At 46.1% G+C, this 114,467-nt stretch overlaps 2 protein-coding genes across 5 annotated transcripts; one reads left to right on the top strand and one right to left on the bottom strand.

Moving 5' to 3' along the window:
- Positions 1-5,616: 5,616 nt before the first annotated feature.
- Positions 5,617-18,320, bottom strand: Fcf1 (FCF1 rRNA-processing protein). Its single transcript, XM_028876651.2, has 8 exons — positions 18,243-18,320; positions 17,904-17,971; positions 16,100-16,171; positions 14,612-14,760; positions 10,319-10,391; positions 8,840-8,927; positions 6,584-6,678; positions 5,617-5,758 (listed from the first exon to the last, which is right to left on the bottom strand). The coding sequence occupies exons 1-8, from the start codon at positions 18,243-18,245 to the stop codon at positions 5,710-5,712; spliced, it is 597 nt and encodes a 198-aa protein (XP_028732484.1). The 5' UTR covers positions 18,246-18,320; the 3' UTR covers positions 5,617-5,709.
- A 28-nt stretch (positions 18,321-18,348) lies between these two features.
- Arel1 (apoptosis resistant E3 ubiquitin protein ligase 1) lies at positions 18,349-70,960 on the top strand. 4 transcript variants are annotated; one of them, XM_028876670.2, is made up of 23 exons: positions 18,350-18,509; positions 26,734-26,802; positions 28,015-28,109; positions 29,986-30,100; positions 38,935-39,248; positions 46,568-46,628; positions 47,454-47,680; positions 49,171-49,408; positions 53,933-54,102; positions 54,285-54,465; positions 54,659-54,906; positions 56,617-56,694; positions 58,442-58,583; positions 58,684-58,805; positions 60,030-60,105; positions 60,487-60,596; positions 61,746-61,925; positions 62,341-62,466; positions 64,365-64,494; positions 64,581-64,639; positions 67,639-67,728; positions 68,144-68,319; positions 68,426-68,528. In XM_028876670.2, exons 6-23 carry the CDS (start codon positions 46,613-46,615, stop codon positions 68,526-68,528), a joined length of 2,472 nt encoding a protein of 823 aa, XP_028732503.1. In that variant the 5' UTR covers positions 18,350-18,509; positions 26,734-26,802; positions 28,015-28,109; positions 29,986-30,100; positions 38,935-39,248; positions 46,568-46,612. The 4 variants fall into 4 exon arrangements, with proteins under 4 accessions (XP_028732513.1, XP_028732503.1, XP_028732495.1 ...); XM_028876680.2 differs by lacking the exons at positions 26,734-26,802; positions 28,015-28,109; positions 29,986-30,100 and having other exon boundaries at positions 18,349-18,509; positions 47,454-47,650; positions 68,426-70,960; XM_028876662.2 differs by lacking the exons at positions 26,734-26,802; positions 28,015-28,109; positions 29,986-30,100 and having other exon boundaries at positions 68,426-70,960.
- Positions 70,961-114,467: the final 43,507 nt, after the last annotated feature.

Genomic DNA, 114,467 nt, shown 5'->3' with positions numbered 1-114,467 from the left:
CTATCGCCCTTCGGGTTCAGCTTTGAATGGGGAGGTGGGGGGAGGTAACACTCCATTCACATTAGCAGCAAGAACATAAAACAAGAAGGAATAAAACTTCTAGTTAGGAAAAAAAAAAAATCTAGAAATTATATGAGGAAAACGGCGGAATCATACCTGAGAATAAAATGAAACTTGAAATAACGGAGAGAGGCTTACAGTAATCCTGAGTTAAAAAAAAAAAAAAAAAAAAAAAAAAAAAAAGAGGGGGGGCTGGAGAGGTGGCTCAGAGGTTAAGAGCACTGGCTGCTCTTCCAGAGGTCCTGAGTTCAATTCCCAGCAACCACATGGTGGCTCACAACCATCTGTAATGAGATCTGGTGCCCTCTTCTGGCTTGCAGTCATACATGCTGTATACATAATAAATAAATAAATTTTTAAAAAAAAAAAAAAAAGGAAATTTTGGAAAAGTGGCACTTCTTCCAAGTTAAAGAAAGTGATTTAACTCAGCCCCACTGTCCGACTAGAAACAATAGTATGAAGAATGGAAATGGATTCTGAAGGAAGAATGTGAAAACGGTCCTGGTTCTTTCCTTCAGGTAACATATATAGGTACAGTAAAATAAAAGAAATGAAACTGTTTGGATTGATTTTTTTTTTTTAATTTTTAGTTTTTCAAGACAAGGAACTCACTTGGTAGACCAGGTTGGCTTCCAACTCACAGAGATCTGCCAGCCTCTGCCTCCCCGGAGTGCGGGGATAAAAGGCCTGTGACACCACACACGGCTTTTTTTTTTTTTTTTTTTTCCAAGACGGTTTCTCTGTGTAGCCCTGGCTGTCCTGGAACTCACTCTGTAGGCCAGGCTGGCCTTCAACTCAGAAATATGCCTGCCTCTGCCTCCCGAGTGCTGAGATTTAAAACGTGCCCCACCACACCCCGACCTAGATTGAATCTTTTAACAGGCAAAAATGTCTGGCTAAACCGGACGGTGATGGCACCCGCCTTTAATCCCAGCACTGGGGGTGGGGGGCAGAGCCAGGCAGATCTCTGTGAGTTCGAGGTCAGCCTGGTCTCCAAAGTGAGTTCCAGGAAAGGCGCAAAGCTACACAGAGAAACCCTGTCTCGAAAAACCAAAAAATTAAAAAAAAAAAAAAAAATGTCTTGCTGGAGGATCCTCAAACCTAAGGCAAAGCCAAGGAAAGGTAACTTAAAAGCTAATCTTCTAAACCTTAGCAACAAGATATTAAAGTTTGTTTGATTTGGTGATTGCTAAAAATTAGAGGTGTGCCGGCGGTGGTGTCGCATGCCTTTAATCCCAGCACTCGGGAGGCAGAGCCAGGCGGATCTCTGAGTTTGAGGGCAGCCTGGTCTACAGAGCAAGATCCAGGACAGGCTCCAAAACTACACAGAGAAACCCCGTCTCAAAGAAAAAAAAAAAAAAATTAGAGGTGGTACAGTGAATTCTGACTAAGGAAAAAGTGCACTAAATTTTAAGTGTATCAGTGCATGTGTGATCTTGCTTGCTTTCTAGCAACCAGATTTTTAGCTGTCTCAGATGGATGTGGGAGGTAGGTGGGGGGCTAGGAATTTAGTTTAACATTTTATTGAAGTAGCATAGAAATACAAAGTTGCATGCTCTAAGTATAAACCATAATTAATTTTCACAACTCAATCACATTTGTCCCAGCTCAAGAAATAGCCGTGTGCTGTTTGACTTTTCCTGGGGAGATACAATTTAAGTCTACTCAGCCCAGCGAGGAAGCCTACAACAGACCTAAGTGTGTATAACAATGAGTTTAATTGTGGTTACTTAAATATGGGAGAAGAGGCTGTCCAGTGGTGGCCCATGCCTTTAATCCCAGCACTTGGGAGGCAGAGGCAGGTGGATCTCTGTGAGTTCGAGGCCAGCCTGGGCTACAGATCGAGATTCAGGACAGGCACCAAAACTACACAGAGAAACCCTGTCTTGGAAAAAAAGAAGAAAAGAAATATGGGAGAGGAGTTTCGGGAGCACAAATAATTCAAAGACCACTGCATCAATAAAGCTCACTCCAGCATGGGGAACAACAGCTCACAAAAGCTAGAAAATCTGGAGCATAGTGCAGAGCCTGCAAGCTGCTCAACATGTCGGAGTGTCAGCCTCCCACACTTGGGTCTATCTATACCTCTTCCTGACATCTTAGCTGGTGTGGGCTTCTGTCAGGCTGCTTATCTTGTCTTTTTTGTGGCTGGGCTTGTCTGAGAGTGGCTCTCTGGGAAGGAGGAGCCTAGTTAAACTGGTCAGTTTCAGGGACTTCCTGAAGCTCTTTCATGTTGTTTGCATTCTGTCTGAAAGAGCTTCCTGAGTGATGGAGTGTTTCAACCTGGGAGGAAACTGCTGGACAACAGCTTATCATACGGCTCAGTTGGTAGAGTGCTTGTCTACCACGCATTAAATCCTGGGTTCTATTCCTCAGCATTACATAAAACTGGCACACAACTGTAATCATTCCCAGCAGTCTGGAAATGGAAGCTGGAGGATCAGAAATCCAAGGTCATCCTCTGATACATAGTGACTTCCATGAGTTTACATGAGACCCTGCTTCAAAAAGAATAAGAAAAATGGAATGGTTGGACTTAGCAGCATATTTCTATAATCACAGCATTCGAGCTGAGGCAGATGAGTTCCAATCTGCATATGGCCTACAGAGTATTCTTCACCTCAGCCTGTGTTATATAACAAGATCCTGCCAAGAAAGCAAAAACTGGAGAAAAACAAAAACAAAACAACACAGAACATTGATTATAACCAGGTGGCCAGATCTTGCCATGAGAATTCATGTTCTAGCTTTCTGGGTGCTTAGGTGCCTGAGGTACTCTTGGTTTAAATGCAGGCAGCCAGAGGGTGTTTAACAAGATGAACAAAGGAAATGCAGAAACTGGAGGGAAAAAAAAAAAACTGCCCCAAAGAGTTAAAGAACTAAATTAATTGAATGTGACAGGTTCAACTGAAGAGATAACTAAAGAAAAAAAGTGTAGAACACGTTACTGCTGATGACTTGGTGGAAGAAATCGCTCCATAAGGCAGACAGACTCCTGATAGCTGGCAATGTAAAAGAGTAACTTCTATAAAGAATGAAAACATTCCTTGCTCAGTATGCTAGGGTTTTTTTTTGTTTGTTTGTTTTTAGATTTATTTATTTATTATGTATACAGTGTTCTGTCTACATGTATACCTGAATGCAAAGAGGGCACCAGATCTCATTACAGATGGGTGTGAGCCACCATGTGGTTGCTGGGAATTGAACCCAGGTCCTCTGGAAGAGCAGCCAGTGCCCTTAACCTCTGAGTCATCTCTCCAGCCCCAGCATGCCAGTTTTTACAGTGAATTAGAATATGCTGTCCTATGGACTTACTTATCAAAATAAAATGCAATAAATTTTTTAAAAATTGATTTTACAGCCAGGTGGTGGAATAAAGCCAGCACTTGGGAGGCAGAAGCAGGTAGATCGCTGAGTTCCAGGACAGCCAGGGATACACAGAGAAACCCTATCTCAGAAAAAACAAAAACAAACAAACAAAAAACCCCAACCAACCAACCAAACAAACAAAAAATTGTGGTGGGTTAGAATGAGTGACCCCCACAGACTCATGTGTTTGAATACTTGGTCCATAGGGAGGGGTTCTATTAGGAGGTGTGGCCTTGTTGGAGGAAGTGTGTCTGTATGGAGGCAGGCTTTGAGATCTCATACGTTCAAGCTACGCCCAGTATGGCACATAGTCTCCTTCTAATGCCTGTGGATCAAGATGTAGAACTCTCAGCCCCTTCTCCAGCACCATGTCTGTCTCCATGCTGCCATGCTTCTCACCATGACAATAATGGACTAAACTTCTGAAACGTTAAGCCAGCCCCAATTAAATGTTTTCCATATAAGAGTTGCCATGGGCCAGGTGGTGGTGGTGCATACCTTTAATCCCAGCACTCGGGAAGCAGAGCCACATGGATCTCTGTGAGTTCGAGGCCAGCCTGGTCTGCAGAGTGAAACCCAAAACAGGCACCAAAACTACACGGAGAAACCCTGTGTGTGGGGGGGGGGGGGCGGGGGCGGGGAACTAAACCAAAACAACAACAAAAAAGAGTTGCCATGGGTATAGTGTTGCTTCACAGCAACAAAACTCTAAGACAAAAAAATGATTTTCTTTAACCAAATTATATTTATTTTTGTTATAAACTATAAATTGCCTGATGTGTGTCTGTACACCATAATGCACGCAGAGTCCAGATGAGAGTTAACTGCTGAGCCAACTTTTCGGTCTCTTGTTTTGTTTTTTAAATAGGTTCTCACTGTGTAGCCCTGGTTAGCCTGGAACTTGCTATGTAGGCCAAGCTGGCCTCAAACTGAGGAGATCCATCTGCCTTTTCCTACCAAGTACTGAGATTAAAAATGTGTGTCACAAGGACTGGAGAGATGGCTCAGTGGTTAAGAGTACTGAATGCTCTTTCAGAGGACCTGGGTTCAATTCCCAGCTCACAACTGTCTGTAACTCCAGTTCCAGGGTACCCAACACCCTCACACAGACATACATACACTAATGCACATAAAATAAAAATAAATTCTTTTAAAAAAATGTGTGTCACCATGGCTGGCTTTTGTACAATGGTAAAAAATAAAATAAGAACCAGACTAATCATACCCAAAAATCCCAGTTAATTGTATTTTTAACATTTTCTTTTGAAAAATATAAAAAGTGCAATTTACTATAGTTCATAAAAGAGAAAAATCATGTAATTGCCATCTTAGATGAAGAAGACTTCAATAAATTTAAGATTAAATTTTCATGATATTTTTAATAGCTCAGGTTATGATTTTGATGTTAAAGACTTAGCCATCATCTTGTGGGACATTGGGAAGTGGTGGAACTTTGATGGTGACTCTTGGCTGTCAACTTGCCAGGATTTAGAATTGCCTAGAAGTCAACTCTAAGCATGTCTGTCAAATGTTTCCAGAAAGGCTAACAAGTGAGAAGGTAAAGCTTGAGTGGTATCCTTCCACAGGTTATGTGCTGACTAAAGAAAACAATTGCAAGTCGGGCAGTGGTGGCATACACCTTTAATCCCACAGCACTGGGGGGGTGGGTGGGCAGAGGCAGGCAGACAGACTTCTGTGAGTTTGAGGTCAGTCTGGTCTACAGAGTGAGATCCAGGACAGCCAGAGCTATGCAGAGAAACCCTGTCTCAAAAACACAAAAATTAAATTAAAAAAAAAATAAATAAAAATTAAAAAAAAAACAACAAAACTATTGGACTCTAAGCACTCACCTCTCTGCTTCTTCTCTGCTCCCTATGTTCCTGCCACAGTGCAGTCTGTACAGACTATACCCAGAAAGCATGGAGTAAAGTAAGCTTTCCTTCCCTAAGTCACTTTTGTCACAACAGTGAGAACAGTCACTACAGTTAGGTGACTTATAAAAAGACACAGTTTGGCTCAGCGGTTAAGAGCTCTTCCAGAGGACAATTCAGTTCTCAGGCATGTTACAACTACCTGTAACTTCAGCTCCAGGGGATCTGAGGCCTCTGGCCCCCACATAAATACATATACACATAAAAAAAATACAATTTTTTAAAAGATGTTGCTATTTTTTAAATTGAGACAAAATGTCATTTAAAAAAACATCAAAAAGTGTGTTTAATTAATTGACAACAGAGTAAGCTGGTCAAAGAAAGGCAAGCAAATTTTGTCGAGTAAGAATTAGAACCGAGGAGCTCCATAATCATCTGGCATCCGTTCAATGTTGTACCTGATCAGGAAGGAAAGTAGACACTGTTAAGAAAGGAGGTATGGTACAGAGCCCTTCTGAACTCATCGGAGTCCCCCCCATCCTTTACACTTAAACCTTATTAGTGGTAACTGCTTTAGAGGGACCCCACAATGAATGACTTATACAAAAATGCTGACTATTACCTTTGTTCTTCAAAGCTACAGCATTGACAAGGGGAAACTAGGGTCCAGGTGAGCTTAAGTCAGCCCATATTTTTATCAATATACTGTGCTCTCCCCAAATGGAAAAGCTGGGCATAGACATCTTTATAGGGCAGGCACGGGAACATCCAAGAAGGATAAAGAACTGTTTTGTTTATTAAAGCAAACATTCAGTTTCCCGGATGAGGTGTTAACCAAATATTCTCTCTCTCTGAGATGGCCTCAAATGCACTGAGTAGCAAGAACGATCTTGAATTTCTGGTCACTATTTCCCCAGTGTTGGGAATACAGGTATCCTACCATGCCCAGTTTTATCCATGCTGAAGATTAAGCTCCCTGCAAAAATCTCACAAAAAGGATATTCTACCTAAAACGGATGAGCTTGACTTAAAGTAATGCTTTGTATAAAGCGATAATGACCTTCTAATAATCTGATTGTACAAATTTGATGTTTGTTTCATTCCTAAATTCTATCTTTATCTTCTGCCCTTATTCATGCTATTTTCTCTCATTTCTTCAACTTGAAATGTAAACAGGCTAGTGTAATTTCTTTGAAATCCTCTATAACTTTATAACCTGCTCTCACTTTAATTGATGACCAACTATGTGCCTCTCTAATCACTTTCCAATAGCAACTTCTCACCTATGGTTAGAAATGTACATGATAGGAACTCCAGGGATCTTTCGGATTCTTCGTTTGAGGTCCCGGTCAACTGTGGCCACAATATAACACTTGTGCTGAAAGAGAAGCCCACTAATGTTTACACAGGACTCACAGAGTATATGCACACACAACCACTGAATAGCCCTTCACAGTAACCAGCAGAAGAAAGGATACTAAGACCTACAAGGTATTTATATAATAAAATGTATAAGCTACCTGACCTCAATGTGGTATTATGAATCTTCAGAGGAAGAAAAAAGTGTTTCATCTGCAAACTGCTTTCTGTCCCACACATGGGAGGGACTGCCACAGTTAAGGTGGACAGTTGCTTAGTTTTGGGAAAACCCCCTGACTGACTCTATGTAAAGACATATATGGAGGGCACAGATCTTCCTTCCTCTGCTCTTGTAGCTTAGGGGTACTCTCAAGTTCTTTAGTGGTAGAAGTAGGCAGGTCCTGGGCCAAGAGAAGGACCTCTAAGATTCAAAACCCCAGTTTAGTTTAACATTTAACTATCAGCTGGAAGCTATTTTGTTATAGTTTACCTCGTATACAAAAATCTCCATTGAGTTCTATAACACTCTTACCACTGTGCTGGCAGTTGTGATGTGGTTCCATCTATGGATCGATTTGCTAAAGGGCAGAGGGGTCATTAAATGAAGATGGCCATCCTTAGCAAGGGCCAATCTCTTTCTTTCTTCATTCCTTCCTTTGCAAGGGCCTGGCTCTTTTCTTTTCTTTTTTTCTCAGCACTGTGGTTGGAGATCAAATCTAGGGCCTGGTGCATACGAGGGAGCACTCTATCACCAAGCTACAACTCCAACCTGAGAAAGGTTCTTATGTGAACAATCAATAGCAGATGTTCTGTGTTGTTTGATGAGCAGTTCAGAATGGAGGAATTCAAAAAGGAATTAATCCAGGGTATGTGAGAGATGGCACCCTGGGAGATTCTCAGACTTAACTAAGAAAACATTTCTGAGTTAGGTATGGTGGGGAGGAACATCATTCCTGCATGGGGTGGAAATGGAACCTTATTTAAGATTTACATGGTGGTAGAATGTGATATATTATTATAGCTACATGAATTCACTTAAAACACATTATAGGGGATTTGTGGAATAAAGACCCCCCTCATTGTCCCAAATCACATACTAAGCTAATTGCAGATGCTGGAATTGATTTTGTTTTAAGACAGGATCTCACTGTATAGTCCTGGGTGGCCTAGAACTCACTATGTAGATCAGGCTGGCCTTGAACCTTGAATGGAGATCAGTTTGCCTCTTCCTCCAATGGGCAAGGTACTGAGATTTGAAACCAGACTTCCTTCCCAAGCACATACTTCTCCCTTTATGGTTAGAGCAGTTTTTTTTAATCTACTTTTTCAAGTAAATGGTATCTAAGCTGCTTATGAACAACTGCTAAATATATATATGTATATTTTATTATTATATATATATTTATGCTTTATATATATATGAAGATATAATATATAAAACATAATATGTAATATTATATCCTTATATAAATATATAATATCTTATATTTATATAATATATATGTATATTAAGAAAAACCTACCCTAAATACCTTACTGAGCTTGAATGTTCAGAAGGTAATAATTTGTGCTCCCCTTTTTTTGGGGGGGAGTTCTAACTGTATAGCTGGCTATGTAGACCAGGTTGGACTTAAAAAGCTTACAGAGGTCCACCTGTCTTTGCCTCTAAGTGCTGGGATTAAAGACAAGTGCTACCTCACCCAGCTAGTGTTTTTTTTTTTTTTCTCACCAAAAAAAAAAAAAACAACAAAAAAAAAACCCTGATTTATTTGTGTGTGTATAGTGTATGTACATGCACCACATGTGTGCAGGTGTCTACAGAGGCCAGGAGAGGGCATCAGAACTGAAATTACAGAAGGCTATGAGCCACCTGATGTAAGTGTTGGTATCTGAACCTGGGTCCTCAGCAAGAGCAGCAAGTGCTCTTGACCACTAAAACACCACCTCTTCAGCTCCAGCTTGCCACTTTTTTCTTCTTTTTCATTGTGTTTTTTCAAGAAGTTTCTCTGTGTAACTTTGGCTATCCTGAAACTCACTCTGTAGATCAGGCTGGCCTCAAAGTCACAGAGATCCACCTGCTCTGCCTCCCAGGTGCTGGGATTAAAGGTGTGTACCATTACTGCCCAGTTTTGTTTTTTTTTTTAAAGCACAAAATAAACAATTAAAAAGTGATGCTGTACCTGAGTGACTCTCTGGACCAAGCAGTCATCAGCATAGGTTCCTTTGTGTGTGCATGGAAGTCGGTCAAATCGTGGATCCTTGGCGATCCTGCAGGATTATGAAGGTGGATTAAAGAAAATGTTCCAACCAGTAAAGCAAAGATAACATGATCTATGTGGAAATTATGAGGTGCCCTCTAGCCTCTGAAGGCTCTTTTTTCATTTTATGAGGAAGGGAATTTTGTTGTATGATATTTTGTTTCTGTTCTGACAAATAAAGCTTGCCTGGAAATCAGAGAAGCAGAGTAGCCAGCCACTAGAGACTTCTTACCTCTACAAAGTCTCAGACCAAATGGGGAGCCTGTCTTTACAAATCTTTAGACTGAATGGGGGCCAAATCCTGTGTCTATCTATCTCATATTCCTGTCTCCACCTCTCGAGTGCTGGGATTAAAGGTGTGAACCACTCAAGTGCAGGGATCAAAGGCATGAGATCCCAGGTGCTGGGATTAAAGGTGTGTACCACTAACACCCTGCTCTGTTTCTTTATTAGACTGGTTCAATCTTGTGTAGCCCAGGGTGGCCTTGAACTCCTGATCTTCCTGCTTTCTCCTCCCAAGAGCTGGAATTAAAGGTGTGTGTCACCTGTCTGGCCTCTATGGTTAATTAGTGGCTAGCTCCAGGCAAGCTTTATTTGTCAGAGCACTAGCAAAATCTCATACAACATCATTACAACCAGGAGCTGATCGCGTTTGGGCTCATTTACTCAGCACCAAACTCTTGGGTGTTTGTATTTCCATTTTACGAAAGGGGAAAGAGTTCCAGATACTAATTTGCTCAAACCTACAGTTAAGGAAAGTCAGGACTGAAAATCAAATCCATCTTAGGAAGTTGTCTTACACAAATATACTGTAAGACAGGCACAAAGGCACAAGGCACTATGGCACAGCCCATCAACAACATAAAAGCTAAATACATTTTTCTATGCCTGTCTGATTACAAAAAAAAAAAGAGAACTGAATGTATGACTATGGGAGGACCTTTGCTAACCTGCTGAACTACGCAGGTTAGTGAACTGTATGTGTGGGTGTACAGGTGTAAGATCCAGGAAAAAAGACAGAGATGAGTTTTCCTGGAACTTTCTAGGTTTGCACTCTTGTATGAGACAAGCATTGTGATGTGGAGAAGGAGTTATAGGCAGTTGTGAGTGCCCAACATGGGTAGCAGGAACTGAGCTGAGGTCCTCTGGGAAAGCAGCAAGTGTTCTTAACTTGTTCTTAACTACTCAGCCATCTCTCCAGCCTTTCCTTTCTTTCTTCCTTCCTTCCTTCCTTCCTTCCTTTTTCTTCCTTCCTTCTTCCTTCCTTCCTTCCTCCTCCCTCCCTCCCTCTCTCAAATTTAAACTAACTGGCCAGGGAATCTTTGATTAACAAAGAGATGAGGTGTTCTAAAATATCTTCAGTATGCCAAGGTATGGCAAATCTAGACTACATCCTTCTACCTTAGTGCCACTCGATACTTCTGTCCCAGTTTCTCAATTTCAGCCATCACACAATCAGTTATGCAAGGGATACCTGCAAGGAACAAACAAAACACAGCATAAGAAGATTCGTAACAGAACTTGTCAAGCTATCCTCTGGATTACTTTAATTCACTCTGTAAAAACCTGCAGACTTTTACAACGACAGCAGACTACGTCCACTGCAATGACCAGTGAGAACTAAAAGAGGGTTGGGTATGGTGGCAAAGGCTTGTAACCCTGGCTACTGCAGATGCTGATGCAGGAGGATTAAAAGTCCAAGGCCTGCATGAACTAGAAGGAGCTCAAGGCCATCTGGGGCAATTAGGTGAGGCCCTGTCTCAAAACAAAATGTCCAAGTGGGCTCAGCGATATAGTGCTTGCATAACATTCAGGAGGTCCTGGGTTCAAGCTTCAACACACGGGTTGGAGTGGAAGGTGGGAGTAATGTATAGCTGTAATCTGAGCATTTGGGAGGTAGGGGCAGAAGGATTAGTAGTTCAACGCCATCCTTAGCTACTCAATGAATTCTAGGCCAGCATGGACTATGTGAGATCTTGTCTCCCCAAACAAACTCCTCCCTAAAAGACAAACAAAAATATATGTTTAAACAAAAGAATACCATGTAGCTTAAAAGGATGTTGCCCATCTACATATATAAACAAGGCAAAGTGCTCAAGGTATATTATTGAATATACCAGAATAGGCAACTAAAATGTGATTTCTACACACAGTACACATGATCAGTGATATGTGCTCTGAGTGGCCCTTGAAAACATCATGCTGAATCAAAGAAAACCAAATAAGAGGTTCTATTTTTTTTTCTTTTCTCCGCGCCCCCCCCCAGGTGAGGACTGAACCACTGAGCTAAATCTCCAACCCCAATTTTTATGAACTGTCCAGAACAGGCAAATCTAAAGAGACAGAACTAGAGTAATGTCACTTAGGAGTAGGGAAATGAGGAGCACTCCCATTGTGGGGTGTAATAACTGAAGATACTCAGTTTCTTCTTGGAGCACACTTCCCTACTCCACTGCAGGCCCTTATGCTTTCACTGTTACATGGCGGTGAAACTAAGTCTTCTTCAAGCACATACGGCCTTCTGGTTCCATAACCATCTAATTTCATTGATCTATTATCGCAATTCTCCTCTCATTTAAATTTAGTTTTTTCCCCCTTGTCTTTCAAAAGCATTACTATATATATTTAAATTTTAAATTATATTCATTTATTTATTGGGGGGAGGGTTGGGATCATGTGCTGCAGTGCATATGTAAATGTCACAAGACAACTTGTAGGAATCTATTCTCTTTCCAAAACGGGGACTCCTGGGCTCAAACTTGGAGGCTTGGTGGGAAGTGCCTTTACCTGATGAGTCATCTTGCTGACCCCAATAGACTTGTTTTTTAAATATCTTTTAAAAAATATTTATTTAATGTATATGAATATTTTGCCTGTATATATGTGCAATCATGTCATGTGTGGAGCCTTTGGAGGTCAGATGAGGGCATCGGATCCTCCGGAATTGGAGTTACAGATGGTTGTAAGCTATCATGTGGGTGTTGAGAATTGAACCTGGGTCCTCTGCAAGACTAAAAAGTGCTTTTCGGGCTGGAGAGATGGCTCAGAGGTTAAGAGCACCGACTGCTCTTCCAGAGGTCCTGAGTTCAATTCCCAGCAATCACATGGTGGCTCACAACCATCTGTAATGAAATCTGGTGCCCTCTTCTGGCCTGCAGGGACACATGCAGGCAGAATACTGTACACATAATAAATGAATAAATCTTTAAAAAAAAAAATGCTCTTAACTGCTGAGCCAACTCTCCAGCACAACCTGCCACCCCCAGCAAAACCATTTTTGCTGAACAGCTCATCTCATATTAGACTTAAAATGTCTACCAAGCATATTGAAAACAGGTGTGCCATCACACCTATTTGCTTATTTATTTATTTCTAAAGCACATGCAGAGAGGATTTAGTATAGTTCTCAGGAGGCCTAGGATTTTTTTGGTCTGTGGTGAGGCAGAGCTGGAGAGCAAATCCAGAGCTCACACACACCATGCAGATGTTCCATTAGGTCCCACTCTGGCCACCCCTTCTGGCCTGAGGTTTCTTTGCTTTTGTTTTTTTGGTGTGTGTGGTACTGGGTATTGGACTTAGGGCATCACACGTGCTGAGCCAGCACCTGACTACTGAGCTATATTCCTGGTCTGGATTTTATAAAATGTCAATAAGGACTAGCTTTAGTTAAAGTCACCAGTCACATTAACCACTAGGAGGAGTCAGGACGCCCTCTGAAGCCAGTCATTGACTCTCTGCTCTAGGTGTGAGCGTCTCAGTATCTTCTTCCAGTACAGGGATGTTCTGTGGACACTGAGAACCCTGCTGTGTACTTTCCTTACTCATCAGTTGTCTTAGCGTGAGCTCCTGGATAACTCACTACAGTTGGCACTGGCTGTTTCACCTGCTCCACATTAGAGAGAGTGTCTTTCCTTCCTTAAGCCGATAATGAAACTCTACAAGCTGCAGTGTTCTTGTTTTGTTTTGTCAAGACAGGTTTACTTGGTGCAGCCCTCACTGTCCTGGGACTCACTCTGTAGACCAGGCTGGCCTCGAACTCACAGAGATCTTCCTGCCTCTGCCTCCCGAGTGCTGGGACTAAAGGTGTGAGCCACCACCCCACCTGGATCAATTTTTTTTTCCCCCTGTAGTTTTCTCACCTCTCTTCACATTCACAGAACTGGAGTTAGGACCTTGCTCTCTATTAGACTCTGGTTTAAGGGAATATTTAGCAGCTTTGATTTTATTTTCTGTCCAGATCACTAAAGCTTATCCCTTGCAGCAATAATGATATCTTGCTGTATTAATCATTCATATGTTCACTGGTTTCAATTCTCTTCCAGATTTTTAAAAATTTTTTCATTGGCCTTGTACCTGCTTTCCCTGTTTCCTGAATATTGGGAGTATAGGTGTATGACATCACTCCTGGCTTTCTTCTCAGCTTATCACACCTCCCTAAGCATGATCATTTATAGTTCTTTAGCTCACTTTATGTCTCCTGACTTCCAGAGAAAAGTGTCTGATACTCCGGCCCACTTGAACATCTCTGTGAGTTCGAGGCCAGGTTGGTCTACAGAGAGAGATCCAGGACAGGCACCAAAACTACCCAAAGAAACCCTGTCTTGAAAAACCTGAAAAAAAAAAAAAAAAAAAAAAAAAAAAGAATGTAGTACACCTGTGATGCTTAATAAGACAAATCACAGTAATGTATGCCTACAGCCTATAGTATCTTTTTAAAAGGAGGTGCAAATTTTCCCTTTGATTCCAGCAATGTATTCTATATGGCAAAGTACCAGTATGCCCCTTTAACAGAGCAAAGAAACCCTATAACTAGAAACCTATCAATCCCAAAATACAACAGATCTTGGTATTTTGTTGTTGTTTGTTTTTTGTTTTTCAAGACATGGTTTCTCTGTGTAGCCTTGGCTGTCCTGGAACTCACTCTGTAGACCAGGCTGGCCTCAAACTCACAGAGATCCACCTGCCTCTGCCTCCCAAGTGCTGGTATTAAAGGTGTGCGCCACCACCAGGCTTTTTTTTTAAATGTTGTTTTGCAGTGCTGGGGACTCGGGGCTTCCCAAAGGCTAGGAAGTGCTCCACTGAACCAGTGAGCTACCTCCCTGACCCAAAAAAGTAACAGGTCTAACTATTAGGGAGCTGTACTCTTGGATATGGTTTAAGTTTTCTTTTTCCTGCTCAGAGTTACAAGTAGGAAGGGCTACCCAAATAAACAAGGGGACTCTGTAAGAGGTAAACTGTACACTGAGGTATAAAGTACCTCAGACCTTTCAAAGTACAAATGAATTCTGACTGATAAATGTGAGAACTGCCCATTAATTATCTGACTTCTGGCTCTGTGACCACAAATGGAAAAATGTTTTATTTAGCTTTCTAGTATAGTGGAATGGAGAATGTATCCTGCTTAATAAGTATAAATAGATTTTCATTTGTTCAGAATTTTAAAATCTAGATTCAAAATTGATGTCTCTAATAACAGTCAAAGCACTGTTTTCTGAATTGTGATAATTTGATTATTCCTAGTCAAGTATGCATTAGATCTCAATTTACTGAAAACTGCCATTGCTGGGTTTACTGAAAATAAAATGGCCAGTAGTTCATTTAATGTGATCCTCACTTCCTTTTTTCCATGTATTTGGATAGAGCCGATTATTCTGTATGGCATATGGCACAGGAACATAAAAGTATGATACTCACACTTGGCGTACAGACAGTCCATCATTGACTGCACTAAGTCCAGTTTGGCTTTAATGGAAAAGTTGATGAAGTTGGTATCTACGAGGATGTGGTAAGGTGGACCCAGCTGTGTATTATACTGGAAGAATAAGCAGGAAGGATGCTGGGGGCTGGAAGGAGAAAGAAAATAAGATCACAAACTAAAGTCTGCGTCAGTAAGTTTGACGTTAATGAAACCAGAAATGAAGCATCTGCTGGGGAGCTCATCACAGGCATCTGCTGGGGAGCTCATCACAGGCAACTGTCCTTTCCCCTCGCTCGCTGCAAGCAAAAGTCAGGAAAGGGGCCGAAGTGGCTCAGCAATTAAAGAGGTTCTACTGCTCTTGCAGATGACCTGGATTCAGTTCCTAGCATTGACACTGGGTGTTCATAACTGCCTGTGATTCCAGCTTCAGGAGATCCTCTGCCTCTAGCTTTCACAGACTCCCAAACTCATGTGCAGATGCCTACACACATGCACATACTTAAAAAAAAAAGTTAACAGCATGTTAATCTCCATTCCACTACAAAGCTGTGACACAACTTTAAAAACACAATTACCCCAAACCTAGTTCTTCCTTGATCAGGACAGTCACAGGGCACAAAGAGGCAGAAAGTAGTTATCAGGATTAGAATCAATGCCACAACAAGTTTGTCATTCTCAAAATCCTAAAATGGGTGTATGAAATATAAACGATTATCTATCATTAGGATTACATATCATAGCAGAGCCCGTTACTCATCTAAAAATCCATGATGTTCAAACATTAATAAGTGAACCAGTATCTACCTGTGACAGTATAGCCTCTGTGAACCCTGAGCAAAATATGAAAAATGTGGTGAAGTTAAATATACTTATTTTAAAAGTATGACCTTCACCCACAATATACTAAACTTACCAATATTGGGTACTATAGTCTCTCTTTTATGAAATTTTGGTGTGGCAATTATTTATTTTAAAAGATTTTTTTGAAGCCGGGTGGTGGTGGTGATGGTGGTGGTAGTGGTGGTAGTGGTAGTAGTAGTAGTAGTAGTAGTAGTAGTAGTAGCAGCAGCAGCAGCGCACGCCTTTAATCCCAGCACTTGGGAGGCAGAGCCAGGAGGATCTCTGTGAGTTCGAGGCCAGCCTGGGCTACAGAGTGAGTTCCAGGACAGGCTCCAAAGCTACACAGAGAAACCCTGTCTCAGAAAAACAAATAAACAAAAAGAAATTTGAAAGGAAAAAAATTTTATTCCTAGTGACCGAGGGGAAAATTTACTGCTCCATAGGATTCAAAAACCTTCTTCACAGTATCAACATCAGTATATGCTCACTAATATCACTTTCATTTGTGCATGTGCCGAACTTACTAGTAAATAACTAACTTAATAGCAAATAAGTCAGCTCGTGGAAAGCCTGGATTCTTAACAGGGCCAATGGTTTAGGATCTCTTAGTTTTAATGGAAAACTTGAAGTTTTTTAATACTCACACTTCTCTTTCCTTCAGCGCACTGGGATCTTTCTTTTCTTTCTTTTTAGGCTTTAATCTATCCTTTTCTTTACTGCAAAAAAGTAAATTCAGAGAAGAGGAAAAATAATATAGTTAAAATTTCATTTGGAAGCTGAAAATTTCGACTTGTTGAAGATGTCACTCAGTTGTAGAGCACTAGACCAGTGTGTATGAAGCTCTAGGTTCAATCTCTATCACCTCAAGTTCCATTCTAACATCTTTTCTTCCTTTTATTTTTTTAAGGCACCAAAGCAATCCAGTTTTGTGACTTGTGAAGTTAATGTTAACATACACTTTGACAGCAAGTAACTACAGTAGGAAGTAGCCTGAAAATATCAAAATTAATCAGACCAATAAACTCAAAAAATTGTTAATGATTAAATTCTAATTATACTGTTAACTTTTTTCTTAGTCAATATTTCTCTTATCAATGATTAAAATCTAATTCTAAGAGAGTAATGGGGGTTTACTATGATCAAAAGACATTCTTTTTTTTTTCTTTTTTCTTTCTTTTTTTTTTTTTTTGGTTTTTCGAGACAGGGTTTCTCTGTGTAGCTTTGCACCTTTCCTGGAACTGACTTGGTAGCCCAGGCTGGCCTCGAACTCACAGAGATCCACCTGGCCCTGCCTCCCGAATGCTGGGATTAAAGGTGTGCACCACCACTGCCCGGCAATCAAAAGACACTCTATTCCTGTTTGAAAACATCATTATGAGGGCTGGAGAGATGGCTCAGAGGTTAAGAGCACTGGCTGCTCTTCCAGGGGTCCTGAGTTCAAGTCCCAGCAACCACATGGTGGCTCACAAACATCTGTAATGTGATCTGGTGCCCTCTTCTGGCCTACAGTCATACATGCAGACAGAACACTGTATATGTAATAAATGAATGTTTAAAAAAAAAAAAAGAAAGAAAAGAAAACATCATTATGAAACTTATTATGTGTAATTAACATATGCTAATAAAAATCCACTTTTAAGAGCCTGTGAAGAAGTTGATATTAATCTTCTTTGTACTTCTGAATATCCCAAGCTGGACATGGTAGCCTTCCCAGCACCATGAAGGCAGAGGCAGACAGGCTTCTATGAGTTTGAGGTCTGGTCTATGTAGCCAGTTCCAGGCCAGCCAAGGCTACATAGTGACACCCTGTCTCAATAAGCAACAAAAATCCAAACCAAAACAAAAAAGACTCAGATCACCAATATAGGGGAAAAGTTGCCCTACATTCTTGATAAAGGCCTAGGACATTACACACATATAAAATTGAACCCTTAACCACAAACAAATTATCAGTGGGACATCATTCCTTAAAGATATACAATAAAAATCCACACCAGAAGCTGAGAATAAGTCTGAAGGCTTTAATGACCATTCTCTTGTTCTGAGACTCTTCAACAGAACAAAGGCCAGTTTTTAAGCGTTCACCAGTCTTGACTGATGCAAGGAAACTGGTTGGTACTTCTTTATAATGGGAAATATCATTCTAGTTTCTTCTTCTAACGTTTTGAACCCTTATAATTTATAAAATGGAAGTATCTTGGAGTTTTCCTGTCCTTTCTTTTAAACTTAAGTGTCAGGAATTGGAAACTGAAGACAGGCATGGCGTCGCCTTACCGGCTTTTCAACAAGATCCTCTCCACCCCCCCCAGAATGAGTGACTATAATTCCATGCAATATAGATCTAAGACATAATAAGCAAAACAAAAATAACAAATTTTACTACTTAGCCCATCGTAATTCCTGTATCTCTGATCAGTTTTAAGAAACCAGTTGATTCTGTCCACTCACAGTCTCTCATCTCTGAGACTAAGCATTCGCTTCATAGTCGCATATTTCCTTGTTTTCTTCTGCTTCCCCTTGAAACGGAAATTTTCGAGTTAAAAAGAGCTGGAAACACAGTGCATCCTTTAAAGTTCCCTTCTATTTTTCTTGCCGATTCTCTTTTCCGCAAACACCACCCAGCCCCTCTCCCAAATCCTAAAACTTAGGTTCCTTCGAGCTAAGACCAGAATGGGAAAAAAACAAAAACAAAAACAAGGGAAGCTCCAAGGCTGTATTTGGCCAAGCGCTGAGCTCCCATACGCCCGCAAAGAGCTCTGACAAAGTTCCTTCTCCCACTCTCCTCACCATGTTCACGCCGCACGCCTGTTTCTTCCGGAATCACTCACAGCGCGACACTTTTACGTCAGCAATACACTGCTTCCGGCAAAGGCCAACCCGGAGGCGGAAGCCACTTTGGGAAACGGGAAACCTGCGAACCGGCTCTTAGCGCCGGTTGAGATCGAGACTGGGGATTCGTGGGGGGCGGGTGCAGGGCAGGTTTTGTGCTGGATGCGGCCCCTGCCTCCCCGGACTGCAAAGCTAAGACTTGGCCACGCTGCAGCCCCAGTTCGGGTAACGTTTCCCTTCACGCCCCAGCCAGAGGCAGAGCCTAGCCGACCCGCAGGCACCAGAGTTCCAGAAGCAGAGCGAGAGAGGGGGCGAGGGCAGCGGGGTCGGAATCCTGGGCTGCCCCGAAGTTTGCAGATACTTTGCCCTCCGGCTCACCAGGGCTCTGTAGTTCAGCCTGGAGCCTCTGGTTATTGCTGGGTTTTCCTTCGCCGGCATAGTACTTCATGAGACTGGGTGGACGAGTCTTCGGAAAGAGAGGGATGGAACAGCGCTTGAGGACCCCCACTCCCCATCGTGTGTGTGTGTGTGTGTGTGTGTGTGTGTGTGTGTGTGTGTGTGTAAGCACGAGCGTGCAGGTGCATTCAGAGCAGAAGTCAGAAGAAGCTAGTTGTCTTGCTTTCCACTTTTTTTTAAAGACTGTCTCACCGAACCTGAAACGCCCCCTCTCTCCCCCTTGCTTTGTTGCTAGATTGCCTGGCCAGAAAGCCCCATCGATACTTCCGTTTCTGCCTTCCAGCCCCGGGATGACAGACACTTGCCACTGAGCCTGGCTTGCTTTCTACCCAGGTCCTGGGCATCCAAACTCAGGTCTTGCTTGGTCTGCAAAGCACTTACTTATTCACTGAGCCAACTACCCCGGTCGCGGCGGCCTTCTGTAGATGATTGCAGGAAAATGGGTGCACAAGCTTGTATGTGCATCTCCTTACTACGCCTCGAATATGGTGGGGGAACCATTGATACTTGTTAGGAAGCCTGGCGTGCCGTCGTCCTTAACGGGACAGGGAGGAATTGTGAGAACGAGAAAGATAACTTCTGGGATGTTTGGTTTTGTTTTCTGGTTTTTGCTTTTAGAACCTGTTATGTATTCTAGTTATTCTTAACCATTTAGAGAGGTTTCTTTTTACCGCTTGAACATCTGTGGAAAGCAGGGTCAGTTTTCCTGAAAATGGATGTGGGTATACATGCCCACACACTTTGACTTGCAGCTTGCGAGACTTCTAGACTATGTAAACTTCATTTACTTGGCACTTGGACGTTCACAGTACTTGAAATACCTTTGTTTTGTTGATGCTGAAGCTATGGTCTTGAAGCTGTTTGGTTCTAAAGCTTGTGTTTTTCTTAGTGCATGATGCTGACCTAGTGTTACCGGCTTAAAAAGATGTTCCCGCTAACACTGCAAGCAGTGCATTGGTTATTCATCTTCAGAGTTCGACTGGCTGCAGTTTAAGCCCTCTTTCATGTTGCTTACTTGCAGTGTATTGCTTTGGGCCATCAGTTGGTGCCTCTGTTTCTTCATCTGTAAAGCTGAGATGATCATCATAGTGTCTGTATTACAGGGATGACATCAGGACTTGTGTTTTCATACTCATAATCAGTAAGTCCCTAGGAAGCTTACCATTAAGCTAACTCTTTTAGCTGGGTGGTGGCGCTGGCCTTTAATCCCAGCACTCGGGAGGCAGAGGCAGGAGGATCTCTGTGAGTTCGAGGCCAGCCTGGTCTACAGAGTGAGTTCCAGGACAGCCAGGGCTACACAGAGAAACCCTGTCTCAAAAGACAAAAAACAAAACAAGAGCAACAAAAAAAAAAAAAAAAAAAAAAAAAAAAAAAAAAAAAAAAAAAAAAAAGAAAGAGAGAAAGAAAGAAAGAAAAAGCAACTTAAGTGTTTTCAGTCATTTCATGTTGTGTTTTTCCAACTTGAAATGATACGCCATTTGCATGTTAATATATTTTTACTATTTTGAAGTGAGCATATTGGTGAACCTCAGAAAACTTACTAAATTTTCAAGTCTCTGTAATGGGGCATTTTGAGTTGATTTGGATATAGAACTGGTGTCCTTCCTTCTGTTTTTTTGGGCACATACCAAGTTCAGATCTTTTTGTAGTTCACATATCTGTGGGTTGCAAATTTTTGGTGTTGAAATAGTTTTATTATTGACACATCTTTAGAGATTGTCTGTACCTCCTGCTTTACCCCCATGAAATTCCTAATCTTCAGAACAGTTTGTCTCTGCCTAGCTGTCATTCATGGGTAGAGTTAGAAATAGCCACATTTTTTTCTTAATTGAAACATGTTAGTGATTAGGCATTTAGCCTTTTAAGTAAACATGGTCAGTTTTTTAAAGACCTTTGGAGATTGATTAGAAGTGTGTGCGAGCGCCTGTGTGTGCTTGATTGAGAGCACTTGAAGAGAAAATTGCAGCTAGTTAAATTGTAATTTGCATTTAAATGCAGGCACTGACAGAAAAATCCTTTCCTCTAAGTTTGAAATCCATGAACTGTTTTTTTTTTTCTTTCCCTTATTTCATTTTAAAGCGGTTTGCAGGTTCTGTTCTGAGAACTTTCTGATCCCTTGATTGTTACTACTTGATAGGGAGCTAAATTAGTGTAGGAACACTGTGGGGGTTGGACATAGTTAGAAAGTGTTTCTGCTGCATTGTAATTTTGTCATGATGAGATAGATTCCTAAGCCTGCGATTAAAGTCCTCAGCTATTATGTAGCACTTTGATAGGGATGGAAAGTATCGTGCTTTTCACTGTGTTGGGTAGGCGTAGAAAGGAAAGTAATCACTTTTGACTCCACACGTGTGAGGAACAGGATTATTTTAGTCCTTCTCAGTGGTTCAGAGGGCCGTTTTGTATTTTCTGCATTACTGAAGAGAAAGAGTCTCTGAAGCCATCAATTGAGTCCATAGTTTGAATACTTAATTGGACTTGGACTACTCATTCATTGGTCTAAATACATTTTAAATACAATTATGACTAGTGGAAGAGCCCCTAGAGAATGCCTTGTATTTCAAATTAATTTAGAGATATTATTTGTAGTTTCAAACTACAGTTTTATACTTATCTTTATGGTTCATATGTTGTTCCCCCAACAAGCATTTGTTGCTCCCAATTACTTTTTTAATTTAACTTGATTACCTTTAAATGAGGTAGCCGGGCTGGAGAGATGACTTGGGTTTGATTGATGACCCGAATTTGATTCCCAATATCCACATCTGACAGCTCATAACTGCCTGTAACTTTAGCTCAGGGGGTTTGACAGCTTCTTTTGGCCTTCGTGAGCTCTCAGGAGCATTCACAAACACACACACACACACACACACACACACACACACACAGAACACACACACATAAAATAAAATTAAAAATAAATAATGTGGTACTACAGGATACAACATTACAGGTCTTGCTATTGGGTTGGTCTATATGACACTTCAGAGGTACGTTACTTCTACATATTTATTTACAAGGCATTTCCTGAGAGTTCATCCTGTCCTGGACAGTATGCTAGTTACTCTTTTTTTTTTTTTTTTTTTTTTTTTTTTTTTTTTTTTTTTTTTTTTTTTTTGTATTTACTCTAAAACTCAGGCTCTCTTGAAGAGTGACTTTTAAATAGCTAAATATTGTGGAGTATGGTCAATGAGGTATAAAAGTTGAAATATTTTGGAGAAATTACTGCACCTGTTCATCCTTCTAGAAGGGTCCTGGTTAGAGTATTATGTAATACTTATTTACTATAATCAACATATCCTATAACAGTTTAGATTTTATGACCTTAGTGAGTTCTAGTACTTTTTTTCTTTTCTTTCATTTTTTTTTTTTTTTTTTTTTGAGACAAGGTCTGGTGTATCACGAGCTGCCTTGAACGTGTGTTCAGCTGAGGATAACTAGAACTTTGTTTTGAGACAGGGTCTCCCTACATCGCCCTGGCTGGCCTGGAACTCAAGAGATCTGCTTGCCCCTGCCTCCAGTGTGCTGTGTTTAAAGGTGTGCTCCACCATGCCTCGCACTGGATTTCTTGATCTCCTACTTCAACTCCTCAGTGCTGGATTAGGTGGGCACCATACCAGTTCACGCATTGCTGAAGATCAAACTCATGCTAGGCAAGCAACCCTACCAGCTGAGCTACAACCGGGACCTCATTTTACCTTTTAAATGTCTCTAGCCATTGATTACCTTAGGTTTAAATTTAAGTAGTTGTTCGTTGGTGCCATTTTCTTTGAAAAGTTATTGAGTATTTACCCTTCATTTTTTATAATAATGTTTTCCAAACTTTTGAGGTGGTTTTTACATACTATTCTGCATCATGTACATGTAATGTGTCTGTGTTTATATTTGTTGTGCGGTTTGCCTGTTATTAATACTGTTAGTGGTATTCATGATTTTATATTTTGGAGAATTACTGCACTGTTTTTCTAAATTTTGTTATTTATGTATATTATTTATATAATCATATTATCAGTTTATTTTATGACTTTGATTCTAGTATTTTTTTTTTTTTTTTTTTTTTTTTTTTTTTTGGGACAAGGTCTGGTGTATCACGAGCTGGCCTTGAACGTGGTGTTCAGCTGAGGATAACCTAGAACTTTGTTTTGAGACAGGGTCTCCCTACATCGCCCTGGCTGGCCTGGAACTCAAGAGATCTGCTTGCTCCTGCTTCCAGTGTGCTGTGTTTAAAGGTGTGCTCCACCATGCCTCGCCACCTGGAATTTCTTGAGCCTCCTACTTCAACCTCCTCAGTGCTGGGATTACAGGTGGGCACCACCATACCCAGTTCACGCATTGCTGAAGATCAAACCTCATGCTAGGCAAGCAACCCTACCAGCTGAGCTACAACCGGGACCCTCATTTTACCCTTTTAAATGTCTCTAGCCATTGATTACCTTAGGTTTAAATTTAAGTAGTTGTTCGTTGGTGCCATTTTCTTTGAAAAGTTATTGAGTATTTACCCTTCATTTTTTATAATAATGTTTCCAAACTTTTGAGGTGGTTTACATACTATTCTGCATCATGTACATGTATGTGTCTGTGTTTATATGTGTGTGTGCGGTTTGCCTGTTACTATTGAAATGCTGATATTAATCGCATTTTGTGTTCATTGTACTTTCTGGCCAGAGATCAGATAATTGTAATTTAATAATAAGCAACATCATTTTATGTAATGTGGTAATAGTCTTAGCTAGTTCTTAATAGTTGATACAGATCCCTCAGTTTTCTCAGAGTTCTAGCCCATGGTATTTTAACCCTCGTCCACTTTGGGAAGTTCAAATGCAAGCATGGCCTCTGGTGTAAATGGTAGAGCTATTTGGAAGAGAAAGCAGCTGAGACCTCCCAAGTGTGAAGCACTTTCTCACATTTTGGTAAAGAAGGCAATGCAAATGGGCAAATAGTGTGTTGAAAGGAGTAGAAAAATATTAATTAAGTGTTTTAACCTTACACTGCTTAAGGTAGGGCAGTGATTAGGAAAGCAGTATCTGACTTGTAAGGGATAGTGAGGATATAAAATTAGCCAACTATATTTAAATTAAAAAATGGAGTAATCATTTTAAATTCATAGAAAAGTTTAAGAGAAATGCAGAGAGTTCATATCTGCTTCTCATCCAGCTTTTTCTAATGTGAACTTCTTACATAACCATGGCACATCTGTTGCAGCTAAGAATTTAACACTGGTAGAATATTATCTACTAAACTACAGACTTGTGAATATCACAGCAATTTCAACTCACCTTCTTTTTCTATGCAGAATCCAACCCAGAATTCCAGAGTGCAGTTAAACTGTGTAATTCAAAACAAAACAGGGTCTCCTTATGTAGCTCTTGTTGGCCTGGAACTTGCTGTCTGTAGCTTGAAAAACGGTCAGGAGTTTGGGGTGAATGTGTAATTATTGAGCTTCTCTTTCATATCAAGTGGAGAGCGATGGCAAATGGCTGTCATCCCTGGATTTGGAAGATGGAGACAGAGGGAGTAGGAGATTTAAGGTCATCCTTAGCTACATAATGTGCATAAGGCTAACCTGGGCTACATGAAACCCTGCCCCCTCAAATAAAATAAAACCAACTAACCCCCCCAAAAAAAATCAGTAAAAAGACTGTTCTTCTTTTCAGTTGTATTAATAATTTTTTTCCTTAAAACTAAGACTGGAGGGGTCTGGAGAGAGGGCTCAGTGGACAAGAGCACTTGTTCTTACAGAGGGTCCAGGTTCTGTTCCCAGTGCCCACATGGCAGCTCATAACTGCAGTTCCAGAAAATTCGGTATCTGCTCTGGTCTCCAAGGGCACCAGGTATACAGGTGGGGCACATACACACATGCAGGCAAAACACTCACACACATAAAATAAAAATAGACACATACTTTTTTGTTGTTTGTTTTGAGACAGTGATTTACTCTGTAATCCTGGGTGTCCTGGGACTCAATGTAGACCTGTCTGGTGTTTACCTCACAGAGGTCTGCCAGCCTCCTCCTCTCTATAGTGAGTGCCACCACACCAGGCTAAAGAAACATACAAACCAACAAAAAAAGGTGGTGGGCTAGCTCTGCCGCTCAGCAGGTTGAAAGTGCTTGCCATGCAAGCCTGAAAACTTGAATTTGACCCCTGGAACCCATAGTGGAAAGAGAGAACTGACTCCTGAAAATTGTCCTCTGACCTCTACACACGTGTGGCACACACTGTGCACACACACGGATAATGGTAATATGCAAATGTTAAAGAGTGGACTTGAAAGTAATGAATGGATCGTCATAGAGGCAGAAATCTTAGCTTTTAACGTGTGTGTAACAATTGCAGTTCTGCCCTGCAGGGCTGCGTATCTGGCCTTTTGCCTGCCCTTTCATGCACAATTAATGAAATAACAACTTCCTAGGCTTATTGAGGGAGACGGCTTGTCAGATTCAGAGAATTACTTTTGAGATATTCCTGCTATAGCCAAGCCTCAGTAGTCAGGGTTACCTGAGCATAAAAGCTGCTATGGGATAGGAACGTGGCAGTCTGTCCTCATTCCGTGGATCAACATGGAAGAGTTCATTTTATAGACAGAAGACCATGACGGTTAAAGGAAGTAGTAAATTGAACTAATTTCTCTCTTTTTTTTTCTTTTATAAAAATACCCAAAACAAGTTTGTTGTTTATTTAGACATATTGTCAGCTCCAAAATTTTTGGCAATTCTTAATCTTTCTGAGCTGGACATGACTCCAGAAAATGGTCCTAACAAGCATAGTGGATGGGATGTTGAAAGAGGAAGCCAAGAGAAATTCTGACACTAAGTGTGGCGGTTTATGTCTATAATCTCAGGAAAGGCTGAAATGAGGGTAGAGAGTTAGAAGCAGCTTGTGTTACAGAGTAAGACCACATCTCAAAAAGCTCAAACCCCAACAAATAAAACCCCTAACAGATGGAAGGAGCAAGTGGGTTAAAACTCACCCAGCCTCCAGTTATAGGCAGTTGCTCTCTGTGCTACATTTTGAAATGGTTCATTTCCGGTCACCCGGAACTCAGCCACTTATCAGTACAATAACCATCAGTTGGAGAAGTTAAAATGAACGAGAGAAACCAGTTTAGGAAATGTTTGAAGCTTTAAACAAAGGGATTTATTATTATTTTAATTATATATACAGTGTATATAAATGTATATATATGGGGCTGGAAAGATGGCTCAGCGGTTAAGAGTACTGACTGCTCTTCCAGAGGTCCTAAGTTCAATTCCCAGCAATCACATGGTGGCTCACAACCATCTGTAATAGAAACTGATGCCCTCTTCTGACCTGCAAGCATATATGTAGGCAGAACACTGTATACATAATAAATAATCTTTAATATATATATATACATATATATGGGTGTCAGTATGTCTCTCTTTCCAGTGAACGCCATTGCCCACAGAAGCCAGAAGAGGGCGTCCGATCCCCTGGAACTGAAGTTAGAGGAGACAGTGAGCCACCTGGCCCAGGTGCTGGGAACCAAACTTGGGTCCTCTGCAGGAGCAGTCGTTGGCTTGACTGCTGAGCCCTCTCTTCAGCCCCACGTGTAAAGTTTTAGCACCTTGTCAGCTATCTCTAAAGTTCAAATAGGAGTTTGGGGTTTTATTGTCTTTCAGCATATGTTCTTGGGCAAATGTTTCCTGAACTCCATTCACTTCCCCATCACTGTTAGCATTTTTCACATACACACACACACACACACACACACACACACACACACACACACACACACACGAGTTTCTGAAATATGGGTTCTTCCATGTCCTGACTTCTGACACAAACACTAACTCCCTTGCCATATGGCAAAGGAGCATTTAAAGGGGAGAGGCTCTTTTACAGGAGTTCCATCTAAATCAGCACCTTGTAGTGTTGTTCTGTACTTGGGAAAACCCTGCTTGGGCAGTTCTTTCTAGCTATCAATGATTGCACTCCACTTCTCTCTTTGAAATGTCGCCCTGTTCCAACAGGTGTCATTGTCTGAGGAAGTTGCCTTAAGAGTGACGTGGCGATGAAGGTTGTCAGGCTAAGATTAAAAGGTAGTATTTTCAGCCAAGCATGATGGCATGATGTCTGTAATCCAGATAGTGTTCTCAGCCTGTGGGTCATGACACCTGATGTGGAGGGTCAAATGATCCTTTCACAGGGTTCACATATCAGAAATAACTTTATGGTTGGGGTCATCACAGGATGAAGAACTGTGTTAAAGAGTCGAAGCCTTAGGAAGGTTGAGAACCACTACTTTAATCCCATCCCTTGAGTAGAAGACAAAGGAGAATCAGGAGCTAAAGGCCAGTCTTAGCTACATGAGACCTTGTCTCAAAAAATCAAACAGACTGTCTGGGTAGAACGCTCAGTTGGTAAAGTTTTTAGGACCCGAGTCCAGACCCTCAGCACTCATGTAGAAAGTTGGATATGGCAGCAGAGGTCTATGAGTCCAGCTCCAAGGAGGCAGAGACTGGAAGGTAGGGAGGCTTGATGGCCAGCCTTCCGGCAGAATCACTGAGTTCAGGTTCAGTGAGAGAACCTGCCTGTGGGGTGGGGGAGGTAAACAGCCATGAAGGAAGATGCCTGGCATTTGACCTCCGACCTCCGTGGGCACACATACATAAACATACACACATGCATCACACAAAACAAGCAAAATTTTATTTTCAAGCCTCTCCTTAGGGGTCATGTTTGTAATCTCCAGACTTGGGAGGAGGGGCTAGAGGACTGGAATTTGGAATCCAGCCTGGGCCATACCGTGAGTTGCAGAACAGCCTGGGCTACCTTTCAAAACAAACTCAAAATAATTATTTATTTGAATAAAGTGATGAATACCAAAAAAAAAAATTCACACAGAGCCCCCATGGGCCAATAATTTTGGAAGCTACTGTTTTCTGGGCTTAGCGGGGACCGAATATGACAGGGACATGGGGCAGTTTTCTCTCTTGTTTTTCTTTAGATGTCCCACAGTACAAAGAGAGCAACTAGACAGTCAGTGCTTGTTCTCTGTGTTTTCCTACTCTATCTGAGCGGGGCTCAGAGTGGTTAGCAAACCAGTCCAGACGGAAGCGGAATATATGCGACCTGTCTTTTTGTATCCTGCTACTTGCTTCATTTTGACTCTGAAAAACTATCTTGTTTTAAAGAGAATGGTGCAAAGAGACTCTAGAGTAAAGGGACGTAGAATTGCTTTGGTCCTGATCATCTTAACCTTTCTAAGACAAAATTTTAAATTAACTCGAGAGGACTATGGCTTTCTCCAGCTTCCTACAGGCGAGAGTGACTTAGAATGATCTTCTGGAATCTTCTCTTCACACCAGGATGGCATGTGGTTGATTGTTCCAGGCCTGGTCCCAAGGTGTGTGTTCTGGGTTCTAGAACTCGTCCTCAGAAGCAGATTCAGAGCTGCAGAGATTTGGGGTTGCTCTGAAGACAGTGCAGGGACTAAACCTTGGCTCCATTTAGCTATGCCACTTCTTAGATGGAAGGGGAAGTCTGTTCAAAGACAAGTCTTTCCCCGGTTCAGAAATAGACTCTAATTTGAGTAGTACTTAGTAGTGTGGGAAGACTGAACGAAACAAAGAGATGATGAACCCCAATAATTATGAGATAAGTGGAGCGCAGGGTTTAATAAAATCTTGTTAAAATTTTTGACAAGGGATTTTTTTTCATATGAAACTTTTAGATAAACTTTAGAAGAAAACAGGAAGAAGTCTTTGTGATCTTGAGTTCGGCAAAGGCTTTAAAAATGTAAAACACAGAAAACAGCCGAAGAAATGGCTTAATGGTTAAGAGTACTTACTGTTTTTTTTCTTTTTAAAAGATTTATTCATTTTTTATATGTATGAGTATTTTATCTATGTGTACATCTGTGTATTGTGCGCATACCTAGAGCCTGTGGAGATCACAAGAGGGCATCAGGTCCCCTGGAACTGAAGTTAGAGATGGTTGTGAACCTCCATGTGGGTGCTGGGAACGGAACCTGGGTTCTCTGCAAGAACAGTAAGGAATACTTACTGTTTTTTCAGAGTTCAAGTCCCACCAGCTAGTCGGACAGTTCATGTCTGTAACTCCAGCTCCAGGGGATCCAACAGGCTCTTCTGGTTGTAGGCTGGAGCAAGAATATGAGAGCATGTGCACATGCGTGCAGGCACACACACGCATGCACACACACAATTTAAAAATAAGAAACAAACTATAAAAGAAAAAGTTGATAAATTGGATTTCATCAAAGTTGGAAATGTTTACTCTTTTAAAAAGTTCAGTTTCTGATAGGTGTGGTGGCGCACGCCTTTAATCCCAGCACTGGAGGCAGAGGCAGGCAGATCTCTTGAGTTCAAGGCCAGCCTGCTCTACAGAGGGAGTTCCAGGACATCTAGGGCTGTTACATAGAGAAATCCTGTCTCAGGGAAAAAGAAAGAAAAAAAGTTCAATTTCCAGTAAGAAAACGAAAAGGAGGGCTAGAGAGATGGCTCCATAGTTCAGAGCATTTGCTAACTTTTCCAGAGGACCTGAGTTCAGTTCCCAGCACCCATGTTGAGCAGCTCACAACAGCTCAAGTTCAGGTCCGTGGAATTGACACCCTCTGGCTTTCACAGGCACCACATACACAGCAAACACACAAATATATACACAAACTTAAAACAAAACAAAAATTAAACAAAGAGCAAACCACAGAAAATACTTGGCAAGTGTATATCTAATATCCAATAAAGGACTTACATGGAGCGTCTATGCAGAACCAAAGCTCAGTGGTAAGAAGACACAATGTTTGAACAGGCACTTACCAAAGAAACTATACAGTAGCTAATCTGTACCTGAAAAGATGCTCAGAATTCTTAGCCCTTGGAAAATGCAAATTAATGCTGGTGTAGTAGCACAGCTTTTAATCCCAGCATTTAGGAGGCAGAGGCAAGCAGATCTCCATGAGTTAAAATGGCCAGCCAGGGCTACAGAGTTAAATCCAGAGGTTGGGGGGGGGGGGAGAGAAGGCTATGAGAATGATTAAAGTTAAAGCCATGGACAGTACCAAGTGTTGGAGGTGGGGCAACTAGATCTCTCAATGTTGCTCTGGATGTAAAGTAGTCCTTGGAAAGCAGTTTGGCAGTGTAAGGTGAAAATATGCTTCCCTGTGAACTAATAGTTCCACTCCTAGGTATTTACTGCAGAGAAATAAAGACGTGTCCATACAAAAACTTATGCTTGAAGATTCATTGCAGTTTTATCCATAATAGACTAAACTGGAAATAATCCAAATGTCCATCTGGTGACTGGATAAACAACTGGACTCTGTCAGTAGAAGGGACTACTTACTACCCAGCAATCAAGAAGAATGAACTACTTACTGATGTAAGTAACAGCATGAATGAATCTAAAAAGTGGTAGACAGCTCAGCGGTTAAGAGGTTAAGGCTGCTCTTCCAGAGGAATGGAGTTCAATTCTCAGCACCCACATGGCAGCTCACAACTGTCTATAGCTCCAGTTCCAGGGGACCTGGTGCTCTCTTTTGGCCTCTGTAGGCACCAGGCACACATACAGTACACAGACCTATATACAGACAAAACACTCATAAAATAAGATTTAAAAATCTTAAAATTTGAATGAGATTCTGTGATTTCTATTCAGATTAGAATCGAGATTAGGTCTGAATTTATTCTAGATACATGATTTTGAAATAATCATCACTAGATTGAATTGCAGAGAGCTTACTGGTTATTAAATTAGGTCAAATTTAGACTAATATTCCTTTTTTAGAAGATTTATTTTCATTTGAGTGTATGTGCACATGAGTGCACAGGTCTCTGTGAAAGCCAAAAGAGGGCATCAGATCATCTGACAGGGTCTGAGCCATCTCTCCAGCCCCATAATATAGTTTGGGTTTTTTTAGTGCTAAGATTTAAAGTTATGTGTATGACTATTTTGCCTGCATGTAAGTATATGTATCAGATATGTACCTGGTACACATGAAGATCAGAAGACTGTATCAGATGCACTGGATCTGGAGTCACAGATGATTATAGCTGCCATGTGGGTTCTTGGAAGTGAACCTGGGTTTTCTGGAAGAGCAGCCAGTGCCCTTAATGCTGAGCCATCTCACCAGTCCCCACCTTAATAGTCACATTTTTAACAAGAGATAGGTTGGGTGTGGTGGTGCACACCTTTAAACCCAGCACTCTGAGGCAGAGGCAGGGGGTCATTGTGAGTTTAAGGCTTTCCTGTTTTACATAGTGAGTTCCCAAGACAGCCAGGATTAGGTAGAGAGACCCTGTCTTAAAACAAACAGAAAACAAGGAGTATAGGGTATAAGTTGTATTTGAAGTAGTTAGGTTAGAACACGAAAGCTCAAGAAAACTTATGAAACTGGTGTTCTAGATGGTTGTGAGCCACCGTGGGGTCGCTGGGAACTGAACGCAGGTCCTCTGCAAGAGCAGCCAGTGCTCACCTCAGAGCTGTCTCTCCAGCAGTATCCCCCACCTTTTTGAGGTGGCATCTCTGTAGTCAAGACTGGCCTCAGATTCTAGTCTAAGTGACCTTCCAGCTCAGCCTCCACAGTAGCTGGAACTGGAAGTGTATATCACTGTTACCTACTTTCAAGCCCCACCCGCTTGGTTAGACTGATTTTCTTGAAGTTCACTTAGTCTGTGTTTGTCTGCTTTTCATGGTGGTCTTTCTCATTTCCCAAGTCTCGGGGTGCTGCGTGTGTCTATACTCTCACATATCTGTTTCCATTTGTTTTGTGGATGTCTAGCTGTGTACCCTGTTGGGGCACAGGTTTAGCTCTTCTGTACTGGTTAACTCTCCTTCCCTTCTCTCTTCCTCCTTCATCCCCACTGTTCTCTAGACTCCCAAGGTTGGAAAACCAACATTTGTTTTAGCTTTTCACCCTTGTTTCTTTCTAAAACCTCCCAGGTCATTCACCTGTTGCTTCTAAGAACATAAAGAATGCTCTAGCCTCTCCTTCCTCTATTTCATGATAGAGACTGACTAGTTTCTAATCATCTCTCCTTTTCATCATTTCTCCTTTAATTTTTTTTTTTTTTTTTTTTTGCATGGGAATGAACCTCATGCATGTGAGATGGGTGTTCAACCACTCAACTATATCTCCAGCCACCCCACTTTTTTAAACTTTTTGAGACAGAACTTTACAAATTCAGGCTGGCCTTGAAGCCTTGAACTTTTGATCATTTTGTCTCTGCCTCCTGCTACCAGACTCAGTTTACTTCTTGGGGGCTTAGGGAAATGGAGGATCTTACTATGTAGCTCAGGGTGGCCTCAGACTTAGAACCTCCTTCCTCAGCTTCCTGATGCTGGGATTACAGGAAGCACCACCTTGGGTACTCTGATCTTGTCTCTCGGTCAGAAGTCTGTCTCTTTCATTCTTGTTTACCTCCAGAGTTATTTCTCTTAAAATCTGTTACCCTCTTTCTCCTTTAGTTAAAAAACAAAAAACACTTAAAAATGTTTTCTTGTTGCCTAAAGTATAAAACAAAATAATATTTCTTTGAAAATTCAAATTAGGGGTTGGGGATTTAGCTCAGTGGTAGAGCGCTTGCCTAGCAAGCACAGGGCCCTGGGTTCGGTCCTCAGCTCTGGAAGGGAAAAAAAAAATTCAAATTAAATACTTAATTTGTGCTCTCATTCTATCCATCTCCCAAATACTCCTCTCCCTGGCCAGAGAGTGGGGGTCCTTTTATATAATCAGAATTCCTGGTTAATATCATAGACTTTGGAATCAAATTGTCTGACTCCTTGAACTACCAAGTAGGTGGCTTTATCAGCATTATTTTAGCTCTCTGTGCCTCTGTTCCCTAATGTAATAGAGTATATAATATATATGCTTAACACGTGGTTGCTGTGAGGATTGAATGATGGAATGCAGAGGAAAGGCTCCATACAATAGTACCTGGCCCACAGTAAGTTCTCAGCAAAGGCAGACTCTTGCTTGCTGTTACCATCATCTTTGAGCGAGTCCCGAGCATTGAGTGTTTTGGATGGTTGCTATGACTGTTCCCACATGGGATCTCTCTAGAAAGCCAGTTAATCCCTTGGGTAGAGTGTAGCCATCTTCCTCACTTCCTGGAGCTGCTGTGGCCTGACATAAACTACCGTCATACTTGGCAGCCCAGCAGCCTTTAGAACAAGGCACCTGCTCTGGGATGTCCCTCTCAGTCTCTCCTTCCCTGTCATCCAAGGCTTGCTCTTCTAGAGCAGCCGGAGTTGTTCTTTTCTCCCTGTGTCTCCACAACTGAGAAAGGGTAAGTGACTAGTCCAAGACCAGTGAGTGGTCAGAGTCATGTTCTTCGCCATCATTTGAGGCTGTCCCTGTGGCCTTTCTAAATTCTTTGCTTTTATAATGCTGAAATTTGTCTTCACTCTTCATTCCAGCTTGGTGTTTTTATCTGTCTCTAGGATGTCATGCACATTACCCCTTATTTACTCATCCTTTAAAAAACGTTTTATTTTTTAATTATGTGTATATTTTTTTTGGGGTGGGGGGCGGGTGTCCTTGCAAATGCAGAGAGGCCAGAAGAGGTAGTCAGAGTTTCTGGAGGTGGAGTTCTAGCAGGCTGTGAGCTGCTTGACCGGGTCCTCTGCAAGAACAGTCTGCACTCCTGCTCACCGGGCCGCACACACTCCTTCTTAGTTCTTCGACGCCATTGCCTCTGTTAGGAAGACAGCTGCTGTCTCTGAAGGCAGGGTTACGCTCTCCTCCCGTGTCCTCCACTCCTTGTTATTCCTCTGTCACTGCACTTGGCACACTGTATTGTCACCTTCCTTCCATGTTGAATCAAGTGCGTCAAGGTTACCGGAAGCCACCTTTGTTGGTAGTTCATGGTTGCTGGCCACGGGGGAGTCATTTCCTTCACTGGTACAGCCACCGGGAACTTGTCCACACTACCTACAGTCGATAACCGCCCCCCCCCACACACACACACTCATTCTCATGCAAGCAACCTTAATTCAATTCAGTGGGTCACAGAAGTCAACAGCAACAAAAAGACATGAAATAGGAGAAGGGCTTGCTGGGAAGAAGCAAGGATTCAGCAGGAATGGGAGGGGAACGAGAGGATAGTAGCGGGTGAAAATGACCAAAATGCATTCTATACATTTATGCACTTAGCAGAGAATTTAATGAAGATAGCACGTATTAGGCCAGTGTGAGTATATAGTTAAGACACTTGCAAAAAAACCAAGAGCAGGGAGTTAGTTTTCTGTTAGAACCTTGCATAGCATGCAGGGAATTTGTTCTGTGGTATGACCTTGTGTAGCTTCCAGGGAGGTAGTTCTGTGGTAGGACCTTGTATAGTATGTCTGAGGCCTTGAGCTTGACTCCGAAAACACAAAGAGGAAAGAGGAATGAAAGGGAGAAGAAGTGGGGGAATTCTGTCTTACTTCTCTTCTGCCCTGGGACTTCAGCTTTTAGCAGGTAGTCTGGTGGATGCTCAAGAAATGTGTGTTGAAGTGTAAGTCGTGCAGAGGAACCAAGGTTGTTGGTTGAAGTGTTTCTGTAGTTTTAGAAAATAATTCTAATCAAAGGGAAAATATAGCTCTCTAGGGATGGGAAAATGGCAGCAAATCGGTGTTTAAAATGTGAGTGTGTGATGGGCGGTGGTGGGTGGTGACGTGAGTGCAGGAGATTGTGTGTGTGTGTGTGTGTGTGTGTGTGTGTGTGTATGTGTGTGTGTGTGTATGTGTGTGTGTGTGAGTGTGTGTGCTTTTCAGACATGCACAAGAGCTGTAAGGACCACGGCGGGGCAGCAGCTGGCAGCACAGCATCAGGGAGCCTCTTGGTCTCAAGTATAAAATATGTACAACTGTTTTGAACATACCAATGATTTAGCTTTAGAAAGTCATGAAACTTTTGTGTTCTCTGTTCTTATCTGTATATATAACTTGGAAATAATTTTTCCTCTCTGCTCACTTTCTCCTCCAGTAAGAGAAATATCGCAAGACATATCATTTATCCTCTCGGTTTTGGTGTGTTCTGCGTGCCCCAATGCCCAGATCTGAGAGATAAAGATCGAGGTTTAGTCTAGTCTGGCAGCACACCAGCTTTCTGTGATTTGGGGGCTTGCCCACTCCGAAGTATTACGTCATGGGACAGAGGAGGGTGAGCTCATCGTGTTCTGATTGACTGGGCTGTTCCTGGAAGGCTGCAGTCAGTTGGAGGCACCTCATTACTAGAGTGCTGGGGACCAGTTGGAGGGAGTTCACAGGAGACCCACAGGAATGCATAAAAGACTGAAGAGGCTGACTGATGAGGAAAGACTAGAAATGAAAACCGTATAACTTGGCTGAGCCAAGACAGCAGAAGTATACAACTGTATAAATATCTCAAGAATATAAACTTGTTTGGGTGGGGAGAAAAAATCCAAGAGTAAAATTGAGGCGGCATAATTACAAGCCACCAGTTCAAAGCATAGGGTAGGATACTTTATTTCTGGGAATCTTCTTAGACCACTCTGCCCTTTGGAACTTGTGCCAGCTGATTTTTTTTTTTAATGTTGGAGAATATGTCTGAGAAATACATTTTTTTTTTCACATTCTGCCTTGTTTTGTGGAAACCAGTTAGTGATAATAGAACTCTTGCGTGCTGCCACTATCTCTAAATTACCTGAAGTGGACCTTCACATGTGTGTTTTCTTGGCTTCTTAGAATAGTGTTTTGAGGGCTGGAAGGATAGCTCCATGGTTAGGAGCACTTGCTGCTTTTGAAGAGGACCTGGGTTTGGTTCCCAGCACCTAGCTGATGGTGCACAACCATTCATAATTCCAGTTCCAAGGGATCTAGTATCCTCTTCTGACCTTCACCAAGCACACATGGGGTGCATATACATACATGCAGATACACTCTAACACATAAATAAATCTTTAAAAAAATGTTCCAGTGGCATTTTGAAAACAGACTGAGTCATTAGTATGTATCAAAATAATTTTAGGAACAGTAATGTGTTTGACCCTTCAGGTGCATGTATAACAAATCCTCTTGCTAGGCCCTTTGGAAATGATTGACTAAAATTCTCAGTTGTCCTATGAATATAGACATGGGACTTTTAAATAAGAGTTAAAATAAGAGCCAGGAATAGTTGGGAAGTGGAGACAGGAGGATGATGAGTTTCAGTACTACATACTGAGAGCCTGATTACCAACCCTCAAGGGGGAGAAAGAATAGAAATGGGAATGCTTTGCACAATTCTGTAAGTTTTCTAGCTCTTTTCCTAGAAGGGGGCGGTAGTAGGATGGGAAGAAAAAAAATTTATGCTTTCTTTGATTTGTTATAGGGATATATTCGTGTTTACAAAAGGCAGCTACATAACTTTAAGATAAGACCTTTGGGATGGTTGTAGTAGCACAAGGTTGTAAGCACAGCTTTTGGGAGCTGGGACCAGAGGATTGTGAGTTCAAGGCCAGCTATGTAGAGAGATCCTGTCTGAAAGCCACGTATCTGACTTAGCCCCCAAAGGTCAGATAATATATACATACATCTCTTCTGCAGCTTCTTGGCTCGGCCTTGCTGTGCAAAAACTGAGTATGTGTAGGCTGGGTATGTGAATGAATGACTTGGCCATCTTTGTTCTGTTTGTACTTAAAATGACAAAGGTCTACAAATTAAAATTTTACTGCCTCCTGCTTTAGTCTCTTGCACTTGAAAGCACAGTCTCTAAGGTTGAGTCTTGAAGCTCAGTAGAGGTGCTGAAGCATTGGGATAGGCATGCTCATAGTAGGAACAGGTTAGATAAGAGCCAGGAGGGCTTACTTGATTTAATAGCCAAGTAGCTGATCACAAAATTGAAGAGCCACTAAAATAATGAATAGAAATAAAACTTCATTATGATTTATTGTAACTTTTTTATACCATTTCATTATTTGAAAAAAAGGTAACTTAAACCCAGCAAGGTGGTGTTTGCTTGTAACCCCAGCACTGGGAGGCAGGGACAGGAGGGAGAGTTCAGTCATTGTTGACTATATAGTGAGTTTGAGGCCACACTGGGCTACAGGAGACCCTGTCTCCAAAAGAAGAAACAGTAAAAACAGAAACCGAAAAAGATAATTTGCCTATTCTCTATCCCCCTGTTAAAGAAAATAGGTCCCCCAAATTAAATGTTCTCCAGAAATAGAAACTTTTACGTGGCTTTGTTTTGTTAAAAATCTGGAAAACTGGGGCTGGAGAGCTGTCTCCGTGGTGAAGAGTGTGTTGTACTGCTTTTCCAGAGGATCTGAGTTCAGTCTCCAGTACCTATGTTGGGCAGAGCTTGGGAGGTAAAGGCAAGAAAACCAGATCAAGGCCATCCTTGGCCACACAGTGAGTTTAGGGTTACTCTGCACTACACGAGATAGTATCTCAGCTCTCAGCGGTTCTCAACCTGTATGTGTGTATCTGTGGACACCAGAAGAGGGTGTCAGATCCCCTGGATCTGGAGTTACCAGTGGTTGTGAGCTGCCCAGTGTGAGTGCTGGGAACCGAAGTTAGGTCCTTTGCAAGATCAGCAATCATTCTTAATCACTGAGGAATCTCTCCATCCACCATTTGTAAATCATTGTATCATTATATAATGCTGTTTCTGAGACTGGGCTTGTAATGTATGAGCAGTGTTGTGCTTGCTTTTTCATTTAATACTTTATTTGTGAGCATTTCCCAATCTGGTGTTTTGTTCTCAAAAGTTTCATTTTTAAATTATCGTATAACATTCTATCATGAGGATATTTAATAGTTTACATAACTATTCCCTTGTTTGTAGATCCTTTAAACTGGTTCCAATTGCTGGTTGACCCATGTTTTGGCTCATGTACTTGGCAAGCCCATCACCATGTGTTAAAATACATGCATAGACTTACTCAGTTTTAATTATAGAAGTCTGCCAACTTATTTGATCTGCTGGCCTCCAGTCCTTCTGTTCTGGTTTGTTTAGCACTTTGTATTTTCTCCCTTGGTTTCCCTCAGTGGAAAGATAGGAAAACAGTCACTAAAAATGTGGCCTGTAAGGCCAGACTGTCTGCTACTTTTTGTGAGTAACTGAGAACATACCTTGCCCTTTATGTCCTGGACTATAAAGTCAGGATGAAGAGTCCTGTGTCTGTGTTTAAAGAGGGCTGTATCTGTGTTGTGAGTTAGGAAGTGCTGATAGTGTTTGTGCCATTGGTGAGCTTATCTCTTGCCATTTACTGATGAGTAGCCTGTTTTCATCTGCTTTATAGTAGCTCTTCATGTATGTATACCCCCGTGTATGTAAGGCCCCTTCTGCTACATCTGGTCCCTGAATGTCTTTGAGAGTTGTGAACTGACTTTACTTGGTAATTTATTATGAAAGTTGACAGATTTCTCCCTTCCTTTACTTACAGGAACAGATTTTACAGCTCCTCACTCCCTTTTTTGGTCTTGAACTCATGATCCTCCTGCCTTAGTCTCCCAAATGCTGGGGTTACAGGCATGTACTACCACACCTAGCCAGATTTTTACAATTTAGTGATAATGTCATTTTTTAAAAATGTACATTGGGGTTTTGCTTGCATGTATGTCTGTGTGAGGAGGTCACATCCCCTGGAACTGGAGTTACAGACAGTGGTGAGCTGCCATGTGGGTGCTGGGAATTGAACCGGAGTCCTTTGGAAGAACGGCCAGAGTGGCCAGTACTCTTAACTGTTGAGCCATCTCTCCGGCCCCCATAATATCATCTTTCACCATGTCTTGGAACTGTGGGCGTGGGTGCAGAGGAGGTAGCCTGTGGGGCCGGTAGATGTGGTTCTAAAGCTCTGCTTCTTGCCAGCTGAGGAGTGAGTCGTTTCTGTGCCTCTGCTCTGCTTCCATCTGGGTTCTCTCCACGTGCTTCCCACGCTGTGTTCCAGCCCCGTTGAGCGGCAGCTAGGCCTGAGGCTGGGAGGAGCCGCTTTAAGTCTGTACCCTACCTTACCTCGCTGAAAGACCGCGTCTAAAGTGCTGGAGCTTGCAGGGAGTGACATGCTTGCAGGCAGCGAGGGTGCCCTTGTGGGGTTGGAGTAGCTTCAGTACTATGGAGTTTCTGTTGGAAAGCTTGGTCAGGATTTACCAACACTCAGTTACTTTGGGTGAACTTGCTGCATGTTGTAGCTCCTCTGTTGCTGGGTTGTTGGGGGGTGGGGGTGCGCGGATTATGAAATCTGTTTCAGAAACAAAAACTTACTGCACTTGCTCTTTTTTCTTTATAGGAGGACCCTGGTATACCAGACTGGATGCATCTTCTGTGCTTGGTTTCGTCTTGCACTAGAGAAGTCCAGGGATGATATATTCTTGGATTGTATTTCTGCACCTCAGAATCAACTGCTTCAATGTAGAAACCCTGACTCTTTGCTTTTTGGGACACACATAACCTCAATGAACATCTGCTGGACAGGTCCTTTCTGGTGACTTTTTGCTTTTTTTTTTTTTTTTCTTGTGCAATTTAGAAGACAAGTGTAAGGAGCCAAAAGTTAACTGCTTTGGTGAATGACTTGGTTCTTAGAACATGGGCCCTCGTTTCAAGGTGAGTATTACTAAGTGCACTGTGTCAAAACACAGGCAAGCACCTTTCTACAGTGTCCTTTGATTGGAGAACAGTCAGTTCACATTGTACAGTTGTTTTGTTGGCAACCATTTGCCAAGCAGACCCGCTTTCCTTGATAGCTGGCCAAAACAAACACAGGTTCCCTTCTTCAGTCTTAATTACTAATGTTTACTCTTAGATCACACATTGTACATGAAGTAAACTCTGTCTCTCAATAGATACGCACGCACGCACGCACAGTGCATAGTCAGATGACAGGTTGCAGTTAGTTGTCTTCCTCTTTATGAAGTTCAGATGAGAGAACTGCACCCTTTCCTCAGTCTCTCCTGCTGTGCCTTATAAACTCCTGTGTTTCCTAATAGACTCACTTCCACACATGTGGTCCTACAGTCCAGGGAATTCAATAAATTTATAGGGGGGCACTCTTTCTGCTTTGAGGAATAAGTTACGTCTCGGACTATGCTTGTGGGTGGTGCTAGACACGTGGTTGTTTACGTGCCCACCAAGCCACAGTCATCCTCCATCCTCAAAACGGGGTTACTGCTGCTTGTAACACTGGGGAGTTTCTTAGGCAGGCCACAGACTGAACAACCACTTTTATACAACATGGACTAATAGGCAGGACACGCCCTGATCTCAACACTGAGGCAATAGATTGTTCTGAGACTTTGGGATGTCAAACATGGGTCAGTGAGCAGACCCTCAGCCTCTTCAGCAAAAGATGCAGGGGAAGCATGGGTGGCAGTGAGGTTTGACTGGCAGAGCAGGTTGTAATATAAAGAAACAAATTCTTCCTTTTTGAAAAATGACCTTTTTTACAACTGATCTTCAGTGATGGGGCTGAAATGTATTGGATGTTGTAAACTTTAGACTATGTCTGTCTGTCAGCATTTCCTGAAGATAGGTATTTTCAGCATCTCCTCCCTTTCCTGGGAGCGCAAGTGCTCTAGAATTAAGGAACTTGCCAGGACCCTGTAGTCAGTGAGTGATGTTTCTCTGCTAGAGTTGGCACTGCGTTCCACTTCGTGTTGCCGAACATTGGTTTTACTTCAAAAGATAACAAAAAGCTGGAGGAGCTTGTAGTCCTAATTTTAGCTTTGCTGTGAGATTCCTTACTATTAGATTGGGTGACTTCTCTCTCTCTCTCTCTTTCAATTGCTAATTTGTGTTCTAAATCTTTTTTCTCAGATACTTGGCTCTTCCTGTGACTTTGTTCTTTTTCATGATTCAGCATTACAGGTTCAAAGCTGGGGACTTCAGTTAGACGTGGGCCTGTAACTCAAACCATTGTGGGAGAGAGAATCTCAGCAACTTTACTTTTCTTCCTTTCTTTTTCTTTTTTCTTCCCTTTTGGTTTTTTGAGACAGGGTTTCTCTGTGTAGCCTTGGCTGTCCTGGAACTCACTTGGTAGACCAGGCTGGCCTCGAACTCACAGAGATCCGCCTGCCTTTCCCTCCCTAGTGCTGGGATTAATGGCGTGCACCACCACTGTCTGGCTGCAAATGTACTTTTCTAAGCCCAGTTTTTTCTGTTGTTTGTTTGCTTTACCTGTGAAATGAGAATAATAGTGTTTATCTTGTGATCACAGTTAAGGTACTTAGGATAAGATATGAAAAGCCCATTGGGCAATGGCTAGCCTGAATACTTAGTACTAGAGAAACCCTCATTCCCTGGGACAAGTACAACCTTTCAATATTGTGACACAATCTGGTCATTTACAAAGGTCATACTCTAGAACTGTGCAGTTGAGTTACCAATAAGGAAAAAAAATCTCATTATGCTTAAGTAGATTAAAGGTTTTGTGTTGGGCCAAATTGAGAGCTATCCTGGGCTACGTGTGGCCCACAAGCTGCAGGTTGTACATACCTGTGAGTTACTAGTTTATGAGTACTCCTGCTGCTCCCTGAGCTTAGAGTGTCGTGGTTTGTGAGACCGTATAAGGGCAAGGATCCTGGAAGAGAGGAGTGTCGGCTAAGGCGGGGAAATAAACTGGTGGAGCAGTATGCTTACCATGTTTCTCTATGCTTGGATTAGAGTGGAAAGGGTCCAGTGTAGTTTGCAGAGAGTGGGAGCAGCAGAAGGTGGAGACAGACTGCTGGAGATACAGACTGTTGTAGAAAGTAGCATGTTGGAGAGAGAACCCACGGCCCTCCTTGTGAACATTTGATATACTTACTGAGCTAATTAAATTAGTCATTTGGGATCTAAAAGATCTTAAATAAATATATCGGTTCAAGTGAATATATTGGTAATGAAATAGATGTTTTAAAACTGTATTGGGGCCGAGTGTGGTCTCACAATTTTAATCCCAGTACTCAGGAGGCAGAGGCAGTCGGATCTTTGTGAGCTTGAGGTCAGCCTGGTTGATAAAGTTCAGCTAGGGCTATGTAGAAAGACCCTGTCTAAAAACAAAGAACAAAAACAAACACACACCTCCAACAAGATAAAAAAACAACAACAACAAAAACAAAAACAGTATTAGGGTTAGAAGTGTAGCTTAGTGGTAGACCTCTGCTTAATGCTTGAGGCCTGGTTTCCATCGCAGAACTACAGCTAACAGAACTAAACTGTATCTAAAGGGAGGTCCATCTGTGAAACTCTTGAACCATAGGCATCTGAACAAAGGGAAGAACAGACATTTGATGATACCATCTAACCAATACTTTAGTCATATTTATTGTGGTTTCTACCTACTGTTACACTGGGTGAGGATTTAAATATTTTTTTGGTATGTGTTATTGTTATGTATGTGTATGCTGATACAAATCCATCACATGTGTATACTTGTGAAGAAGGCCCACGGTTGATAAGTGTCTTTCCTTGATCACTTTTCACCTCTATTTTTTTCAGTCAGACTCTCTCACTGAACCTGAAGCTTGTTATCAATTTGGCTAGGATGACTAGCCAGTGAGCTTTGGAGATCCGCTTGTCTCTGCCCTGAGCAGGGCTGGGATTTCAGGCTTTTTTACATGGGTTCTGGGGACTCAAACTCAGATACCAACTAAGCCAACTTTGGCTCCCATAGGAGAAGTTTTAAGATTAGTTTTTGTCAGCTGGGTGGTGGTGGCGCACACCTTCAATCCCAGCACTCGGGAAGGTGGATCTTTGTGAGTTTGAGGCTAGCCTGATCTACAAAGTGAGCTCCAGGACAGCCTGCACTACACAGAGAAACCCTGTCTCGAAAAACCAAAACAATAGAAACCCTGTCTCGAAAAACCAAAACAAAACAAAAGAATAAAAAGGTTAGTTTTTGTCTCATATTAGGTCCTTTTTTGAAATGAAAAATAAAACAGGAATAAAAGAATGTAAATGCCATAAAACAAATTTTAAAAAGTTAAGTACAAATTCAGAAGTAGTCCATGGACGAAAACTGAAAATGGGAGAATGTATAGACAGTGGACATGACTTTAAAAAAAGTTATTGGCATAAATTAATTAAATATGTGTATATAGCCAGGCGGTGGTGGCTCACGCCTTTAATCCCAGCACTCAGGAGGCAGAGCCAGGCGGATCTCTGTGAGTTCGAGGCCAGCCTGGTTTACAGAGCGAGTTCCAGGACAGGCTCCAAAACTACACAGAGAAACCCTGTCTCAAAAAACCAAAAAGCCGGGCGGTGGTGGCGCACGCCTTTAATCCCAGCACTCGGGAGGCAGAGGCAGGCGGATCTCTGTGAGTTCGAGGCCAGCCTGGCTACGAGTGAGTTCCAGGAAAGGCGCAAAGCTACACAGAGAAACCCTGTCTCGAAAAACAAAAAACAAAAAACAAAAAACAAAAAAAAAACAAAAAAAAAAAAAAAAAAAAACCAAAAAAATAAAATAAAATATATATATTATATTTATATTTTAATATAGTCAAAATGTATATATTACATGTGTGTGTAATACATTTTGACTATATTTACAGGACATAGGCACTTTATCAGTGGCTGTGTCACTTAAGACTACCTATCAATTCTCAGGAAGGGGCAGGGCCTCATGAGTTCATCCCTTCTCCATGATAGGATATTAACAGGCTCTATCTTGTGCAGGTCTTATACAGGTAATCACAGCTCCTGTGAGTTCATGTCATGTCTAGAAGACAGCATCCCACCACTTCACTCCATCCTTGGCTCTTAAATTCTTTGGCCTTCTCTTCTCCAGTGCTCCTTGAGCCTTGAATAGGGTGATGCCAATGTCCCATTTATTGTTGAACATTCACGTCATTCTTCTTATCAATTTGACCAGCTGTGAGTCTACAGTTACCCCTGCCCACAGCAAATAGAAGGCTCTCATAACCACAGGTGACAACAGCAGCAGCCTGTGAATATAACCAGTTCTTTAGAAGGCCATTTAACAGACACAGTGTGTCCATGTAGCTCAACAATGCAGTAGCTTCTCTGCCGGGGTCTGTGACCTCAGTCGTGGGTTTTTGACCAGGTTTGCTGTACCAGGAGATGGCTTTGAAAAGGCATGGAGACAGGACATTTCAGGGTGTGGATGTGCGCGTATAAAGGATCTGACTGGGCAACGTAGAATGGATAATGAGGGGAAATGATGAGTGAGTGTATGAGATATGGTTAAGGAGAGCAGTGTAGGGTGTAACAGGACAGTCGGAGGAATGATGAATGAGTGTATGAGATATGGTTGAGGAGAGCAGTGTAGGATGTATCAGGACAGTCGGGGCAGAGAGAACCCCTGAGAGCCAGGGAGGCTGGGTAACAACGTTAAGGAGGAAGGAGAAAGGGAGACGATGTAGAGGATTACACATTCAGAATGTGACCTTGGGGAAATCTTGGAGAAGGGTGAGTATTTTAGGGAAGGTTTTGAGCTGTGATGCTAGATCAGGGGTGGTTTATAAAGGTCAGACCAATGGGTGAGGAAATGACAGAGCTAGTTCCTGACTCATGTGTTCTGAGAGGAGGAGAGTCATTGGGAAAAAGTAGTCATTGGTACTGGGGTGTAAGCTGCAAAGAGGATTGTAGTAGAGATGAAGAAATGACTTGCTGAAAAAGGTCTAAGTGATGTAAAAGACAGTACTAATAATTTGGTTGAGACATAAATGAATAGGGGGAGATAATGACCAAGGGTTTAAAAGGTAAAGACTGTGAAAACTCACTGTGTTCCAGGCATAGTTCTAGCCTAACACTAAATTCTCACATCATGCAAATGTACATGTGAGTATTCTCCCCATTTGACAGAGAACTGGCACAAAGAGGAGATGGCTTGGCCAGGGTCACAGTTTGAACTTGTGAGTCTTAACTCAAGGATCAAGGCACCTGCTGTGTTCCTCTGTATCTTACTATTTGTTAGGCTCTCTGGTTGTCAACCTGTCATCGCCGTGGAGAGTTATACCAGAGTCACTCGCTAAAGGAGGTGACACAGCAAACACTAAGTCTTAACTGGTTACAACAGCACAAAAATTGTGACGCTCACAAGGTGGTGCAGGTAGTTAGAGCTCTGCCCCTGCCTGTTTGCCAGCTGCCTCACGGAGGGAGGGTTGTACTCGTTGGAGGAGGGTGAGAGTTGCCTGCTCCGTGTCCAAGCTGTAAGTCTCCTCCAAGGATCAAGAGGCTTGAGATGACAATGTCACCAGCCACATGCACTTCACTTTTGTCAGATGCCATAACTTCCTCCAGGCCTGGAAGTTTGACATCCAGCTTCACATTGGGTGGCCACCCGTTTTAGAAGTACCTCAGACAGCTAAACTCCCGGTTTGATGCCATGGAACCATCTAGTATATCCTGGAAGGTGCAGAGAGAGGCTTGTAAGCCATGTGGTGACAGCTTTTCTACATAGAGTCCCCAGAGAGGAGCGAGTGTTTGGAAGGAGGCGCAGTAATTGTAGTCTCAGGCTTTGGGCCCCAGGTCGTCTATAGAGACATCTAGAGCGTCTTGGGAAATACCCGAGACTGCCCGTGCTGACAGTTCCGCTGTTCCTTTGTGGCTTTCTTTTCTAGCAGCACTTTAGATTCTACAGGAATTCCTGGGAAAGTCGAGATGGTCATTCCTTAAGTTACTCTCTCTGGAGGTTTCACTTAATGTATTATTGACACAGGACCTGGGAGGGGGTATTTTCTGTCTCCATTATCTGTGTCTGTACACGTTCAGTGTGTCCATACGTATGTGTGCATGTGCCCTTGCACATACATGCGTTCAGGGGAGGCCAGAAGTTGACATTGGGTGTCTTTCTCAGTTGTTCTTCATGTCACTTTCTGAGACAGCAGTTCTCACTGATCCTTGGAGTTGATTTTGCTCTGTTGGCTGGCCCACAAGCTCAAGGAGTCCTGTCATGGCTGCTTCTCGCACACCTGTTTAACAGGGGTTCTGGGGCATCAGACTTCAGGTCCTCATGCTCCTTAGCACCTTTGGTTTGGGTCTTGAGACGGGGTCTTGAACTGTTGGCGGTCCTCCTGTCTCAGCCTCCCAAGTACTTGAGTCTCCTCTCTCACTCTTAAAAACTTGAAGCACAATCAGATGGAAAAGCACACAGGCGTTTGCTTTCCTGTCCCCTTTTCAAAGCTGTTTTGTGCCCGCCAAGATCTGAGTCCAGAAATATTTCGGTAAGTCCTGTCTCTAAGTAGTAAGTGCTGGGTGCTGCTGTAGATATGGGGGCGGTGGGGGGACGACAAGTTGAATGGCAGTGGAAATGTCCCCTCTGACTCGGGCCTTAGTGGACACCACTTAGGATGAAGGTACCATCCCTTCTCCCTTGTTCCTCTCCCCAGCCTTCTGTTGAAGTCATCTTCCTGAGGGCCCGTTAGTTTGTGTGGTTTGGTAATGTCGGGAATGACTTCTCTGTACCCACTGCTTATTCTTGGGATGACCCAGAGTTCATTTTAGTTACATAATGCCAACACGGTGACCATGTTTACTTGTAAAAAAAAAAAAAAAATCTTCAGTTTATCTAGCTGTTTCTACTTAGCTGAATTACTTTTGGAGGGCAAATAGCATTCAGGGGAAGCATTCCATTATCTTCTTTCCTTGCGTTAACTAGTACCGCTTTGCATGGAAGAAGGAAACTGTCTTGGGAACCCAGAGTCTGAAGATGAAAGCTGTCTAATTTCATTTTGTCACTAACCTAAAGCAGGAGGCTGCTTGTGGTGTTCCGAGAGTGGTCAGTAGATTCTAACCTTTGTAGGGAGTGCTGTGACCTCACTATATTTGTGTGACCCATGGCATCGCCCCTGTCAAGCTTGGCAGAGAGGACGGGGGTGTCAAGGCACTAGACTAGAGCAGGCTGGCTTAAGCCTTACGCTCTCCTTCCCTCCCACCCTAGGTGGCTTTAAGAGAGTTGGGGACACTGACCACATTCTCTTTTGCAGTTGCAGCTGTGATCCTGGGCTGTCCGTTGGCGTTGAAGAGACCTGATGTTTTACGTTATTGGTATGTGAGAGAAAGTTCTTGTTCTTGTCTTTTGGCTATAGTTGTCTAGTTCCCATTTGCCTCCTTATCTCTCTTCCTTCTTGAAAATGGAGCTAGAAATATTTTCACTTGTGCCAGAAGGTACCTTCACACAGTTGGCAGAGAAGTTCATTCATTTGGGAAAAATTTATTGAGTAGTTACAGTCTGTGCCAGACAGTGTTTACTGTAAAGTCCAAATCAAGACAAAAATCTGCCTTTAAGGAGTTCACACTATGAAGGGGGGGTGGACAAGGAGGAAGAAGTTTGAGGAAGCCCAAGAGAAGGAACCCCTAACTGCTGGGGCTCATGGACAAAGGACAAGGAGAAGAAAAGGCTTCCCAATGGAGAGTGCCAAAGAGCACGTGGATTTGACTGCTTCTGTTGGGGGCAGCACAGGCGGGAAGGTGGGGGGACGTTGTGTGGGTGTCAGGGAGTAGAACGGGCTCAGCAGACTTTTTGTAAAAGGCAGGAGAGCAAATATGTTCCCGTTCTGAAAAACATTTAGTATTCTTCCAATTCTCAGCCCTGCCTGGGTGGTGCACAAGCTGCCACAGTTTGTTTAGGACAGGGTGAGGCAATGTCCCAGCATAACTTTATTTACGGGAAACTGGCAGTGTGTGGGATTTGCCCTGAGTACTGTAGTTACCTACTACTGGTCTAGAAGTTTCTCTCTTTACCCGGTCTAGTGTTTGTTTTTACAATGTTGCAGACTCATCTAGACTGCCTGTCAGCTTTGGAGGCTGACCACATGTGCTATGGAAGCTATCGTGTGTAACTGGCAGGTGGTGTGTTTCTCTTTTACACAGGTGGAATCACAGTGTCTGTGGTTGCATTCTTCTTCACAATTAAGTTCCTCCTTGAGCTTGCCGCACGTGTAGTCAGCTTTCTTCAGAATGAAGACCGTGAGCGCCGCGGGGACCGGACCATTTATGACTACGTGCGGGGAAATTACCTGGATCCCCGGTCCTGCAAAGTGTCTTGGGATTGGAAGGACCCCTATGAGGTGGGCCACAGCATGGCCTTCCGAGTGCATGTAAGGGAATGTTTCTGTCTCCGTACCCATAGTGGTTTCTGAGTCACTTGCTTTCCAGGGCACAGTGCTGTCTTGGTGGTGCAGGCTGATGCTAACATTTTCCCTTGTTTTTCAGTCCCTCCCAGGAACTTGGGGATTGTTAATATCTGAAGAGCCTTGACTTTTCCTATTCTTTTGGTTTACTGGGTACACAGCTATGATGAAGTATAAAGCCTAATAAGAAAAGCAGTATTGAGGCTGGTTGGATTTGCACTACTATGATGCCAGCACGTGGGAGCAAGAGGATCAGGAGTTCAATGTCATCCTTGTCTACATAAGGAGTTCAAAGCCATCCTAAGCTGTATGGGACTCTGGCTCAAAAATTAAAAGCCCAAAACAAACGTCTTTAATCCCAGCACTGAGGAAGCAGAGGTGGGCAGATCTCTGAGTTCTGGGCCAGCCTGGTCTACATAATTCTAGAGCTGTATTGTGTAACCTTGTCTCAAATGGGAGGGAGAAGAAACACAAGAGAAGAAGGAAGTGTGGAAGGAGGTGTTGTAGATCAGGAATTAGTAGATCTAGCCTGAAAGCCCAAGCAAGCCCGTTTCTGTAAACGCTGCCGCCTCCTCCTCCTCCTCCTCCTCCTCTCTTCTTCCTCCTTCTTTCCTTTTTTCTTTCCTCCTCCTCCTTCTCCTCCTCCTCCTCCTCCTCCTCCTCCTCCTCCTCGTCCTCCTCCTTTGTTGTTGTTTTAGAGACAGAGTCTCACTCTGTAGCTCTGGCTGTCCTGGAACTCACTATGTAGACCAGGCTGGCTTTGAACACGCAGAGATGCACCTGCTTCTGTCTCCCAGATTCTGGGATTAAAGGCATGCGCCACTCTGACCGCCTGGCATTGTAAATGCCTTTTCATTAGAACACAGCCATGCTCATTTGTCCTTCAGCTGCCTTTCATTTGCATAATTAGGATGGTTGTATATGGTCCACAGAGCCATAAACATTTACTCTCTGGCACTTTAAAGAAACTTTACAACCCATACAGCGCCTTCTCCACTAGGTCGGTCGGATTCAGTTTGCCGAGTGAGTCTGAATCCCTCAACCTTTGCCGGTGCCTCCTTCCTCGGGGCCAGTGCTAGATGCTGTGCTGTTGGCTGACTGCCTCACACTTGGTTTAGTGTTGGCCGTAGAGTCGTGCTGGGAACCCCGAGGAGACAGCAGTTCCCGTTCAGAAAGCTCGGGTTGAAGTGGGCGTGTTCTTGACTCCGTGGTGTATGCTGCTGCCCTGTCCTCCAAACAGGCCAAGAACTTGTCCATGATTTCATGGTTTTCCTTGTGTGTATGAGAGCCTCTCACTGTGTTCCTCAGAGCAGACCTGAAAGGAGCAGGCAGGCACTGGGGTTTACCAGTGCGACTGACCTGGGCCAGCTGCCTCCCCTGCCCGCACTCTGATCATGTGGGAAGTGGTCCTTTGCCTCAGTTTCACTAACGGGCGCCCACCCTCTCCTCCTGTGCAGTTGTTCTATAAGAACGGACAGCCTTTCCCCGCACATCGGCCTGTGGGACTGCGAGTTCACATCTCTCACGTCGAACTAGCAGTGGAAATTCCGGTGACCCAGGAAGTCCTCCAGGAGCCAAATTCCAACGTGGTAAAGGTGGCCTTCACTGTGCGCAAGGCTGGGCGTTATGAGATCACTGTGAAGCTCGGTGGATTAAATGTGGCCTATAGTCCCTACTACAAAATTTTTCAGCCTGGTGGGTTCTTGGTTCATTCTTGGTTTCTCCCTTTACTCCCCAGTCCCTTCTTTGTGCTTTTTTGTCCTTTCGGGTGGGGTGGGGTGGGGTGGGGGGGGGGGGGGTGGGGTGGGGTGGGATCCAGGGCCCATGCCAAGCATGGGCTCTGCCACTGAACAGGACTCCCAGTTCCTTTAAAAAATAACACTTAATGTTGAGATTATGTTCCCAGGCTACAAAATTCATCAATTTAAAATGTAATGGGGTGTAAAATTGATTGCTCAGCTGGTATCACCACATTCGAGGAACCCCAGACCCATTAGCAACATTGTTGCCAAACCCCAACTACAGCTGCTAGTCTCTTGCTCTGGAGCTGCCTTCTCCGGAAGGTCTATCAGCACAATCATAAAATATGAGGCCTTTTTTGACTTGTTTGACCTAATGTAATGCTTTTCAGGTTTATCCATGCTCTATCATGTTTAGTTCTTCTTTCTTTTACTTGACAAGTAATATGCCATGTGTTGTTTGTCTTTTTGTAAGCTATGGACATCTGCATTATTTCTTTCCATGCTGCTTCTAGGCTAACAAGAGTAAGACTACTGTGAACATTTTCGTACATGTTCTTGTTTGTCTGTCCGTCTGTCCACCCACCCACCCACCCACCCATCTATCTGTCTGTCTGTCTATCTATCTATCTGTCTATCTCTACCTATCTACCTATCTACCATTTATTGTGGGGGCGCATGTCTAGGCCACAGTGTGCATGTAGAGGTCAGAGACAGCTTGTAGAGTCAGTTCTTTCCTTCTTCCATGTGGGTCCTGGGGATCACACTCAGGTCAGCAGGCTTGGAGGCAATGTTTTCTTTTCAAATGAGGAAAATAGTAATGCTTTTGCGGTCTTTTTGGCATCTGTGTATGGGTCTGTGTGGGCATGTGTTTTTATTTCTCTCGGAATAAATTGCTGAGCAGTCAGTCTGATAGGCTCTTAAGGGCCAAGGATACCAGAATAGAAAGGAGGTACATTTTTTAATTTTTTTAAAAGACTTTTCAAGTAAAAGCACCTTGGCCCACATCCACTGGTACTGTCAATATGTATTTTACTTCACACTGAAGAGCACCTGCCCACGATCATGCCTTTATGCCAGATAACACATGCTCACTGACATTGAGGTCCAAACTGTGATTTCTAACTCTTGACTCTTAGTTCTACAACATCAGTGTTTAGTGTGTTGGAGTCCTGTGCTTTATGCTCTCCTGGCATTGTTTTGGAGATGTCATTAGGTATTGGCTAATTTGGTATCCATAAAAATGATAGGCCCTTTAGCTAACTTTGGAGGTCACACCTAATGACTGAAGTCTTAGGGAGATTACCGAGTCTCGCTCGACTGGCCCTAACTCTCTCTGTCTAGAGCAGGGAAGACAGAATAAGCCTCTGCACCGGTCAGCCTCCTTTGCCTGAATGCCGCCCACACAGACGCTTTCCACCTGAATTGCACATTCTTCTTCCCACCAGTGGAGAACTATTTATATCCTTACATACCATCTCTGTTCCAAATTAAACTTCTGAGAATTCTATATTCACATGCATGATAAATAAGAGATCGGGTATACTCCTACCTAGTTTTCCAGTGGTAACTAACATCTTTCAGATTGTAGCATATTGGTGATGTTTCTGACATTAATACAGTTAGTACTGTAATTGGTACAGAACATGGGGCTGGAGAGATGGCTCAGTGGTTAAGAGCACTGGCTGCTCTTCCAGAGGATCCAGCTTTAATTCCCAGCCACCCCATGGCAGCTCACAACCATCTTGTAACTCCATTCCCAGGGCATCCTACAACCTTTTCTGCCTCCATGAGCACCAGGCATGCACATGGTGCACAAACATTCATTCAGGCAAAGCATGCATACACATAAAATAAAGTAAAAATTGTTAAGTTTGTTTGTTTGTTTTTTTAAAGGACACAGAACATTTCTGCCATCATACAGCTCCTCCCTTGTATTACCTTCTGTAGCTGTCTACACTCATCTTCTTCCACAGACTGGTTTCCGAACCCTGGGAAACCAGTAATCTATTTTCCTTTTTGGGGGGTGGGAGTGGGTGGGTAGGTTTTCCAGACAGGGTTTCTCTGTGTAGTTTTGGAGCCTGTCCTGGATCTCACTCTGTAGACCAGGCTGGCCTCGAACTCACAGAGATCCGCCTGCCTCTGCCTCCTGAGTGCTGGGATTAAAGGTGTGCCCCACCGTCACCCGGCCTATTTTCCATTTCTTTTACAAAAACCAGATATGGTGACCCATGTCAGCAATGATCTGTAGTGCGGGCACTCAGGAGGTAGAGGCAGGGAATCAGAAGCTCTAGGTCTTCCTTGGCCAGACCCTGTCTCAAACCACAGTCCCAAAGCCAAAGCAAGTTTCTATACTAGGTTATTTGAAGGGTGTTAGAGAGGGTGTTAGACTCATACTGAGCAACTTCTCAAGGCTGGCTGAATTTCGGAGATTCATCTAGTTGGTCCCACTTTGTGGGTACTGTTCAGTGGTATAGTTCTCTGTTTAACTGTTCACCCATTGAAGGACACACTGGTGGTTTCCTGTTCTTAACTATTATCAACACAGCTGCTATTAACATTCATGCACATCTTTTTTGTGTGAATGTAAGTTTTCATTTCTCAAGGAAATGCCCTGGAATGTAATTACCAACGTATTTGATAATCAAATCTTTAGGGTTTTTTCTTTTGGTTTGGTTTGGTTTTGGTTTTTTAAGACAGGGTTTCTCAGTGCAGCCCTGGCTGTCCTGAAACTCATTCTGTAGACCAGGCTGACCTTGAACTCACAGAGATCCACCTGGCTCTACCTCCCAAGTGCTGGGTTTAAAGACATGTGCCGCCACCACCCGGCGAGAGCCTTTTAAGATAAATTCTATGCACTAGTCCCTTGTCAAACATTTAAAATCTGGCTTTTCTTTTCATTCTAATAGGATATCCCATGATGTGAAAACATTTTTAATATCAATAAAGTTTCTTTCCTTTCACGATCATGCTTTTAATGTCTAAGATCTCTGGCTAATTCCAGATCCTAAAGATTTTTCTCCATTGGTTTTTCTAAAAGTTTCATTATTTCACATTTTATGTTAAAGCCATGCTCCATTTTTAGTTAATTTTTGTATATGAGATTATGTCAAGGTTTTTTGATTTTTTTTTTCTTCTTTCTTGAAGCTCTCTGGTTGCCGACAGACCATATGTTAAGAGGGTTGTCTTTCCTTCATAGATAGGGCTTTGACATCTTTGTCAAAAATCAGCTGGGGACATGTGTGGTGGTCTGTCTGCGGCTCTGTACTGTGTACCATTGGCTGATGGTTCTGCCCCCCCCCAGTCGGTACCAGAGCTTGGATTACTGTCCTTGTCATATCGCCTACACTGGTTCCTCTCCATTTATTCTTCAAATTTATAATTCAAAATTGCTTTAGCTAATTCCAGTTCCTTCTTCTTTCTATCCGGATTTTGGTATAGTATCTAATTTATGAGTATTTTTCTAGAATTTTAGTAAGAATTGTGTTAAACCCGTATTTCAACTTGGGCAAGTTAGCACTTCCTCTGTGTTGACTCTTCTAATTCACAAGCACGCTGTATTTTATTTATTTGATGTCCTTACAACCATGCACAAGGGATAGCACTCATTGGACTTGGTGGGTTAAAAAGGGAAGACATGAAGTTGGGAGGGGCATGTGATGTGATGGGTACGGATGGGTTGGGGAGGGTATGGATGAATATAACCAAAATATATTGTATGCATGTATGAAATTCTTAAAGAATAAATTGTATATTTTTAAAATCAGTTTTCTTTGTTCGCAGCATTAGTAGTGCTCAATATACAGTTGTTGTATGTGTTTTGTTAGATTTGCACCTCTTTCGGGCCCTATAGTTTTAGTTTTGCCATTGTTCAGTGCTTCTTTTTTATTTGTATGTGTGTAGGAGTGTGAGTACATTCAAATGACAGGCAGGTCTGAACATAGAGATTAGGAGACAACTTTGTTGTCCTCTGAACAATTTTTCCCCTCCTTCCACCTTTGCGTGAGTTCTGGGAATCAGCGTTAGGTCCCCATGCTTGCAGAGCATGCACCTTGACCTGCCAGCCTATCTCACTAGCCCTGGCTGTCCTGGAACGCCCTCTGTAGACCAGGCTGGCCTTGAGCTCAGACCTCTGCCTGCCTCTGCCTCCTGAGTGCTGGGGTTGAAGAGTGTGTCACCACCCCTGACCTGAGCACTCACTTGTGAGGTCCACCTCGAAGGCTCTCTGGGAAATTGTAGCACTGTATTTGTGAGGTCCACCTCGAAGGCTCTCTGGGAAATTGTAGCACTGTATTTGTGTCTTTAGTTCTGGCTTCTTCAGATTCTTTTCCCCCATTTTGTTTGATGTAGAAAATGGTTAAAAATAACAAGAAAAATAAAAACAGACCCAAAAGCAACAACAGAAAACAAGTCCCCACAGCTCATTTCTGTAAATCTGTTTTCTTTCTTGGTCTTCATTGTCTTTCATTGTCTGTTTCAGGAATGGTGGTTCCTTCCAAAACCAAAATTGTGTGCCATTTTTCTACTCTTGTGTTGACCTGTGGTCAACCACACACTCTGCAAATAGTGCCCCGAGATGAGTACGACAACCCAACCAACAACTCCATGTCCCTGAGAGATGAGCACAACTACGGCTTGTCCATCCATGAGGTGAGAGCCGCCTTCGCTTCCCATGTGCAAGAAAGCTAGGTCTGTTATGCTCACCCCGGCTCTTATCTTCCCCCGACTTCTGAGCCGTCTTGTCCATGTAGGAAGCGTGAGGCATAGATTACAGGAGCCGTAGGAGGGAGAGTTCTTGGGAAGCATGTCAGGTCACTCTTTACTTCCTGCAGCTCGGCGCTCAAGAAGGAGAGAATGATGAAGTCTCATTTGAGAAGTCGGTGACATCCAACCGGCAGACATGCCAGGTGTTTCTGCGGCTCACCCTGCATTCTCGAGGTTGCTTCCATGCCTGCATCTCATACCAGAACCAGCCCATCAATAATGGCGAATTTGACATTATAGTCCTGAGTGGTGAGTGGAAAGCTGTGCCCTGGTCCTTTCCCAGCCGTTTCTTCCCCTTCTGTCTGTTCTCCGACACCCGCCCCCCAGACCTTTGATATTTGAGCATATCTTACTTACTGCCCGGTAGTACACTGAGTGACCATCAGTAGGTTAGTTTGTCCTCTCTTGATTCCCACTTCAAACTTTGTTCTTTGTACTTCAGAGAATGAGAAGAATATTGTTGAACGAAATGTGTCCACCTCAGGAGTGAGCATTTACTTTGAGGCTTACCTTTATAACACCAACAGCTGCACAAGCACACCGTGGCATCTTCCTCCCATGCATATGAGCTCCTCTCAGCGCCGGCCCTCCACCGCTATTGAGGAGGACGAAGAAGACTCACCCTCAGAGTGCCACACCCCCGAGAAGGTGAAGAAACCCAAGAAGGTGTACTGCTATGTGTCACCAAAGGTTGGCGCCCCTTTTCTTGCCTAAATCCCCTACCCGAGTCTGTATACCACTGACATCCAGTGACAGACACCATAAAGTGGAGTCTGAGTGCCCGAGTCTGTATACCACTGACATCCAGTGACAGACACCATAAAGTGGAGTCTGAGTGCCAGTGGGGCAGAGTCATCTCCTTGCAGAGTTTCTGAGACACTAAGAGAGGCTTCCCAATGTTGTGTGCCCTCTGCTGCTGCAGGGGTTCGCTTTGTACGAGGGCAGATCTCTGCCAGACTGTGTCTCTCAGCGCCGTTGAGTACCTGAACATTCTATCCTCTGAGTGCTCTGGGGAAGATTGTCTAAGGTGGAGCTCTCAGGACTGTTAAGAAGGCTACTTTTTTTTTCTTTGATCATTAAGAAGTCCTCAGTGGGATCAGAGTCACTGTTGGCCCCCTGTGCTGTATTGCAACAATTTGATCTTTCATTCTGTGATGATGTGAAACCACATTAAATGGTTGTCAATACCAGGCTTCAAGACTGTAAGGAAGAGCTTGGCAGAGACAGGAGGGTGAACTTCCCAAGCCCTAGAGCTCAGGGCGCCTTGTTAGAGGCTTTCTTTTGGCTGTCTTTTCTTCTTCATCCAGTCCTCACAAGAATGAGACTGTTGGAACATCCTATTACAACCTTTAATCTCATAATCAAAGCTGGGTTCAAATTCTCTTGTGCTTTCCAGTGTTCTTCTGTGTGCCATCTTTGTTTACAAATCTAGCTTTCATGTGTAGTGGAGGGGTGGCAGGGAGGGAACTGAGCGGGGTGAAACATTGCAGGAATTGGCACTGAATCAGTCATTGTTAAAACCGGCCAACTGTTTCCTCCTTTAGTGTGGTTGGAAGTTTCCTGTAATGAGCATTGGTCTTTAAGTCATGAGGGAAAATGTTGGGACTGGGGTGTAGTTCAGTGCTAGAACATGCCTATGGCATGTGAGGGGCAGTCGCAAGCACTGAAAAAAGGGAAAAGGTATGACACACATTCAGATGAAACAAACAAACCCTGCACTGTCTTTCCTCCTTTTCTAAACAGCATAAGAAGAACCTTCTTTGTCCTCATAATTAGGTGGACCTAATTATGACCTTTTGTGTAAGATCCCCACTGTTTCTCTCCAGCCTTCTTCCTGACTCCCCATCCGTGCCTAGTCCTTAGTACCATCCAAATAGGAAGAAAGGGCCAGGCATGGTGGCTCGCATCTAATCTCGGTCCTCAGGAAGCTGAAACAAGCTCACTGTGACATGGAGGCCAGCCTGAGCTATCGTGAGTCCCAGTATAGTCTGGGCTAGGGAGTCAAACCTTCTCAAACCAAACCACAGCAAACCCACGTCAAATGGGGGGGAGCAGTGAGTGCGGCTCCTGGATGTGGGCTTGGGGAGTCACGAGCAGCAGGCAAGGCAGAGGGAGGGAGGGCCCTGCTTGTTCCAAGGTGAAGTGGTTGATGCTCGTAAGGTGAGGACCAATTCCAAGCATCCCAAAATGAGAGTCAGACCTGAGTGTTGAGATGATGACCCGTGTCTGTGGAACTGGACTGTCAGGGTTTAGTTTGCCTTACAGATATATTTATTTTAGTACTGACTAATTATCCTTTTGTTATTATGAAAAATGTAGACACGACCTTGGTATTTGCCTTATAACACCCAAACAGGGCTCTCTTCTTTATCACCCACTTCATTTTCTGTTGGTCCCCAGCAATTCTCTGTGAAGGAATTCTACCTGAAAATCATCCCCTGGCGCCTCTACACCTTCCGAGTGTGCCCTGGAACAAAGGTAAGTTGAACTTTAGGGCTACCTCCTGCTGAGCAGGCCTCAACTTTGGGGTGGTCAGACTTTTTTTTTTTTTTTTGAGTGCTTTCATTGTTTCTGAAAGTTCTCCCATTCATTTCCAAACAAAGAAGAAGTTATCCCTCATTAAATGCCCTGAGTATTCAGGGAGTGTGCTGTGGAAACTGGGTATTGCCTAGTTTGTACCAGTAGCGATTTAGAGTGCTCTCCAGTGCCTTCTGTCCTCAGCTGCCTTTCAAAGGTGTGGTCGCTCTGCTCACCTGCGTGCTCTGCTCACCTGCGTGCTCTGCTCACCTGTGCTCTGCTCACCTGCGCTCTGCTCACCTGCGTGCTCTGCTCACCTGCGTGCTCTGCTCACCTGTGCCCTGCTCACCTGCGCTCTGCTCACTGCACTCTGCTCACCTGTGCCCTGCTCACCTGCATGCTCTGCTCACCTGCGTGCTCTGCTCACCTGCATGCTCTGCTCACCTGCGTGCCCTGCTCACCTGCGCTCTGCTCACTGCACTCTGCTCACCTGTGCCCTGCTCACCTGCATGCTCTGCTCACCTGCGCTCTGCTCACCTGCGTGCTCTGCTCACCTGCATGCTCTGCTCACCTGCGTGCCCTGCTCACCTGCGCTCTGCTCACTGCACTCTGCTCACCTGTGCCCTGCTCACCTGCATGCTCTGCTCACCTGCGCTCTGCTCACCTGCGTGCTCTACTCACCTGCATGCTCTGCTCACCTGCGTGCCCTGCTTACCTGCGCTCTGCTCACCTGCGCACTGTGCAGCTGAAGCTTGTTCTATGAGAAGGAGTGTCCTCATGTTTTAAATTTTTTCTCTTTTTGATTTTTGTAGTTGTGTTTTTTAATTGTTCTGGGCCTAAATCTAAGCTTTGCCCCAGAGGCTTGGGTATATTGTTTATGAAGATCACTTTCTCCAGGCGTTTTGGAATAGCAGTTGCTCCTTCTTCAACTTTAGATGGAAGGTCTACAGTGTTGCCCAGGATCCTTACTTAAAGGCAGTTTTTTCTATGACTCAAATAAGTTCAATGAGAACTTGAAAAGGGACCAGCAAGATGGCCCAGTGGGTGAAAGTCCTTGTCAACCAAGCCTGACCACCTGAGTCGATCTCCAGAACCCGTGTAAAGAGCCGAATGTGGTGGCATGTGACCCCAGTGCTCTGTGGCAAGATGGGAGGCAGGGACAGGAGAATCACTTGAGTGCTCAAAGGCCAAGCAGCCTAGAGTATTTAGCAAGGCAGAACCAACCAACTCCTGAAAACTATACCCCCTACACAGCATGGGTACACACACTAAAAACAACAGAGACACACGGACCTGTACATTGTAGAGCATCGGGAAGGGCTGGCGAGATGGCTCAGCAGCTAGACGTGCAAGCCAGGTCTAGTGGCCAGAGTTCATCCTCCAGCCCCGTGTGGTGACAGAAGAGAACGATGCCCGCAGGCTGGTGTCTGCCCCTGTGTGCTGTGTGGCACATGCACCTGTACACATACACGTGTATACACACACACACACACACACACACACACACACACACACGCACACACACACGCACGCACACACTAAATAAAGGTATGAGATAACCGAGATAGACTCCTGGCAGTACTTATTTACTAAAAACAGTAGTGCCTTGTTTTTGTTGTTTGTGTAGCAGAGTAAGCATTTGAAAGGCTTTGTTGGAATTAAGGGATTGATAGATGAACTTAACCACTTTCTAAATTTTCTTTGCTAGTTTTCATATCTTGGCCCTGATCCTGTTCACAAGCTCCTCACACTGGTGGTGGATGATGGTATTCAGCCTCCTGTGGAGCTCAGCTGCAAGGAAAGGAACATTCTAGCTGCCACTTTCATCCGCTCCCTGCACAAGAACATCGGTAAGGGTGGGGAGGCAGTGGACCACGAGGACGGAGAGCTGGAGAGCAGTGCTCCTCCGCATGTCTGTAATAAGTCGTAATGAACCTTGCTGCTCCTCAGGAGGCTCGGAGACCTTCCAAGACAAGGTGAACTTTTTCCAACGAGAGCTTCGGCAGGTACATGTGAAGAGACCTCATTCCAAAGTCACCCTGAAGGTCAGCAGACACGCCTTGTTGGAATCGGTAAGTAAAGTCTCATCTTGATATGCGAGTTCTCCAGCTAAGGACCTCTTCAGTATTTGACTGTATTCTGCAGTGCATCCTTTTAATGAACCATAAACTTCTCCCTTTAAACATATTAGAGACTTACTTGCTCTTTCATTGTATATACTTTTTTATCCTGGGTTGGGGCCACTGTGTTGGAAGCATGCAGCGGAGGGGAGACTCAGGACACAGCAGTTTTCCGGTCTGTGCTGACGTAGTTCCTGGACAGTGTAGGGTGGAGGTAGTGGTTAGAGAGGTGGCCTGTTAGTCAGCCCTGGGGAAGAAGGAAGAAGTCATTCTTGTTGTCACTGTGGGCTGCTAGACATGGAACACCACCTGATGAGTGTGTGTCTCCACCACACAGCCATTGGCATGGTCTGACATTCCCTAGGAGTGAGAAGGCTTGGTGCCTGTCCAGAAGTGTCGGTGCTGTTTGGCTCTGCTAGGTGTGCCTGGAAAGCCCCGTTCTCAGCCACACTCCCTGTGCATGGCTCCCCCTGTGTGGGCCTTGCCTGGTGGTGGATCAAGATAGCTAGTGCATAGTCTGTGCTTGACTAACACCAAGGCTCCTTCAGCTCTTTTGTTTACAGCTTATCACTTACTCGAATCTTTTTAAAGAAAACTTTTCTGCAAGGGGTTTTTCATTAATAAAGTGAAGTTTATAAAAGAAGAAAAATAACTATCAAATTCCAAATTAAATGGGTGTGTGTGTGTGTGTGTGTTTGTTTTTTCTCCAGTGAGAAGCTGTCACAGTGTAGACTAGACTGGCCTTGAACTTGTAGTCCTCCTGCTTCAGCCTCATGTTTGCTGGGATCATCGGGGTTTGTTTCTATATTTAGATTTTTTTTTAGTTTTGAATTTCTCCTGGAGATTTGTGTATTTACATATAAGATGATGTCACTAGAGTTGGGCGGTGGTGGAGCATGCCTTTAATCCCAGCACTCGGGAGGCAGAGCCAGGCGGATCTCTGTGAGTTTGAGGCCAGCCTGGGCTACAGAGTGAGTTCCTGGAAAGGCACGAAGCTGCGCAGAGAAACCCTGTGGGGTGGGGGGATATGATGTTACTAAAGCGTACTTATGTGTCATACATCACCTGCATGTAGAGCTTGTCTTAGGGAGCAGTGGTGGTACTCTCGGGGGTTGGTCTTCAGCAGCTGAGGGATGCTAGCCAGTGTTCTGACAGCTTCCTTCCTCTCTGCCTTAGTCTTTGAAGGCCACTCGGAACTTTTCCATCTCAGATTGGAGCAAGAACTTTGAAGTGGTTTTCCAGGATGAAGAAGGTTGGTTTTGAAATTTCATTTTACCATTTTAGTTCTCCTTCCCACTCCCACACTCTTCAAAAAATCCCAAACAGCCCCTCCACCCCCAAAAGACCTCGCTTCTATGAGTCAGGGAAGAAGGCCCGGCTGCATGGCGTGGTGGAGCATGGAGAGCGGACATGTGGGTGAGCCCTTAGAGTTCCTGTGAGCTTAGTGACCAGGATACCTTGAGTTCTCCCGAAGGAAGGAGGGTCCAGAAACTGCCCACCATGCAGGCGCGCTGCAGTGAAGAGCCAGGAGTGGAACAGAAGGGGTGTGAGCCTGTTAAATGGTCACTAAAGGAAGGGAAGTAGCGGAGGTGGTGGACGCCAGCCTCACTTTTAATCTCCTTATACTTTTCAGCTTTGGATTGGGGAGGGCCTCGGCGGGAGTGGTTTGAGCTGATCTGCAAAGCCTTGTTTGACACCACCAGTCAGCTCTTCACCCGGTTCAGCGACAGCAACCAAGCGCTAGTGAGTGTGCCTTCAGCCCGCTAGGGTGGCCTGCCGGACGGGAACAGCAACCAAGCGCTAGTGAGTGTGCCTGCCCCTGGACGCACCCGCTAGGAGTGTGCCTGCCTGGACAGCAACCAAGCGCTAGTGAGTGTGCCTGCCCCTGGGGGGGGACAGCAACCAAGCGCTAGTGAGTGTGCCTGCCCCTGGGGGGACAACAACCAAGCTCTAGTGAGTGTGCCTTCCCCTGGTGGGGGGACAACAACCAAGCTCTAGTGAGTGTGCCTTCCCGGGGGGGCGCGGAGGGTGGGGGGGGGGCAGACTGAGTACGCAGAGCTTCACACAGCTGACCTGGGAGTCTGCACAACTTGTGTTTTGCTCTTAATTTGCTGTGAGTAATGAGCTAATCAAGTTGCCTCCCTTTTATTTGGCTCCATTATTTCATGTGTAAATAGGAAAAAATAGATAGTTGTGCATTTGGCTAAGAGCATTATATTGTAATGGCTACTTTACTCATTTAGAATAATGAAGCTATTTTCTAAAGAAAGATGCCTAAGGCAGTTGGTTTCTGTATTAGATCTTTGACTAGAGGGGTCAGAAGTAGAGCACCTGACTGTGGTTCAATAAAGTTCTCATTTAGGGACAGGCATCATATCCCCTGTACTCAACTCATCCTGGGACTACAAACTAATCGAAGGTTCTTGAGCAGCCATCCTCCAGTCACTTTCAGTTACTCAGTTGTCTGCTCTGTATTCCTTAAACTGAAATTTTATTCCCTTGGTGAAGGGTATGAGCCCGATTTCCATTGCTGTAATAAATGCCTGAGACAATGAGCATATAAAGAGAAAATATCATCTCGCTGTAGAGTTCTAGAAGTTTCAGTCCCTGGTTGGTCTACTTTGTTGCTTTGGTCTGTGGTGAGGCAGCATATTGTAGTGGCAGAGTATGACAAGATTGTCCACCTCAGGGCTGGGGCATGGAGGAGAGAAGGCCACCAGGCAGCTCTCTTCCAGGGCGTACCCCAGGAACCTGAGCCCCGTCGATGGCACTCTGGGCACCTTTGGGACCTTCCAGGTCCAAACTGTAGTACATTGCATTGGGAGGGAGGGTCTTTCCAGAACTAGGATGGTTGGAAAATGGTCCAAGACTTTTCATTTCTTTCTTTGACAGGTGCATCCTAACCCTAATCGTCCGGCTCACCTGCGCTTGAAGATGTATGAGTTTGCAGGGCGGCTGGTGGGCAAGTGTTTGTATGAGTCCTCTCTAGGAGGAGCTTATAAGCAATTGGTCCGTGCCCGTTTCACTCGGTCTTTCCTGGCCCAAATCATTGGACTCCGTATGCATTACAAGGTAACATCTTAGGTGTGCATTTCCACTAAGACAGTCTGGCCATTGCCTCTGGAATCTTTCCATATGAGCTGATTTTCTAAAGTATTTTTTCCCTTTTACTTATTTGTTTAAAATATTTGTTTATTTTTATTCTGTCTATATGTATGTTTTGCCTGCATGTATGTACATACACCAGATGCGTCCCTAGTGCCCACAGAGTCAGAAGAAGGTGTTGGATCCCCTGGAACTGGAATAACAAATGATTGTGAGCCTCGATGTGGGTGCTGGGAACTGAACCCAGGTCCTCTGGAAGAGCAGCCAGTGCTCTTCCAGCCCCCTGGCCTGATTATCTTTAAGATTGAAGATGTAAGTGATGTGAAGCAGTTAAAATTTCATTGGTGGTAAAAGAGTTCATGTGCTTCTTCTTTCTCCTCAGTACTTTGAAACAGATGACCCAGAATTCTACAAGTCCAAAGTTTGCTTTATCCTCAACAATGACATGAGTGAGATGGAGCTGGTCTTTGCAGAAGAAAAATATAACAAATCAGGTCAACTGGATAAGGTGATAAAGACCATGAGGAGTTATGGTTCCCCTACGCCCCTGGCCCCTCTAAAGCAGGACCAGTAGGACTTTGTGCAGGGAAGGAAAGACTGCAGAGCGACAGAAGTGTCATTGCACAGGCCGGCTGGGGAGGACGACTGTGTCAGTGATTAGCACTTGGGATGTAGGTGGCTGGTGCTTCATTTAACACAGGGTCTGTACATTGTCAAATCCTCGGGTGGTCTTGTGGGGTTTTTTGGTTGGTTGGTTTGGTTTTTTGAGACAGGGTCTCACTGTGTAGCTCAGGCTGGCCTCCTGAACGCTGAGATTACTGGCCAGATATATTTTTGTTGCAAATGTGCTTTTGTCACATTGTGGAGTTATGAGATATCAAATGATAATAATGAAGCTGGTCATAATAATAATATATTACTAAACTTCATTAGGTATGATACCACCACTGCAAAACTAGTTAACAATATGCAATTAAAAGGAAAGTAGCAATAACTGAAAAGATGTGGCAGCTGGGTATGGTGGTACATACCTTTAATCCCAGCACTTGGGAGACACATGCAGGCAGGCAGATCTCTGAGTTTGGGGCCAGCTTGGTCTACATAGAGAGATCCTGTCTCAAAAACAAAACAAAAAAAAAAAAAAAAAAAAACCCAGAACTAAACACTACAGAAAATGATTGGAATGCCAGTTTTCTGTCTTTGTTCTAGTGAGGTCTGTGCCTGGCTTCCTGAGCTTGTGTAACAAAGCTGCAAGTGAACAGAACCTTAGGTCATAGTCCTTGGCCCTGGGGACAGTAACAGGTTCTTCACCAGCGGGATTCTCAGTAGATTAAGACAGTAGAACTTTTTTTCTATAATTATAGATACTATATTACTGCTATAATTTGGTGTGTTTTTTGTGAATAAACATTTCTAGCTGTGGCCTAAAAAATGTAGTTAAGATTTATTGTTCACATCAATGCAATTAAAATGGAGGCGTTCATTCCTTTATGGAAACAACTCTGGTTTCCATACACAGGATCTCCAGGTCATTGTTTTCACTGCTTGGGACTTCCTTGAGTGCCCCTCCATTGTTGTTTATTGGTGTGTGTGTGTGTGTGTGTGTGTGTGTGTGTGTGTGTGTGTGTGTTTACTAATTCTGTTGGTGACTCAAGAAGCTTGAGCCGGGCAGTGGTGGTGCACACCTTTAATCCCAGCACTCAGGAGGCAGAGGAAGGCGGATCTCTGTGAGTTCGAGGCCAGCCTGGTCTCCAAAGCGAATTCTAGGAAAGGCGCAAAGCTACACAGAGAAACCCTGTCTCGAAAAAACAAACAAACAAACAAACAAAAAAAAAAAAAGCTTGTTCGGCTTTTCTTTGCAGAGAGACAAATGGAGGAACAAATAGTTAACGGACTGAAGTTCTGTTAGTAGCAAGTTAGTATGGTGGCTGGAGTTTGGAAGGCAGATTTCCCCGTCTGCATCCATTGTTCTTTCCATTTGTGTACTTGGGAGACAGAAGAATGTGTGGGAACAACTGTTTCCGTCTCAGAATTTCAGAGCTATGAAAGAGCTTCTTTGAGAAAAGGTCATCAGTGGGTTAGCTGTAGGAGATGGATTAAATTAAACTATTGCTAACAAACAAACATCCCATCTTCCTGTGGCATCACCACTGCTCCACTGCGTGGGAGCAGACCTCGTTTAACACCCGCTTTAGAAATCAGCCAGCAGAGTGTGGAAGAAGCTGTGTAAGCCCTGAAGGTTAGTGACAAAAGGTAGATCAAGTGCGTTAGGAAGCCAAATGCAGATTAGGAGCTTGAGGCCGGCACTGAGGGAGTCCAGTTGCGCTGCTTGTAGGACACGCCAGGCTGAAACATCTTGCAGTTTCCTAGCCACAACCTCTCCTTGTCTTTTGCCTCCTGTTTCAGGTTGTAGAACTCATGACAGGTGGAGCTCAAACCCCAGTCACCAATGCAAATAAAATCTTCTACTTGAACTTGCTAGCCCAGTATCGGCTGGCCAGTCAAGTGAAAGAGGAGGTGGAGCATTTCCTAAAAGGTGGGACCCTGTCTCCTTCTGCTGAAGATGTCTGCGTCGTCATCGTAGTTGCCGGCATGGCTTTAACTTGGATACTCTTGTTTCAGGCTTGAATGAGTTGGTTCCTGAGAACCTCTTGGCTATTTTTGACGAGAATGAGCTTGAGGTAAGGGTTCGAATCCATTTTGTTGTGTGTTATTTTTCATTTACTAGTGTGGAGGGGCACACCAGTGCCATGTCACACCTGTGGAGATCGCAGAGCCACTTGTAGACTGACTTCTCTCCGCCCACCACGTGAGTCTGGAGTGGACACAAGCGGTCAGGCTTGATTGGTAGCGCGTTCTTTACCTTCCGAGCGTCTCACCAGCCCCACGCCTGCGGTTCTCAGAGCATGCCTTAATGGGCTCCTGATGGCTGTTAGAGGTGTGGCAGGAAAGTCCGTCCTTTCTTTTGGGGGGCTAAAGGGTGGGACAGAGTCTCACTATGTAGCCAGAAAGTTTTTTATTATGCAAAAGTTGGATTCACCTTTTTAAAATTTTTATTTTAGTATATGTATGTGAGTCTTTAGCCTGCATGTATGTCTGTGTACCACATGTGTGCCTGGTTCCTGCAGAGCCAGAAGAGGGTGTTGGATCCCTTGGAACTTGAGTTACAGATAGTTGTGAGGTGCCATGTGGATGCTGGAAATAGAACCTAGGTCCTCTGGAAGAACAGCCAGTGATCTTAACTGCTGAGCCTCTCTCCAGCCTGTGTCCACTTTTGTTAATCTTCTGTTCAATGACCCGTTCTTCAGCTTTTAAAAATTAGAATGTCAAAAGTCAGAAAGTGTCAAGTGTCTATGAAGAGTGGTAGTTAATATTTATCCATTAACTATTATTGATATTAATCGACTAGTAAGGAGTATTGACATCATGTGCAGTCTTCATAATGTCTTATGACATTTAAGGGAATTATAGAATGTATGTGTTCAGGTATATGTGAACTATGAATTGTGTACTGAGATACCAGAGAAATCGCAGTGAAGAAGACAGTCTCTTCTGGACTATATGCTAGTGAAAGATGGGATTACATTTAGGGTTTTGACCATAACCACTGTGTGTGTGTGTGTGTGTGTTTGCATATCTACAGTAACTGTTACTATTTCACATTTTGTATCAATTAAAAGTTAGCTATAAGATAATAGATACTGGGGCTGGAGAGATGGCTCAGTGGTTAAGAGCACTGGCTGTTCTTCCAGAGGTCCTGAGTTCAATTCCCAGCAACCACATGGTGGCTCACAACCATCTGTAATGAAATCTGGTGCCCTCTTCTGACATGCAGGGATGCAGGCAGAACACTATATGCATAATAAATAAATATTAGAAAAAAGAGAAAAAAGTATATACCATTTTTATAGTTGGCTGAATTAAAGTCCTTATGAGTCAAGTGAACAAAACAAAGTGTTGGGGGGGGGGAGCTGGAGAGATGGCTCAGCAGTTAAGAGCACTGGCCATTCTTCCAGAGGACCTGGGTTCAATTCCCAGCACCCACATGGCAGCTCACTCCAGTTCCAGGGGATCCGACACCTTCACACAGACATACATGCAGACAAAACACTAAAGCACACGACATAAGAATAAATAAAGTTAAAAAAACAACAGCAGAAAACAAAGTCAGTTTGTCTTTTCCTGCTGTTGCTCCTCACAGATGATACATACAGTCAAGTTATAATTTTTAACTTCCCATAGCTTTTATGAGGAGTTCCTTTCTGCAAACTGTTTCCTGTTAGAAATCTTTTCCCAGCACTTAGGAGGCAGAGGCATGAGGATCCGTTCCAGGCCAGCCTGGTCTACAGAGGGAGTTCCAGGCCAGCCTGGTCTACAGAGGGAGTTCCTGGACAACCAGGGCTACAGAGAGACCCTGTCTTGAAAAACAAAACAAAACAACAAAAAGATCAAATTCCTTTAACGTTGTAAGGAAAACAATTAGTTTGAGTGTCAGGTGATGTTGTGTAATTCTTCTTCTTGTTAGCTGAACTGTCAGAGAACAGTCAGAGCCTTCCATTATTCTATTACTTTTTGTGCTTTGAGATATAAAATCCAAACAAGGAATTCTCAGTCTCAGATTTCTAATAGACCTCTTACCCAGTGCTGGTATTTGGGACACTGGAGTGTTTTGTTTTTTCATGAGCATTGGTAACAGCATATAAAGGAAAGCTGCAGTCTGCTGGTCGCTCCTTAGCCTGCTCCTAGTTACTCATCAGCTTGGCATGGTCTCGAAACAAAGCTTCCAGGGCTTCGTTGGCCCTCTTTTGTCTCTTTATTAAGAGATTTCATTCCTTATAGTTATTGGAAGGATACTCATAGTCTGCTAAGTAACGTGTTGGATCTTGAACCAAATTAGGACATCAACAAGATGTTTAGGGCTCTGATGTCATTAATGTTCTCTCTCTCTCTCTCTCTCTCTCTCTCTCTCTCTCTCTCTCTGCATATCTTTTAATTTATCTGTTCAACTGGAAGCAGAGCTAAAGGGAAGTAGTGAAAGTTCAGTCCACCAAAGGAGACTAGATAGATCCTGAGAGAAAACACTCATAAACGGGGCTGGGGATTTTCATCAAGGGGAAAGGACTTGCCTTTTTTCCTTGGCATTCCTTTGCTAGAACATATACTTAGTTCTTTTATTTCTTTAACTTTTTTCTTTTAATTACAAGGAATCCATAGCAATTCTTAACTAGGCATGCTCACCAGAAACACCTTTTCAGTTACATAAGCTTCTAATCCAGCTCTAGAGATAGGGATGCAGTAGACCTAAGGCTCAGCTACAAGCACATCTGTCTGCCTTTCTTTGTAACCGAGTCTGTGACACAGGCAGATCTAGGGCCCACAGCCCCTAGCAGCTGTACCAGAGGCCAGAGCGGTACTAGGGACCCCAGGGAAGACACTGCCCACCACTTGCCAAACCCCTTTAAGCCTGTCTGACAACCCTAGACTGCATCTACCCCTGGGCCCCATATCCAGGCCTTTTTTTTAAAAGACCACACTGCTTAGGAATCATTGGCCGATTGCAGTTTACTCTGGCACTGTGATCTCACCTTCTGTCTTTCTCCTGGCGTTCCTTTGATTCTGAATTTCCATGTCAATTAGGTAACTGACTAGTGTGTCTTTGTCCTTCTGTCTGTCTTTTTAGCTGCTGATGTGTGGTACTGGAGACATCAGTGTAGCTGACTTCAAAGCCCATGCTGTAGTGGTTGATGGCTCCTGGCATTTCAGAGAAAAGGTAATGGGCTAAACTTTCTACAGTTGGATTGGTATCATCTTGTGAGGAAAGGTTTTAGAAGGAAAAATTAGAGAAGTCAAAGAAGTTGACATGTTGACTGGCCAAAGGTGATACATGTGGGGAAAAGAGGTGGTTATCCAAGCTGAAAGGAGCCTGGGTCCCCAAACTGTTACATTGACTGCCACTGGGGCAGTAAATGGGAAATGCAAGTAAACAGAGCCAAGCAATCAATTGGTGATTGCTCATCTGACCCTGTGACAATGTAAATTCTTACCGAGGTAGTTATTCATGCCTCATAGAACTGTAAATGGGAGCATGTGCCTACCCAGAGTATCCTGTTCCTTCCGAAAGGATCACATCCTTAGGATCAAATGCTGCACACCATGTGTGACTATCGCCTTGTACTTCCTGCCAGGTCATGAGGTGGTTTTGGACTGTGGTTTCCAGTCTGACCCAGGAGGAATTGGCTCGGCTACTTCAGTTCACAACAGGCTCCTCTCAGCTTCCGCCTGGAGGCTTTGCTGCCCTCTGTCCCTCATTTCAGATCATCGCTGCTCCGACCCACAGCACTCTTCCTACCGCACACACATGGTAGGTGTCTGGCTGCCCCAAGCATCTCTGGTGGGAGAGTCTCTTTCTAGCCCTTGCTCAGGTTTCTTGTAGTGTGAATTAATCATTTTCCTCCTTGTTCTTCCAGTTTTAACCAACTGTGCCTCCCTACATATGACTCATATGAAGAGGTCCACAGGATGCTGCAGCTGGCCATCAGTGAGGGTTGCGAGGGCTTTGGCATGCTCTGACACTCCTCTGTCGCCTGCTTGGCTCATACTCTCTAGAGCATCTGGGCACATGTTACCAAGCATAACCACTGACCTTAACGCACATACCCATTAGCCAGGAGAGACTGCATGCTCCCTCGTGTCTGGAGTATTCTGCCATCTACGAGCATTGTTCTTACCTCACCCGCTCTGTGTCCACATTTACCACAGGCCATTTGGGCACATGGTACCTATCTGAACACCACTCAGTCATGAGAAAAGGACCATGCTGCTGTCATTTCATTTGGTCCTTTGAAGATCTCTGTAGCTGGATCTGCCTCAGTGGCTGGGAGAGATGGATGACATGGAGGACTCAATTCTGTTGGAAAGCCGGCATGCTGAGATCCTTAAGCACTGTCTTATTCTGGCACCCTCTGCTCTTTGGAAATACTCTTCTTCTTTTTTTATATATATATATATATATATATATATATATTTTATTGGAAATACTCTTCTTGATCTCACTACTTGACCAGACTGGTACATGATCCCTTCTCCTGGACAACCCATCACCTCTTCTCGTCAGTAGCCCAGAGAAGCACAGAGAGAAAGTGGCCGGCACTGACGGGGACCAATGGTACTGCAGGTCTCTGTGGTGACAGCTGGAGAAGACACTCCTTGGGGGCATTTTTGAAGATGATTATCACTCCACAAAGACTGTGCTAAGCTTTCTCCTGAGCTTGAGCCGATGAGAAAAGCAGTGAGAAGAATGTAAAGGGTGGCTGTGCTGTGGCCTCCAATGCTGGCTGCGCTTTTCTCGGGGAAGGGCCGTGTGCATCCATGTGGATGGCTTGAAGACTACTGATGCTTTTCTCTGAGCTTGTTGTTTGCACTGAAGGATGGCGCGGCATCACCACTGGTCTCCAGTTTATGTGGTCTGTTAAGAGCTGTCTTTAACACTCCGCTGGAAGAATTTTGGGAGCAAAGGACCGGGACAGTAAACATAGCTTGCCAACTCTTTGGTGGTGGTCTCTGGTAGCACTGAGGCAGAAGAGCTGTCATCACAGGTCCTGGGTCAGGCCACTGGGGATAGACGTGGTGGTGATCCAGCAGCAGTCCATACCTAGCAATTCCAGGTACTTGGTTTCATCAGTTTCAGGAAGGGGAATCAGGAGGGAGGAAGCTATATTGGGTTCACCATTATGTGTGATCGACGAGAACTTGTCAGTCTCTTGGAAGATGATAACATCTCTTTTCATTAGTGTTTGAATGAAAACAACATAAGGCTCAAGATCACGTGGACTTCCCAGTTTCTGTCTTTAATAAGGCTTTGCTACAAGCTCCCACTTCTGATGAGGTACTCACTCAGAATATTACAAGCCATCTTTATTGCCAAAACCAGCCGGTACACAGAATCCCGAGGCAAGGCAGTTCTTACGACTTGGCCTCCTGGAAGTATGTCTGAGCTCTCCTGTTCCCAGGGATCATGAGAAACAAGCCCTCCTGAGCTGCTAGAATTCCTACCTGACCTCCTTGGCAGTCATTATTTGTCCTTTGTTGGCGTGGGCGCTGACCTCACTTCTTGGGGTTTAGGACCTGGCATCAGGGCCTCTACACCCCAGGATCCTCCATGCCACATGGTCACTGCTCTCCTCAGGGACCAGGACAAGGTGCTGCTGCTTGCCCACACTTTCCCCGTGGAACGTGTCCAAGCTAGTTTAGCCATCCCCCTGCTGCCTGCCTCTCAGCTCCTCTGGGGCTTCCAGCTGGGGTACATGGGCTGGCTTGGCTCTTTGGGGCAATCGTTCCTGTCCTGGATTCTGTGATCCTGGCTCCAGCACCCCTCCAGAGATTACCAGGGGGGTTGAGTTTATATTCTTGGCTAGACCTATCATTTTAGGCTCTAGTTATAGCACTTTTTCAGTCTCCTAGGCACTGGCAGCCCAGCTGGGGCAGCTGTCCCAGGGTGGTCTGTAGGCACCAGAGTCTCTAACAACAACAAACCCTTTAGTACTGTGTGATTTTCTATTCCAGTGTACTCTCTCCTGACTATTCAGAAGCAGTTTTGCTCTCTTTTGCAGTTTCTTTTACCTTTTTTTTTTTTTTTTTTTTTTTCTAAAACTGCTTTGGCACTAGCCAGTATGGGGAAGACATACAGAATGTTGGAGAGAGAGAAAAAAAAAAAAGATGTGTTATTTCTCGGGCAATTTTCTATTCCTAGTCCTTAGTTAGCCAGTTCTTCTGTTAATGCCTTGTGACATAGGCCCTTGGGAGGCTAGCTGCTCCCCTGGCTTTTGGCTTTTCAGTGTCCTTGAAGGAGACAAGTCATGAAATGAAAACCAAGAGGATGTCGGTGTGGTTCTAGAAAGCTGGCAGAGACCGAACTCGGCTGCACATTGTCAGGCCCGGTCTGGACGTCTGCAGCTGGAGATGTAAATATTTTGTACAGTAAATAAAACACCTACAGGAAGCGAGCACTGAGTGACTGTGTGAGTGGGGGGAGGAGCTGAACTTCAATGGCAGATGGGGAGGAAAATGTTCAGAGAGGCTTCTCTGTGTTCCTGGTGACTCCCCTGGAAGCGGGAGCAGTCTGCTGTGGAGAGTGTGTGCACTTGGAGCCCTGGCTATAGATACCAACCCAGTGGAAAAGGCTTTGTGCTCAGGGCCTGAGGAGAAAGCTACTTTGATATGAGCAAAGGAAATCTATTATAACCTTTAAACATTAATTTGTTGTTTTCTGTATCAGAAAGTCAATAGTTAAAAGAGGGGTCTAGGCCGGGTGACGGTGGTGTATGATTTTAATCCCTTCACTCGGGAGGCAGAGCCAGGCGGATCTCTGTGAGATCAAAGCCAGCCTGGTCTACAGATCGAGATCCGGGACAGCCACCAAAGCTACACAGAGAAACCCTGTCTCGATTGAAAAAAAAAAAAAAGGATGGGGGGGGTGGGTAGAGAGATGGCTCAGTAGTTAGGGATGCTTGCTGCTCTTACACAGGACCTGGCTTTGGTTCCTGGCGCCTACGCTGGGCAGCTTATAACCACCTGTAGCTCCAGTTCCTGGGGATCCAGGAACCCAGGATGTCTGCAGGCGTCTGTACATACATGGTGCACAGGCACACACATTTAAAAAAATAAAGTTAAAGCAAGGTGGATGTGGTAGTTCATGTCTGTAGTCCCAACTACTTGGGTGGCTGGGCTAGGAGGATCACTTGAGCCCAGGAGTTTGAGAACGGCCTGAGTAACACAGGGAGACCTTGCCTCATAAAAGAAAACCCTTTCAATGGCAAACAACAACAAAGCCCCAAACAAAATAGTGAAAGAGGAAGGATACAGCGCTAAGTCACCCACCCTCCAGAGGTGAGCACTGTTAGCACGGCAGCCCTCAGATGTTCGTAGTTACATATTTAGCTGCCACCATCCTCCTTGTGCTGTTTTCCTTGGGTCATCACGGCTGGTGTTACGAATCCTCTGAGACCATCTTGGTCCCATGAGAATCCAGCCCAGACTCCTGGTGCTGAACCTGATTGATCGTATGTTCTGAGACTGCTACGTCGGATGCTCCCTGGCATTTATGACCTGTTTGTGGCCTGATCTGACATGACCGTAATCCTCTGTGACAGTCAATGGGATATTATGAAGTAGCATGTAAGGGTGGTATTGATGACTCAGCAGTTGGTTATCCCCAAACGCATCAGCTGGGCTGGTGTTTCTGACTCGGTAGCCTTTTTTTTTTTTTTAATTTGAGACAGGCTGGCCTAGAATTCACAGGTTCTCCTGCCTCTTCATCCTGAATGCTAGGAATAAAGGTGTGCGCCACTATGCTTGGCTCCAGGACTCTGTTTGAGCATGGTTATGTTTCTTTTCGGAACCCAAACTTGGCATTTTTGGTTTATCTCCTGAAGATTATTAGTTTAGACAGAGAACCCAGACATCAGGCCACCAGGGCTTCCTGCCTGCCTCACACTTACTTGGTGCTGGGTGTAACAGATGAACACTTTATGCCTTGGTTTACCTATTAGTCACTGTGATCTGGGTTGATAAAGTGAAGGCCCTAATCCAGGGTGGAGAGATTTTAAGAGGTGCAAGCGAGTAGTGGTCATGGCTTTCATATCTGCATGGAGAAACTTTTGTAGAACTGTGAGCTAATAATGTGGGAGAAGAGGCTGCCAAGTTTCAAATGAGTCCTGCCTAAAGAACATGAGACACCCCTGAGGATGTAACCGAGGGGGGCGGGCGGGCAGGCGGGTCCTAGAATTATTTTTATCTCTACATTGGTGGAAAATCCTTAGTCACGTGCAAATGGGATGATTACAGTGAGGTCAGACACAGTCCTCTGTTTATCTCTGGTGACTGTCTGCAGAGAAAGACTCATTTGAATAAATCTCCTGTCTATACTTTACATGAAACAGCACCAGTTGGTAAAGGCCACATTCCTGGAGCACGCTTCACTGAAAAGCATACAATTTCAAGAGTACCAGAATAAGGGAGACACTCTCTGCCCCGACACACCAGCAACACCACGAATCGACTGAAGCTATAAGCTCGGTCGGTCTTTGTGAGGGGCTCTTGTACCTTTAGGCTGGCAACGTCGTCCTCACCTGCACTGTTGGTTTGTCTGAGGTGGAGTCGGAAGCTTTCCCTGCTTTACAGGCCGAGTGTTCCCTCTCTCCAGAACTCCCACTCGGAGAAAGCTGCCAAGACATTCCTCTGCCCATTAGCAGAGTCGGGGATATCAAGATTTGCAAGCCAGCTGGCGAAGGTTGATGGCTCTCCGGCTGTTTTGAAGGCAAAATGTTGTGTTATTGTGTAAGAAGAGTATGTGTCGTCCTTTTCAGGTCTCCGAAGTCCTAGGTCGAGGCTCTCAAGTTGCCCTTTAACTTCCGTTAAAGACTCTCCACTTCGAATCTGGTGTCTCCCATCGCCGGGTTCGTAGTCCCCCTTCCCCTCTAGTTCTCTGCAGATCTGTATCTCAGCAAACGTTTCTTTGTAGATGGGACACCACAGAAAGCTTGAGACCCTGGGTAGGAGGCAGCCCATGCCTGTGAGAGCCTCACAGTGTTGTGCCCTTTCCCTGAGGCTCAGGTACACACTCTCGGGGCCACATGTCTCCATGTTTCACATTCTGCTTTATTGCCACAGGGATGGGGGCTGCTGCTATTTTATGTGTTTGGAGACCGCATCATACAGTTACAGCTACAAGTGAAATGTCTAGCTCCTTTACCAAAGGGAAATTACTCTCCCTACTGACTTTCAGAGAAGAAAGAACTCTTGTACAGATGGGCTCAAACAGACCCAAGGGGCAAGTTCTCGTTGAACCATAAGTAGTCTATGGCCTCACAGATTCTGCACCAGGCTGGGAAAGGGAACTCCGTGATCTTAGGGCCAGTTCTCTCTTAACCTGCTCTCCCAGACACAGAAGACCTGGGTATTGACTTTGGCAGCGGGGAACTGGCCAGTTGCCTGCAGCTCAGTGAATGAAATTAAAATCTTGGATGAATGGGGAAAGGGAGTATTTTCAACATTAATAGCAATCAAACAGATTTGTGCTCGCTTAGAATAATTGGGATGGCAGAGGAAAGACAGAGCCCTTTCCAGTGAGCCCCAAAGCACGAAGAAGTGAACCAACACTACAAAGAGCCACGACATTGGTTTGTGGCCACCATGGGTAGAAACATTGAACTTCACTCCAGTTTTCCCTTAGTCTTAGTCAAACCCAGGAGACAAGTTCTGAGTTCCCTGCTGTGTGCTGTGACCAGTCTTGTTCCTCTCTGGGGGCTGGGCAGAGCTCATGGTTGATTCCCTCAACACCTAGACGGGTGCTCGTTTGAACTCGGCCTTAAGAAGACCAGCTCCCTGTGCTCCCTGTCCTAAAAGGGATTTCTTCAAAGCCTTGCTCATGATAGTACCAACATGTCTCCTCAGCCCTAGCAATGGATTTGAAACTGTGTTCTGTAGAGGGTGCTCTGTCTTGCTCAAGCTGACGGACATACTGAGTGACTCCAGGAAGGCTCGTGCGCCACACTGGGGACATTGTGGGAGGGGTCGGACAGCAGCCATCCATCTGCAGACTCTACAATGGTTCTCATCTATTTCTGCCCCAGAACCTTGAAAATTCTATTGTCTCGGCATCTCAGTTAAGTCTTCCAGACAGCCTCTCACACGAGGAACAAGCACACAAATCTCTCTTGTCAGAGCATATCCTAAGTTTTGGTTTAAAAAATGTCACTGTGGATTAGCTCTAGGGGGAAAAAAGGAAGCAGAACTCCAGCCCTGACTTTTGAGGTGCGGCTGGGCTCCGGGGCTTGGTGGATCGAGAACAGGGGGCCAAGATAGTGGTTGGCACAAGGACATGGAGAACTCTGGAGGCAGAGCCAGAGCCTCTGAGGACTGAGGCCCAGGAAAGCCTGGCACAGGGAATAGCTGGGTATTTAACCAGGAACACTCACTCATTTTCCCTCAGCCTTGGCAGCAGGTCAGAGCAAGCCGTTCTAGAAGGGTCCACATCCTTCCTATTGTCCCCACCCCGACTTCACTCATCATCCCAAACATCTGCTTCAAATTTGAGCCCTTGCCTCCCTGCCCGACTGCAAACTACTAAACCATGAGGAGGAGGGTGAAGGCATGTCCGCAGGTGTTGGGTAAGGGAGGAGAGAAGGAAGGTTCTGGGTGAATGAAGCTGCCCTGAGTTCTCTTTCGGATGGTAGAGCGGAATTGGAAGTTGGTGGGGTGTTTTTGTTTTTAATGCACCTATGCCTCCAGAATCTAGCCAGTAACTTGTTTCACTTCTGGGTAAAGGGAATGAGGTGGGGGAGGGAATTGGGACTCGCTGGGGAAGAGTGAGCCATGGCAGGAACTAGTTTTCAGAGGCAGCCCAGCCAGTCCGGTGGGAGCCAGCTGAGGTCCTTAGTGCCCACAGCAAGCACCGGGGTGCTAATGGGGCATTAAACACCTCGCCCTGGCTAGCTCACGAGCTTACACAGACACAAGGGAGTGGCAGCCGTGAGACTGGCCTGCAGCTGGGTGGCCAGGAGGGAAGCAGCCAGAGGAGCTGTCCATCACAGCATCCTTAAAGGTTTCGTGAGGCAGAAGCTCTAAGTTTCTCCACCACTTGCCCCAATTCCCAGTCCATTGCTAAGTAACAGAAGATAACCTCAAGGAATCGTTTCAGAACCGGTGTAATAATAGGTGACATTTAATGTGTGTTTATTCCACACAGACCCTGTTCTTAACATTTGACCTGTATTAACTCTGTTCATCTTCACAGTGTTTATAAGGTGTGTTTAGTATTTCCGTTTTACAGGAGACTGAGGCACGAAGGAGTAATCTGTCCAAGGTTACATGCCTATTAGATGAATCTTGGTGTCAGCTTGGTTCCAACACCTCACCTCACACAAGCTCATATGAGGTGGCTTGGGGGCAGAGAGCCACGTCCAGAGGATCCTGCAAGGGAGCGGCCAGAGTACTGCTGTTCATCCTCCAGCAAGGCGGCAGACTGTGTGGGCCTCTGATTCCTGGGTCCCTAGGGACCCAGCCTGGTGGGCATGTCCCCAGCCAATCCTGCCACCCTGCATCCCTGAGACGGCTACTGCCCATTCATGGCAGTGCTTGCATATTCTACTGCTCCTTCCGGGGCATCGGGCACCCCTTCATCTCCCAATCCCCAAATGTTTGGGGAAGAGCCTTAGACCGGTGTCCAGCTCCAGGCCCTTGGGAGAAAGGAAGAAAAGCAAAAGACCAAGGGCTGGCCAAGCCGTGGGCTGTGGCTTCAAAGCTAAGGGGAGAGGGCCAAGTCCATCACTTGGCTGGAAATGTGGGCGCCTCCATGACATACCAGCTCACCCTGGCAATCCTCTCTCCTCTCACTGAGAACAAACCATATGGGCAATGACAGGCGACGGGCCTTTTCCAGTTGTCTTAGACTATGCCAGAGCCGTTTTTATGTTGAAGCAGACTCTTTCCACTAAGAGACAAGAAGTGCCGGAGAGTGGTCTGGGAGGCCAGTCTGATGCCCCCCCCCCCATCCTGGGGCAGTACCTCTGCAAGCATGGCCGGGTATTGGTGAATGTCTGAACAAGCTCAACCCATGACTTCCACTATGCACCTCCTTGAGGAATGTTCCTCACCCGGGACTGTCCGTCCTCAGCCTCCAAACCCAGCTTGTGTCAGAGGATGCGAAGGGTTAGAGAATCCATGAAAAAGAGTGTCTTGACGTTTCTTTTTTAAAAGGTAAGTACAGCTGATGTGGTGGCTCATGCCTGAAATGCCAGCCAGCATTTGGGAGGCCAGGGCAGGAGAATCACTCTGAGTTGAGGTCAGCTTGGGCTACAGAGTGAATTCTAGGTCAGCCCGAACTCCATAGTAAGACTCTGTCTCAACCCAAAAGGGATGGGGCAGGCATTATATTTTTATTAGAACTTATGTGTGTGGTGCACGCGTGCGTGTGCATGTGGAGGTCAGAGGTCAACATCAGCTCTCTTCTTCCACTGCTCTCCATCTGATTCTTTGAGATAAGGTCTCTCATTGGACTTGGAGATCAGCATTTTGGCTAGATGGGCTGACCAGTGAGCCTCCAAGATCTGTTCCCTTCTCTCCAGCAGGGGAATTATAGACACTGGTGCATTCAACTTTCTGTGGAAGGCAGGAATCCACATTCAGTCCTTATTCTCAAGCAGCAAGCACTCTGCCTGCTGAGCCCTTGCCCAGCCTCCTCTATTACTTTTTGTGGTGTTAAGGGTCAAACCAAGAGACTTGAAATTCCCAGCGAGTGTTCCACTAGTGAGTTACACTGTGGCCCCTGTCCTCTTTAAAAAAAAAAAATGCTTACAATGGTAAGCCAATACCCACAACTTTCTTAGACTGTGTTGGATTTTAATTGATAAGGAACCACTGTTACATGGATGGCTTAGTCTCTCACTCACCTAGAAAAGAGTGACTCTAACACGTACTGCGATGTACAGTGCAGAGGGAGCCTGAAACGCCAGTGACGCAATGGTGGTGAGAAACGTTCTGTAACCCGCACAAGCGTCTCTGGGAGCTAGCATTGCTCTCCCACTTCTGGTTTCTCTTGGGCTCCAGCCCCGGCCTGTCCTAGACCGAGCTAATTGCTTTTGTCCTTCTCTTCCATTCAGCAAAGATAAACCTGGAATTGTTTTAGAAGAAAAAACTTTGGAAAAGGAAGTGTCGCAAGTGTGTGTGTGGGCTGTTACCTAAAACAAAAGCATGCCACAGAAGAGGAACACTTGGACTTGTGGGTGCCAGGTACCTCCTGCCGTTAAGACCAATGTCAGAAGCCCAGTTCGCTGTTAACCGTAACCATGGTGACCATTTCCAGTTCCTCTTCAGCATCTCCTGGCTATGCTCTCGGGTCCTCCTGCCACAACTGAGGAGCACCAAGGAAAGAAGATCCCTGAACAGAACAGCCAGACTTCTTTTTTTACATTTGGGATGTGCCTAAAACCCTCAGACCTTAAAACACTGTGTGTCCAAAACATACAATAACTCCAGCAACCAGAGGCCAATTTCCTAGGAAGCTTTTGAGGCTTATGTTCAGGGCTCCTTGCTCATGCAAGCTGCTCCCAAAGTCAGAATTTTTTTCAAGGTCATATATGTACGTTATATACATATATAATTTGGTGTTTTTTTTTTTAAACAAGGTTTCTCTGTTTGGCCCCAGGCTGTCCCTAGAACTCACTGTATAGACCAGGTTGGCCTCAAACTCACACATATCCACCTGCCTCTGCCTCCCGGGTGCTGGGATTAAAGGCATGCACCACCACTGCTCAGCAAGGTTATATATTTTACATTATTTGCTAATATTTGAAAAAAGAATTAAAGTTCTCAGATTCCACTTTAATTACTCTGTCATGCCTTCCTCTGTGTCAGGTGGTGATGGGTGGCTCTGACATTTAGAGACTGAAGGAATCTGAATTAGGCATTTTTTTCTCTTTCCACCTTTATTCAGGTTCTAGGGATCAGACTCAGTTCACCAGGATTGTACAGTAAGTGCCTTTACCCACTGAACCATCTTTCTGGCCTTTGATTTACTTTCTCTACCAGGTGTGTTCAACCTTTAACACCATAATGTGACATGGTTATCTAGAAGGATCACATGTAGGAAGCAGGCAAACTAGTTACAAAATATATAAATCTCAAAGTTTAAGTAAGCTCATGGACTTGCATTCGACTGTATTCCTAACTTTCCTTGGCTGCAGGCTACAGGCTGGACAGTAGGCATGTTTTTAAATGGGATTGCTATAATGTATCCATCTGGTTATATCCCACACTGGAATAGCAAATGAGAAGAGAAACAAGGATTGAAATGTAAGGAAGTAGAATCAAGTCTGACAAAGTCTTCCAAACATCAGGTGATCAAAACACAGTAAGATTTTAGGTTGCCTCAAGCTTCTATAATGAAAGTCATCTTTATGTTGAGAGAATCAGAAAAATTAGGTAAGAAAGAGAATATTTGGAACAAGGAAAAAAAACATCAACAAGTCACAGTTTAAAGGTTGGGAAATGCCATAAACATCACAAAGACCAGAAAAAAAAAAATATCCAGACCAGCCTCTGGGTCTGGCCCTTATCAACTGCTTCTGCCCCATGTGGAAAAGGAGAACCAAGTTCAGCATGGCCTTGGGGGGCCTAGCACCAGAAGGAGGTGGCGGTTGTCAGGTATGAATGTTATACTACCCTTTGGTATCCTGTGCCAGTTCCTGGAGGGAGGACACAGAATCCAGAGGCCAATAGTTTAGGCAGTTTCCTGAACTGAGGGGGGAGAAGTATCTGCCAGAGCCATGCTGTCACTGTCTACGGCCTTTGCCTGCACAGGAAGCAGAGATGTCCATGGAGTGAGATGACCAGTGTGTTGTGACTGATTCCATACAGCCTTGGGAGAAATGGCCTTGGCCACAGGACAGCTCTACAGGAAGAAGGGGCCGCATAGCTTAGGAAACACATCCTAAGGTTTACTTAGGATTTCCCAGTGGCCTGAATTGTGTTCCCCAGGCGAAGGTTCAGAAACAAGGGTTTGTGTGAAAGTGACAGTTTCTTAGGAATCTTCCCAGGGGTGGGGTGGGAGGAGAAGAAGGTCAGGCAAGGGTACAGTGTCAGCCAACCAGCTGTGGAGGGGACACGGCTCCGTCTGCAGGGAGTTCTGGAGCCTAGGCATTGATCCCTGACTCCCAGAGTCCCTGGGGGTTGCCTGTTGGGGCTCAGGGAAGTAAGCTGCCAGGACCTGCCCGAGCAGAATCAAACAGCCAAAGGCAGGCCACCGACAAAGATGCAGGGCCGGCTCTTGGGAGTGAACTGCATATCCTGCAATACCACGGGGATCTGGGGACAGGTTAGCAGAGTGTCCATTGGCTGTCGTATGAACTAATGATTTTAGCTGTGTCCTATGACTACCTCCCACTCTACTGGATGAAGAAACTGAATCTCAGAGGTGGCTGCTGTGACCTCTCTGAGGTCCCCTCAGTGGCAGGGGCTCTCCCAGACCTCCCCTGACTGTGATCCAGGTGTCCATCTTCTTCATGAGCAGAGAGATGAGCTTGCTGGTTTACCTGCCCTCGAAACCATGGCCTAGCAGAGTGTGAGATACCTGTGTATGGAGGCTCCATGCAGGAAGGATTCCAGAGCCGAGCTTACAGTGCCGCACTGAGTATCAAGCTCCTGAGACTACATTTTATGATATAGTACAGCCCAGCCCTGGGGACCACGAAGCGCCCATGGGTCCTGGAGCAAAATGCTTGCTGCAGAAAAGAACACTCTTGAGCAGAGTCTTGGGGAGTGCGAGAGAGAGGGCCCAGCTGTGTCCTGACAGCCTCCTCACTCACACCCACAGAAGCCTCTGTGAAATGTCCCTCCACACAAGGTTTCTAGTCTTCTGGAAATGGCAACATCCTATTTTTAGACGATTTTCAATATGTCTCTCAAGTTCTTCTCAAAAGTTGAGTAGCACTCAAGAGTTCAAAATCAAATTTGAGATGACTGGTGGCCCCTGGAATGTGCTAGAAATGGTCCTGAGGTCTTGTCTGAGAACCCAAGAGGGCTTGCAGCACAGAAAGAAAAACAGGACAACTGAATGTGGAGCCCAGTATCAACTGGATAAAGTATGTATGCTGTGTACACGCCAAGGAACGGGCGCGTGTGCCTTTGGAGGCCGGCTGGGGCCTTGCAGGGGTGGAAAGGGAAGGAAAGCTTAGCAGTGCAGCGGTGTGTACAAAACACGCTCCTTCCTGTCCTGCCTGCCCTCACCTTGGGAAATCGTGATCACAATACCCAGCTGTGCTACCTCTCTGTCATGCTGCAGAGGATTGGGCCCAAGCCAGGATGGGGAGAGCAGTGTCCCACGGAGCGGAGCGGGGAACCTAAGGATGGAGAGCTGGGACAGTGCCGGGACTCCTGCAGGCTTAGGAGCTCCAGGCTGGTTGCCACCTGCCCTCCCCAACTCAGACTAAATATCCAGCCCTGAGGGTAAGTGAGAAATTCTTGGCCGCAGCCCGCCCAGGCCTAGCTGGCTTCCTTCAGGGAACTGGGGTTGCTGTCTGCCCTTGGCAGGTTCTTCCTGTTCCTCACCCCAGGGATTCAAGCTGATTGGCAGATTTATCCAAGCATGGAGGGTAGGGGCAGAAGCCTTGGGAAGCAGCCAGGACCAAGGAGGGGGAGGCAAAGACTTGGGGGGCAGACAGAATGTCTGAGAGAGAGACAGGGTAAGAGAGGCAAGTGACATAAAGAGACAGGGTAAGGCGGCGGGGGCAGAGGAGAGGGCAGGAAGAGCAGACGTGTCTTCCAAGGATGCAAGGAACGGAAGGTTTCGTCCTGAGTGGGAGGGTGGGAAGGCGAGGGTGACAGCCGGGGCTCCCACAGTGTCTAGGCACAGTCCTGCCCATCAGCATTCTGCAGCAGAAGAGGCCTGCATCCCAAAAGGTGGGCCTAAGGCGCTGCAGCAGGCCTTGCGACATCCCCACATCTGCTTCCCATCTGCATCCTCTCTCGGTGGATTTGTATCCCGGGCCTTCCTGCCAGAGCACAATCCATTCAAAACAAAACGTGGCTGTTCATTTGTAGCTGCAAATCCACGCAGTCACCCGAAGCTCTCTTGGGTTGTCTGAGGTCTCATCGGCTCCAGGCAGCGCCAGGGTAGAACCAGGCATGGGACTCGGTGGCACAGAGAGAAGGAAATTCTTTGTGGGGGGGACAGAGTCCCCGTGGTCCTGACCTGCAAGGGACTTGGAGCCCTTGCTGGGAGGCACCTCAAGTTCACTGGACCTCCCAGATCCTGCCTGAGAGGCTGTATGTAGTATGGTGGTGACTCAGCCGCCTTGTCCCTCCTCCATCTAGGGAGTGCGATATGAGAGAAAGCAGAGCCCTCATGGGCCACGACTAGTCAAAGCACCGTGCGCAGTGTCCTTGAGAAATGGCGCTTGTGTTATAAACTGGGAATGAGTACAGAGCTAGCCTCGGTGGTTTTTTGTTTGTTTTGTTTTGTTTTTTAATGGAAACACAAAGTTGAGAGACCTGGGATACTTGTGGTGCTCCTGACATTCTGTCACGATAGCTGCCCCATCCTGCCACCAATCTCTTTTCTCTGCTCCTTCCCCGGGCTGTTTCACCTTCTGCTGCTCTACCCGAGTCCTGTTACCACCTTCCTCTTTATCCTGCTCATTTATCCGCTCACTTCACCGTTTACACAGCCGCTCGTTATTCAGCCATCATTTCCTCATTGTTTACGGGGTACCATGTCCAAAGAGGCAAGTCTTACAATCAAAGAAGCTGGAAAACAGCACAAGAAATGTCAACAACCAGTGTATGAGGAAGTGATTTGGACACTAAATGTTTTAGCCCTGGGAGACGGAGGAGGGAATATTCCCAGAGGATGAGGGAGTTTGGTTTCCCCTGGTCTGCCCTTAGGAGATAGCTTTCTAACTGGGCACAGAGGTGGGAAGGCTCAAACATCCTTGAATCTGCCCAGGCCTGGTTACAGAGACAGGAAATGAGGTAACGGTACAGGGGAACCTTCTAGAATGGGAGCCTTCTGTGGTTGGGGGCAGCATTCTCCTGCTGGCTGATTGAGAGCAGGCATGGTCCCTGAAGAAGAGAGAGAAGGTAAGGCCACCCGAGGCCAAACTGGGGGCTGGGAATTCATTCTGAGTAGCCTGGGAGGAAGTGGCTTGGGCAGAGCAGCTTGGGAAAGGGCAAGGCAAGCCAGAGAGAAGTCAAGGTGGGCTGTGAACTATAGTGTGTGTGTGTGTGTGTGTGTGTGTGTGTGTGTGTGTGAGAGAGAGAGAGAGAGAGAGAGAGAGAGAGAGAGAGAGAGAGAGATGTGTGTGTGTGTGGTATGTGTGTGTGGTGTGTGGTGTGCATTTGTGACCAAGGCATAGAACTATGAAGCACTGGGAACAGTAACTGCTCAAGTATCAGTTTCCTGAGGTTGAAGTGAGCTCAGGCAGGACTCGGGTATGAGCAGCAGAAGGGGATTTATTGGCTTGTATAACTGAAAAGCAGACCATAGGACAATGTCAGGCCTCATTTCACAGTTGGCTGGTCTTGAATTCCAATCCTCCTGCCTCCACCTCCTGATTGCTAGTATTACAGGCACAGGAAAAAAATACTACCATGCCCATTTGCAGACATATTCTTGACTTAGAGGCCTGGGTAAGAGCAGCAGGATTCTTCTCTTCACTCTGACTCCACAATAACGATGTTGGCTTTGGTCTTCAGGCTAAGCTCATAGGCTCCTTACCATGAGGAACCAGGAAGCAAGCCTTGCTGATGCTGATTGGGTCATGTGTCCATGCCGTAGCATAATGCAGTGCTCTAATTGGCTAAAGCTTGAATTAAATGGTTGACGAAGTCACTCTTATTCTATCTCCCTCCTCCCTCTGCTGTCTTAAAAAAAGCAGCCGGGCACCGTGGCACACACCTTTAATCCCAGCACTCGGGAGGCAGAGGCAGCCAGATCTCTCTGAGTTTGAGGCCAACCTGATCTACATAGGGAGTTCCAGAATAGCCTGGGTGTGGGAGCTCAGCTGGGAGCCTGGCTCCGATATTTTACAACAGGGCACTCTTGGGGAGTGAGGGATAAGAGATATTAGATAGAAGGATAGAGAGGAGAGAAACAAACACAAGATAGCCTCAGAGGGCCTGGATCATGGGGTGGAGCAAAAGACTTCCCCCTAGCTCAGCCAAGTGTAGACCCTTCCTGTGGGAGCCTATTTTCAGGTTTCCTAGTGGCTTTACCCAGCCACTACATAGAGGGAATGATTGGACCACGGGCCTGAGTGCAGGTGTCTAAGATGGTCTGCACTTGGCTGTGGGGGGGGGGTGTCTTTGGCTTCACCCCTTGGCATACCTATAAATACCCTAGGGCAGAGACAATCGGGGGCCCTTGGAATAGGTTCCAGGCCCCCCTCGAGGCTATCCTGTATTTTCTATCTTTATCTCCCCCCCTCTAAATCCTTCTATCTAGTATTTCCTGCTGCTCCTACTCAAGACCACTCTGGGGAAATGTGGGGGTGGGTAGCCCCCCCCCCCCACCTTCCAATCACCTAGTAACCATGCGATGGTCAAGCAATCCTCTAACACAGCTCTGCTGGGTAAAGCAAGCTCAGATCTCACCAGGAAACCTTTGCGGGCCTCCACACCAGGGCTGTAGACAGAGCCCTGTCTCAAGAAAAAAAAAAATAGAGTTAGACTATTTCTATTCCAGAAGGATGTAGTGAGGGTGCTCTCGCTATGACAGAGCAGTGTCATCTCTTTTGTTCCCTGCTGAAACCGTAGGGCTCAGTGTGGCATGCTACCGTGTGGATACTTGATAGATATTTACTGAATGGAATCAACAGTACAGGCTAATGCTAGGAACGCCCGACTCCCCAGGTAACGGTTATTGATTGTTCATATGTACCGCAGATTGTCCTAAGCAGTTTGCACATTTAAAAGTCAGTTGTGATTCAGGTCGATGACAAGTGCTTACATTATCACCTGCATTTTAGTTTTGGAAACTGAGGCACAGGGAGGTCATACCATCGGGAATCTGGCTCTGCTACGTGGACTAGTGTGCACTTGCACACTGCTTGGTAGGTGTAGACAGTGCATGACGGGGAGGGGGGCAGGGGACCAGGGGGCCAGGGGGGGTTCAGTCCTCACTTTCCCCAGGAACATCGCCTTGTCTTCAGGTTAGAAGTCTGTCAGCCTTCCTTGACGTCCTAGAGCAGTGGAGGCAAGATACTCTGAGGCATCCGAACCTTTCTTCCAGCTGAGAACTGACTCATCTACAGCTTCCACGCTGGGGACCGGTAGGAAGATGATCTTCCACATTTTCTTTTTTTTTTTTTTTTTTTTTTTTTTTTTTTTTTTTTTTTTTATTTATTATGTATACAGAAGAGGGGTGCTAGATCTCATTACAGATGGTGAGCACCATGTGTTCTGGATTGAACTCAGACCTCTGGAAGAGCAGTCGGTGCTCTTCACCTCTGAGCCATCTCTCCAGCCCCATGATCTTCCACATTTGTCTCCTTTTTCATCTCCCTTCTCTCCATTCGAGCTTTATTAACAAGACGGGTCAGGAAGTAAACAAGGAAGTTCCTAGCAAAGGAGGAGCACGCTACAGAGAGACTCAGCAACCCACGTACAAGAGTAAACGGGAAAGCCATCTAAGCAGCAAAATAAAATAATGGTAATGGTATACCAGATTATAAGCCACGGGATCAAACAAAGGTCCACAAGACATTACTGTAATAAAGCAATGAAGTTTTAGAATGAAGAATGACTACCTTTTTACTAGAGTTCCGTTAATAAATATAGAAGGGGTTGGGGAAATTTAAAATCACCGTTAGACAAACACAAGAGCAATAATGGTATTAGGAAAGATCCACCAGGGGTGGGTACGAGGCTCAGTGGAAAGCGGTTTAAATGGAATCAGTGGAGTTGCAGACTCCCCAGATATCTCCTCTGAGATGTTCACTAAAGAGACAAAGGTAGTAGTAGTTTTAGAATGAGCAGGGGAGAAAAAATCAGCAGACACAAGCTTAACCAAATGATCAGGATCACCATCCCTGGTGTTAAGACATACCGACATCTTGTACCCTTTGAGATGGTGTCCTGGGAAGCGTCTAGGACCACTTCAGTGGCTTTTACAATAAACAAACAAACAAACAAAGGCAGAACCTCAGTCTGGTTAGAAGAAAACAGCAGACACCCCCAAGTGAAGAGACGACTGCCAAGTGTCTGAAGAGTCATCACTGAGTCAAGGTCATAAAAGACAAGGACAGGCAGCTGAGGAACCATCACAGATTGTAGGGACAGATTTAAGACACTCAACCACGGACATCATGAGGGTTCTGGAGCAGAAAAAGGGCCCCCAGAGGGGGAGCTGATGACCCTGCACAGGGTCTGTACTGTAGTTAATAGCCTCATGCCTAGGTTAGCTTCCTGCTGTTCATCTGTCAGTTGGACCATGGCCATGCAAGCCGCTAATATTCAGGGAGGCTGGGTGGTGTGTATGAGAATGCTGTGGATTAATCCTCACAGCTTTTCACTAAGTCTCCCGTTATTTCAAAATAGCAGATGAAATCACACGCTGGGTGAGTGCTTGCTTCTTGCTGAACACATGGGACTTAGAAGCTGAGCGTTTGGACAGCTGATAGGATTAGCCTTGTTTTTTAAGTGTTGCTCAGAACTAAGCATTATTCAGATTACCAGGGATCATCTTCATAGACAGATTGTGATGCAGCAGGAATGCCCGAGAGTCTGCATTTCTCACACACGTCTGCTGCTGCTGGTCCCCAGGCCACATGGTGAGGAACGGTGGCATGGTCTGTAGTGGGACTGCAAATCTTGCACATACACAAACACACACACACACACACACACACACACACACACACACACACACACACACGGCCCAAGAACTGTGTGTGGAGAGCTGTGAGCACCAGTGGCTGAAGCCTGGGCTTCACCTGGATTCTTTAGCAGCTCTGGGAACCCCAGGCTTTGAATGTTTTCTGGCCTCAGCCCGGGTCTCAGAAGTGTTGGCCAGTTCTCTCTAGTCTGCCTCTGGCTACAGCCTGTCTAGCGCTGGGCCAAACTGAGGCTCAGTGAAAAGGGACAGGTGCAGAGTTACGGACATACTCAGAAATCCCACTGGTGCCTGTGACAGCCAGGCCTAGGCCTGGGGAGCACACTTGTTCCCCTTCAGACCTCAGCCCGCCAGCAGCGAGCGGCCCAGCCCTCCCTGAGGCCTGCATTTGAGCAGCTTCCAGGCAAGAAGTGATAGTGATGACATGTTGCTCCCTAGAGATCCTCCATTGCTCTCTGGGATGTAAGAATGTCCACAGACGCGGAGCCAGACAACACAAAAAAGGCAAGTTATTTCTACTAATTAGTCTCTACATACGTGCAAAAATGGTCATAAAGCTTCAGAACCCCTGGCACTTCACCAGTCACTGAAGCCGCGCTCTGCAGAGATACATTTTTGTTCCAAGTGCTTGTGACATCCCTTCTTCATCCAACGCTCTGCACAGCCACAGGGTTCCCAGAGCATCCTCTCCTCAGGGCATCTCAGTGCATCTGAGGTCACTGTAGGTTTTCATCCCAGGAAGAAGCAGGACAGGCCATCAGGGTCCCTGCAGGTGGTCACCTCACCTTGTTTACTGAGACTTCGTGGATGGGTTGTCACATACACTCACAAAAGAGTACAGTGTGGGAAGATGCGCATGTTGACAAACAGGGCAGCGAGGGGTCTGGCTGACAGATTTTGATCATACAAGTGCGATCCCATGATGGGGGTCACAGAAGGTTGGCTGGACCTCTAAGGATGCCTGCCACATGCCAGGTGTGTCTTATTTGACCTTTCGACTGTGTCTGTTCTGATTATGTTCTGCAGTCAGCTGCCCAGCCTTGAACTGCATTCCATCCCATCCACCAGTGACTATGGCTTCTGTGGGGTTGAAATGTCTGCCTCTAGTTACTGAGGACTAATGCAGTCTTGAGACTCATGGGTCCCTCTGTGCCCATTCCTGCTAGGGTACCAAACACAGCTTCATTAAGGCCAGACTTGTAGTTCATATGGAGCCAACTGGACCCTGGCCAGCCCTGCCTCCTGCCTCCTAGGGATTCTTTTTTTTTTTTTTTTTTTTTTTTTTTTTAACATAAAAACAGGTTATAATTTAAAAGTCCAGGGTTATTTTAAACAGTAAAATATTTTCTCTGTAGAAAATAGTATAAATGATAACATTTCCCAATAAGCCCTTTTAAGCCAAATGATAGCTGAACTATACATATAAATATTGATTAGATTCTGGGATACAGAAGAGACCTATCTTCATCTGTTCAGAGAGCTATGTTTTACTTAAGTTGTGTAAGTGAGATTCCTATTCATCTTCCCCTTCACTGTTTGATTTACAGCAGACATTTTTCTATAGGTTAATCCATAATCTAAAAAGATTTTAGCCTCCCCTCCTGAAAGTAAGGCTAGCATTTTCTTTCATCAGCTTGATACAGTATAAATTCTGTATCAGTGATTGGGTAACTCCAAAACTTATTATAAGCCACAGTAATCCCAGGGTCCCCCCTGCTAGGTAGCCTCCCCTCCTAGGGATTCTTTTGCTGTTCTGTTTGACCCTGATTCAGAAGACCTGATGAAGCTCCCAACCCTTCAAGCTCTTGAGGTACTGAGTGCTGTCTTGGGTAGACCAATCGGCCAAGAACGTGCCTCAAAGGAGAAGCATGCTCTCATGGTCTAGGGAGGGGCCGTCTTCTGATGTTCCATGGTTGGGTTGTAGTAGATACAAGTTATTATTTTCCAACCTAAAACTTTTCACTTTTTCTTTTGCTCTTAAAAATTTTTTGTATATGTATATGAGTATTTACTTGTATGTATATATACATATGTATATGCATATATGTATATGTACGTATCACATGCATATCTATGATACACATGCATATGTAGCACGTGGTACACAAGGAGGTCAGACAAAGGTATTAGATCCCCTGCAACTGGAGTTACAGACAGTTGCAAGCCACCAAGTGGGTGCTGGGAATTGAACCTGGGTCCTCTAGAAGAGCAGCCAGTGCTCTTAACCACGGAGCCATCTCTCCAGCTCCTCTTTTGTTTCTTTTGTCCTCCTTCTGGGGTACCATAGGACACGTTCCCTCCAGCCATCCTCCCCTCCACCCCCAGCACAATACCATCTCCCTCCATCATTTGATCTTCTGTGTTCTTGTCGAATCCTCACGGACAGCAGGGCAGGGTAGACTGTGTGCAAGTTTCTGGCTTGACTGTTTGGGTTCAGATCCTGGCCCTGGCCCTGAGGAGTTGCACATCCTTGCTGGGTCCTTCTTTCCTATTTTCCGAGCCCAGTTTCATCTTCTGTAAATGGGAGAGAGCAGAGAGAATGTCTCTATCTCGGAATTGCTATCAGGATTAAAAGAGACAGCTCATGGACTCGATAACTGCTCCTTATCAGTAACTACTGATGTCAGCTCCAGTTAAGGCCTCGCTAAGTGCGGCACGGGCCATGAGAACCAGGGGACTTGCTGATGTGGTTGAAGAAAGAGGCCTCTAGGTGATGAGCAGGGTAATGCATTGACGACTGTAGACTGTTGACTGGATGCCAGGCCCTGGCTTAGAGACTCCGCTCACAGCACTTCAGGCGTTGGGAACTCACAGTTAATAGAATGTGGAAATGCAACATGTCCTGAGGAAACTTGAAATGAAGGACAAGAGGAAATGCATGGCGTTTGGTTTCCTTGTTTTCTCTTGGCTAGCTGATAGGAGGACCCTAAGATGAACTGGAAGAGAAAAGCACTCCCTATTTCCTGGGAAAATCTGACCATCAGAAGGACCGTGGTGCTGGCCTGAGTTCTTCCACTGGGACCTGAGCAGCTCACTCACCTCTTTCCATGAACAGACATGAGGTCTAGAGCAAGACCTGTCACTGGGTGTCACCATCTCTTTCATTTGGGCCTTGAGAGCAGACACAGTCGGGTGTAGAGGCAGACAGAGGGCTTAAGCAGGAGGATTCGAGTTTGAGGCCAGCCTGGGCTACATAGCAACACTCTATCTCAACAGAAACAAGGGGTAGGGATACAGGTCAGGAGCAGAATACCTGCCTAACACACACAGGGGTTTAATTCCTAGCACTGCAAAGACAGAGAGGAGGGAGGGAGAGAGACTGGGAGAGGGAGATGCAGGTCTGACTCCCAGTCAGTTTGAGCAGGCCAGGTGGCCTAGCGTCTCCGAGCATCATTCTCCATATCTGTGAAGGAAGGAAGGATGACAATCCAGATCTCTTATCCTTAAGGATGAAAGAAAATGACGTGTATTAAGAGTACAAAGGACTGGGAAGAGAGCGCAGATATAAAGTACTTGCCTTACAGGTGTAGGATCTGAGTTCAGTCTCTACCCACCACCACCATTAGAACACACACACACACACACACACTTTAAGAAGTACAACCAGTGGCTAACATTTTCCTTATCCTAGGACCCAAATATTACATTCCTATTAAAGACCTATAATCAGTGTGTGTGCATGCGTTGGCTTTGAGGTAGAACCTTGCTAAGTAGCTCAGACTGCCCTGAAACTCATTTTGAAGCCCAGGCTGGCCTTGAACTTCCTATCCTTTTGTCCCAACCTCCCAAGTGCTAGGATTACAGAAATGCATTTACCACGCCCAGGTTTTTATATTTTTATTTTGTCTGTTTCTTCTAAGTTTCTAGATAAGCTTCTTTTAAGTCTTTAAGTGCATGCGTGCGTGCGTGCGTGCCTGTGTGTGTGCATGCGTGCGTGCGTGCGTGCGTGTGTGCGTGTGCGTGTGTGTGTGTGTGTGTGTGTGTGTGTGTTCTAATGGTGGTGGTAGGTAGAGACTGAACTCAGGTCTACACCTGGAAGGCAAGTACTTTATATCTGCGCTCTCTTCCCAGACCTTTGTGCTCTTAATATACGTCATTTTCTTTCATCCTTGTGTGAGGTGTTCGTGCTGGTCATACGTGAGGCCAGAGGAGGTTTCCAGCTCTGTCACTCCCCACCTTATCCTCCTCAACAGGGTCTCTCATGGATCTACAGCTAGGATGGTGGCCTGCAACCCCCAGTAATCCTCCAGTGTATGTCCCCTCTTCCAGACCTAGGGGGACAGGCCTGTGGCCACACCTGGCTTTTAATATGGATGCTGGGGATTTGAACTCAGGTCTTCATGCTTGAGCAGGAAGCACCCTTGCCCACTGAGCCATCCTTCCAGCCGTCTAGTTAAATTTCTCTTGAAAAATTCTGACCATGCCTCACTGAGTTCTGGGAAAATGAGTCCGTCCATCCCAAGAACAGTGAGCTACCTTTTGTGCCCAGCCACTGGAAATATGGGGCAAGTGAGTCAATGAAGGAAAACCGAGAAGTGAGCTATTTGGAACCGTGGTAAAAAGTCTTTTCTCACCCAAGAGTGTCAGTCACTCTCGTCTTGTTTTCTTAACAAATTATGAGCTTCTTGGTTAGGATCATCCTTTGCCTCAGTGTCTGTCCGTAAACTAGGAATAACAATGCTATCAGCTGCGTCAGGCGGTTGTGGGGATTCAATGAGATAATACAGAGAAGTGCTGAGCTCCAAAGCCGGGCAAAGACATTCCTGGTCACTATTGTATGGTGTCCAGAATGCTGGCCACATTGCAGGTCAAACGTTGAGGTTCCTGAATCCCAGCCCCCACCCCCAGGAGCTGTCATTCAATCCGACTCCTTGCAGTCCACCAAATCCGGTCCTCCTCCGCCAGCGCTGCCGCTGCCGACTCCTTGAGGTGGAAGGGAGCTGCAGCTGTCTGCTTGGGGACTCTGAACTCATTCTGGCCCTCAGCATCAGTGTGGACGAGCCAGGCAGCAGCCATGATGAGGAAAACAGCAGCTGGGCGATGGCTGCCAGAGGCCCCAGAGCACAGGACACCAGCCGTCCCTCAGAGAAGCGGCTGTCTGCCCAGGCTCTTGGCTCAAATACCTTGTGAAATTTGACTTCCTCTCTCCTCTCTCCTTTTAAAAGAGAATGACCTTCCCATCCCAGGTCCTCCATGCCCGCTATCTAGCATGACCTTTAACCTATTAACAGGACTGGGAACGTTTAGAAGCCCCACCATCAGGTACACCATTTTGGAACTCAAAAGGTCTTTATTTTCTTTCCTATCCCTGTTAGGAGTAACCATGGTGACACAAGTTTTTATTTCCTTGTCCAATTGTTTCTACACCCCTGAGTGTCCCTCTGTATCCGTCCCAGGACCCTCTGCAGATACCAAAAGCCCAAGAAGCTCAATCCCTTCTATCAGATGGCATACAACCTACGTGAAATCACCTCTGGATTTCTTACAATTCCTAATATAAGGTAAGTGTTAATTAAACAGTGGTTATATCGAATTATTAAGGAGCCGTGACAGTGGGAAAAGTCTGTACATATTCAATCCAGATGCAATTTTCAGTCTGTGGATAGTCGAATCCAAGGATGTTGGGTCTGTGGATACAGAAACCAACAGTAGCCCTTGCATCCCATTTTTTATAGAAAAGGAAGCCATCTCAGAGAGCCCAAGAGCTTTGCCGAAGATCATAACAGCTAGAGAGGGAGCCGCTAGACCTAATTCAAGGTTTCTGAGACCTGCTCCCACGTTCTGTGCCTTCTTCCCCTGGGGGAGGGTGGCAGGGGCTCTGTGCTCACAGAGTCGTGCGCCTCATGAGGGCAGAAGGGAGAGGTGGGAAGAACAGAGGCTATGATTATGCCTGTGTGCCTCAGGCTAGCCTTGGCTGATAAAAACGGCCTTCCAGAACCCCAGAGATTCTTCCTGCAGCTCTTCATGATCCGGCAATTGCCTCTGGGTCCTCCTCGATCTTTAGAACCTTCCCTCCAGCCAGACCTGCTGGGCCCTTGAGCATTTGCAGGCTGGGAAGGGGTCTGTAATGCCTATCCCAGCTGTCTCCAGGCTGGGGCTCTTTACTTGCTGTCTCCAGGCTGGTAGCTGCAGACAGGCCAGTTAGGGGTCTCCAGAGAGGCCAGACCCTGGCTAGTTAGAAGAGGACCACCTGGGGTTGGGTCAGAAGATTCCAGCCTCTTCTGGAAGCTGACAGAGCCCTAGCTCAGACTCTTGAAGATTTCTACTTCCTGGGACTGAAGTTGTTGATCTATCCCAGGCCCTCTTCCCCAGGCCCCTTTCCCTTACACCCTGGCTTTGAGGTCCAGCTGACAACTCTGTTCTCCAGCCTCGTCTGTCCCGATAGCCAAATAGTAGCTGTGGTTATCAGGAGGCGCCGCTGTTCTTTGAAGCTTGGGAAAATACCCTGCACTTGACCTTGACCCCCGGGGTGAAGAGGAATGTCAAGGCTGGAGCTTGAATAGTGTCTGCTGTCCTGGCAGGCTGCCTGTCTATGCCTTGGGGTGAGTGATGGGGACAGGCAGGGGTGGAGGAGGTCATATGTTTCTCCCAGCACAGGACTTCAGGGGACAGCATCTCACCCCAGGTTCCCTCCCCCATGCCACAGCTTTGGGTGGCTGTTGAGACTGTTCCTGCCATTCATGAACTGCTAAGATGTGCAGTGTCCTGGGAACTTGTCCCGACATCATGTTGGCCCTGATGAGGCTGGTGAGCTGGCTGCCCAGCACTGGGGTGGACCTGGTGAAGTTCGGGAATCTTGTCTAAAAATTGTCAGGGTACACGGGAAAGATAGAGCAACAACAGTTAAGAGCAGTCGCTATTCTTACAGAGGACCTAGATTCAATTCCCAGCATCCACATGGTGGCTCACAACCATCTGTAACTCCAGTTTCCGGGATCCAACACCCATTTCTGACCTCCTTGGGCACCAGGCACATATGTGATGCACAGACATGCATACAGACAAAACATTTATAAACATAAAGGAAAATATCTTTTAAAAAAATTTGTAATGGTAAGCAGGGCTGGGACAGTGGTTTTCAGTTTTTTTATTTTTTTGTTATTCTTGAGACAAAGTCTTGGTCTACAGTTCAGGTTGGCCTCAAACTTGTTATCTCCTGCCTTAGCATCCCAAGTATGTACCTCACACAAGGTCTAGCTTTAGAATAGTGATTTTTTAAAGCTATGTTCTATTACGCCTATGGGTCCACCAAGGTGCCTCAAAGGCTGATTAGTGGTGAAAGGGGAGGAGGTCATGGTGGACCCCTTTTCAGCCACAGGTGTAGCTAGAGTTTTCCTGCCTGGCCCACAGTCAGGACAAATCTTTGTCACCCGCCAGTCCCACAGCCGCTCAGACCCAACCAAGTAAACACAGAGACTTATATTGCTTACAAACTGTTTGGCCGTGGCAGGCTTCTTGCTAACTGTTCTTATATCTTAAATTAACCCATTTTTATAAATCTATACCTTGCCACGTGGCTTGTGACTTACCGGTGTCTTCACATGCTGCTTGTCATGGCGGCGGCTGCAGTGTCACTCTGCCTCAGCCTTCCGATTCCCAGAATTCTCCTCTCTCCTTGTCCCACCTACTTCCTGCCTGGCCACTGGCCAATCAGTGTTTTATTTATTGACCAATCAGAGCAATTTGACATACAGACCATCCCACAGCACTTCCCCTTTTCTTTTTTTTTAAAAAGGAAGGTTTTAACTTTTACACATCTCCAAAGCCAGCTTGGTATATTTGGGAATTTGGGTGAAGCTTCTCTTACTACTTCCTGCTGGAGGGGGGCACTGTATCTTATGGGGACACAAAGAAAATTTTAGGATCATGGAGTAGTCTGTGAGACTGTATTGTCTGAGCCAGTTGCCTTGAAACGATTCTGGATGTTGCATCATCTGGGCCATGGTGTCATCAGAAGACCTTTCAGGGGATCTTGGCTGGTCAAACCTGAGGTATCTTAATCTGGAACAAATCCATAGCCTCTGGCTTTCTGTAGAAACAAAAGCAGAGCCTCTTTTCCAAAGCAACACACAGGAGTCCCCATGTTTCCTGTTCACTTTCCTGATCTGGGCAATAAGGCCCTGGTGGCGTGGCCCTGTGTTCCTCCAGCAGCACTCCACACTATCTGCTTGTTTGGGCCAAGGCAGCTACTTAACACAGCGCCTCCCTACCAGGGATTTTCCTTCTGCTCTCTCTTGCCTGGCTCTCACTCATATCCCTGTCTTTTTTTTTTTTTTTTCTCTTCTTGGTACCCTTCAGATTTAAGCTCAGATGTCTCTCTTTGCCTTTCCTAACCCCAAGTCCGCTCTGGGTCACCTAGCTGCATGCGCCTCTTTTCTACCTCTACTCCTCTTGAAAGTTGAACTAGTTCTCTGGGTACCTCCCCCCATCTGTCTTCCCTACTGGACCGTAAGTAAGCTCATGAGCACAGGGACCAGGTCTGGATTGCACGCTGTTGTACCTTCCAACACAACCCCTGGCCCACAATAATGTTGGTTGAGCCTGGCGGTGGTGGCGCACACCTTTAATCCCAGCTTTCGGGAGGCAGAGGCAGGTGAATCTCTGTGAGTTCGAGGCTAGCCTGGTCCACAGAGTGAGTTCCAGGACAGCCAAGGCTACACAGAGAAACCGTGTCTCAAAAACCAAAAACAAGAAACAACCACCACAAAAATCTTGGTTGAATTATGGAACACTGAGCAAAGTTTTTGCTGCCAAAGTAGAAAAGCCTGCCTCAGTGGTTGAGAAGCTCTCAGCTTTCGGGGCCATTCTGGTTCTGCATTCATTAAAAAAAAAAAGTTGTTTCTACCACCAACAAATTGCTGGTGCCCCCAGCCCCCGTTAGAACAACTCGAGGTCTTTTGTTGTTGTTTTGTGTTTTGAGACAGGGTCTCTCTATGTAGTCATGGCTGTCCTGGAGCTTGCTATGTAGACTAGGCTGGCCTCAAACTCACAGAGACCCTCCTACATCTGCCTCCCAAGTCCTTAGACTAAAAGCGTGCACTACCACCGGTCTTAGCTTCTGAGATGCTTAGAGCAGAGTGATGTGGACAAAGTAATGGTCAGAAAAAAGTCAAGGTATTCCCCAGAAGACCACCCAGCCCCCCTTTCATGCCTGGAGAAATGGGTGTGCTGGGGGAGCAGGGCAGAGCCCACCCTTCCCACACCTATCCCTATCCACTGAGCTACCTTGCAGAGACAATGGGTGGGCAACCATCAGGCCAAGGGACCATGGCTCTCAGGCCAGCTGTTTCCTGGCTCTCAAGTCAGTGGCTGACCCTGTGTTGTCCCCAGCCTGTTCCAAGCAGCCTGGGAGACTTCCAAGCATGTCTTTTACAGGCCAGATGTGCATCCACTGGCTGTGAATTCTTGCCTGGAGAACAGGTGGGTGGTAATTATTCTAGCAGAAGCTGACCGTGACTGGAAGCTAACGGGACAATTCCATCAAGCTGTCAAGAACAAAAACAGTGTTCTCCCTCTTTTAGAGGGAGGGAGCCATGCAATCCAGGGCTAGAGCAAGAGCCTTGGCCCCCGTGGCAGATTCTGGAGAGTCCTGGAAATTCTCATACCCCACCCCTCTCATCTCCCTCCTCTCTCAATTGACATCCCATGTGGAGTGAACATCTGCTGTGTGCATATGCCCAGCACTCCTTCTCCTTCTTTGGGGAACAGACAACCAATTTTCCTTTGGGGAGCTCCACCTCCCCAATTCCATACATTCCTCTTGGTGTTGCAGGCCATGGGATGCCTCTGTCCCTCCACTCCCAAAGGGTGGACCCTGCACTCATCAGAATTCCCTGAGAACTTTGAATCTGGGTGGGAGTCACTACCAACCATCGAGGCTTAGAACCTTCCCAAGGCAGATGGCTTATGGTTGCTTGCCACCAGAGTCCCGGAGCCGCCCTGGTCTCTGGCATTCCCAGGCCTTGAGGAGCGCCTCCCTCAGTACTCTGCCAGTACTTCCCAGCCCATTCCTGTCCCCCTCCCATTTAGCTTGCTAGAGCCAGCTTCTGTAACTTGCAGCCAGAGCAACCATGCCTCACACTCCGTGGTATCCCAGCTTCCCAGTCCTGCTTTTCTCTTCCTCACAGTTTATCTGTAAATCATTTTGACTCCCTATACCCCTGAACCCTCCAGTTGTCTGCCTAACATCTCCCCTGCCTCCCCACCTCAGGAAACCATCCTCATCCGTCCTTTCCGCTATAGAGTAAATAAAAACAACTTTACTCTCCTGGGGATTGTAACAGGGAAGGGTGAAAGATATTTCAGGTATCCTGATACAAGCCCTGGCCACATCTCCCTGGATGCACCAGTCACTTGTATATAACGGGAATTGCTTGGTCCCAGAACTGGGTCTGCAGAGCTGTTTATGCCTTTCCGTCAAGCGGTGTCCCCTGATACTCATTAAGCTTTGTTCATAGTGGAGTTACTGGCTTCAACATTCTGGTTCAGAGGGCTGAGGAGACGGCTCACTGGTTAAGACCACTGGTTCTACTGGGCAGTGGTGGCACACGCCTTTAATCCCAGCACTCGGGAGGCAGAGGCAGGCAGATCTCTGTGAGTTCAAGGCCAGCCTGGTTTATAGAGAGATTTCCAGGACAGCCAGGGCTACACAGAGAAACCCTGTACTCTATCTTGAAAAAAAAATTTTTTTTTTTGAGAGCACTGGTCCCAGAGGACCTGGGTTTGATTCCCAGCACCTATATGGTGGCTTACACCTGCATGGTGGCTTATAACCTTCTATAACTTCAGTTTTCAAGGGTTCTGATGTCCTCTTCTGAGCACCAGACATGCACGTGATACACCAACATACACACAAATCAAAACACCCATGCACATAAAATAAAAATAAGTAAAAAAAAAAAAAAAAAAAAAAGGAGGAGGTGGATCCAATGCCATGCAATGGAACACCTATAATGTATAAAGTCCTAAGCCAGGTGTCTGAGATAACTGATAGGCTTTGAATTCTGATTCAGTCTTTTTCTCCTCTTGGGGTTGGGGTTTGACCTCGGGGCCTCGTCATTGCTGAGCACACACCCTACTGTGAAGTTACCCCTCGTCTTGTTGAATAAACAGCTCCCCCTACAATGCCTCCTACTTCCACTGACTGCTATGGGAGAACTAAGCCACCCTTAGGCCACAAAGGAGGGAGGAAGGCAGGTAGGATTCAAGAGAACCAGAATTTAGACCGCAACTGTGCTCAGCTCCAGGGACTCCTTGGCCATGTCTTTCTGGGGGAGCTGCAAATTGGATGATTCCATTAAAATGTTTATCTGCATCAGAGTCAAATCATGGGAGAGAGTCTAATTGGGCCAGCTTGGGCTATGTGCCTTGTGGCAAATGGAGGAAACGGCCACTCGTTTACAGAGCTAGAAAACAGAGGGGCAGTTTGCTGAAGGAAAAGGAATGATTGTCTGAGAATAAGAGAGGCATGGGGAGACGGCACAGCCCAAGGTGGTCGTAGGCTAAGCGTCGCACCCCAGCCTGCTGACTACTTTAATGCCTGGATAGGGCTATTCTCATAGCAACCACAGGCTGAACCGAGGGCTGTAAACACTGAAATCTGTGACTGCCAGAGGGCTAAGTCCCCTCATGTTACAGCTGGGTGAACTGAGGCCAGGCCTTTGTGTCTCTGGTCACAGCCTCTATTCTAACCTGCACCTGGCCTGAACGCTTCACTATCCTGGTGCTGGAGAGATGGTCAGATTGGATCTATAGGCTCTGCTTCCAGTAGGAACTTTCCATACAAGCAAGGAGCTGGGGGGGGCGGGTGTGGATGAAAGTCCAGAGGGAAGCCATTGGGAGGGTCACCCCACATGTGAGACAGTAATGGGCATGCACCATAAATATTTATCAAACTGCCCTAGCTGCACCCTGGTGCTAGGGGGTAAAGCTACCTCCCTTATATGTCTATTATCACCCTGTCCAGGGTCCAAACAGAAACGCTAGTCTGAGGCTTTGGACTTTGAGCTCCAAAGGGAGAAAACACCTGTAGGTGACCTGCTCCTACATAAACACAAGCTCATCCCAGATCTTTATTTGGGGTGGCGTCCAGCTCTTGGCTCTGTGAGGTTTGCTGGATTGTCCCTGGGTCTCCCAAAGTTTCTCCCATGGTCTGGGGCACTCATCACCGAGAGTGCCAGGTTCTGGCTTCCTCCTTACTCTGGGCTCTTTTCCATCAGTCCTAGCCAGAGCCCTGTAGATCCAGACAAGCCCTGGCCCTCTTGGTGTTTACAGTCTGCAAATACTTGTGGCCATTTGTGCTGCCCTGGCAGGGGGGGCAGGCATCCCTTCTGCCTGTCATTAAGCCCAGCTTTTGCCTCTGTTCAGCATCTCTCCTCGTGGCTTCCCTGGAGCTTCTCCTCTCCCTAAGGGTACCCAGGACCCCTGCAACTCCTGGACCCTTCTGAGGGCAACAGAGTCCCTTGACTTCTAATTCCTAACTCCCGGGAGGTCTATCTCAGACTCCTCTGAGCAACCCTCACCTCCTACATTCCAGCTTCTGCTGAGGATGCGGGATCTGAGGAGGGGATGGACCCTATTGCCAGTCTGCTTGTTTTCCCTGTCCTGCTGGTGCTGGGAAGAGCTTTCCATTGCTGCCCTTCACAGGCTGGGCCGTTTCCAGCTGCTTTCAGCACATTACTGCAGGTGTGACATGGGCTAGGCCTGCCTCCTTCCTGACTCTAAGCTCATGACTCTGCTCTCCTTGGGTTGGTCATTTACTGTGGCTTACCCAGCTTGGCATACAGATGTGGCCTCCTGACCTCCCTGACACCACTCTACTGAAATCTCTCTCTCTCTCTCTCTCTCTCTCTGTCTCTGTCTCTCTCTCTGTCTCTTTCTCTCTCTCTGAGCCTTGCATACTCTGGCTCTCTGTCTGGGGTCTTTCTGCTTGGCATTTTTAGCTAACATGAGTCAGGATGAAGGTCTACAGGCAGGATTTGGACAGGGTGAACAAAAAGTGCTCGTGAACCCCCCAAGTCTGGACGAGTTCCCCTCAAGCCATCATGCCTGCCCTTTGACTTTTGGGGAAATATTAAAATCATCCTAGATTAACAAGAGTTCAACCAGGATTTTTTAAATACATCTGCCTTCACCTCGCTTTGAACAAGGGAAAATATCCTGAACCCTTTTTACCATGAACATCTCTTACTGCCCTCACGCCCCTCATACACTCAGCTGCTAATCCTCTATGAGCTGAAATCTTTCCCACTCAGCTCCAGTCAACACGCCTTAGCACGAGCCTCAGTTACCAAAGAAAACCACATAGAGACGATGTCTTGGTAAACATGGAAACCTGATAAAGTGCCCTATGTCTCCTTTTTCTCTGGGTTGAGGGGCTTCCAGACCTTTCTTCTTGGGTTCTATACATTGCCCATCCTGGCTGCTGCTTCACACCTTGCCTTTGGGGTTGTCCCAAGTTTCCTGACTCCTGTCTGGAACTCCAGGGCTGAGCCGAGCATTGCAATCCCTCTGTGGGCTGTGAAATCACTGGAGTCACGACCGGCATTAAAATGCAGAACAGGAGAGAGGTAATAATAGAAAGCATGAGAAAATGCCTCCCAGTGAACAAGGTCGCCTCATTTCAGTTATTATGTGTCCCTGTGTGTCCAGCCATGCTGTACGATGGGCTTCCTGCTGTGAGGTGTGGTTAGAAGTGTGAAAAACACCGCTTCCAGCTGGCTTGCGCTGCTGGTGATGTTTGTGTACGGGACGGTTACTGTTCACTGTCAGCTTGACGAGGTCAGAAACCAACCTTGGAGGGAAGCCTGCCGGCACACCTCTTCTGGATTATTTAGATTAGTTTTGGTTTGGAGAACTCCTGCCACGGATTATCTTGATTAGGTTATTGGAGGTGGGAGGACCTGCCTTGAAGGAGGCCCACATGATCCCCTGGGCTTGGTTCCCGGATGGTATAGAGCGGATGATGAGCAGAAGCACTCATTGTTCCTTGCTTCCTGGCTTTCAGATGCAAAGTGACCGGCTGCTGCAAGCTCCTGCCGCCCTGACTCACCTGCCTTCAAACTATGAGCCCAAGTCAATCCTTTCTCCTTTAAGTTGCCTTTGTCTAAACATGCGGTCCCAGCAAAGGAAGAGTAGCTAGCCCATGTGGCAGTGGCGGTGCCGTCATCTCCGACTCCTTGGGCCCTGGGACCCTTTAGGGCACAGCAGAGAAGGTAAAATGGAACAGCCCGTCCACCGGGAGCATTGTGGGGTGGCTGGTGGGGAAGGCTGCTGCTTCCACGGCTCCTGAAGTCTTTTTTCATTGTAAGGTTCTGCTGAGGCTCCACCTTCCCACTCACAGAGGAAGGCCTGTAAAATATTGGAACTCTGTAAATGGGAGAATCCAGGTTTCAGAAGCTCGTATGAACAAGAGCAAGAACAAACTTGTAAGGCTGGGGATTGAACCCTCGCCTCAAGCATGCTAGACAAGGATTTTGCCACTAAGCTGCACACCTGTCCCTGTTTGTTTTTTTGTTTTTTGTTTTTTGTTTTTTTTTTTTGAGACAGGGTTTCTCTGTGTAGTTTTGGTGGCTGTCCTGGATCTCATGCTTTAGACCAGGCTGGCCTCGAACTCACAGAGATCCGCCTGGCTCTGCCTCTCGAGTGCTGGGATTAAAGGCTTGGGCCACCACCGCCCGGCTGTTTTTTGTTGTGTTTTATTTTATTTTGTTGTTTGTTTTTAGACAGGTCTCACTATAACCTTGGCTGCCTTGGGATTCACTCTGTAGGCTAGGCTAGCCTCAAACTCTCAAAGATGCACACACACACACACACACACACACACACACACACACACACACACCGCCTCTCCTGAGTGCTGGAAGCAAAGGCGTGTGCCACCACACTTGGCCTTAGTTGTCAACCTGTTCTGACTAATGTAAAACCCAGAACAAGGGAGTCCCCCTCTTGCCCAATAGTCTACAAACACTTGTGTATAGTCAGAATCTGTTCACAGTTTTCTTCTCTGGCCTCTCAGTCCTTCCTCTGGGTTGCATTTATCTCCATTTGGCCACCTCCTCTTAGACAGGTCTCTTATAATATGCCATTATTATAGTACAGTAGTATAAAACTTCCATTGCATCCAGATAGTTTGGAGAACACTGTCACTCTCTGTGTTCTGAGGCCTGAAGGCAATAAAAGAAGTACTAGAAAAGTACTAGATCCATTAGAAGGTGTCCTTGTTTATTTATTTATTTATTTATTTATTCATTTATTTATTCATTCATTCATTCATTCATTCACTCACTCATTCATTCATTTATTTATTGGTTTTTCAAGACAGAGTTTCTCTGTGTAGCCTTGGCTGTCCTGGAACTCACTCTGTAGACCAGTCTGGCCTTGAACTCACAGAGATCCGCCTGCTTCTGTCTCTGGACTCCTGGGATTAAAGGCATGTGCCACCATACCCAGCTGCTAGTTTATTTTTAAACCACTGCTTAACTAGGCTTTCTCTTTTCAGCAGTCTCTGTAACCCCCACCATGACCCTCCTCTCCCCTCCACCAGTTTCAGGTCATTCCACAGGACTGGCTATCAAAGCAAGCATCTCCCACTTTTCACGTAATTACTGACCTCCTTGGACCAAGATGCAAGGCTTTTCACTTATCTCTATTGACTCTCAATTTGTCTAGTTCAGTTCATCTCTTATTTTTAGCATCCAATTTTATCATTTATTCCTTCAGTTCTGTGTCATGTGAAAAATCCAAGAAAAATGCTTTTCCCGCTTCCCAATTGTGAGAAGTCTTATGCTGGTCCCCACCCCATCTCAAGCATGAGCACAGATCTGGGTGCCCTCCATCCATCCCTTGCTGTGGGGGATAGGGTACCTGACAGCTACGCATCCTCTAACAGCATTACCAAGGGCCTCACATCCCTTCAGACTATCCATGTCAAGTGCCATCTGAGTATCACTAAACCGTGGCAGCAATTTGCTGACCAGGAGCCCTACTGAAAAAGGAAATCATGGATCTGGGAGGATGGCTCAGTAGTTAAAATGCTTGCTGCACAGCCTAAGTTCCCAAGTTTGATCCCCAGCACCCATGTTTAAAAAGCTAGGTGTGGCGGTACGTGCTGGCGATCCCAGTGTGGGAGAGGAGACAGGAGGACCCTCAGGCCTGCCGCCAGCCCGTCTAGCCAAATGAAAATAGGAGGAACAGGGTAGGGTGTGGTGTTGATTTTCACAAGCCTGGCTCTGGTGGTCCCTGGATGCTTCCTCCTCGTCCTCCCTCTTTTCCTTCTCCTGGCCAAGACCTCCCAGCCCAGCTTAGAGACTTCTCCAGAGTCTTCCCTGGCCAGTCATCCAATATTCTCAGCCACGGTTGAGCGCTCTATCCTTGAACTCGTGTGCTAAGCAATCGTTGCCTTTCTTCTACCCTGTAAGCACAGGGGTGGGGGGCTGGGGGGGGAGAGGATGGAGGGGGTAGGGATTATCCTCAACCTTATTCTTCAGCATGCCCGCTGAGGGGATGCTCAGGAGACAGTGGCTTGGGGTTCTAGCTCTGCTGCCCATTGGCTATCAGGCTTATCTATCTTTGGAGGGAAGCTGCAGAATGTGCACATACATGGCCAAAGGCGTGACACAGTGTCAGCAGGAGCAGGGGAGATCCTGCAGAGGGACCTGCAGAGGGACCTGCAGAGGGACCTGCAGTCAAGCAAGAGTGAGACTTTGCTTGGGCACAGGAGTCTGAGGCTGAGTCCCCAGAGGGGCCGAGTGTAGAAGTGTGCAGGATGTGGGTCCACGGATGCAGGATGTGGGTCCAAAGATGCAGAATCAGTGTCCAGGATCCTGGATAGGATGGTCCAGGATGCAGGATGTGGATTTAGACCAGGTTTCCAAGGGAGAGGTATCTGGGAACAGGCTGAAGAAGAAAGGGACACAGTCTGGGTGTTGGGTCACCACTGCAGGAGGCAGAGGCCAGGCCACCCCGCAGCACTGGTAGATCTCCGTGAAACTGGGGAGTCCTCCGTGGGGCAGGCTGGTTGGAAGCAGGATCAGGGTTGCTTTGAGCATGGTGAGCTCCCTGGCTTTCTGTCCACTGATGTTTATTAGGATGACTCCGAGTACGTTGCTGGAGATGAAGGACACCCTGCTTCCTCCCCACCAGCACCGACTCCTTACTATTTACCGGAGACGTCAAGAGGCGGTGAGAGCCCGGATTAACGGTCTGCACACTCCATGGATGGCTGGTGACTGGGATGGGGAACATGTCCCTTTTTCTGAAAGGAGACTGTAGCAGGCTTTCCTTTGGGCCACCAACCAGCTCCCAAATCATGACACAGAGACTTATTATAAATGCTTGGCCTTATCTTATGCTCTTATAACTTAACCTGTTTCTCTTCATCTACGTTTGCCTGGGGCTTCTTACCTTTCTTTCTTCCATATATCTGACTTTCACTCTTCTCCTGTCTGGCTTCTGACCCGGGAGTCTCCCTCTCTTTCTCCCTTGTTCTCTCCTCTTTCTTCTTTCTCCTTCTCCTGAGCCTAGATTCCTCCTCCTATTTATCCTCTACTGCCTGTCAGCCCCACCTATCCCTCTCCTGCCTAGCTATTGGCTGCTCAGCTTTTTATTAGACCAATCAGGTGCCTTAGGCAGGCAAGGTGAAACAAATGCAACATATCTTTATATCATTAACAAAGGCAACAGAAACAAATGTAACACTTTCACACAGTTAAAGTAATATTCCGTAGCCTAAACAAATATAACACATCTTTACATAGTTAAATATTCCACAGCAGGAGAGTGCTAGAGTTAAGACCTCTATTCATTGACCTGAGCTTACCAGAAACACTCCCTCATCAACCCCCACCTTGGATGGATGGTTAGCAGTTTTCAGGAAACCTGGAAGAGTGTGTTAATTCCTCGGTTGGCATGCACACCGTATGTCACTGTGACTAAAGCACCCAAGGGAAAAACTGCAAGGAGCGAAGGTTTATTTGGGTTCACAGTTTCAGATGGTTCCGTCAGGGCCACTTGGTCCCACGCACTTAAGCAGATCACCGTAGCGGCTGGAACCTAGGACAGAAGAGGTTCATCACCTCATGGCAGGTGGGAAGCCAAGAGAAAGGGGTGGAGTGGGGAGGGACCAGGGGCAATAGATACAATCTTCAAAGGCGTGCTTCTGGGAACCTACTTCCAGCTAATCACTCCCTAAAGTTTCCACAACCTTCCCAAATAGTACCACCCGCTGGGGACCAGGTCTCCAGCCCATGAGCCCACGGGGAGAGTTCATATTCAGACTAACACCACTGTACAGAGGGTGAAGGTGCCCTGGCTGTCTGTCTGTCCCCAGTGCCTGGTCCTCAAAAACTCTGTGGAGTGAGAGGGAGGGCCTTGCGAGCCTCGTCGAATGGGTGGAGCTTCAGACAGAAGCAGCTGTGTAGGGACATCTCAGCGTGCCTGAGGGAACTACTGCGCTTCTGGAGATGCGGCAGGCCGTAGGCAGACGTTTTCAGCAGCAAGACAGGAGTGGGCAGTGTCCGTGGCCGAGCTCTCCACGGAGAGCCAGAAATGGGGCTGTCTCTCCTCTGTCACCACAGACCCTTCCCTGGCTCTTGAAGAGTGGGGTGCTGACAGCTTGTCTCCGCGGTGTCCTCCCTGGCCCTCACCCCTCTTCTCCTCCAGCAGCTTTGGCACATGAACTCCCCAGCAGAGAGATTCCCAGGCCCTGAGGCCCCCGCTCTGACGTGCTCGGCGACGCCTGGCCTCCCGTGCCCAGACGGTCAAATCGCTCCCAGCTTTCCCTGGGAGCTGAAAGGCTCGGGAGTCAGGGGACCCGAATTCAAGGGCTGGGTGCTGCCAGAATCAGTCATGGGACCTTGGACAAGCGTGTCTCCCTCTCTCGGGCCTCAGTTTCCTGAGCTGTAAGTGAAACAGCCTTGGCTGCTTGGTCCCCTAAGGAAGTTCGCTCCTGCAGGCACGTTCTCTGAATCCTACAGTTCTTGGCTCCATAGCCCTTGTCTGTCTACTCCTCAAATATAAATTTTAGTGTTGACAGGGATTTGAATTTGTTTATGTATAGAAAAAAGCTGAGTCCCAGGGAGTCGGGGGAGGGGCAGGCCAGGGAGTCCCATTAGAGGCAGATGCAGGGTCAGACCAAGGATGTTCGCTTCCTGGAACCATCTGACTTTGGCCTGAACTACCTGGAACCGAAGAGCCCTTTGCTCCCAGGCCGCCCAAGTGTTCTGCATGGCTGGCACGGGGTGTGGGGGTCTTTAGTCGTCTTCAGAGCATCAGCTCCGGGCTGTGTACCTGTAGCGCCTACAGCAAAAGCCAACTAATCTCGACCAAGCCCAAGCCTGGAGACCCAAGCTCCAGCCTCCTCTGTGTTAGCGACTAGCCAGTCATTATACTTCTCTGGTGTTATCGCTCTCTGGCTGTATGACCATTGCTGGAATGTAACCTCTAGAGAACAGAGACTGGCCTGCCGTATTTCAGAGCCTTGACGCCTAAGTCAAATTCTCAGAGAGAATATATGATCCATCCATCCCACGATGTCTGTATTTGAGTCAGACCAAAGAAGTCTTAGGTGCCAATCAATCCATGAAGACACTGCTTTCAGGGTGGCAGCTCATACCTGGTCCAGTCACTTGTGGTCTGAGCTGTTGTGTCACTGGTAATACATAGCTGCCTTTTCTAGGAGCTGTGTCTAGAAAGACATCCATTTAGTCTCTGGTTTATTGGGGGAGGAAGCTGGCTCAAAGGGTCGCTTAGCTCATGCTGTGAAGCTGGTAAATGATTATGTGGAGGTTAGCTCCGTGTTCTTCCTCTCCTCTGGTGCCAGCAGCCACGGACTGGAACGCACAGGGCTTAATAAAGAACTCCGAGAGCCGTAGAGGCTTGGTGGAGGCAGCAAGCTTTCCAGATGGAAGGAGCCATCTAGGAATGTTTGGAAGAGGTGGCCTTTGATTTAAAGAGCAGGGATGGTGAAGAACATTCCAGGTGAAGGAAATCTCGTGTGCTAAGGTATTTGGATGGGTGGGGGGAATGTGGAGGAGATTTTGAGTAAGTGCATGCGCTGAGTTTCAGCATAAATAGAAGGGGTCTGCTATGAGACAAGCTTATGGGCCAGTCCCAGTAAAAGGTTTGGGCTTGATTAATGAAGTCGAGGGGAGCCACTGAGGGTTGTTGAGCAAGGGGAGAGTGACATAATCCGAACTATGCGTCCAGAAACGTATGGAGAGTTAATTACAAGTCTGTTTCTCTTGGAAGACACAGAGTATTGTCTTCGGGCAGAGGTGGGGAGGCCTGGGGAGGGGGAACCTGAGGAAATACTGCTTGGCGCTGCCACCTTCAGATTGAGACCATAAGGGGAGCAAGAAGGGAATGAGCAGCCCCTAGGGCTTCAGGGTTGGACTTGGGGGGGGGGGGGGGTGCAGGGTGCAGGGAGGGGGTGGAGCCATAGGCTTTTCCCTCTTCCTTGGCAACCAGCATTAGCTGGCCTGACGTCTGGTCTCTGAGGCAGCACACTGAGCATGCCTCTGCTGTCTGTGTGAGTTCCTGAGGGGTGAGATCTTTAATTTTTGTCTGCTGAGCCCAGATGGGCAAGAGGCCAGCCTGTGTTACAACCTCCTCAAGGCCCCTTGGCCGAGGCGCTCAGACCAGAGTGGACAGAAACAGGGGATGAGTCATGGGGACTGGCTGGGCCAGTGAGTGGACCCTGGCTGCACCTCTCCCTTCCCCCCAGCAGCCCGGTGTCTGTGGTCTTTCCTGGGGACGTTCAGGATCCGGGTCTGTCCCTAAGGCCTTGAGGCCCTAGAGACAGAGCAAACATCATGAATGTCCCCACTCCTGACCTGTGTCTCACCTGTGGGAGCAGGCAGCCTCCTCTTCCTTGTGCTAGAGAATAGAATGGCTGACGAGAATCCTGGCAGCCTCCACAGAGAAGGAACCATCTCGGTCCCTTTTTTCTGTTCGGACTAGCCTCACCCTCAGGGTGTCCCTGTCCCAGCAGGAGGCCAAATGGGAAGAGGCTGGGAGGCCTTAATGACAGCCAAGGACAGCTGCTCCCTATCAGTCCTGTCCTCAGATTCCTCCACAGCCACCTCAGAAGCCTGCATAGGTCCGTCCCCCTCCACCAGTCCTTATTTTCTCCCTGGAGATTTAGACTCTTGTGTTCTGGCTCTCGCCTCACCCTAGGGGAGCACACAAATCCCCTGTGGTCTCATGGGATGGATGAAAGGAGGCCTCCAGATGCCCCTGTGATTCAGGGCTTTGGAGCCTCTGCCGAAGAAATAGTACTTCAGCAGGGTATGGTGGTGAGCCAGTTTAATCCCAGCACTCAAGAGGCAGAGGCAGGTAGAACTCTGTAAATTCGGGGCCAGCCTGGTTTATACAGTGAGTTCCAGGCCAGCCAGGGGTACACAGTGAGTCCCCGTCTCAAACGAACAAACAACAATAACAACAACAACAAACCACTAAGAAGAGGAGGAGGACATTGTTATGCTCCAGATCCCAGGAGTTCTAGAAGATTCTGCTCTAGTTAGAGACTGAAGGAAAATGTGCATGTAAGTAGGAAATGACTTCTTGACGTTGGTACTAAATGCAGAGACTTCAGACCAGTTCACCCTTATGCCAGAGCCTGGGGATGGAGGGAACAGAGTGGAGTCAGTTATTTTGAAGAGCAGCCCATTTCACATCTTTGCAGGATACCCTGGATCGAGAGCAGTGTGCTACAGTGGAAAAATTATGGACTTTGGGGGCATTCAGACTTTGTAGACGAATCCTGGCTGGACTCCTAGCGTGTGCGACCTTGAACAAGATATTTTACCCCTCTGGGTTTGTGAGCTGGAGATTCCAATGCCTGCCCGGTAGCTGCACAGGTATTCCATTTGTAACTCCCCTGTCCCCTTCCCAAAGAGAAAAGCTGAGGGCAAGATGAGCCTCGGCCATCAATGGCAAGCTCCTCAAAGGAAGCTGAACATGACCTCCTTCTTTCCCTTGGTGGGTGGAATCAGGATCTCTGAAACTCACCAGGATGGCTTTGGTCTGCTTGGACACACAGTGTCCTAGCTGATCAACAGGCCTGACAGGGGACCTTGCTTGGGACTGACAGAGGTTCTGGGGCCATCCGTATCCTTACTGTACCCCAGATGCAGAGAGCTGCTATCTCCCAGAGCATTGTGGCCGGAGGTGGCGGTCTCCCTGCCCTTGGAAGCTGGTGTGGATTTAGTGCCTGTGGCCAGATAAGCCAGGAGGGAGTCACTATGTAGCTGCTTATAGCTGTGACTGTGGGTATGTCATTTTTACCTCCCCGAGTCTTCACCTCACCGACTACACGGAGAAACGTAACACTTCCTTCACATAAGTATTGCGAACATGGAATGAGGAAATGAATGTGAGGCATTTAGCACAGAGCCAGGTGCTTTTTAAGTGCGAGTGCATTTATGATATTGCACGTGCTGGGGCACAGCAGTAATCAGTCCCCTCCCAATGACAGAGCATAATTTGCCCTGAAGGAGGGACCAGCAGGAAAGGGCATCATTATCTCCCTTTCCAGATGAGAGAATAAGAGCCAAGGGGGAGCCCTGAACTGAGCTCCATTCAGGGAAGGCACCCCTTCCAGAACATTCTACAACGTTAGGCCAGATTGCTTGACCTCTCCATGGCTGCCACCACTAAGCCAGCATACCATACTCACTGGGAGGGACAGGCATCGGCAGATCAGGCCCAGTGGTTGTGAGTTTGTAGGGATGCCAGGCTGTGATGTACGAGTCAGAGTGGCCCTGACAACCTACCTCTCTGGGCAAAAAAGGCATCAATAAGAAGAGACACCAGGTCATCCTGTGTCACCTCCAAAATTTGAGATGGAGGCTGTGTCAGGCAGGGGTCCCAGCTGCCCGGTGTCTGTAGAAGGACACTGAGCCCATGAGCTGACCTCTCTAGAAGGCTAGGAGCCCAATCACCCTTCCTCAAGCCTTCCTGACTTCCAATTAACCAGGAAATATGTTATTTGTTCTGAGCAGGGGAACAGCCTCTCCTGGGGAGAGGAATTCAGGGCTGGAGGTCCAGTGACTTCCAAGGAAGAAAAATCTTTGGAATTCTGTGGCGAGTCTGGGTCTCAGCAAAGAAGCAGAAATGCGGTCCTTGTTTTTGATCCTTATTTACCAAATTAGTTCAGGTTCTGGTAGCTGCCTGTCTGCCAGCACCATTCCAGCAAGACACAGGAAAGCAATTAGGTTGCCCTGTATGTCCAGCAGACCGCCATCCCCTCAGTGGGGCAGGGTCCTGACCAATGTTGACCCTGTAGAAGTAACTCTTCAGGGCTCTCCCGAGATGCTTTCCTGCCATAGATTCCACAGATGTGAGAGCAGCTTTAGCAGCATTCTCCTGCCTCATCAGTGACAGGGAAGTGACACATGGTGAGTCAGGGGCCATGCTGGGAACAGTTAACCCCTTCTCTAACTGGGCAGACAGGGTCAGGGCAGCAGAATGTTCTGGTCACCCCAGTTCTTTAGGGAGTTAAATTGTAGCTGGCAGGCGTGGGGGAGGCACTTGAAACTATACACTGAAGATCCTTTAGTGGTCACAACATGGGGGGGGCAGTAGTTGGGAGGGTCCAGCTTAGTGGTGATGGGAGCTCTGGATGGAGGCAGGATGGATATGGCCTTAAAAGCTTGCGCTTAGGTGAGCCAGATTTGAACCTTGTATCTGCTGCTTGTCAACAAGTTGTGTGGTCTTGTGGTCTTGGGCAGCGGGTGGCTGTCCCCAGCCTCAGTGCTCTTCTTGGCATCTGTGGACATCACAGTCGCGATGCCCTATAGGTTGGCTGCGTGAGTCGTCTACACAGCCCGATCAACCCAGGGCCTGGGCCGTACCAAGTGTCACCAATGTTGACAGCTTGTAACAGCCAAATGAAGTAAAACTCCAGGACTCAAGCGCTAACGGGAGAAGGGATGTGGGAAAGTTATGTCATCAGGTCCCAACAGTTACGGGGGTGGGGAGGGTGGGGGGAGGAGAGGCACGTGGAAGGCCAACAGGAGGGTGGAGCTCAGATGGGCAGCAGATGCCAAGCTTTGGCGTAGATTATTGGGGCTGTGGGCCCCAGGAGAACAGGGTGGGGATTTCCAAGGACCACTTGTACTCACCGAGGAGTGGGAGGGGCGCCGGGTGGTGAGGGAAGCTTGTCTGCTGAGGCTCTTGGCTGAGGCGCGCAGCGAGAGGCTGAATGGGCGGCAGACTTCCAGAAATTCAGGCTGGGGAGACGGAGCGGTAATAATGACTTGGACACACAGGAGGAAAATATAGCTCAGGGACAAGATGACGCCAAGGTTTCTGGCCTTGAGAAGGACTTGGGGATGTGAGGTGAGCGCCGGGGGATGCAGAGGAGGGCCCCTGAAGGCACTGGACAGGTAGAAGGGGGAGGCCTAGACTGCAGAGATGGGCACCCGTTCTAGCCAGGAGGAGTCAGCACGGGCCGAGGCTTACATCATGGCGAAGGGATAGAACTGAGCATCCTGGGGATGGAGGGGGCACTCATCCCCATGGACAGCAAGCATGAGAGTGTGGACCAGGAGCCATCATCCAGCGTTCAAGTTTTTCCTCTCTTCAAATAGGCTTAGCGATACCAGTCCTCCCTGGTTGGCGGGGCGTTCTGTCAATCATCCCAAGCCACCATCCAGGTGTATTTCTTGACTGCCCGCCAGATTCTAACCCTGTTCTACATTCTGGGGAGACAGTGGACAAGAGATCAGCTCATTTAGAGATACAACAGCTGGGGAAATAAGGTGACAATTTTATAGATTGTTGGGCAGGACCCTTCCTGTGGCTTTAGCACGTCTGCTGATGCTGAGCTGGGGGGTATGGCTCAGTTAATAAAGTGCTTGCCTGCAAACCTGAGGACCTGAGTTTGGTCCTCTGTACCCAGCTTTAAAAACAAACCAAACAAAAAGGAAAAACAAAAAACAAAAAAAAAACCCAGGCATGGTAGAATGTAGCTGGAAGTTTTCCTGTGTCCTGCCCAGTCCCGCAGCTGTTCAGACCCAAATAAACACACAGCGGCTTATATTAATTACAAACTGTATGGCCATGGCCTATGGCTCAAGCTTCTTGCTCGCTAGCTCTTATAACTAAACTCAGCCCATTTCTGTTAATCTGTATGTCGCCACGTGTTCCATGGCTTTACCTGTGTGCTATTACATCCTGCTTCCTGGACAGCAGGATGGTGTCTCCCCTGCCTCTCCTTTCTCCTCTCACTATCTCCCTTGGATTTTCCCCCCTGGCTCCATCCTGTCCCGCCATAGGCCAATGCAGCTTTATTTATCAACCAATCAGAGCAACACATATTCACAGCATACTGAAAGACATCCCACAGCAGTAGCATGTGCTTGTTAATCCCAGTACTGGGAAGGCCAAGACAGATGGATCTCTGGGACTTGCTGAACAACCAGCCTAGCCAATCAGTAAGGAAGCCTAGGTCAATGAGAGGTTTTGTCTCAAAAAACAAACAAATAAACAAACAAAAACCCAATAGGGATGGCCCATGAGGAATGACACCCAAGGGTGACCTCTGACCACTGTACATATGTGCACCCCCTCATGGACATGTACACACACACACACACACACACACACACACACACACATACACACACACAGAACATCTACTGAAATGTCATAGCCTAGGACAGCAGGACCTTCTGAAGAGAAGTACAGGATACCTGTAGGTAGAATAGGTTTTTACAACTGCCTTGGTCTTGTCTACAGTGAAAAGGATGCAGTTAGTCACCGGGGAGAGAACACACTGGCTACCTTAGTAGACAGGGCTGAAGTCTCCCTGAGGACACCCCTAATGTAAGCTGAGTGAAGGGAGGCATCACCTGCCAGAAGAGGAGACTGCTATGACTCCTCCCAGCTGCCCATCCTCTGCTACCCGGACAATCACTGGTCGTTACCGATACCCCCATGTGCCCAGGCACAGCAAAAAGGTTCTTGGGAGGTCCCAACATCTTTAGGAACTGAGCAAGCACATATATGAAGAGACTCTCGTGCAGTTCCTGATGGAGAATTGTGGCTGTGAGGCTGGGGTGGTCTACGTGGTAGGGAAGTAAGTGGCCTCCTTACCACTGCTTGGCCTGGCAAGCACTGGAATGTCTGTTGGGGCAAGGGATGCAGGATCTTCAGGAGATTGGTTAGAGACTACTTTGCTATAACAGTTCAGGGTGGAAGCCCCAACTCCCACCCCCCGCCCCCAGCCCATATAAAAGAGATGGCCAGTGCTTGGGCACCTGCTAAATAAGGCCTTGCTACTCTTTCTCTGACTCCCCCCCCCATGGCACATTGACCCAGCAGAGCATAGTGTAGAAGGAGAATCTGAAGAACAGACCCCCCCTCCCCACTATGGGCCTGCAGCTTATTGGTGGGGAGCAGAGGGGAGAAGAAGAGAATTAAATTGGATATGATATTGACTAAATTGGATGAGCCTTTGACCTGCACAAGAGCAGGCTCTTGAGTGGCTAAAAGTCGATCTTAGTTCTTGTATCTGGTAGGAAGAGGCAAGCCTAGGACCGTGCCTGAGGTGTATGAAGAGCAGAGAAGAATGGGGCTGGAGAGATGGCTCAGTGGTGAAGAGCACTTGCTGCTCTTCCTCAGGGCCCAGAGTTCAGTCCCTTGAACCACACCAGGGGGCCCACAGACCACCCGTGACTCTGGCTCCAGGGAATCCTATACCACTGGCCCCCAAGGGCCCTGCACTCATGGGCACATGCCTGTTTGTAGGCACACACACCTATACATAATTGAAAGTACTTTTTAAAATCTTTTAAAAAGAAGTAGGGAAGCCGGGCGGTGGTGGCACACGCCTTTAATCCCAGCACTTGGGAGGCAGAGGCAGGCGGATCTCTGAGTTCACGGCCAGCTTGGGCTACAGAGCGAGTTCCAGTAAAGGCGCAAAGCTACACAGAGAAACCCCCTGTCTCGAAAAACCAAAAAAAGAAAAAAAGAAGTAGGAAAAGAAGGCTCACTATTGTGTGGTGGGAGACAGGAATATAGCTGACTATCCCTCCTTCAAGTTCTATTTCTTGAGCCAACTGCACAGTCAACAAATGGTAAGATAATTTCAACTTGGTAAAGCCATGGAGATAAGCCGGGTGGTGTCCAGTTCTGTCTCTTGAGCCAACTGCACAGTCAACAAATGGTAAGATAATTTCAACTTGGTAAAGCCATGGAGATAAAGCAGGGTAGTGTCTGGTTCTGTCTCTTGAGCCAACTGCACAGTCAACAAATGGTAAGATAATTTCAACTTGGTAAAGCCATGAGGATAAAGCCGGGTGGTGGTGTGTGAGACCGTGGTGACTTGGAGGTATGAGGGCTGTTCTAAACCAGGGGTTCAGGGATGGTGTTACAGTTTGGTGCTGAAATCTCTCCCCAAAGGACATATGTCAAAGGCTTGATGACTGGTTTGTAACAGTCCTTGAGGAGGTGGAGATTAGGAGAGGCAGGTTAGATCACTGGGGACATGCTCTCCAAGGACAGTTGGGACCTTGGCCCCTTATTTTTTCTCTTTGCTTCCTCTGCCTTCCTTCAGCACAGGCCCCAAAGCAATGGAGCTAACCAGCGAGGGTGGAAACCGTGAGCCAAAAGAAATGATTTCTCCTTTTTAAGTGGGTAACCTTGGGTATTTCTTCACAGGCCTGGGAAGCTGAGCAGCGCTCACGACCACTCTAGGGGGTGATATTTAAAATGAAGAGCCCATCCTGAAGATCCCCTGGAGATGAACACTCCCTCCAGGTGGCGGGAAATGGACACCGTGGTGGACTGTTTGCAGAGTGGAGAGGGCCAGGGCAGACGCCGTCTAACAAATACTGAGCAAGAATAAGCTCAGATAGGCCAGAGAGCCAGCCCGGCATGGAGGATTTTGTAGGCCAATGTCAAGTATTCAGGCTTTCTTCTCCAATTAGATATTACTTAGGCTTCTGGGAGGAGAGAGGCTGGTGCCGGAAGTTGTAAGTGGTGCCCTCTACCCGCTCTTTCATTCTGCCTCCCTAAGGGATAGTAGGCTGCGTAAACATGCCCAGGAAAGCCATATTTGCACCCCGCCAAGGCTTTTAGGCTTTGGGGCAGGGGACATGGGTGAGAAAGACGGCGGATTGGAG

Source organism: Peromyscus leucopus, chromosome 14 (genome assembly GCF_004664715.2).
Source record: "Peromyscus leucopus breed LL Stock chromosome 14, UCI_PerLeu_2.1, whole genome shotgun sequence".
NCBI lineage: Eukaryota > Metazoa > Chordata > Mammalia > Rodentia > Cricetidae > Peromyscus > Peromyscus leucopus.
This window is presented reverse-complemented; position numbering and strand designations above follow the sequence as displayed.

Bases quoted from the DNA above. Each gene is read 5' to 3' on its own strand.
- Fcf1 (XM_028876651.2), bottom strand. The intron at 16,172-17,903 runs GTGAGTGGACAG...ACTTTTTTGCAG, and splicing joins AGTCTCAGAGATGAGAGACT to TAAAGAAAAGGATAGATTAA. The intron at 6,679-8,839 runs GTACAGCATCAC...CTTCTCTTTCAG, and splicing joins TGGTCCAGAGAGTCACTCAG to CACAAGTGTTATATTGTGGC.
- Arel1 (XM_028876662.2), top strand. The intron at 54,103-54,284 runs GTGAGAGCCGCC...TACTTCCTGCAG, and splicing joins ACGGCTTGTCCATCCATGAG to CTCGGCGCTCAAGAAGGAGA. The intron at 54,466-54,658 runs GTGAGTGGAAAG...TTTGTACTTCAG, and splicing joins TGACATTATAGTCCTGAGTG to AGAATGAGAAGAATATTGTT.